Source organism: Sorex araneus, chromosome 1 (assembly GCF_027595985.1).
Source record: "Sorex araneus isolate mSorAra2 chromosome 1, mSorAra2.pri, whole genome shotgun sequence".
Classification (NCBI taxonomy): domain Eukaryota; kingdom Metazoa; phylum Chordata; class Mammalia; order Eulipotyphla; family Soricidae; genus Sorex; species Sorex araneus.
In genome coordinates, this window is record NC_073302.1 from 245992327 (window position 1) to 246123173 (window position 130847).

The following is a 130847-nucleotide window of genomic DNA, read 5'->3' on the forward strand; positions in this document are numbered from 1 at the left end:
TTGGTTTTGTTTCACAGAAGAAAAAACAGAGCCCTAGAGAAGTTACATAACTACCCCCAGTGAATTAAATAGGATAATCAGAATTTGATTCTAGTCGGTCCAGCTTCAGGGCACAAAGGGTTATCCACTAAGCTCTAACTAGTCTTATGCAGGAGGTTGTTCTATAGTTCTATTTGTAGGCAAGAGGTTCCTATTTGTTGATAGAAATAACAAAAAGCTTAAAACGAGACCTCTCTTCCTGGGGGATTAATTTTTCAATCCTCGGTCCTATATTAGGCAAACACATAAAATAAGTTAAGGGAAGCTTAATTTTAATTCAGTTGTTCCCTCATTGTAGTGAATTTACTTATTCACTACAACATGACTTGCAAGCTATAATTAAGGCACAAGAAGATTGTGGCCATATCCCTTGGAGAGTGAACAACATGCACAACTGGAATTCCTACAGATTTGGAGTTTTGTCAAATGGGTATCTAAATAAATTCCTATTCTAGCAAAGAGGACTACATATGCAAAACGTTCCTAAATTCCACTTCATGACCTAATGTAGTAGAAGTATTTAGTCAGGAGTTGGAGGGCTATAAATTCTTCAACTCATTATTGATTCAACATTCAATTCATGGACCCATGTTTCTTGACAGAATATATGGCTACTGGCATCCTATTCGTGCTTAAATGTACTATATACAGTTTAACACAGACTCCACACTTCCTCGGAGTGATCCAGGAGGAAAACCAAACGAGAAAAGGAAGATGATCATTTCCCCCAGGGAAACCAGGAATGTGAATTCAGCATAAATATCTTACAAAGATATGAATGGTCATACTCAAATGGGATGATTCCCCAACATCCCATTTGGGATACCTCCCTCAAGTTTTTCACTGGAAGTATTCTTGTGGCCTCATATACTAGAGACACAATGCTTTCACCTAACACAATTCATTTTTTTAATCCATAGTGACCCATGAATCAAATAATTTCAGATTTATCATGTTACTAAAATTGGCCCACTTTCTCCCCTTCATCATCATTCTGTGCTCTTCCCTGAGCACTAAATATTCAGATGACATTCTTGGAGATATTTTATTCTTTATTTAGAAACATTGAGAAACACATTGCTTAATTTTCAGTTGTCTTTCTGAATGATGACAATTTCAGTTCAATACAGCAAGTTGGGAGAGAAATAGTCACCATAGTTACATTAAAAGGTTCACCCTCCCCCTCCAAAAAAAATAAAGCTATGCCCTCCATAAACTGAGATGATGACTGCATTTAGGGAGGAAAAAGTCATTGTAGATACATTAGGATAGCAAGATGAAATCATCCTGGATGATGGGTTATCATAGATAGATTAGAGGGTGGACCCTAAATCCAATGATAAGCATTTTCATATGAAACACAAGGGAGAGAAAATGATGCAGAGGAAGAGAAGACATAATAAATGGGGTGATGCAGCCATAGCCAAATAATACCTGTCACTCCCCAGAAGCCAGAAGAACCCAGGTACAAGCCCTCCTAGAGCCTGTTAAGTGTGCTTATGCTGTTTAAGGGAGGCTATCTCCAGTATGCAGCCAATATTCTTCAAGGCAGCCTTCCCCCCAAATCCCACATATTTGAAAAAGAGAAGTAAATGCCAACATTCTTGAGACTACAGATTGGACGGTTTATCATAAGAAAAACTCATAAAGTCTTTTTAAAAGCTAAGTCACCAGGATATATTTGAGAGAGAATGTCATGATTCCCTTAAATATTGGAGAGAGATTTAACATAACAAAGAGGAGTGTTGGAATTAAGAATCATGAAATTAAAAGGAGAAAAGAAATACTGAGCGGGATACATGACTGCAAGAACTAAAAATTAGACTGCAAAATGACTTCTATAGGAAGATGATGGAAAATTTGTTACTGCAAGTACTTAAAACCAAGTCAATCTGCAGAAATCACAGGGCTGTGAGCAGCATCGCCTGTACCAATGTTCAAAAAAAAGTAAAATCAGAAAGCAAATGAAAATGACCCTGTTGAAGTAAAACAGTTCTCTCATCTGAAGCATCTGCATTTGATCTTTGTGCAGATCAAATTTACCTGGTGATTGCTATCTCCCTGTGTAAACCCAGCTTCTAAATTTCTTAGTCGAGGTTAGGGAAACAGCTGCTGCAGAAAGACAATCAAATTACCATCATCATTGCAGCTGACTCAAGATGTAACTTCTGGGTACCAAAGGTGTCTCTTTCTTGAGAGTTCTGAGAGGTCAAATGCATGTAGAGACTGCAGGAGTCCCCAGGATTCATGAGTCACCCCATCTTTAGCCTAAGCTTTGCTTCCCTTCACTGCCTGGCCCACACAATGGAGCAGACCATGCTGAGGGCCACGGTATGATTGGAAGGTGCCATCTCTGGAGCCACCCAGCCAACTTCTGAGGCCAAGGGGCAGGTAAAATGCATCCTCCAAAGAACTCAGTCCCAGAGAACCTCCCAAACAAGACATAGCCAGGGAACATGCTTTATCTTCAAGCGTAAATCAGAGTGTACCCGGAATTGCCTAAGTTCCTTTAAGGGGTGAGTGAGTACAGTCAGTAAGTCTCCTTCCACTCTGCCTGTTCAGGTCACGTGGTAAGAGAAATGATGAAAATGAAATGATGTGGGGTCTTTCTACCGTGAATTTTCTCTCCAGTATGTGTTAAAATAATCAGGGGCATGCCATTTAGTCTTGTTTTTTTCCATCTCCAAGATTAAGGAATAGTTTCCTTTAAAGTGTACACCCTCCAGTATTTGGATTAAAGACAAAAATGTACCCCCGCCTTGCCCGTCTCCTGTGAGCCAGCCCCTGCCTCACCATGAACCCGTTCCCTCTCACTTCCTGTCCTGCTACTCAGCCCCTCTGGTCTCCACAACGGGTGGATCCAAAGTCAGGGAATGGGCCCGTCTCCTGCCTAGAAAACTCACTCTCCACTCCTCACACTCAGGGCCTTCGCTTACATCCCCACTCTAAATATCTGTACTGTACCAAGAGTCCTGGGAAAGAATTTGCAGCCTCTTGGATGGTAATTGATCATGTTTCTAAAGAGAGCAGATTCTCCTAATGAGAGAGAAAAGAGAGAGAGAGAGAGAGAGAGAGAGAGAGAGAGAGAGAGAGAGACTGTGTGTTTTCAAGATGTTAGAGTTTTTTTCAAACTTTTCATCTTTACAAATGGCAGCAATATTATTAAACTGACTCTATACCAGTCCCTTCACATATATATCATCTTAGCAATGGCTATTTTCCACCAATCCAGAGTTTGCAAACCTATAAGTTAAAATAACACTAAATTCTCTTGTATGAGGGGCCATGGGGGTGCATCACAGTAACCACTGTTTTCTTGCTAGTACAGCAATTCTCGATTCTCTGACTCCCTGCTTAGGATGGCATGTTTCTTCTCCACTGCTGCTTTGGCAAACAATGAGGATGCTGAGAGTTAGAGAAAGTGATCAGGTATATGTCTTTTGATGATATTAGCTTTAGCTTTCTAATGTCTTTGACTTAACGCCTCCAAATATAATAGTGGTGGACAATTTAAATCAGACCTTATCAGCAAAAGACACAAAAGCATTGTGTTTCCAGTTTAACTGCCAGCAGATGAGTGAGCATTCAAGTTGTCCTCTATATTTTTCCTTGAGTTTCTTATTTACCAAGTGCCAGGCACCAAGCTGAGCAGTAGAAATTTCTAGATGATTAATTTTGTCCTCAAGAAACTCTCAAGCTAAGAGAAGGGATGGCTATAAACAACCTCTTGGTAATGCAGCAAGTGATCTCGTAAAAGAAAACTCATCACATAAAAAGGGGGCCTTTGGCCTAACCCTCAGGGGTAGGAAGGCTTCCTGGAACAGAATATTCCTGAATTAATAATCTGGGAGGATAAAAAAGAATTGCAAGAGGCTAAAGGGGACAAAAAATACATCAGATACAGAAATATTTGCATAAGCAAAGGAGAATGCCAAGAGGGCTGAAGACTGTTCCAAGTTGTTACTACGCATTGCAGAGAGGGACAGAAGCTATGGCTGGTAAAAGGTGAACAGGTGGCATTTGATTCCCTAAGATTTTTAGTACCATGGTATTCAGAGTGCCCAACATCCTACATGAAATATTGGGGACAAATAAAGCTGCTCAGAGTGGGGCACTGTTTGAGTGGAAGTGTCCAGTTCTGCACACATGTATTCTTATCAGGTGGGCTGGTGGACAGTCCACTGTGATGATTAAAGAACCTCAAAGGACCCAAGAAAGGGTTCTGACATAGAGTTGTATTTTAATGTCTTACTCAAATAGGCTACAACATGGGGGGGAGAGAATTTATTTGGGATTTGATCACAGTGGAGTAGGAAAGAGCTGAAGAGAACCTGAACTGGGTCAGTGGTTTTACAGATAAAGAGAAAAGGGGCAGAGAGATAATTCACAGAGCAAGGCATTTGCCTTGAATCCTGCCAAGCCCAGTTAGAATCCTCAGCACTATAGATGGTCTCCAAGCACCATCTGCAGTGACTATAGTCCCTAGGGCACTACCAGGATAACTCCTGAACACAGAAGCACGACTAGCCTTTGAGAACTGCCAGGCATTGTCCAAACCCTTCCCCTATAAACATGGGCAAGGAACCCTGGCCAAACATTGGGGAAGATGAAATTGGACATAACTGGCAATTTATTACAAGTAGGAAATAAATTATTAACAGTAGGATATATCCTGACAGACAGGAGAAGAGTCTCTTACTGTTCTGGTTTCTTGCCTGGGTGTTGGATGAAAGTCTAAGTACATAAATCTATTGTGCACAAAAGATTAAGATCTTTCCCCATTAATCACCCCACATGTACAAAGCTGGAGGCTTTATTGTGGTTTTGTTATTTAAGACTTCCTCCTACAGACAATCAGACTCTGGGACCTTGGGTATCATCTCTTCTTCCTCTAGTCCTATCTGACTACCAGAGCCAACACCCTTAGAGAGAAGCAATTTTTTTTATTTTAATTTTATTTTTTTATAAAGTTGTTCACAGTATTTGATTACTTTTAATATTAGAACAACAATCCTACCACCATTACACCTTCCCACCACCATATTTTGGATGTTTCCATCCCGAACCCCCAACCCCTGCCCCAAAGCAGAACTAAAATAGCTTAATTAGTATTATTTGCTATGAATAAACCACTGAAAATGCTCCAAAAAAGTTTCCTTAGAGGAAAGTGTGTGAAGATTGTTGTATTTCACCAGGAGCCATTTAACCCTTCAATAAGAGATTAGTAACATGTTGCTAAAGGTTGAGCCTTATGTGTTGAGCCTTATATATATATCACTGCCATCTCATTGTTCATCGATTTACTCAAGTGTGTGCCAGTAACATCTCCATTCATCCCAGCACTGAGATTTTACCACCTCTCCTTACTCATCTTTCCCAATGATTGGAGGCTTCTTTCAGGGTCAGGGTAATAAGACCTGTTATTGTTACTATTTTTGGCATATCGAATATGCCACGGAAAGCTTGCCAGACTCTGCCATGCGGGCAGGATATTCTCAGCAGCTTGCTGGGCTCTCCAAGAAGCATATATATTTATTTTCCTCTATGATGATGTGTCACACGGCTGCTAAGCAGCCACACAGTCCAGGAATATGTTCACTCATGCGTGAGGCTCGGCCCAAGCATGTGGAAAGTGGCCTGGAGCATGGCGGCAGTTGGGTAGTGGAGGTCGGTTGCCTGCATAAAATGGGGTCCCCATAACCATGCCACTGGACTCCACACCAGGCTGTTTTCACTTGGGGCGCCCCTGAGGGAGGCGGGTGAGAGTCCTCCCCACCTCAAGGGACCCAGCCCTGGCAGCCAACCTCCACTACCCATATATATACATGGGTTTCCTCTCACTTCCTGTATATGTATATATATATATGGGTAGTGGATTTATATGTCCCCCTAAGATTGGTTGCCTTCTACTTTAAACCCCATCAAATGTGGTGTGCTACTCTTGGACTATGAGTGAGGCTCGGCCCAAGTGTGTGGAGCACAGCCATGAGCATGGCAGAGGTTGAGTTCTAGAGGTTTTCAGCTGCTGGGGCTAGGTCCTGTCAGGTGGGGAATGGCCTCACCCACCAGCCTCCAGGGTGCACCAAATGAAACAGCCTGGTATGGAGTCCAGTGACATGGCTATGGCAGTGTCGTTTTATGCTCTCTTCCAAGAGAGAGAGAGAGAGAGAGACAATGAGTTTTTGGATCGTGGCAGTTGATGAAATTATCTGGCACCAGCCAGAGGTAGCTTGTGGATGTGACTGCCAAGTTGCCTGACATGTCCAAGAGTAGCACACCACATTTGATAGGGGGACATGGGCAGAGGTCAAAATTGTAAAAAGAAAGGGGAAAATCCCCACTTCCTAGTGGAAGCCTGATCTGACACTGTCCTGAGAGGAGGCCGCCTCACCATCAGGTCTGAAGGTGGTCTGGAGAAGGGGCCCTCCTCACCACATGCAGCCCTTCACCCCTTTTATTCCTAGACTGAAGGTTGAAAGATAATGCTGTGGGTGTGAAATCTTTTGAATGACCTTGAGGTTAGTGAAGCCTAGTGTTAGGGTGGTGGACGTCACATCAGAGCCTCCAGGAGCTTCTTTTTGAATAAGTTAGTGTGGCTTTAAACATACCAAATGCTACCATCAACCTTTCCTGGGAGACACAGAAAAGGCTCCAAAATCCCACAGTGCTACTGCTGCATCAGGGGCAGACCATAAGTCACACATCATGGAAGTCCCAAGAATTGCACAATATTCTCATTCTTTAAAAAAATCAAGAAACACAGGAGATAGCAGAGCAGCCAGAGACTGCCCAGCATGTATCTGACCCTGGTTTTGATCCCCACATCCTGTTGGTCCTCCAAGTGTTGTCAGGTGCAGCCCTGGAAACCCCTGAGCAAGGATGGAGTGGTCCAACATCACAGGACCTGAACAACATCACATCCTCAGGTCACATCACAACCGCCAGTCTGGTTGACTGAGAATCACCAGTGGGACACCCAGGCTCCCAGAGCACCACTTGATTGAGAGGGTCCACACAAAGCAACAGATGTAGATCTTGTTTGGATCAGACAGGTTGTGGGAGAACTTGTATTATGGACTGGATAGTATATAATTCAGGAGTTATCATTCATTTGACTAGGTGTGGTACTGTGGTAGCTATATTTTGAAATGAAGGGGAAAGTCTATCAGTGATATATCCTGAAATATTGATATGACTTCTGGGATATGCTTTTAAAAACCTGTATTGCCCCCCACCCCAAACCAAGAAAAAAGAGTTGGGAGAATAAACACTAACCATGGAGTGATCTGGGAAGCTGTGTAATGTAAGTATAAAAGTTTATCATGTTCTCTTTCATTTACACATTTGCAAGAAAATTTCCCCTGTAAAGCTTTATTTTTCTTCTGTCTCAGACACTGACCTCACCTGTTAGATTTGAATTGTCATGTTAGGCTTATCTACATTTGTTTTAACAATGGACTGAGGCTGTGTTAAAAGACAGATTCTTTTCCAAATCATTGCCCCTGTTGCAGTAATAGCTATCATTATTTAGTGTTTATTACAGTCCAGATGCTGAGTTAATCATCTTGCACACATTAATTTATTCAACCTCACCATAAATCTATGTTTAAGAACATCAAGACAAGCTCAAATGCTGGCTTTAGCCAGCTCTTTCAGGGCCACAGAAATCATTATTTTGATAAAACACAATGAAAACCCCAAAAGGTCACTGAAGCTGTTTCTGTAAATTGCCCTGGCTTCTGTCAATATTTTAAAGCACACATTAAAAAACACTAGTGATCATTATGACAAGTGTGACTAACATTTATTGAGTGTTCATAATAGATAAGAGTCTGTTCCAAGCCCTTTCTAGGTACCACCTTAACTGATCTTCACAGAAACCCGAATCAGAGTATGGTAGATTCAGTGCACGGGGCACTCAGAGGGTAAATATGCCACATTCCTGAATCTGGGCTTGCTTTTGCCTCTAGAATGTGCTCACTAGACTTGAGGGTGGATAAGTTCTAAGTCCATTTTTTAAGAGACCTCAACTCTGCTGCTTTCTTTTCCTTGGACCCTTACCTCTACAAAGAGATTAAGATTGGCAAGTCTGGGTAACTGACAGTCAATCAACCACCAGCAATGAGCCATCTAACCACTTGCCAGGTGGCCTTAAACATTTAAGCAACCAAATCCAGCACTAACCATCTGAGTCCAGCCCAATTTCATAGGTGTAGTGAAGTTTTGGAACAGGCACAGGCTAGCTATTCGTGCAACAATGGCATCCAGACATGAGCAGGTGCCACTGTTTTCTCTGGAAGCAGTATCTGGGCATAGTAAGATTAACTGATTTGCCCAAAGTCACACAATTAGTGGTAGGGCTAAAATACAAACCCAGAAAGTTACATAACAACCACCTGCCAGACGTGTGTCCCCCACCATTCTCACTACTTCTAGTATATTCCCCCAGAGCTCTGCCCACCCAACCCAGGAAGAGGTATCTCTCCTCTCCAGACATAATCTACAAGAGACAAGGAAGACATTTGATCACATTATATTGCATTCCAAAGGACCCAGCGGGGACTCTGAGCAGCAGTGATATGATAACTAGATTTGAAGGTCAAAGGATATAAAGTAGCTTCCGCCCTTAAGCCAAAGACCCATAGTAAACATTAATTTTATCCTAAAGGCCATGGAAAATAATGATGATTGAAAATAACATAATATACTTGTAAGGAAGCCACTCTTGTTGTAACTTGGAGAATGAGCTGGAAGTGACCTCAAGGCATGAAGAGCAAGTCAGAGTGGGAGTAGTTGTCTAGAAAATGAAAGAATCCAGACTGGGTGGCACTGTGGGGACTGGGAGTGGAAGTAAAAGGATCCCAAGCCCCCTATTTAGGAAATAGGATCATCAGGACTAGTGGTTGAATGAGTGAAGGAGAGGGGAAAGATGAGGATAATCCCACCTAAGGTCCACAAAAGGTAACTGAAAACAGATCATTTCTCTTCCCTCACACACCATGTTCCTGAGTGACAATTGACCAGCTTCTGGAAAGGTTTGGACTCAGTGCTCTCCCAGCGTGATTCTGATGGGGAGCTCTGAATCCCCTTACCCGCAGAGCATAAAGGGAGGCTCTGCAAGAGAAAAAGGTCACAAATTAAACCACCGTTTGTCTTGGCAATATTAAAAATAATCTTTCACCCGCTCCTAACTGCTTGATTAAAAAAGGCCATTGTTCAAGCTGAAAGTTGGAAGAACTCGCACTAGCGAAGGTGTACTTGGGAATGAGCAAGGGGGCAACTTCCAGCACAAGCATTGTCTGTAAAACCTGTGACACATGAAAAAGTGCAAATCAAAATGACAATCAGGGTAAAAGAGATGAGATAGAGGTGCTTTCTTTGCACTCGATCAATATGGTTTGATCCCCAGCACTACAAATGGTCCCTCAAGTTTAATAATGAGCAACTCCTGAGCACAGACAGTGCCAGGAGTAAGTCCTGAACACCAGTAAGTACAACCACAAAAACAAAATCAAAATATGACAATGAGATATTTAAATTGCTGGAAAAGTATGGAGAGTCAGGTCAGTTTGAATCTCTGCCCCTGGAACAGGTAGCCAATCAGAATGCAGAATGGGATGATTGGGTTGGGGGAGATTTGGCAGCAGATAAACGGATAATGCAGAATGTGACAAAAAGGGAACACTCCTTCACTGTTGGTGGGGCTGTCCTGTTTCATTCTCTATGGAAAACATCTCAAAAAATTGAAGAGAACTACAATATAATCCAAAAATTCCATTCTCTGTTACCTATCAATTCCATAACATAAAAACATAAGGTCAAATATATTCATGCCCACCTATGCCCACCAGGAATTATCCCTGGGTGCAGAGCCAGATGTAAGTGCTGAATACAACCAAGTAAAAATCAAAAATAAAAAGTAAATTTAAAATAAATTTAAAAGGGAATACTCAAAATAGAACCTAAGGGATTCAACACTTTGCAACATTTTCTTCAGAGCTGTTTTGATTCTAGTTTCTCAGGCTGATACTCTGGTACAGAGAGTATGAATGTCTTGTAAGATTTTCCTAATGAAATCCCCTCCCAGAATGAATTGGGAGTGAGGTAGAGCTTTAGTTTCCATCAAGTAGCCAGCTGTTTTAGGTTATCTGTGTTATTCTATGTCATTTAGCCCTCAAGGTATGGGCACCAGATAGGCATATATAAAGAATTCAGTCAATTCAGTGGAAAGGTTAGACTTGAGAGCCATCAGCTAATGCAGGGGCCAAATGGAGAGCTCAGAAAGGCAGACTGCCTCATTCCTGAAAGGGAAGTATAGCCATTCAAAGCACAGACATGCCCTGCAAAGAAAAAACAGCCTTAGTCATTTTATAAGAGGACTTAAGCTGGACTAGATGATGCCAGAACTGAACAAGGAGCCTAGACACATTAAGGAAACTTCCTGAAGACGACATTTCACTCTGTTCTAGAAGAGGCTGGTTCCCAGGGGGATGTGAGCTAATCTATGACAGATCGCACCATACAATGAAACATTGTTTTGAAGTAAATCTCCCTCACTCCATAAAAGTGACATTTTATGGCTTGTCTGGCTAATTTTTCACCCATTTAAATTCTGCCTGACAGAGAAAGTTGACATTGTTAAATAGTATTAAGTCCTCTGAGCTCCCTCAGCTTGCCAGAAAGCCCTCTGACTGCTAGCAAGCAGATTAATCCAAGTTAAATAATGGTAACACAAACATGGAGTAAGTGTGCCTTATGTCTACCAATTGTCTAGCATCACAAAAATCAATGCGGTTCCATCAAAAAGCAAAACAAAAAAATTCCCTCCACCGGGGGGTTATTACATTGACTGAAAAGTGTCAGTTTTGATAATGTCTTGAATGACGCATTTACCAAACTCAGGAGGAAAACATTGCAAAGGGCCAGAGGACCAATCTCTGCCATTCACCAATTTTCAGATTTTGGTCACAACTGGGGAATAAATTATTCAGGTTTCCCATGCACATCAGTCATTTTCCTCTCTGGGGTACAGATCACATGTGTAGTCACCACTGGTGGGAGGAAATGCTCCTATCATTATTCTCCCTCATTTGCAACCTGATGCTTTCAGGGATAAAACTAGGTAAATCTCTAAATTGGGGAGAAAGGCACCAAAACCATTTTTAAGCTAATTTTTTTTGCAAGATTAATTTTTTTTGCAAAATTTTTTTTGCAAGATAGCTCTGCTACCACAAAGTACACCTTGGTCTCCCATTTTGTTTTTTCCTAGCTAGCTAGCCTCAGGCAAATTCATTTGGCATTCCAGTTTCAGTAGCCAAAAGCACTGCAATAATGCCTACCTCACAGGTCCCCAGGCCCAGAAACAGTTACAGCAAGTGAAAAAGTGAAAAATTAGATCTTTGCAAGTCTGAACTACTACCTCTGCCTCACCTTATGGAGCTTGCTGGCTCAGAAATCCAGCCAGAGCAGCAGTGACTGGATTGAGGAAACTCCAGTGTTTGTTCCAATAATCATCATTCACATCAGAAAAACGTTTTTTTTTTCTGATTTTCCCCTCACATATGCCTACACACTTATACTTGTTACTAATGGATGAGCATTATAGAGATTATAGAGATAATCAAGGGACTTAACTCACCCTACCACAGTGAGTCTGGACTTTGCTATAAAGTAGCTTCACCCATAGGTCTTTAAAACATCCCAATATCGTCATACCCAATACCAATCAAATCAGTGTCTGGGGTGGAGACCAGTAGTTTTCAAAGACCCAGCATGATGTCCCAATAGAGTGCAAAGATTAGCTGACCTTCTACAGTCAGCTGAGGTTACCTTTCCAATTTTGTAGTTCTAAAGTTGGTGCAACTTTGAAGTGAGAATCAGACCCCAAGTCTGGAGCCTGCAGCAAGCCTGGTATCCAACTGGGAACCATGGTCCCATGGTCGGAAGAGGAAGGTGGAAGGCTCTGGAGATAAACTTAAGGTCCTAGAAAACAGAGTGCCCCACTTCTCAAAGAGAGTGACCAACATGGCCGAATAACAGATTTCAAGATCAAATAAAATTGGACAATTTGGGGTTCCCCAAAGTCAAACTTCTTTTTTTTTCTTTTTTGGCTTTTTTTTTGTCATACCCAGTGATGCACAGGGGTTATTCCTGGCTTTGCACTCAGGAATTACTCCTGGCGGTGCTCAGGGGACCATATGGGATGCTAGGAACTGAACCCAGGTCGGCCGCATGCAAGGCAAACACCTTACCTGCTATGCTATCACTCCAGCCCCACAGTCAGATTTCTTTACTGGAGGACTTTTGAAACTTTCCAGTTGGGAGTGTGACTATGCATCGAGAAAGGGTAGCATGAATAACCCTCCCTCGGGAAACCTCCACCTTCCCAGAACAGTTCAGAAATCAAAACTTCCAAGAATACTTTAAGAAACCGAGAGTGGGTTTGGAAATGGAGGGCCAGGATACTGTCTGTTATGGGACATTAGCCAATGTCTGGAGATGGTCTTGATCATCAGAGCTGAGAGGTAGGTAGCTATTATTGGCATGTAAAGGGCAAAGGCCTGGGCTGCTGGCAAACATCCTACAGTGCACAGGAGACCCACCCTAGAGAAAGCCAACCTAACCTAAATAAAGTAGCAGCACAGATGGGGCGTCCTGGCCTACACTTTCCTCTTCTATATCAGTCCCTCTGCAGGGCAGAGCCTTGGAAAGCGAGGGCATGAGTCAGGAGAGAGAGAGAGAGAGAGAGAGAGAGAGAGAGAGAGAGAGAGAGAGAGAGAGAGAGAGAGATGGACAGGGAGAGAGCATGCATGCCTAGCACAGTCCGAACCATATGACTCCCACAAGCATTCACAAGGTGTGACCCTAGAGGCCCACCAGTCACGACAAGGGTGGCCTGAGTAATCCCAGGACGTAGCATGGCACCCTTGGACCTCTGCATTGAACCAAAGGCTCAACTGGCTGAGAACGCGTGGTGGAACCACAGGCCTCCAGGCACTGCTTGAGACTCATCCAACCCCCTGCAAAAAAAAAAAAAAAGGAAGAAAAAATGAAAACAAACAATAATAAAGATTGGAGAAAGGAAGACACCAGGAAGAAGAGGGACAGAGGAAAGCAGTTTAGGTTCAGAGTTGCCAGATCTAGGAAGGAGCCAGGATGTCCTTTGTTGGGACATGGGTAAATCTGCACATCCAGACAATGAATTACTTAGTGCTATTTAGCGTAATCCATGAAAAGACGTGGAGGGTACTTCGAGGTCTTTCAAGAGAAAGAAGCCCCCTTACTGTCTGATTCCAACAAGATGCCACTCTGGGAAAAGCAAAACTATGGAGACATTTTCCAAAAAAATTAAACCTCTAATCAATTTTAATTCGAGAATCACATCAAAAGTTGTGATATTTTTCTACATTAAAATACTGTTTTAATCTAAAAAAATTAATGTGATTGCCAGGGCTTGGGGTGGGTAGGATGAAGTGTGATGCACAAAGAATTTCTAGAGCAATAAAAATACTCTGGAGAATACTAATGGTGGATGCATGTCCTGACCCATTTGTCTAAGCCGTGGACTACAGGATGCGCAGCACCAAGAGTGAACCAGAGACTATGAGTGATAATGCTGTATCAACGTAAAGTCCTGAACCGGCAACAAATGTGCAGCTCCTATGGGGAAGGAAGCTGTGAGAAGGGGAGGCAGGAGGTGGAAAGGAACTCTATTCTTTTTGCTCCCTTTTGCTGTGACCCTGAAGTTGCTTAGAAAAAAGAGAAAAGGAAAGCAGGAAGAGAGAAAGAAAGAAAGAAAGAAAGAAAGAAAGAAAGAAAGAAAGAAAGAAAGAAAGAAAGAAAGAAAGAAAGAAAGAAAGGAAGGAAGGAAGGAAGGAAGGAAGGAAGGAAGGAAGGAAGGAAGGAAGAAAGAAAGAAAGAAAGAAAGAAAGAAAGAAAGAAAGAAAGAAAGAAAGAAAGAAAGAAAGAAAGAAAGAAAGAAAGAAAGAAAGAAAGAAAGAGAGAAAGAGAGAAAGAGAGAAAGAAAGAAAGAGAAAGAGAAAGAGAAAGAGAAAGAGAAAGAGAAAGAGAAAGAGAAAGAGAAAGAGAAAGAGTTAAGGCACTTGCCTTGCATGTGGCCTCTCCTGTTAGGTCCCCAGCAAATGCCAGAGGGACCAGGCGTTGGTCCTACCCTCCAGGGGTGGACCCAGAGAACAGAGCCAGAAGCATCTGAACACAGCCAAATGCCACCAGCCTCCCCACCCCACCACCCCGCACCGCACGCCCTGCAAGAAAGCAATCAGAGTAGGCACTGTGCATGGGCCCCCCAGCCTCCTCGTGTCTTTATTACTACTCGAATTTAGGAAGACCAAGAATTCTGCTCTTCTCTGGGCATAAACTGGTGGATGGAGGCGAGGCAGGCCCGAGTTTTTCGGGAGGGGGGCCCCAAGCCTGGCGCTTGGAGGTCTCAGACCCTGCTGGGTTTCTTGGGGTCCTTGTTCTTAGCCGGCATGAACGCATAGAGCTCCTCGATGAGCATCTCCATGCGGGCGGTGACCTCGGTCACCGTGTCGATGACCAGCTTCTGCTGCAGCTTCAGCTTGTTGTTCTCCCACAGCGCCTTGTTCTCCTCCTGGAAGAGCCGGTGCTCCTCGCGCAGCACGTGCAGGGCCCGGTTCTCCTCCTGCAGCAGCCGGTTCTCCTCGCGGAGAATCTGCAGGTTCTGGTTCTCCTCCCGCAGCGCCTGCAGCGCCTGGTTCATCTCTCGGAGCAGCTGCAAGGACTGGCTGCTGTCCTGCGCGCCCTGGCCCTTCTTCCCGTCCTCCTCCACCGCGGACCCCGACAGGTTGTTGACCATCTCCCGCAGGGCATAGAGGGTCTTGGAATCCTCCTGCGGGCTCGAGGGGCCCTTGGGCTCTTCAAACGGGGACGCGTGGCTGGGGCCCTGGTCCGGCAAGCTGGGGCAGCGCGACTCCTCGTGGCCGGAGAAGTCCTTGTGTTCCTCGGCGGGCGCCAGCTTCTCCTCGGTCTGCACCCAGTAGGCCTTCCTCTGCTCCAGCAGCTGCTGCAGCGCGCGGTTCTCCTCCCGGAGCAGCTCCAGCGTGTTGTTGTCCTTGCTGCGGTGCGCCTGCATCACCGCGTTGTCCTTCTTGGCCACCTCCACGGCGGTGCCGTCCTTGTGCAGCCGCGGGGAGGACGCCCTGCTCCCCTCCCGGCTCAGCGTGCTGGCCTTGTGCTCCTCCCAGAAGACCTGCAGGATCTTGTTCTCCTTGCGGAGGGTCTTGTTCTCCTCGCGCAGGGCCTTGTTCTCCTCGCGCAGGGCCTTGTTCTCCTCCTGCAGCATGATCTCCTTGGCCAGCCTCTTGTGGTGCAGCTTGTGGTGGAAGGAGGAGGTCGGAGAGAAGTAAGGGGACTGCAGGCGGCAGCTCTCGTTCACCCAGCGGCCGTCCTGGAAGACGAACATCTCGTCGCTGAGCTGCACCCGGGGAGGGTTGTAATCCAGCTCCAGGTCGGCCTGGGAGGTGGGCCGTTCCATGGGGTCCAAGGGCGCGGAGGAGAAGCGGTTCAGCGGGTAGGAGTGCTGGCTGGCCACCCGGCGGCTCAGCCTGGGCAGGGCAGCCTGCCTGGAGCAGCGTGGGGTGGGGTACAAGTTGTGGAGCCTCAGGAAAGGCTCGGCTGTGCCCCTCTGCGGGAAAGAACGGGAAGCCCAGAGTTAGCGAAGTTGCTAGGACACAGCCAAGACCAGTGCAGTTAAGGGTCCAGGAGTGTCCAGTAAGCCCAGTCTCATCGTCTACCTAGCCACACTTATCTGGACTTGGCCACTTGATGTCCTCACAAGTAGGGTTGATCCTCATTGTTTACTTTAGTACTGTTCTAGAAAGCCCCCGTGAACACTGACTTAGTGAATCCTGAGCCATTGAGCCTAAGAATAAAACAGGGTGAGGTTCCTGCCATCCTCTTGGTCACACTTTCATCAAACCACCCAACTTTGTGTTGTGTGATCTTCTGATGAGAGACACCTTCTTTAACAGGTACTGTTGACCCATTCATATGAAACTTTTGACTGGTGGTACTATAACTATACTTAAACAGAACTTGTTAATCATGTGTTCTCTCTAACACTTTTAACTGCTTTATTGGACTTAATAACACTAGACAGACTTATGTTCTAAGCTTAGGGGGTTAAACATGGAAAACCTTAGAAAATGTGGGAAGCACGACACGTATTAAGCAAATTGTAAAAAGGACTCTATCTTACAGTATGAGAGCTGAAATAAGAAGTCTCCTCCTCTAGAAATATATGACTGCATTGTGCAACTCAAAGTTTTCCTTCAGTAAATCACCACGAAAATGCCACAAGTATTGATTGTAGGTTTACAAATTTTAGTGTGTAAAAAAATTCACAAATAACAGCATCTGCGAATAATGAGAAGTTACTATCTATAAATCATGGAGGTTAAAGAGGCATTGAATTTAGAGTCAACCATTTACTAACAGTCATCAGCTCAGACTATCATCTGGCTGATTATTTGGGAAATCACTAAGAAGGAGAGTTCAATGTTGGTCATGAAAATGGCAGAGTGCTAAAATATTCATAAAGAAGAATTTGTGAAGGTGGCCAGTTGGTCCCCAGGCCAGCACATTAAGCATCGATCCACAGTGCTTAAAACGAATGAGTTGGCAGCTCCCAGACGTTCAAGTGTGTAAAAACAAAAGAATCATCTGAATGAGACTTATATGCACTTTGTTGAGTCATTTTCTCAACAGACATTGAGTCTAGGATATGGACCAGGCATCTGCAATTCTAACCAGTCCCCTCAGTGACCACAGGTCGTTAGGACTGCTCCAAGTCAGGGAGAATGTGTGGTTATCCAGGTAAAGGTTACACTAGGGCTCATGACCACTGGGTCAAAAGATCACAGAAGATTCCAGGAATCATGGGTTCTACTCTCAGTTCTGTCGCTGCTGGTAGGGTGGTAGGATGTGTGTTCGTATGGATGTGTGTGGGGGGGGTGGGGATGAGAGTTAAACTGGGACCTTGCCCACCCTCTATGAGACGCAAATTTTTCAAAATGTCAGAAAGCAAAATCGCAGTCCAAAATTTTGTCAAATGAAGAGAGTCAGGCGACAACACTAAAGGCAGCTCCCAACACTGGAAGTCAAGTGAACCTGCCTAAAAAATGGAAATTCTAAACAGGTACCCTGCTTCTTTCACTGTCCTGTTGTAAAGAGTGAATGAGATAATGATGTTAACAAGAGAAGTGGATCTCTTGAATTCTTCACTAATGAGGGAATTCAGAAATGTGTTCCAAAAGTGGTGAACAGGTGGGAAGGTACCCCAGAGAAGAAGCAACAATTGTAGCAATTAATTCAAATTTTAAAATAAGGTCATAATAACTGCTTCTAAATACTTATCCATCCAAGTATATCACAATACTCTCCAAATAGCAATTAGTTTTATATGTTATTTCACAATTTTACAGCTAGAGAAAATAGAAGATGAGTTAGGTTACCTATATTGCATGTATGTGTATAGAGAGATATATAATTTTCACAGTATATAAAGTTGGTTAGAATTCTTTAACACTCAAAGAGCTAAATAAATAGAAGCACAGTTCTATGCCATTAACTTTGCAATAAGCTCATGTCATTAACTTTGTAAAGATGTGCTTAATCTTCTGGATAGCAAGAGTGTGAGGGCATTCCGTAATCAGAACCTTATTTACTTTTAATAAATCTAGTCTCCATGGTTTTCATATTTCTCAGGTGCTTTGGCTTTTGTGGCTGAATCAGTGATCAGAATGAATGAACTTCATGGATAGGACAGACCATTTCCTTGCAAGATTAAGGTCCCTTGAACCCAGATTTTTGGCATAATTAGTCAAGATCACTAAGGAGAGAAGAATCTTCTTGAGAGGCTCTCTTTAGCTCTGCACTGAATAATTACAGGCCGTCAGCTCATGGCATTTAAAAAATTTTACCCTGTCAAATATTGATCATATTAAGTGCATTTCCCAACCTTGATAAGGGAAGGAATGAGGAGCAAAAGTATTGATCCCTAGTGTTGTTGTGGACCTTGAACATTTTACCCACCAAATTCTTTCATCTTCGAACTAAACACCTTAATAAAGTATTCACATTATTCCCACTTTACAGATGGAAAAACAGAGATGTTAAATAGCCTCTACCAGTTCGCTCACTAAGTAACAAATTCAGAAATAAGGATAAAAATGGGAATCCATAGAAATATGACCCTAAGAAAAGGAATTTTTGGTATGAAAGATCACAGGAGAGGATTTGGAGTGCATAATAGCCTGGATGACCAAGACTCTGCCCAAACAATGACAACTAAATAACCAAGATGACCAGCTACCAGAAGATACTCATCTCAACATCCTACCCTTGTTTTACAAGCCCATTTGCTTTAAACTCAATGAAAAATGCTCACTCCCACCTTTGTCAAAAAAGGTATTAAAAGGAAAAGGTTTCTGCCTTCATCTAGAATCCTTCTTCAGGAGACCCTTCCCATAATCTGGGAGCTTTCCTGCTTCTGTTCCCTTTCTTACCCTTCCCTTAAATAAAACCTTTTCTGAATTCAACCTTTCTATCTCCAGTCCCTTGTTTTCCTTTTATACTTGTTTTGTTTTGTGTTTGGGGGTCATACCCAGCGGTGCTCAGGGTTTACTCCTGTATCTGCCCTTAGGGATCACTACTGGCTATACTGAGGGACCATTACAGTGCTAAGGATCACACCTGGGTCAGCCAGCCACCTGCAAGGCAAGCATCCTATTCACTATACTATCTCACTAGCCTCAGAGGACAAGAACTTGAGTGCCACCATTAAGGCATTCGCTCTTAATGCTTAATCTAATTTTCTCTGGCTCAGTGAATGGATCTGTTATATAAATTACACTACGATGATTAGCAGCCCTCTTTTTTAACCAAACAAGTTGTTATTCTGTCCCCTACCTCAAATGACCAATTCTTTCCAAGCAATCCTGTGCCTTATCTATTCCAGGCCTATAACATCCAACCCAGAAAAGGCTGATAGCCCAGTAGGTCCTCTTTACTTCCTTAATTATAATCCAAATCCTCCTATCATGACCAAGTGTTGCTATCTTGCCTCCTATTCCCAGACAAAAAGGTGGCCAAGGGGCCAGAGCAATAGTACATCTATGAATGCTGCAGACCAACTGGGTTTTCCCCCATACCCACCTCCCTGAAAAAAAAAAAAAAGGTGGCCAAGTCCAGTAATGCCTCATGCTGGTTTCTTCTAAAATTTCAATTTTTTAAAAAATACTAATAGTCATGGGTCAAGAATACAGTTCAATGGGAGAGTGCATGCCTTGCATGTGTGACACCTTGGTTCAATTCCCAGTACCACAAACAAATAGTAATTAATTCTTATCTTGGTGAGTATTATAAAAATCAACATTTAATCAAGCCCAAAATCCAATATATGGGGTAAATGTAAGATTAAATCAAAAAGCAGCAACTTTTGTCTTTTTAGAGGAAGATTTAAGAAAAATTATGATATTCACATGGATTTCAGAAATGTCAAGGGCCATGTTAAGCTTTCAGAAAACATTGAGTCAAAACAAATTATCTTCCATGCTATTTCCCCAATTCCAATCAGAAAAAGTTGAACTTAGTCCTCAATATACAACTCTTTATTTTAATAATATATATATATGCATATGTTTGTTTGATTTGCTTTTTGGGTCACACCCAGAGATGGCCAGGGGTTACTCCTGGCTCTACACTCAGGAATGACTCCTGGAAGTGCTTGGGGGACCATATGGGAAGCAGGGGATTGAATTCAGGGTCAGTTGTGTGCAAGGCAAATGTTTGTTTTATATATACATATATATACATACATATGTATATATATATACACACACATATATTAGAGAGGCATTTATCTTACAAATGGTCAAACAGTTTCAACCACCAGCACCACATATGGTATCCAGTACTGCCCAAAGTGATCCAACTGCACAGAGCCAGGAATAAACCCCAAGCACCTCCAGGTGTGCCCCCCCAACTATATATTTGTATTGATTTGCCATTAGTTTACTATACTATCTTGAAGGGTACAACCTTATACTTCTGTATATGCTTATACACCACACCACTACCAAGTATCATTTTCACTATTTCAGCTGATCCCCCTCTACCAAACCTCCCACCTTCTTTCCCATCCCCTCTGGGATCCACTATATTTTTCACAAGTAAAGCTCTTTCCCAGCTTATGAACACTCCCCCTGATCTAGGCACACCTGAACATTCTTGCATTAGTTCTTCTATCACACACATACATCACTAAATCAACACTGATTTAGCATCTGTCCCAAGACCCTGATCTTAAGGAACTTCCAGTTCACTTGAAAAATCAATGAATACCACCAATTATTTCTTCATAATGGGAGGTCACAGGACAATAGGCATTAAAGCAAGAGGAATAGGACCTGACACTGTAGAGTCTGAGGGCATGGCCTATACAGTGTCTCTTCTTTATATTTTTCTTCTTTTGAAGTCACACCTGGCGATGCTCAGGGGTTACTCCTGGCTCTGTACTCAGGGATTACTCCTGCTGGTGCATGGAGGACCATATGGAAATTGGGGGGGGGGGCAGAGGGGCATCAAACTCAGGTCAGCAACATGCAAGGAAAATGCCATACGACTGTACTATTATTGTTCCAGCCTCATAATGTCCCTTCTTAATTTTTGTACCTCATGTAGAAATGTGGGTGCAAACATGATTCAGGGATAACTTATCCATCCATGGGGGTTGAGTAATGCACTATTCTATAGGGTGTCATTCTCTGTGGTCGCAGTGCACTGTCCTTGTAGACAGACACAAACTAATCAACATCTCTCTATTTATTTCAGAGTCTGTTGTGCTAGAAGGTAGCTCAGCGGTAGAACATTCACCTTGCATTTGTGAGACCCTAGAGTCAATCCCTGTCACCAAGCCTCTCTTTCCTCAGAACACAAAAGCAGGGGCCTTAGAGACAATGTGGCAGGTAGTGCTTTCTTTTATGTGGCAATTATGTGACCTGGGTTTGAGCTTCAGCACGCCATACGATACCCTAAGGCTGCCAAGAGTGATTCCTGAGTGCAGAGCCAGAAGTAAACCCTGAGCACAGCTGTGTGTAGGGGGGGAAAAGGGAAAAAAGGAAAGCAAAAAATAAAAATAAACAGGCTTTGTTGTAGAGATCAAAAATAAAATAATAAATATGTGGGATTTTTGTTTCAGAGAGCTACAAACATGCAATAGTGGTTACTACAGGTTCAAATGAAAAGTCACTTCGCATATCATTAGAGGAAGATTGTATAGAACAAGGAAAAGAAAGCAACACTTCTGAATGACTATAATGTGGTAATACTTTAATTGATTTCTATATATCTTCCCTTAAAAATTATCAAAATGGTTCTATCTATACTCCATAGCTGGCAAGAGGGCATAGAGGTAAGAGGGTTTAAAGCCAGGTCATTTGACTCCAAACTCTAGCACTTTATAATGCTGGATATTTTAGTTTGCTTGTGTTGATATCATTATCTCGTGATAGTTCTCTTACTTCCTATCCTATCTTCTCCTAAAAAATAAATTGCAATTCTCTCAGTACAGTAATCTGTCGCCCCTGTCCACTTTTTTCTTTATTTCCAGGGACTGTAAACAGCATGTTTCATGTAGAGTGGAACACAATTCAATAGAATTCACATTTCACATGCAGACTTAAGTCTCCTTGCCAATGAACTTGTGAACCAAAAAGCACTGAAAAGTGAGAGATACGAGACTAAACTACATAAAACTGCTGATAATAATCTACCACTTGGGATATGCAAAGGTAGTTCTTTTATTTGCCTTACTATTTTGCAATTTATATACTACTTAACTTTTAATATTTAATAAAGCTGTATCCTCATTTCAGTTCAGATTTTAAAACCACACAGAACCATTACTGCATGATATGAAGTCTTTAACATTGGGTGTTCTCCCACATAAATTGCACCAAATTCCAACTCTGGAGCTCTAAGAGGCAGTTGCCTCTGGTACCAAGCATGCTGGTGTTCCTGTCATCACAGTCAATGAAAACACAGTCAGTGGAGGCTGCAAGTTCTCAGTAACTTTGGATTCAAAAGTGCCATCTTTGCATGATTCTTCAGCTTCTCTGAATGTGCCCTGTAAAATCACCTCAACATAATGGCTCTATCTACTTCCTGGGCTTATTATGAAAGTTCAAGAAGGTGATAAACAAGCGGCCATAAAATCCAAACACATGACCAGTTCTGCTCGTAAGGTCTAAATGTCCATGACCTAAAGTCTTAGCAGATGCTGAATATGGTTTTTTCTTTTTACAAAGGGCTTCCCAAAGAGCATCAGAGCTAAACAAGAACTTAAGATACAAATCTTAGGTCTCCTTAGCTTATGTTTGAAGCCAGGTTCTTTTTAGTAGGTTTTTTTGGCCAGCTGCATCACAAAATTGACTTTTTGAACAAAACTCAAATATCTTAAAATTCTTAAGCCCTGATACAAGGTCTGGGCCCTTGAGAAGAGCCATAAACCTGGGCAGTAGAACCTATGCAGTATGAGCCAGTCCCTAGAGCAACCTGAGCCCATGTTTCCCATGAAACAAAGGATTAGCTCTTCATAATCTATGAAGAATGTACTCACAATGGATATAGGTAGGAGGATTAGGAAAAGGCTGGATTCTTTGTGGAATGAAAAATAAGGAAGCATGCACTGGACCATTGAGTACATATCTTCCTATCAGACATTAAAGGCACACAACCAAGAGACCGTGCCCTTAGAATATGCTCACAGTTGTGATCTAAGATGCTAGTGTAAATGTTGGTGCCGGGAGTCCAGGATGAGTCCTGGGAACAGTCTCTCTTAAAGATGCATGAATCCTACCTGTGGATGGAAATTCTTCCATAGCATCAAGTCTCACCCTTTTTTCTGACATCTCATTTTAAAAATTCTCCCGGAAAACAAAAGTTCTGTGCCTTTGTGAGATCACCACTGGCCCTGTGGCAAATATGAAGGAAGAGTGGCCCATGGGAAGAGATGAGGCAAAGGGCAAAGGAAGACTAGAGACTCTTACTGATGCTAGTGGGGGGTTCTCAGGATTGAAGTCTCTGGTCTTAAGGAACAGATTTTCTAGGGTAGGTGCCCCCAGTTTAAAGGGTCTGGGATAGTGGCCAGCTAGATTTAACTGGCATGCACTGAACTCTTCACATATGGGAAATACAGCTACTGCAAACCAGGAGCAATGTTCCAATTGCTCCAGATAAGAGTTCAAACTGGATGGCCAAGTTTTTTTGAATACCAATTTTGCCAAAACTACTTAGGGTTATTATCATATAGTATCTGGCAGAATAAAATATTTTTCAGGTGTATGTAGTGAAACAGAGAACTGGAAAGCAGAACCAGATATGCCACAAGTAGTCAAGGCAAGATTACAAGGATCTCATCATATTTTCAGATTAACTCAGTTCCCCATTATCAGGATAAAATCAATATTTGTTTAATGAATTCTAACAAGTAAGAGAGCAATAGATAGGTCATAGATAGATTTTGATAAACTTATGGTAACAGCTAAGAAGATGAAGTTGCCATCATGTGTGGCAGTTTTAGCTAGTGAGCACAGAATCTTCACAAATCTCTTCTCCTAACATTTATATAAATAAGCATATATACTGTACAGTTGTAAGTTCTGTAGCCTTTAAATAACAAGCTCACACAAACTCAATTACGAAAGGGTAATGGAGAGAAAAAGAAGAGAGGGCACTGGGGGGTGCTTACCAAATTTATTCCGATATTTATCTATCCTTCATTAATGATTTAGCAAGAAACAACACCTTCATGAGATTCTCAGATAACTCACTGGGGAAATGTGAATGCCTATGAGAACCAAATCAGTACGTATGAAAGAGACCAGGAGGCCAGCGAGATTGGGCAGGATACAACATTGATGGTTTGCAAGTCAATGCACTGGAGGGAAATAGATCAGAGAGCACAAATATTTAATGGAGACGAAAAACTGGAAATCAATAAGAACTGAAAAGACCTCAGGGTGATAATAAATAGTGAGTGGACTGGAGACATGTGCCTGTCATTGAGAAGTGCCCAAGCGATATTGGGAGCCAGGAGGCCAAAGGCATTTTCCTGAGACACAGAAATTGCAGTAGCAATTCCTTTTAAGTCAGATGGCCTCTGTCCCAGAATGATGCAGCATGTGGCTGATGCTTGCAGGGAGTTCAGGGTTGATCAGTTAGGATAAGGGAAAAGGAGCAGACCCTAAAAGGAGGAGGTGGAGAAAAGTTGGAGGAAGGGGAGGAAAAGGAGGAGGGGGGAGGAGAGGAGGAAAAGGAAGAGGAGCACTCTGCTAAAAAGCAAAAGAAACAGAGAGCTAAAATCTGCCCTTGGCCCACTAGGTAATGTATCAGCGATGGTCAGCAGTTATCTGTGTACACGCCCGATCTCCAGCTCTGCCATTAGCAGCAGGGTAAGGTTTCTAGGATTCCCTATTCTCAACCCTGTGCCTCTGTCTCCACCTTACATTTGCATGGGCCCAGAGCAATACACAATCAAATCAGGGTTCAGTCATTATTTTTTCCTCCCCTTGTTAATCAAATCAAATGTCCCCCACCAACCATGCACCATTTCATCGGTTGAAATCCAGCAAGCACCGCACCCCTATCCCTTGAGGGGGGCTGGTGGTAGCATGGTTCTGATCGTCCCAAATTAGAGAACTCCAGTCCCTTCTCAAACACCAGCCCAGAGCAACCTGGCGGGATCCTGAAGCTGTGACTTGTGCCGCCACAGCAGGGGCTACCAGGCCACCTCTTCTGCTTATGTGGGCATATTTGCCTAGGGAACAAGTATCCATTCATTCCATTCCCTCGATGTCCTCCAGCACCCCCTGGGAAGTCTTGCAGTGTGATAAATAGATGTCGCAGAGGAAAGCTCAACTTACTAAAAACTCTCCCACGTCTGTTTGATTTCTCTTTCACTTCTTGGAGCTGGGAAGCCATCTCTGTTCCAGGTATACTTGAAGGAGTCTTTATAATCTACCACATGGCCACTGTAACAAATCTTGTTCCCATCTTCACACCCTCCCAGCTAGCACCTTCTGCCTGGCCCTTAGCACTGAGAAAAGTGATTGGTGTGATCTAGGCAGGTACTAGGTGTGACACCTACACTTAGGGGAATACTAGAAGTACAACTCCAAGTACATGTTATGTGGAAAGATTCTGACCCAAAGTAAGGTTCCTACAGCTATGCAAACTCTGTGGGCAAAATCATTCTGATAATTGGGGGCAGGGGTGGCACTAGACTATTTCTTTACAAGCTTCCTGAGTTGAAGCAGAAAAGAAGCTCTTCATTATAATTCTATGGATAACAATTACTCCGTGGCCTTTGGTCCTCTTCATTTCCCTCCTGCTAAACACACTTGCCTAGATTGTGAAAACTAGTCCTCCTATCAAAAGAATGATAATGGTTTTCATTCTAATCTTGCTCTTCTTAATTCTTAAGATTCTTCTTAATTCATGGCCCTCCTCTGATTATATAATATATATATAAATGTTTATTTTTTTCTAGGCTGATCAATACTGACAATCAACCCTATTCCTAGATACCTCTGGAGAGATTTTAGACATAGTTACCTCTGCGATAGATTCCTCCACCCTACATTTCAGCCCCTCTGACTGCATTGCCATGGTCTTCCATCAAGGCCTTAGGTGACTCTGAAGAAGCAAGGCTGCCCCGACCTTTTATGACATAGCAGCAGTAGAAACAATCCAATCAGGAGGACCCCACCAAGGAAACGGCTATGTAATAGGAGAACCAAGAATCTCATGACTGTTAAGACATCATTGGAGGGGAGGAGGTATACTGTGATTCTTGGTGGTGGAATATGTGCACTGGTGAATGGATGGGTGTTTGAGCATTGTATAACTGAGACTTAAACCTGAAAGCTTTGTAACTTTCCACATGGTGATTCTATAAAAGAATAAAAAATTTAAAAAAAAATAAATAAATAATAACAATTTGATATATTAAAAAAAAAAGACATCATTGGAGCTCCAATGTGGCTCAAGTAGTGATGAGTGTGCTTGCATGTGTGAGGCCCTAGGTTGGATTCCTGGCACCATATGGTCCTCCATACATTCAGGTGTGGCACCTAGAACAATTTTTTAACAGCTTTATCTATTCATTGGTCTCCATTCTGAATCCCTTCTGTCTACTCACCCTTATGCTCTATCTTTGGTATATAGATGGACTTCATTTTCTTGTTGCTTCCAAATATGTCCCTGTACTCCTTGATCCTTTAACTTGCTTTTTTTTGATAGGGGGAAACTTGGGCTATACCTGGCTGTTCTCAGGACTTACTTCTGGTGCTGTGCTCAGTGACAACTCCTGGAAGTGCTCAGGAGACTGTATGTGGTGATGGGGATGGAACTAAGTCAGCCTTGTGTAAGAGAATCACCTTACTCTCTGTACTCTCTCCAGCCCTTCACTTGATGTTTTATTCATGGATTCTATTACTGGCATCAGCTTCAGTTCTCTCCCTCCCCACCTCATCCCCCAACCCACTGGTCACAAAACCTAGACTGGTTGCATAACACAAAGAACAAAAATATTTAATTTGGAGAAAACTGGATTACTTTGGAGTATCATCAAGACTTCAAGTGTTAGGGCAGGACATTCATAATCCACCTCTGATTCAGGGACAAGGAGCCCAAAGTGGCTCCATGGCTTCTCCAAAGGTACACAGCTGGCTGACAGCTGACCCTCAATTAGAAACCAAGACCCCATGTTTGAGCTAGAGTTGAAAGTTGGATTGGAGATATTCTGACTAAAATTCATTGTTTTCACTTCTCTATGATTATCCCTACCTGAGGTAGAATCACATTGATTGGAATTTCTAGGTTTTCAGATCTGGTATCTCTCTTGCTTGTAAAATTTGACTTTGTGTACTGTGGAAAAGAGAAAACAAGGTTTCTGCTGCCCAGCTCATTCTCAGAATCTCTTTTGCTCATCCAAAAAACAGAGAACTTTGTACTTAACCCCTCTTGCCAATTATATACATCATAAAAATCTGAGTCTGAAAAATATGCAAATGATATCTGATAAGATGCTTTGTCAGTCTCTGAACAAAAATTAAAATAGGTGTATGATAATTGAAGTAAAAGCTTTCCAAAACAGCTCTGATACCAATGCATCCTTCATTTCATAAAAATGCAATTTTTGTCTCAAATTAAAAAAAAAAAACACATACCAGTGTAAGGTGCCAGGTGTAGGTTCTGTGCTGAGGCTGGTCACCCAAACACTCCGAACATTCCAGAGGTGACATCACAAAACCATACACTAGCTTTTTAGTATCATGGTCTCTCTCTGAGCTTTGCAGTTAAGAGGGTGGCACCCGACTGCCCGATACAGCTCAGCTTGGTGTAGCCTCATGGCAAGTGAGTGAGTATGACACATAATAGCCCAAGCCCTCATTTGGTCATCTCAGCTGCTGTTCACACTCCCACTGGCAGCCTGGACTGAGTCACTGTGTTGCCCTCCAGAGGGGTCAAGAAGGCAGAAGCCCACAATGAACCATTTATAGACCAAGCGGGGAGATGTAGTCTGAGGAGTTTTCTACCTCCAACAGTGTCTTTTCATTCCATTCCACTCCACATAACCTACCTAGAGTTAGTGTCAAGTCCTAGGTTAAAGGCTTCAGTAGCATAAGGTGCCTCACCTCAGACCCAGTCACCCTGGTCTCTGGGACTCTGACCAACCTTCTATCCACTGAGTTCCTGTGCATCCCCTCCTCAGATTTGAGATTTGCCAAAACCACTTACAGATTTCAAGAAGACGCTTGATTTACAATAATAGTTTTATTACAAAAGATGCAACTCAGGCTGACGCTTCTGGCAGGGCCTTGAGGAGGATGGATCTTGCCTGACCTCAGAGGGCGCGATCCCCCTCCTAGCATCACCTCTGTGCTCCACCCTGGAGGCTCTCCAGACTTCTCATTTCAGCATTTTCAGGAAGGTTCCACTAAATAGGATCATGGGGTCAGAGTTGCGGAACTTGCCTTGAATGTTGTTGAATCACCGCCCTCCCCGCCATGTGATCCCCAGCACCCCAAGTGGCCCTGGCCCTCGTAGCACTGTCCGGCTTCACTCTGAGGGTCAGGAATATCATCTCTGGGCACAATGCCTCTGGCCTGACCCCTCCCTCAATACCCATGATTATTAAATTATTGGCCATTGGTGACTAGAGATTTCCAGGCCGCTACTCTCCTGTTCCCAGAAAGGCTGGAAGTGTCACCCTTCTAATCACATGGATGATGCCTTGGGAACCAGGTCCCATCCCAACATTAGCAGGAGCCCCACCCCCCACTCCCTCACACACACACACACACACACACACACATACACACACACACACACACACACACACACACACACACACACACACACCTCCGCACACCTCCCCATTCACTGTCCCAAAGGAGTTTCTAATGAATCACAAAGATGTGCCCATCAGGGCTTCCCAGGCTTTTGGAGTCCTTTTGTACAGGGTGGAAGCAAAGAAGGAAAAAAATACGTGTGTGTATGTGTGTGTGTGTGTGTGTCTGTGTGTGTGTGTGCATGTGTGTTTTAATTACACCATAACTAGAAACCCTCCAGTCAACCATGCTGGCTGGCATCTAGGCTTCTGATAAGGGGCAACTTAGCCTCTAGCCTCAATTCTGTTCTGTCCTTAGCCTCTAGAAGCAGTCGGTGGGAACTCTCTTCCATCTCTTACACCCAATTACCAGAGAGTTTTAATTTCATATTGTTGAGTCATATGTGGGTGCAGGGATCAGAGGTTAGGAGTCCTCCGATCAAGGAAAAGCAAATGTTTTGTTAAGACCCGATGTGACTTGGGCAAGTGACTCCACCTCTCACATCATCCGTCTCTCATCTTCAAAATTCATAAATTCTACTAACTGGAGACAGCATTCTCTTGTAAATGATCACTGTCTTGGGACCCTTGGATGAAACTGTCTTGATCCTTTTGACACACTGGCCCACACAGATGGCTCAAAGGCTGCAGTGCATGCAGGTGCCCTGGGTTCAGTCCCTTGCACCTCCATAACCCACTCCTGAATCTGGAGCTGGGAGTAGCCTCTGTGTACTCTCAGGGTGCAGCCTCACAAAAAGATCAAAGGAAAGGCTTGGTACAGCCACTGATGTGAGGGGTCATCTGCTTGATTGACCTGCTGCTTCTTTGTACAGGGAGGAATGTTTTGAACAGGGCCATCCGGGTATGGGCACCTCAGTTCCCTACAATCTGGGCTGATTACCCCTCTGCGAACGCAGCATCCAGGGCCGCGCCGAGAGGCTGCCTGGAGACAGCACCCAACATGCCTGTGATTACTCAGATTAACACCATCATCAATCATCCACGTTCTGTGAGCACCTGCAATTGGTGGGTGCTGCTACCCAGAACACAGAGGTAGACATGCCTCATGGGTTTCTAATCTAAACAGACAGGTAGAGCCAAGACAAAGGAAAGGGCAAGCAAGCGTCTGAGCCCACCCACCCGGGCTTCCTGGCCTGCAGCTGCCCAGTGATGAATCACAGGGAGAGCTTCAACAAGCAGGAGGTTCCCTGCAGGGCACAGAGGGGCACCTGCCTGCCCTGCCACCCAGACACTACAGCTCTTGGACCAGTAGAGGTGGGCAGGAGGGCTGTGCGCTCACCTTTCTTTCCTTTAATTTGTAGAGACAGGGGTGGGAAGCTGGGTGAGTACAATAAATTACAGAGATGACTGTCCTCTCCCGCTTGTAGCACCTGAGCAGACACGTATTGCCACTTAAGAGTAGAGAGCAGCTCAATTGTGGAACTAGAGAAGCAGACAGGATACACTCCCCCCTCCGCCCACCCAAACACACACACACACACACACACACACACACACACACACACACACACTCTCTCTCTCTCTCTCTCTCTCTCTCTCTCTCGCACGCATACACTCTTGCTGCTGAGGAAGCAGCCAGGATGCGCATGAGGCCAGTTGCTTCTAAGGCCTATTAGGCAACAAATAAAGCTCAGCCGTTGGGAAAGACTGTCAGGGAAGGAAGCCGAAAAATAGAATGGCAGCTACTGAGGGGCACTGATTGCGGTGAATAGCCGTTCCTGATCAAGGAATCACTCACATTTGTGGGACCATTATGGGAACCAAGACAGAATGAGCTGGAAGTGGGGCAGTTGTCTCCCAACTTCCAGAGGCAACTAGGTAGTAAATCATCCTTGATGAAGTTAGACAGACTATAAGCCCTACAACTAACGGTGCCACTCAGGGGCCTGAGAACTCCCTGAGAACTTGGGGTTGTCTTTTCCAATGACAAAAAGCATCCACGAGCCTATAAAAATGTTCTGGATTTTTTTTTCAAATATATAAGTATGTAAGTATATAAGTATGTATATATATACGTATATATATATACATATATATATATATATGGTCTTAGGGTCACACTGGGAAATCCTCAAGGCTTCCTCCTTCCTAGGCCTGTGCTTAGGGATCACTCCTGATGGTGCTCCAGGAACCATATGTGATGCCAGGGGTTGAACCTGGGTCAGCCATGTGCAAGGCCTTAGCTGCTATCTCTCCTTTTTCCTAATTTTAAATTAAACGTTAAATATTAAATGTTGAAAAATGAGGCAGTAAGACATCTCCCAATGGAGAGTACTAATCTCTGAGAAACTCCTTTATTTTGTTTTAGGGCTTTTTTCAGGAGGGGGGTGCTCAGGAAATACTCCTGACTCAGTGCTCAGAGGTCACTGAGTCCCCAGTAATGAGCCCCTGGCAGTGCTCAGGGCACCATGCAGTACTGGGATTGTTCCTGGACCTCCCACATGCCTGCAGACAAAACACACTCAGCCCATTGAGCTCTCACCACCCCCTGAAACACTCACTTTGGAAAAAATCAGGAGAGTGAAGGAAGCAGTGTGGGTTCTCTGAGTTGTGCCAAAGCCATGCCGGAATCCTGATGGAGATGTGGCAGCCTCGGTTCACTCTGGCTGCCACTGGCCGGACAGAAGGCGCGGCTGATTAGCACCACGCTAATTGTGATTTATGCAATTCTGTACATTTCAATTTCAGCAAATTTTTTAAATCATCAAATTATGATGTGTGTGATCCCTTTAATTAAATATACATTAACTTCTCCTTAATGATAATGGAATGCTTAGCAAATGGCATGTGATCTCTGAAAAGTTCCAAATAAATTGATTCAGACAGCGATTTGGGGCCAAGGAGAGACTTCAAAGTGCTGAAACACAAGCTTTGCCCTCAGAGCCCTGGCTTGGGTGCACAGGACTCTACAGTTCCCCTAAGCCTTGCCAGGAATGACCCCTGAGCACTGTTAGGTGTGGTCCCAGAAAACAACAACAAAATAAAACTTGGGTAAACAGATACCAGGGTTGAAAACATTTGGGCACCAACTTCAAGCAGAACACTGAGTGTGAAGATCAGGAAGGCAAAGGAGGAAAAGAAAGGAGAGAAGAAATCACATTTCACCTTGCAACCAGATAACAGCCTAGGGTGGAGAGGTGGTAAGCAGATACGGTGCTTGCCTTGCACTCCGCCAACCTGGGTTTAATCCCCAGCACTCCTCATTGTCCCCCAAGCACCACCAGGAGTGATCCCTCAGAACAGAGTCAGGAGTAAGTCTTTAGCACCGCTGGTTTTGACCCAAATAAATCCCAAAATGCGGGGGAAGAAGATGTAAATCTAATTAGAGAGCAAAATTAGGGACTTGAAGAGATAAGATGACCAACAGCCAATATTGGGTGTGTGCTTCCTATATATTAGAGAGCATCGGGAGCCTGATAAGCATCACCTCATCAATTCTGTTGGATGGGTACTATTACTCTTAGTCCTATTTTACTGATAAGGAAATTTGCCTAACCCCTCATTAAGCTCCGACAGCATGGCATAAGCTCCAGGCCTGTACCACTTATTGCCTGTTGTGTTGGAGGTAGGAAGGCATCCTGTACTTGAAAGTAAATCTTGGGTTTGAATCATCTGCACCCATCTGAGTAGCCCTACAAATATTTCTTCACCTCCCCCAGTCGGAATTCTTTACCTATAAAACAAGTTCACAGCCCTCATCCCATGTTCTGCATCATAAAATAAGGTGAGCATGAATGTCCTCTATCACCCCTGAATGCAGTGCCTGTCTAATACACATTGATGTTCCTGATTCTGCAGTTGGCATTACTGTATGGTGATGTATAGTATATAGTGATGTATAGTGTATAGTGGAACTTATCAGATAAAAACTTGTCACAGAAATAAAACCTGAGCACACACCATGCTCTGGACCAGCTCCTGTTGTTGGCCCCAACTATTCTGAACATTACATCAGGGGATTAAACTGAACATAACGAATCTAGCAACAAATTTATCGTAAATCTCCTGATTTCTTAATGTTTTATTTGGCTTTTTCTACTGCATTGCTATAATATGCAACTTATAAAACATGCCCAAAATTAAATTTTAGAGTTAAATCAAAATGGTAGAGTGATAGTACAGTGGGTAGGGTATTTGCCTTGCATGCGGCCGACCCGGAGGAATGGGTTCGATTCCTCCATCCCTCTCGGAGAACCTGGAAAGCTACCGAGAGTATCCCACCCGCATGACAGAGCCTGGCAAGCTACCCGTGGTGTATTCGATATGCCAAAAACAGTAACAACAAAGTCTCACAATGGAGACTTTGTTACTGGTGCCAGCTCGAGCAAATTGATGAACAACAGGATGACAGTGACAGTGATGCAGTGATATCTAATTCATTAAATCAAAAAGAGTTCTTCCACTATCACCAAAATAACAAATACTAATTTTTTTAGTAAGCACAATGTAATTAAGTGTGGTTCTATCTGAAAATCTTAGTTTAACACAGAGAGCTTAAAGCCATGTTCTAAGCTTGGTTTATTTACATTTTTGTAGCTAATTTTTTTGAGCAATAAACAAAATATTGTTACTGGACAGGGAACCTCACAATAATTTATAAATCTAAATAGAAAACTGCTATTGATATCATTTTTAAATAGTAAATAAAAATAGTAAATTCTCATTATTTAGTCATTTCCCCCGAAGAATGCAGATTTTCACTAAAATTTGCATTCAATTCAAACTTTTTAATTAAATACTGGGGGGTTGTCCACATCCAGGGATGCTCAGGGATCACTCCTGGCAGTGCTAAAGGGACCTTTTGTGGTTAAAGATATTTAAACCAAGTAGACAATATTCAAGGTAAGTGCTTTAATCCTTATACATAACCATCCTTCCAGTCCCAAATTCCTTTAAAAAAAAAAACCCTCTAGATTTCTTTCAGTTATTTTTAAAACACCATCTTTTTTTCACAAAGACAAAGTAAAATTGTGTTTAATTTTCAGTAACAGCTGTCATCCCCGTTGCTCATCAATTTGTTTGAGCGGGCACCAGTAACGTCTCTCATTGAGAGACTTATTGTTACTGTTTTTGGCATATCCAATACGCACAGGTAGCTTGCCAGGCTCTGCCATGTGGGCTCAATAGCTTGAGGGGTTCTCAGTAGCTTGCCGGGCTCTCTGAGAGGGGCGGAGGAATCAAACTCGGGTTGGTCGCATGAAAGGCGAACGCCCAACTGCTGTGCTATCGCTCCAGCCCTCAGTAACAGCTACTAGATAGAAACAGAGAGGTAGTACAGAGGTTAAGCCTAGCACACAGCTCAATTCCAGTTCAATCCCTGGCAATTGATATGGTCTCCTGAGCACTTCCAGAAGTGATCCCTGAGCACAAAGCCTGGAGTAAGCTCTGGGCACAGCCAGGTATGACCCCAACTACCTCCCCCACCACCATCACCAAAATGGCTACTTTAATGGACACTTGTCACCAAAAGCAAAATGTAAGTTTGGGACTCCTGTCTTTTTGTAAAAGGAAACAATGAAACTGTAGAATAACAGATAATCTCAGCCGTAGGTGGCACATAAGACACCAAGCAAACTCATTTTCCATCCTGGGATTTGCCTTCACCTCCAAGATGTGTATAATTTTCTAACACTTTATGTGGAACTCAGCCTTGGCTCCACCCTGACTGGAGAAGCCTATGTGCTTTCTTTATTGAATTGTTAACTCCCACTCACACCCTACCCCCATATTTCTCTAAATAAAATGTTCTACTTAAGAAAGAAAGAAAGAAAGAAAGAAAGAAAGAAAGAAAGAAAGAAAGAAAGAAAGAAAGAAAGAAAGAAAGAAAGAAAGAAAGAAAGAAAGAAAGAAAGAAAGAAAGAAAGAAAGAAAGAAAGAAAGAAAGAAAGAAAGAAAGAAAGAAAGAAAGAAAGAAAGAAAGAAAGAAAGAAAGAAAGAAAGAAAGAAAGAAAGAAAGAAAGAAAGAAAGAAAGAAAGAAAGAAAGAAAGAAAGAAAGAAAGAAAGAAAGAAAGAAAGAAAGAATGCCTGCCACTGAGGCAGGGGGTAGGGAATGGGAGGGAAACTGGGGACACTGGTGATGAGAAATGTACACTGGTGAAGGAAAGGGTGTTAGAACATAATATGACTGAAACTCAATCATAGACAACTTTCTAACTGTGTATCTCATGGTGATTCAATTAAAAAATAAATAAAATTTTAAAAAATAAAATAAATAAAAACTGTCACAATAGAATAATTATGGTCAGTCTCCCTCTTGGCCCAAACTCTTGCAAAGATCCAGGCATTTTACCCAGCCCTCTCCTTTGTTAGCATCAGATTAATAGCATCGGAGATATCCTTCAGCTCACTGTACATCCTGGCTTCCACGCTTCGTGGCAGTAGCTTGGCTGAATTTCTACACGGTGAATAAATTTCATGAGCGATGCTCTCCTTGCAATCTTATCCCAGAATCCTATTTATATTCCAGTCAAAGCAGCCACTCCAGCAAATGTTATTTTAGACAATTGCTCCATAAGAACATTGTTTCTAGTAAAGTTATTTACATTTGAGACCACATCTTTTTCCAGCATGTTCTTCTATAATTGGTTCACAAAAGAATAGTACTTTGTGTGTTTTATTATTGAAGGGGAAGTTCCATCTGTACTTCGCTCAGCTGTAGAGCAAACACTGCTTGATTTGTTTCAGTACTTGTTTCTTCAAAGTTTTCTCTGCATCTATCAGCAGTACTGGTGTGGAGTGAATATTCATTTCATTCAATCATTCCAATGGGATTTATTGAGCACTTGATATGCTCTAGTCACTGTCCTAGGGACTGAGGAAGCAATGAATAAAATTAAGTTCTCATGAAGCTATATTGCTGTGAGGAAAGACAGATGATCAGCAAATAAAAATAAAATAGATGTAAGGAATGGAGCTCTGAGGGAATGTTCAACAAGATCTTGGAATGAAGGTGAAAGGGTAAATCATTTCAGGTAATAAGTAAGATCTCCCTGAGGGGGTAATTTCTGCGCAAAGGCCTAACAAGTGCAAGTATAAGCTGTAGAATATATGGGGTGATCGTGAGGTATGGTGGTGGGGGGGGGGGTGAGAAGCATGGATAAAGGTCCTGAGGCAGGAGTTTGCTAAGTGTGGCTGAACCACTTAGGAGGCCAGAGTGATGGTGGGGTCATGGTGAGGCAAAAGGTTAGTATGTTTCTGCCTTACCCTGATAGAAAATCTGGAAGATTCCCAGAAAGAAGCACAACATGGTGTGACTTAATATAAAATAAATTATTGTGAGCAAGCTTCAGGGACAGGCTTGAAGGGTGGTTGGGAAAATGGAGAAAATGGTAGAGGGAAAGTGACTATGGTGGTGAGATTGGTGTTGGAATAGAGAATACCTGTAACAAATCATCATCAACAACTTTGTAAACCACAGTGTTTAAATAAAGTGGGCGGGGGAGGGTGGTACATGGTCTGACTTAAATCTTAAAAAATTTCTCTGCCACACCATGAAAACAAACCACAATGTACCCATATAGGAATGGGAAGCCAATGCCAACAATCCAAACAAGAGATTGACCAGAATGAGAGTTGAAAGAGAATGACTAATCGAGAAATCATAAAATCCTGGATAGATTTCAATGTAGAGCCAGTCAAATATGCTGATAAATCAGAATATAAGGTTAGAGAGGAGATATTGCTATCATAATTCTAACCTAAGCACTTGGAATAAGTCCATGTATAAGGATGGAAAAACCTGAGAAGCAGATTAGGGGTGGAGATCAAGAATTCATTTTTCACATCAAACAGGAAAAGACTACAGATATCCAAGCAAGATGTCAGGCAACCAGCCGCTTCTAAGAGTCTGCAGTTACAAGAAAGGCATTAGGAATGCAGACATAAATTTGGGGCCTGTCAGTGTAGAAAGGGTATTAAAAGCCTTGTCACCATATTTTTTCCATGTATTATTTTAGCTGTATTTATTGCAGTGGGGGAGGCTAAGTATTCCCCCAATATTGTGCAATTTTCTTACTACTTTGTAAAATGTCTCCAAAAAAAGCTTTTAAGCACTTTCCTCTGCACTCATTAAAAAATTTAAAATATTGCATTGAAGAGTACATTATTTGAAATCAATGAAAAAAGATTATAGGCATCTTTATTGTCCATTTTTCAAAGCATATAGCCACTTTATTGAATACTACATAGTCATACCCTTATTAGATATTTAAAAATATAGCACAGTAGTTAAGTGTCAGCCATCATTGGTAGTAATAAGTATAAATGTGCCTTGTACAACTTTTAGTACCTGCTGAAAAAGAGAAAGTTGAAGCAGTCAGGAAGTCCTTTAGTAGGTGAACAAATAAGTTATGATACTTCCAGACACTGCATACAGTGTTGCATATGCATATTATTTTATATTAACAAATATATGCATTTAATAAATGTCTTATTTTTCAACACTTGTATCACTTGTCTTCCCATTGATCTTCGATTTGCTCAAGCGGGCGCTAGTAATGTCTCCATTTGTCCCTGTCGCATGTGAATGTAGCCCAATGATATCTGCTCACTCCAGAAACTGGAAGAGCCTCAAATCGTTCATTCAGTGTTTTGACGAAGAAGTCTAACCATCTCGTTGGTGAGCGGCCACAAGGTCTTTTGACATTCTGTGGAATCCAGTCAGTAACAGCTCTAGTCCAGCGGTCGTCTCTGAATCACATGTCCAGCCCATCTGATTTTTGATATCTTGGCAAACGAGACAGCATCCCTGGTTCTTCACCATCAATGGAGGTTGGAACTCTGGATTCCTTCTCTTACTTGAGTGAGACATGATACTCCTAGCATAGCTCCTTCGATTCCTCTTTGGGATATCCAAATAGCATTCTCATCCTGTTGCATAGGGCCTTGGTCTCTGAGGTGTACGTTAGTGCAGGAAGAACAGTGGAATCGAAAAGATGTGCCCGGAGCCGGAGGTTCTTTGTCCTCTTAACCACTTCTTTTTTTAAAAAATAAATAAATTTTAATGTAAGTAAAAGAAAATTTAAATGGCGGAAGAACAGATTCTAAATGCAACAAAAAGAACATCAACATAAAAAAAAACACATATAACTGAAAAATTCCTTTAGATGAAGGGTGAAATCTAGAACCTGTTTTCTACAATAGCAGTTAGATGAACATAATATTCTAGTTCTAATACTATGAAAGGAAATAACTTTTTCAAGACTTCCATGTAACATGATTCATTTTTAAGTAATAGGTCTACATTGATTGCCAGGGATAGACTTGAAAATTTGGTTTTCCAAGGATACTACTGCAGTATTTATGCCACATTGATACCGCAGCTAAATATCATAATAGTATATGTAGCAGCCTAATACACATGATCTAGATTATCCAAAAACTAAGTTCAGCCACAATTTTCTTGCAGTATATTAGAGCAAAATAAATGACCAACATCCACAAATTTAACATTTGTCATCAGTTAACTCACATCCAAAAAATTAAAGAAAACATAATTCATCAAAACAGCAGCAAACTTAAAAGGGATTTATTTGTAATTTCCTATGTATATTTAGCTTGTAAATACAAGACTGTAAATGTATTAAGAGACAATTTCTGTTAAAATTTTCATTGTGTTTCACTTCAAGTACTGCACAAGTTAAAATCTGATAAAGGATTTACATTCGGTCATCTGAAACTTCCCATCTCAGACTTGTGTTTAATGTGGTGGGTGACTTCATCATCTCCATAGACACCACCAGCAGGAAAGTCTCTCCTTTATGGCTTCTGGGACTCTCATTAGTTAGTATGCATACAGTTTCCGTTTTCTATGTCATTGTCATTATCATTGCTGTCTTCGTCACTTTCTAACAGGATGCCTGTGGCAGCTGAAGCACCTTTAGTTTCTCCGTCACCTCTTAACCACTTCTTTGACACTCTTGAAGGCGTTCCACACTGCTCTCTTCCTCCTGCGCAGTTCTGGTGCCAAGTCTGTCCTCATGTTGAGTTCTCGACCCAGGTACACATAGCTGCTGCATTCGAAGATGTTCGTTCCATTGAGAGCAAATGGAGCGTCAGGGACTAGTTCGTTTTTTATGAGCATCGTCTTGTTGAGGTTCACACTACACTACCTCCGCTTCGCTGATGACTGATGACATAGTTCTCAACACTAAAAATAAATAAGCTACCTAGCCATGAAAAAATATGGAGGACTCTTAAATATTATTGCCAAGAAGCCAGATTGAAAAGAATACATGATTCCAACCCAAAAATATTTTAGAAAGGAAAATCTGTGAAGACAAGGCCAGGACAGATAGTACAGGAGTTAGGTGCATACCTTGCATGCAGCCAACCCTGGTTCAATCCCTCTCACCCCATAGTCCCCAAGTATTTCCAGGTGCATCCCGGGAGACCCTGACATGGGTCACAGCTTTCATGAATTCCTCCCTGCTCTGTGAATGGAAAAAGCTTGCCTTGGGACTGGAGCAACAGCACAGCAGGTAGGGTGTTTGCCTTGCACATGGCAGACCCAGATTCTAATTCCAGCATCCCATATGATCCCCTGAGCACTGCCAGGAGTAACCCTTGTGCACCGCCGGGTGACCCAAAAAGCAAAAAAAAAAAAAAAAAAAAAAAGCTTGCCTCTAGAGAACTACTCTTTTTAGCAACCGGAAATGCGCTGCTTTTTTCGGCTCTAAGGCGCCTCCTGCAGGCTGAGTCCTGTATTGCGAGTTCTGGTTTCTCTCCTTGAGAAAATTAATTAAACACACGTGGAACCAACGGTTCTGTCATCCCATGTTCCAGAGAGGCTAGTGCCTTCTTTGCAGATTTCCAGGACTCTGCCTGAATTGAGCCCCTGTCACTGCCACAGAAGGTAACAAGTGACACTGTGACTGAGCTAGAGTGAGTCCTGGCCCCTGCTTCTGAGCCTCCTTTATCGTGCAACCCTATAACACCCCACCAAAGATCTCATTGAGTTTCCAAGCTGAAGAAAAGAAACATTTTAAAAAGTTCAAAGTGGTGCTTGTTAAATTTTAAAGTCATGCCTATAAACTATTAAAATATTTAAACGATACTAACTTCCTTGCCCAAAGTAATTGGTTTTAAGTTATTTTCGTTAGCAGGATTTAAAAAAAAAAAGTTTTGCTTTTTCGCATGTCTTCCTGGCCTCATGAGTAAAATAGGCTACTCAGAGAAGATTAAGAACTTCTTTCTTGAGAGAAGATTTACATCTGAGGGGTAGTCAGAAATTAAGTGATTGTAAAGTGACTTCATTAATAATAAATAAACTCTTTTGCATTCTATGGGAAACTAAAAACTCTTGCATTTTACTCAGCAACAAAATTAATTATATTCCCTCAGAGGAAACTAAAAAGTCAATGTAAGATGAAATACCTTGGGGCTGGAGAGGGAGCACAGCTGGTAGGGCATTTGCCTTGCACATAGCTTACCCGGGTTCAATCCCTGGCACCACATATGGTCCCCAGGACCCCACCAGGAGTGAACACTGAACTTAGAGCCAGGAGTCAGACCTAAGCAGCTCCATGTGTGATCCCAAAAGAAAACAAGATAAAACACCTTTACTTCTACAGTGAGACTGAGATTTGGGGGTGCTGTGGGTGAAAATGTGCAGTCTGTCCATTCTTCCAGGTGACTCAGCTGCTCACCAACTCAGGCAGGTTGATCAATTCGGGGTTGGGTTATATTTCCTTGGTCTCCCCTTCTCATCCCCCAAACCCAAACCTAAGAATATGTCCGCCTAGCTAGTGAGCACTCTCTTGCACTGTGGTCGTCAAATGTAGGGTGTGTGTGTGTGTGTGTGTGTGTGTGTGTGTGTGTGTGTGTGTGTGTGTGTGTAGCCTTCTAGAATTGCTTTATCCAGCTCTCAGTAAATTAGTGTAACACACTCATACCTATCTGGGTACTTTCTTCTGGATAGTAGGATTAGAGGATGGTGGGACTTTGAGGGGAAAAAACTGCACAAAGTGGAAACAGTGTTCCCATAAACCATGTCACTAAAACACAAAGGCTGCTTGTGACCACAGCCTCCATGAAACTAGGGTGCAACTAACAAACATCAAACTCAGGGCTCATAGAAATGAAGAAGGTAGGAAGATGAGAAATGATCTGGATTTTTTTTTAATACAGACATCGTCATTTAGATGTCTTCTGGTTTGTAAAGGCACCTCCTTAAACCCTTACACACACACACAAGATGGTGCATAGAGCTATACCTGCCTCTCCCCTCATTGCACCACCTTCCTGCAGGGTTATTACAGTCCATCAAGTACTAGCAAGCATGTGTCTTCGTCTCAGACCTAGAATGTGGGGAGGGCTGGGCTCTCCTCCTTCCCCCTGCCCCCAACAGGGGCTCAGTAAATTAAGTCACAGGCTCCAAATTTGAAAGATGGTAGAGGACCCCTTTCATCTGGTTCAATAACTGACATAGCTGAAGACCTTCAAGGTCTTGAAGGTTTTCAGAAGGAATTAAGTTGGTTGGGGGCGGGGGGTTGTTTTCACGATACCTTTCTCTCCAGCCTTTGGAGCCTGGCCTATGAGTGAACTCCCTTGCCTTCTGGCTTCCAATGGGTTCTGTCAGTGGGGAGAAACCAAGGAGCGAGAGAGAGAAACAGGAGACAAGGATTCTGACAGAGACCCTTGCCTTGGGGCCCAGGGATGGCCCAATTGTAGAGCAGCTGCTTGCAGGCATGAGGTCGTGAGTGCAATCACCAGCTCCACCTCGCATGCTCAGTGTAACGCTTCTGTACAATTTCTAGTGCAGCACAACCGATGCAGATCCCACAGCTAAAGTGTGTGGCCCTGGTGTGCCAAGCCCAAGGATCCTTCCCCAAGTGTGCAACCCCTGCCACTAAGTGCAGAGCACTACGCACAAACGGTGTGATCCCCAGTCTTCACAACAACAAAGTGAAGGGAAAGGGAGGGGAAAGATACCAGGCCGCCTCCGCCGGGCCCTCCTCTTACTCAGGGGCTCACCTCTGGGTCTCTGGGATAGTCTTCAAACATTCTAGCTTTAGCAAGAATCCTACTAAAACAAACTTACAGAAAACTACACACACACACACACACACACACACACACACACACACACACACACACACACACATCAAATCCCTCCTTTCCCCCTCCCCACATCCCGCCTTTGGGAACATCTTGTCACTCCTAACTACCTTCAGGGAAAATCCTGACTATTTTGACCAGAATTTCTCTTCTTGCCTCAGATGCTTTTGCTCTGATTTCCACCTGAGAATCCCCACCCTGCACCTTTGCTATAAACCGCTACATGCAAAGCCGAGTCCAGCTCTCTCCAGCGTTGTTTTCCCCCTCTGAGTGAACTCTGTCTACACTCTAACTGCTGCCTAGTTCTGGGTTTCATGAGCAACATTCATTCCTTGCTTTCTCTCTGTGAGGTCTCCTTGGCCAGCCTCACAAAGAGAACTTGACCTCACCCTAGTAACTACTTGTTTCAAAGAATGACCCCTAGTGGTGCCAGAGATCAAACCGCCTCAGCCACTAGCAAGGGAAGCACATTACCCCTTGTACTATCTCCCCTTCCCCATCCTCAAGCAATTTTGTTGCGACTTTCAGAGTGCTTCCTGTTGGACTGACTCATAAATGCAGAATCTTAAGCAGATGCTTCATAATCGGCAGTCTGAATTCTATTCTGTGCCTTAGAGATTCAACACGGCTTTCAGAGGCTGGCTTAGAAAATCAAGGGTGCTACCCAAGAACAGTAGAAATAAGTACCAGGAGGTTGACTCCATGGCTTGGAAGCTGGCCTCACATTCTGGGGGAAAAGGCAGTTCAGAGAGAGAAGGGAACATAAAGTAAGCTCTGGTTGGAGGACCCGCTCGGGAGGGCAGATGCGTGCTGAAAGTAGACTATAGATTGAACACGATGGCCACTCAATACCCCTATTGCAGACCACAACACCCAAAAGGAGAGAGAGAGAAAACAAAAGAGAATGCCCTGCCACAGGGGGGGGGGAGGAGGGATGGGATTGGGAGGTGGGAGGGATACTGGGTTCACTGGTGGTGGAGAATGGACACTGGTAGAGCAAAAGGTGCTCAAACATTGTATGAGGGAAACACAAAGTATGAAAATGTGTAAATCTGTTACTGTACCCTCATGGTGACTCACTAATTAATAAAAAAAAATAAAAAGAAAAGAAAATCAAGGGTGCTAGAGTATCAGAGAAATAGCTCCTCACATGTCAGGGATATACCAAGTTCAGGGTTCAATCTCCTGTACCACATGGTCCCCAAGCACAGCTGGATGTACCCTGGTGTCCTGAGTACCACCAGGGAAAACCTAGTGACACTTGAACATCCTTGGACCTGAGCAGCACTGCATTGCTGAACCCAGCCCTGAAGCATCAAGGCTCCCACTATCTGACTGAGCATCACCAGGAGAGGCACCAGGATCCTCAAATTCAACCTGGATGGTCCCCATTAAGAACAAACAAAACTAGGTCATGTTTTCTAGTGTCCTTCTACTCTTCAGGATCCCAGGACGGCTAGAGAGATAGTTCAGGAGTTCCAAAATGCACAGATATGGTTGCAGAGTCCCCCGGGATTGATCCCTGAACACAGAGCCAGGAATAAGCCCTGGGCACCACTGGGTGCTTGAATATTTTTATAAAAATAAACTAAAAACTGGGATCCCAGAAGGTAACAAATGGCCACTCAGGCTAAAGGTGGTGGGCAGGTGCAGAGACACTACTGGGAACAGTGTGGCCAGTGCTTCAGCTCAAGGCTCGGAGAGTGAGGAAACGGGAGTAGTTATGGGCACTGGGAGGAAAGTCACAGAGACTGTGCCACCTGGAGCAATGTCCTTTGCACAGGGTCAGAGAAGCAGAGACACCTCTGGGAACAGGAGACAGCATGTATCTCCATGATTCAATCACCTTCCTGCCTCTGCTCCCGTGTCAAGCGTTCCCATGGACCAAATCCAACAGGCCAGAGAGCAGAGCTCCCCTTCCATAGCCAGCATCCAAGAGAAAAGAGAAGCAGAGGCTGGATCTAAGGGCAAGCTGAAGAGAGTATCAAATGTTCACAGGGTTGGTTTGTTGGCTGGTTGCTTATATTGCAGTGCTAGGACTTGCACGCAGAGCTCATACATGCAAAGCCTGTATATATGCTCATACATACAGAGTCTACTGCTGAGCTACATTCCTAGACCACAATTCCACAGTGAAAGGAAATGTTGACTACACACAAATGTACTTGAAGCAAATATAAAATACATAAATAATTTCCCCCAGAATTGCCTATTCCCCCACCCTGCCACAAAATCCAGAGTACATGGAGGAGGAATCCAAGCAACATATATTTTCTTTTTAAAATGACTTGCATAGTTCTAATGTATACCTAAATTGAAAATCCCAGAAGATGCATAGGTGGCTTCAAGATTCATAGGCAGGTCATACTTTCCGTTCTCACCACAAGGCCAGAACCAATAGAACTAAATTTCTTCAAAAGGGTCACCTTTTGTACATTCCAGTTTCCAGTTTGGGTACTACTCTGAGTCCTGGGCATTTTCTATCCTCAAGTAATACTCTTTAGGATAGCTGTGCCTAAGATTGTTTTGTACACTTGAAAATGTTTTGTACACTTGAATATTATTGTTCTTTTATTCCTAGAGTAGAAAACATAGTGATTCCAAAAGAAAGCTCAATTGTTTGAAAATTCTTCTCATGAATCCAAAACTGTCAACTTTATAAAGGGGTTGGGAGAAATAACATGGCCTGCATGGCCACAATTTACCATCACCCACTGACAAAGTATGTCATTGAGAGTTTCACTTAAAGATCATTCTTTCCATCATGATCACGAAAGTGAAGCCAAAAGCAGGGATGGGGGAGTTGACAAGTTGAATTCCAGGAACTTGGCTTCAGAAATGCTTATATTAACTCAATACAATAAAACTTATGCCCCATAATCCTCAGGGTGCTCTTAAAATTGAAATGGATTCTGTAAAACTGCTTTCACCTACTGTCATTAAGGAGAATTCTATTTTAACTCCACTCTTAGTAGAAAGGGCAGAAGAAAGTAGTCTGAGCTGAAATGCAGAATGATACAAATGCCGGGTCTGGAGGAAGCAGGAACGAGCGAGGTGAGCTCCATCCAGCCCTCCCTCGCCTGCTACTGCAGCAGGTTGAGGGTTGGCAACTGCCCATTTCCTTTAAATGGAGGAAATAGCTCATCCTTTCCCATCACATAGCACAGTTCGATGGAAAACTGTTTTCCACAAAAGCAGTTTTATGGTAAATGCACCCAGTATTAAAAGCTTGGGAGGAATGATTGTGGTGATGGGAGCAGGGTAGGGGTCTAGAGAGGGCACAGGGGGAGCAGAAGACATTAATTTTCTTTCTGGGCCAAAATAAGAAAAATATTTCGACTGCAGAAACTGGAACTAGGGAGTATTGCTTTATCTACACAGTTTATCCACGTAGTTCCTGGGTCCTAAGGGTGGGAGTTGGAACAGCCAGATTCCTGCTTCCTGAACCTTCCTGAGTCATGAATTCACCGTGTAACCGAGATCCAAGACTTTTCAATGTCTCCTATCAATTTTCTTCATTTTCCAGGACTAGGGAGATAATTCAATGGACTGAGCACATGCTTTGCATGCAGAAGGACGGGGTTCAATCCCAATCATTGCATAAGACCCCAGAGCACTGAACCAAGAGTGGCCCTGAGCACTGCTGGGTGTGTTCCCTACTCCGTGTTTTCCCAGAAGCATCTTCACTGCAAACTACTATTTCTCCAGCAAACATACATTTTCTCAACATAACCAGCTAGCCAGGGCCAGAACAACAGTACAGCAGGCAGGGCGGTTGCCTTGCAAGCGCCCAATCAGGTTCCATCCCCACTTTTCTATGTGGCCCTCCCAGCTCCGCCAGGAACAATTCCTGAGTGCAGCACTAGCAGTAAGCCATGAGCATTGCCGGGTGAGGCCCAAAAAACAAAAAAGAAAACACAAAATAACTAATTGCCCATAAGGCAATTGTTTTCCTCCTCTACTGGCAAAATAAGAAAGAGAGCTTTTTTACAAACATATGTGCTCTTGGTTGTTTTCTTCTTTTAGCATAGTCGTATGATATCTGGCTTTACACTCTGATTTCACACTTCTAGTAAGTTTGTTCACTAGAAAAGGTATGTTCTGTGAATGACAAGTGGTTGAGTACAATCTGCAAAAGGAGATCAGTTCTTTGAACAGCATTGCCGTGAGCCTGCACACTTTTTTAAAATGTTTCTTTGTTGTGATGATATGGTTTGCAACAGTTTCTGTCTCCTTGTTTTACACTGGCAATGCTACCCCAGTACCCAAAGCTCCACCTGCCACTGTCCCTCCACCCCAGGCCCCTCCTCCTTCTCCCCAACCCCATTGGTATCCTCAGTTCACTGTTTTGTTGGCAGTATCTCAGGCTTTGTTACCAATGAGCCTACAAACATCTTTAAAGTACTTGGGGAGGGCTAGAGTGATCGTACAGCCTGTAGAGTGCTTGCCTTGCACTCAGCCAACAGGGTTCAATCCCCAGCATCCCATATGGTCCGCTGAGCCCCGCCAGGAATGAGCCCCGCCAGGAATGAGCCCTGCCAGGAATGAACACAAAACGAAAGTATTTGAAGAGATGTGAGAGGTGACTCAAAGGACTAGAGCACTTGCTTTGCATCCTGGAGCCTTGGGGTCAGTCCCCCAGCAAACCCCACCACCAGCACCAATCCTGGAGTAACCCTCGAGTACCACCAGGTGTAATATTCAAGCCAAAAATATATATAATAATAATTTGGATATTTTTCATTTTTTCAATATATTATACTAGAGTGTTTTGTATTTTTTCCTTTTTAGTTCCTGTAATTATTTAGATTTTATTTAATCACTGTGAGATAGTTACAAAGCTTCCATGTTTGAGATTCAGCCATAAAATGATCGAACACCTATCCTCCACCAGTGCACATTTTCCACCACCAATGTCCCCAGTATCCCCCCGCCCCCCTCCCCTCCATCCCAGTACTCATCCTACCTGTATGGCAAACAATTTCCCCAATCCTCTCTCTACTTTTTGGGCATTATGTTTTGCCCAAATTTTCCCACCACCATTCAAGCCTGCCCGCCAGGGGCAGACGCTAGACAATTTATTTTCTGTTGTTCATTTTGAATATCATGAGGTTCTGGAATTCTAGGTTGTAAATGGTTGGGTTCCAGAAACATCTCTGTAGGGCATTAATTCATTTGAGATTCAATTGGGAGTCTCTGGAGCAGGGCTATTGGTGCACCAAGATGGTCAGTTCCTATAATTTTGTGTGTTTCATAACGTCCTTTCAAATGTCCCTCTATGACAAAGATCACCTCAGGACTCTATAATTCTCCGGGGAAGCAGCTGGAGGGAAACTCCTTACAGCTGTCCCTCTGTGCCCAGCAGATCTGTCCCCGACAGCAGTTCAGAGCTTGCAGTGAACACTACAAGAAATGATGGCCAGGTGGCATCTTAACTGCTCTCAGAGTGGCCTTTTAAAGCTCTCATTTATGAGCGTGGCTATAAGACAGGACATTCTCTTTTCTTTCTTTCTTTCTTTTTTTTCTTTTTTCTTTTTTTGGGTCACACCTGGCAATGCACAGGGGTTACTCCTGGCTCTTCACTCAGGAATTACTCCTGGTGGTGCTCAGGGGACCATATGGGATGCTGGGAATCGAACCCGGGTTGGCTGCGTGCAAGACAAATGCCCTACCCGCTGTGCTATTGCTCCAGCCCCCCATTCTCTTTTCTTACTGCTCATGAAAATGTGTCTTTAGTAGATTAACCAACAATTTTCCCTTTTGCTTGTAATTCCTGTGATCCCAGGACTTTCTCTGCCAGGACCGTCTTCATTTGTGACTGGTGTGAACAATAACTGGTGAGGAGGGGGTGAAACACCCCTTGGAAGTGACTTTTTTAGCACCAGGTGTTTAGCATCAGGTTGTCCAGCCTCTAAACACAGACAGAACCAGGATTAGCCTCAATCGCCACTGGCTATGACCCTAAAACCAAAACAAATAAAAACCCCAGACAAAAAACATATTAAAATCAGGCCAAATATCCTACATGGCAGGAATCTCTCACTAACAAACACAAAATCTATGGGTGTTCTGACGTTTTACTTTAGGGATTTTTTTTCTTTTTAGGTCACACACAGCAATGCCTCAGAGATTACTTGTGGCTCTGCCCTCAGGAATTATTCCTGCTGTTGCTCAGGGGACCCTATGGGATGCAGGGGGATCTGACTCGGGTCAGCAGGTGCAAGGCAAATGACCTACCTATTGTAATATCACTCTGGCCCTAGTTAAATGTTTTTTAATTCCCTCTCCCCACCCCTTCTCTTCCCATAACTTCACAAACTCATTTATATCACACCCAGTGGTGCCCAGAAACTATTCCTAGATCTGTGCTCAGAGCACCGTATGTATATTTGGTCTGAGTTCAAACCAGGGTCTGCAACCTGCAAGACAAACCCCGTATTTCCTGTACTAGCTCTGATCCTCTGAATCTCATTTTTACAGGGACCAATCCAGCAGGGCTTTGTCCCATTGATACTCAGCATACCCCGTTGGCATAGAGCAGTGGGAATCATGCCATCATGCCATGCCAGGGATCAAACTCAAGGCCTTGCACATTTTAGGTATATGGTCTACCACTTGACGTATTTCCCAGCCTCAAAAAAAAATCTCCTTTTGAAGAGCATAATTATCTCCTTTTAACATAATTGTTTCCATTAAAGGGGAAACTCTAGTTGAAGAAATGCAACTACATGACTCACCCAAGGTCATGCAAACAGGAAGTCAGGATTCTGGGGTTTGACTTGAGGTTTTCAGGTTTTGGATGCATTGACCGGACTGGGTTCTTCTGAGCCTTTCTGGACAGTGACCCTCAAGGCACCTCCCACTCTGGTTCAGCTGTCACCCTAAGATCAGGCAGTGATCTGAGCGTGACTAATTGCAACCCACCTGTCCCTAAGGAACATACTACTTGAGATTCTGAGCAAAAAACAAATTGTTTTCTCCAAATTGATCCATATGAACGCACGGGGCCATCAGGCCTGACCATCTGTCCACCATTATCCTTGTCTGACTGACCACTGCCAGGTGTTATGACAGCCGGCGTGGATTAATGAGTATAAACCAAGTGCAATGTGATTAATCATGCAAACTTGAGCCCTAACATCCAATATTATGAGAAGTGTGTCATAAATGTAAGACACAGTGAAGGATTAATGACCCACACAGACATGGATCAGACCTTGAAAGTACCTCATTCATATTGGAATCAAGTCAGAGACTCGTGTGCCCAGCAGGAGCACCCGGGGCACTGTTGTTATCAATGAAAAATTCATGCAATCTGAGCACCGATGGATTTCTGGTCACGTGACCACTGTAGAAAACCTCAAACGACCCCTCTGTGCTCCCTTCCCTTTGCTAGTTCCAACCAATTAGCCCCATACATCCTGGGCCCACTCATAAGACAGGAGCTGCACTGTGTCCAGGTTACCATGGCAGCCTCCTGTATCCCCCCCTGAGAAGTCCCTCCATTTGCAGACCCTTCCCCTCCATTATGGGACTACAGCACATTTATCACCTTCTCTTCCCACAGGACCTCTAGACGATCTGTGCTATTGATTCTTGCAGCAATTGACTGGGTAGGGAATTCAAGAGACAGTTTCTTATGTGCTTCTTCCTCACTTCTTAAAAGTTTTACTGTGCTGGGCAGGACAGCACAGCAGGTAGCGCTATCATCTTGCATGTGGCAGACCCGTGTTCGCTCCCCGAAGTCACACATGGTTCCCCCAATTATACCAGGAATGATCTTTCAGTACAGAGCCAGGAAAAAGCCATTAGAACCTCAGAGAGTGTCTCTTCTGCTCCTCCACCCCACCCCAAGCCCCCCCACAAAATTCTGCTGCATTAATTAAATTACACACACACACACACACACACACACACACAAGAATCTGGATTGCATGAATGGCCCAATGGCAATTAGAGAATCTGCAGTTTATCTGCAAGATGTAGCAAACCTCATTGACCACTGTTATGTTCCTGACTGATGTTAGATTGCATCGCAGGACCGTGCTCAGCCATGGAAAGGACCAAAAGAGATTAAAGAATCTGATTATGTTACAGGAGGAAGCGGAGGAGAGGGGTAGGGTACTGGGTAATATTATTGGCTTAAATTGCCTCCTAGCACCAGGAGTAATTCCTGAATGCAAAGCCAGGAGTAAATACTGAGCACTGCCGGGTATGGCCCGAAACCAAAAGAGAGGGAAGGAGGCATGGAGGGAGGGATGGAAGAAGGAAGGAAGGAAGGAAGGAAGGAAGGAAGGAAGGAAGGAAGGAAGGAAGGAAGGAAGGAAGGAAGGAAGGAAGGAAGGAAGGAAGGAAGGAAGGGAGGGAGGGAGGGAGGGAGGGAGGGAGGGAGGGAGGGAGGGAGGGAGGGAAAAAGGAATCCTCCCAGGTCTTCCTCCCCTCTTTCTCCTCTCTTCTTTCTCCTCCCTTTTCTTTCTTCAGCCCTTCCTCTCCCCCTACAAGTCTCCTGGTTCTCCTCTCCTCCTTCTCCCTTACCTTTTCTCTTCCCTCCTCTTCCCTCCTTTACCTAATTCTTTTAAAGACATTCTGAATTCTTTTTTTTTTAATTCCTGAGCTAGAACGACTCACTACTCTAACAAATTACCCCCTATCCCCCAAATTTATGGGTGGCAAAGACCTTGGAACCCAATTTATTTCTTCACTTCTTTATACAAAAAGATTAACATTCTGGGGAGTGGCCACAGACTTGAAATTAGTCCAAAGCTCTTGACCCTGTGGAAGTGTTTTCCAGCTTAATTTCATTCTCAGACCCCACACTCAGAAGTCTAACCTACTTCTCCCTAATTGCCCTCACCTAACAGATTTTAAAAGCACAGACACTGCATCTGTTTGAGCCTTGGGAGACTGTAGGGGCTTTACACATAAGCAGGAAGATTTTTTTGGCCTCTCAAGAATAAATTCTGCCTCCTGGGAACATCACCTTCTGCTTTGGGAGGGAAAAAGCAGGTTAAAATTCACATGGTAGGGCTGGAGCAATAGCACAGCAGGTAGGGCATTTGCTTTGCACGCAGCCGACCCAGGTTCAATTCCCAGCATCCCATATGGTCCCTTGAGCACCCACCACCAGGAGTAATTCCTGAGTACAGAGCCAGGAGTAACCCCTGTGCATCGCCAGGTGTGACCCAAAAAGCAAAAAAAAAAAAAAAAAATTCACATCGTAGGTGCAAAGGTTTGTTTGCCAAGGAGGGTGTGTCCTGGAGCATGGACAATTCTGGAAGCTTGATATATGGCAAAGGGAACACATTCAGAAGAAAAGCCCACAGAGGCGGCAGAGGAACCCAAGATCAATTTCCATCCACCATATAATATTGTCACAAGACTTGAAACTAGGACTTACTTGCCCACACCATGTCTGTAGACTTATAAAGTCATAAGTAGCACTGCACTGTAGCACTGCTGTCCCATTCTTCATCGATTTGTTCGAGTGGGCACCAGTAACGTCTCCATTGTGAGACTTATTGTTATTGTTTTTGGCATATCGAATGCGACACAGGTAGATTGCCAGGCTCTGCCATGCAGGCAGGATACTCTCAGTAGCTTGCTGGGCTCTCCAAGAGGAATGAAGGAATAGAATCCGGGTCGGCCGTGTGCATGGCAAACGCCCTACCCGCTGTGCTATCTAAAGCTACCACCATTCTAAAGTACCCACCATTTGATGTGTGTCAGTCCTGATTTTCATTAAGAATGGTGAGAGCAGGCCGGTCATCACTCTCCCAGTTCCAGCTCCACCCTTCGCTGTGGCTCCTGTTTAAGCACCCCCCTCCCAAGCATCCCCACAAGGGCCCCAGCCCCTCTTTGGGTGCTCTGGGCCAGTCAGAGTTTATTACTGGATATTCTGCAATTAGCCAGTAGTGCTTTAGATCCATATTTTTATTCTTCATCTCTGATTGATTTTCTAAATTATGTGTCAGCATGAAGGTGTTAAAAAAAAAAAACACTTAACTCAGCAGCAATTAACTGCAAAGCTTTTAAAGCTTAGTTTTCATTTCATAGGTCTTCAAGAGCCAGAAATAATATCAAGTTGTATTTTGCCCTGGTTAAAAAGCAAGTGCCTTAAGAGGCACTATTGTCAAAAACAACGTTTCTTTACCTTTTCCTTTGCTGTCTGATTTTTAACTGCTGAGCTGAAACAATTCTCTCTCCCTCCCCCTCTCTCCATCCATTCCCATTCCCCTCCCCTCCTCCTCTCTCTCTCTCTCTCTCTCTCTCTCTCTCTCTCTCTCTCTCTCTCTCTCTCTCTCTCTCTCAATATTGTTGGTCAGCATTTCTCTGAAGTAGGCACTGTTCTTAAAGATGATGTTTGAAAGAATGTTCAAGGCCTCTGAACACTGTCAGAATGCCAATGTTTTGTTTGGGGCAACGCTTAAGGTTTCGGACAGTTGGTGACATCCTCATCCATTTTCTTAAACTGAAAAAGCTAAACCTCTAAAAGCAGAACCCTCAAAAGGATTATTCTTTGACAGCTGAGAGTAAACAGCCAAAGCAAGATAGACAGAACTGCTCCGTCTGCCTCTTTTTCAAACACTATTTAAAGAGCCCCCAGTCTGCAGGGAACTTGGAGATCAGATCATTTTGCAGCTGCAAGGGGCTAGGAACCCTTGCTGGAATTTGCTATTCAATTTGGAGATCAGAGCTTGCCCTGGGGGATATGTTAAGATAACTACTCCCTAGGGGCATTCACAATTGAGGATTCCAGATATCCAAACAATGCCGCAGATCAGAGAGAAGGCTGAAACCGCTGATGCCTGAAGAAAATGGTGGCTGATAACTGGCAAACACCCACCCTCTAAGCCTCTTCAGTAGACAGCCACGTGGTCCATTTAACACTTTCAGAAGCTTTCCAGGGTCCCTTTTCAAAGCAGCCCTTGATGCTAATTCTAGCCACATTTCACCTTCAACTTGCAAGCAATGGAATGTGGGGGTCTCTGGGGAGATGTAGGGCATACGCATGCCATGCTTGCGTTGTGTGTACGTGTTATGGGTTTGCAATTGTGGCGTTATTACTGTTGTGGTGGTGTTATTATTTGCAATTTTGCCTTAGGTGCTCCTTCAGAACAGAAGATGCAAAAGTAAACCCCTATTCTGAGCCCATTTTTCTACTTGAGCTTTTATACCTAAGCTGCTCCTGTCTGATAAACTATTTTATTTTTATTAACTAAAGACCTGGGTAGGTCATCAAGTTGTCCTTTTAGCCTTGACTGCCGGGAATGGGAAAGGTAAATGCTGTGCTCAATGCAGTGACTGACTTTAGCCTTTCCCTCCGCACTAACTGTGCCACGCCACCTCCTTCCACGAGTCCATCACTTCATATTGGTTCACATTTGTTCTTTTTTTTCTGGTCTAGATCTAAGTTTACAACAAGTGACCCTAGCACTGTGTGTGTGTGTGTGTGTGTGTGTGTGTGTGTGTGTGTGTGCAATAAAAACAACTATCCATTCATGACTTCTCATGGAGTGGCGGGAAGCTTGGAGAGCCCCAGGTATTACCATTCTCCTTTCAGGATTGTAGTAGGACGATGAGCAGAGCAGAATTAATTCATACAATCGCCATAGCATGGCTGGTGCCCCCCCACACACACACACACATCAGCTCTGAAATGCTAATTGCGATGCTCATTCTGTTCCACTCAGTGATGAGGATCAAGGCCAGCGCATCTGTGAAGTCCTCTGAGCTCCTGGGGACAGGGCTGTGGAACTCGAATCACCTTTATTGACAATAGTGAGGAACCTCCCGGGGATTTTCCAAACACAGTGCCCCAGGGTCGGTCTGTCCTTCCAGGGCGCCCACCTGGAGGGGCTCCACGAACCGACCCGCTCAGTCTGGGTGGCTTTCCTTGTACTGGGACAAGCAGTACCTAGCCCGACCTCCAGTCTCCCATGAAAGAATAGAGTTCCCAACGTGTAGACAGCTCGCAAGAAGTCTGGAACAACACAGTGCCACCAGTTCCACTCAGCCCGGAGCAGAGTCAACAGGAACATCTGTACAGCACTTGGGCCAGACCCATCCCTTCTGACGGCAGATAAACCGCTCTGAGATGAGAACTGCTTCCACAGGGTACCATTCTGCGTGCTGAAAATGTAAATACCTGCCCCCGAGAGTCGTCACATTGTCACGGCTTCTTCTGAGCCTTTTAGGGGGACTCCTACTGGAAGCAAGTACCATCTGTCCCCAGGACACATTTGGTCACCTGCCTTCCCCCACCCCCCAAGTGCTCTTTCTCTTATCTGGCTGCTCCAACCCTGTTGGAATATTTCCCCTTTTCCAGCTGCCTTCTGGAGTTTTGTCACAGAAACCTAGCTGATCTTTGACCTGCAGATCTAAGGTGCTAGCCTAGTCTTTGGGATGTAAATTTCAGGTGCTGTCTAGTTTGTAATTGACATGTAGATTTCTTGCTGCAGCCCAGCCTGGTCTTTGGGATGTAAATCGGAGTGCTTTGAGCCCAAAGAAGGCTTCGGTTTTGGTTTTGTATCTTGTTTCCGAGGGCCAGACCCACGGAGAGAGAGATCGGGAGAGAAGTAGGAGGAGAAGAGGGAGAAGCCAGAAAGAGGCAGCAGTTGAGGAGTAGATCCAGAGAGAGGCTGGAGCTGGGAGTGCGGGAGATGAGAAAGATTGAAGATTGAATAAACGGTAACTAATCAGCAACCAGCTTGGTCCTCGTTCTTCCTTCGCCTGTCCTTGACCACCGGCCTTCCCGATCCAGTCCACACACTGCGGTTCCAGAGCACCGAACGCGGGTGGTGAGACAGAGCCGCCCAGAGAGCCCGCGAGTGCACTCGCCCCTCGGCGAGCTTTAGTTTTTTACACAACCCCACATCATTTTCAGCACAGGCCAATTTTACAAGCCCTGCCTTGCACAGCCTAATTCCTCCCCTACTTTGAAACACTGCCCTTCTGCTATGGATAGAATTTCTAATGTCTTAAAATTAGATCTGATCTCTTCTCACTGGCCCCGTTTCAAAGATCCATATTGGTATATAGACTACACCTGGCAGTGCGAAGGATTTACTCCTCTCTCTGTTCTGAAAGATCAGTTCTGATGGTCTCAGGGGACCATATATGGTGCTGGGGATCAAACCTGGGTGGCTCGTGTGCAAGGAAGATGCCGAGGTAGGCAAGTCAACAGGGAAGGGCTATGACAATGGAATTTCTAAGAGTTAATAAAACCATAGCCTAATGCTGCAAAGAGCCCTCCGTATGAGCTCAGGCCTGATAAGACTTCACCTGGGCCAGCAACACACCCAGAGAAGGCTGGAACCCCCTGCAAAAGAACTTCTAGCAGGAACAAAAGGGCAGGAAAGGAATTTCAAAGAAGTCCATCAGCCACTCCCAACTCAATCCCCTTAGCAAGCACCTCGCTATGGATTCTTACCTAGCTAGAAGCCCCACGTGGGGGCAGGTTGGAGAAACCCAATAAAAGCCACCTTGAGAGACCCTCTGCTCCTAAAGACTATGATCCGAGAGGTCTTCTAACCCATTTTGGCACCCAGAGCGGCTTCTTACAGAAATGCATCTAGACTGTGAACTGAACTAAAATATCAGAAATCCAAAACCGCGCAGCCGCTATTACGGCCGAGCGAGCTCATAGAATCTTCATTCTCAGCAACAAAAAGAAATTATTAAATGATGCCTTTTCAGCAGGCCTGATTGTTGGGGGAAAATTCCAAACAATAATAGTGAGTTCTCTATTGAAATATTGAATGTATTCAAAGTATAGAGAGAATAAAATGAAGATCATTAGCTACTTAGGTGGGGGCTGGGTGGGAGGGGGGTATTAGGGTTCTTGGTGATGAAACATGTGCACTGGTAAAGGGATGGGGGTTCAATCATTATATGACTGAGACTTAAACCTGAAAGCTTTGTATTTTTTTTCTCACGGTGACTCAATATAATAATTTTTTTTTTTTAAAAAAAAGCCACCTTGAACAAAGAAAGTGTGTGTATATGCTGCCTGAGCCCATGTGCTGCTGGCACCCACGTGACTGAGCACATGTGGTGCCCGAGCACATGTGTCATTCTCATCTCCCCTCTTGAGATGTTCACTTCCAAATTTTCATATCTAATGCTGGGTTGTGTTTTGGGCCGTCTCCGCTTTTGGAGAAGTCAGCATTCTTGAGCGTGTTATTTCTCTCACTTTCTCTCTCTCCTTCCCCATCCTAAAAACCTCCAAATAAAATGTTTTTACTTCACTGCTCATCTGCTCCTAAAATTCTTTTCTGTGAGGCAAGACAAGAACCTGGTAATCCTGGGTCCCAAGTGCATCGGGAGAAAGTGACCGTCTCTCTCCTTCCCACCTCATATAAGTCACCTATAGGGGGCCCACCAACTTTAGTGCCATTTCCCCTGTATTATCTTTTTGAGCCTTGAATATTTTCTTTGTCTTTTCAGTCCCTTGGGAATGCCAGGACCAATCCCCAAATCAGACATCATTTACTCTACTCTAAAAAGTATTTTATTCACCTGCTCTTCCTTGGTTTTTGTTTTCTTTGGGGATGACCAGCCCCCCCCCCCCCCCACACACACACACCACCACCACCACCACTGCTGTGCTCAGGGCTTATTCCTGGCTCTGTGCTCACTCTTGGCAGAGCTTGTGAGACCCCAGGTTGGCTGTGTGCAAGGCAAGAGTCTTATCCACTGTGCTTTCTCTTCAGACCTCACTTGTTCTTAAATCTGACTATCATGCATAGTAATGCTAATGCAGTGACAAGGTTAAATAAAGGCTTCAGAAAAAAGCAAGAACTAAATAAAATGAAAGTGTCTGGACTGAGAGTCGATAAAGCTAAAGCAAAAAAAAATAATATTTGAAAGATGCATGTGTGACATGTACTCGAGCATTTCCAAGATTCATTGGCTACCGAAGAAAATTTCCCTGCACTTAGCACCCCGATTCCCATGTAGCATCAATGGATGCCAGGAGATGCCATTTCAGAAGATCTGAAATTCAACTGCAAACTCGCATTAACACTTAGTGCAAAGAGGAGGGGAACTGAAAGTGACAAATTTCCTGGGAGTCTTGCAGCCCCTTTTTTTAGCCAAATTGCTGGTTTGAGACAGCTCATCATGTCTATAAGAACATGAACCGCAGACTTGTCACTTTCTCTGCTCCGTGCTAATATAAACTGAGTGATTATGTGTCTGCCCTCTCCAATCAGCAGCCCAGTTCCTGTTCTCTGCTACACGAGGAGCGCCAAAGATGACACCTCTCCAGGGACTAACGTAGGACTGTCATCAGTGCCATAAAACTGGAGAACAGAGGAATAAATGTTATGGACAAGAGGCACCTCTGCCTCTGCAAGTACACGTCTCACTACCAGAGAAGAGATTTGGCTGCCGCAGGGCTCTCGGGCTCAGCATCAGGCTGATAATTGGATTCTTTTGCCAGACCTCAAGGACTGCCTCTTCCTCTCCCAAATGGTCAGGCTCATTTTGCATCAGCCAGTCACTTCACTTGGGGGACCACACTTCCAGTGAAGTCTGTCTTAGAGACTCCAAGAAAACCAGATAACAGGTTTCTGGATACTTGGTGGTGAAGAATCATCCCTGGTTGATGCTCAGTGCTCAGAAGAAGTTAAGGAATACTTGGGTGAAAGGCAGGGATCCTTTAAATACTTATGTTTATAGGTCTGTAATATTCTACTTCCTCTTTATTTTTTTTTCAAAAAATCATTATTTTTTTTAATTAAATTACAATGAGATGCACAGTTACACTGTTGTTCTTCACTGGATTTAAGTCAATGTCCCAACAACCGTGTCTTGAACAGTGTACATTTCCCACCAACACTGCCACAGTTTTCCGCCCACACCCACACTCAGCGTGCCTCTATAGCAGGTACCGTTGTTCTCTCTATCTCTATCACTCTCTCATTTTGGCATTATGGTTTGCAATACAGGTACTGAAAATTTATCTTGCTTGTTACTTTGCCTACTTTGAGCATGCAGTTCTTATCTTCAGTGATCATTTCCAACTACTATTGTCATAGTGGTCTCTCTTCTATTCTAACTGCCCTCTCCCCCAGCACTTGAGGCAAGCTTCGAATCATGAAACAGTCCTATGGGCCCTTCTTTCTATAGTCCTTCTATAGAAAGGAGAACTATAGTCTTCCTTTCCATAGTCCTTTCTATAGTCCTTCTTTACAAGTCCTTGCTTGTATAGCAAAAATACATATGCTATGAGGGTATTAATCTCATAGCATATGTATTTTTATATCCCAAAAATGAGTCTTGTCCCTCTCTTGACATACTCAGCATGCACGATACCCTCTATATCCATTAATTTCTTTTTTTTAATTTATTTTATTGAATCACCATGTGGAAAGTTGCAAAGTTCTCAGGCTTATATCTCAGTTATACAATGCTCAAACACCCGACCCTTCTACTTCCTTTTTAAAAAAGTTTTATTGATGTAATATTGGACGTTGATTTGGAACCATCTATAGATCTTGTGTGCGCAGCATTCTAAATCAGTATCTCTAATTCTAAACTGCATTATGCTCAACAGCGAAAGTCGAGTTTCTGCAGAGTGCGGCATGAAGTGTGAATGCAACTGTCACAATAATCTACGAGTGTATCACTTTACTCATTTTGACAGATGAAAACACAGAAACGGTAAATGACTTGCCAGGGTCACACAGCAGGAGTCTATCTCTAAAGACCATGCCCTTCCCTTCTGCCTGTGCTGCTTCCCCATGAGAATTTAAAGGTCTCCCCTGCCAGCCCTGCCCCCCCACCCGAAGCCAGGGTGGTCATGGTGGATAGCTACTGTATGGCTTCTTCTCTGAGAGATGAGTGCAGTAAGAAGCTTCCTGGGGTCAAAGAAACATTTCCCCCTTTCTCTGACTCCCCACCTCAAATACTGGCAAAGACAAGTGATGGTCAAAAAACATAGCAGGGATTCTTGTCCCAAATGGGCTTCATCCTTCCTCTCTCCTCAGCACCAGGGCAGCACAGGGGTGCATAGGGGAGTTCCATGAGTGTTTCTCCCAACTTTGGCTGCTATTTTCTTCATTTGCCCTTGCAAAGCATTGAGATGGAGCTCATACCAGGATGTAGGTGGGTCACTGTAGATTCTCAGGTCCCTCCAGGTTATTTCCCAAGCTAAGTGCCTTCTGGCTCAGCTGGGGCATGCACAGCCAGTCTTAGAGCTGAGATGATTTCAGCTGAGAGGCGGTCACAAGGCCCCATGCACAGCAGGCGGGGGAACTTCCTAGGGCTTGGTTGACATCAGGACTCCAAACTCTATTGACCTGGTGTATTTTTAAACCCCAAACCAGAGAGAGAGGGGAAAATGGGACCAGAAGGGACCCCAATGATCATTTATGGTGGGAGAACTTTTACCAAGCCAATTCCTCTGATCTGGTTCTGTTATATTCAAACCTATTTGGTGGGGTGGCTCTTTATTTTTTTCTTTAAAAATAAACACAAAGGAGACTGGAGCGATAGCACAGCGGGTAGGGCGTTTGCCTTGCTTGCGGCCGACCTGGGTTCGATTCCCAGCATCCCATATGGTCCCCTGAGCACCGCCAGGAGTAATTCCTGAGTGCATGAGCTAGGAAAAACCCCTGTGCACCGCCGGGTGTGACCCCAGGTTTTTTATTTATTTATTAAAAACCAAATAAATAAATAAATAAAATAAAATAAACACAAGGGCCGCCATTCCCACTGCAGCATCCACGTTGGTATTTGTAAATTTAGCACCTTGGCTGCACAGCTTTGGTCCCCTCAGTCCCTTCCTATCATGCCCTCTAGGACATCTACAAGAATCAGAAACTGGAGATGACATGCTCTTTATTTATTTATTTATTTTTCATTGAATCACCATACATTACAATGTTACAAAGGTATGTGAGTTTCAGGCATAACATTGTTCCCACACCGATCCCTTTACTAGTGTCTATTACCCTCCACCAATGTTCCCAGCTTCCCATATGCCCCCTGCTCCTGCCTCCTTGGCAGCACATTTTCCCCTCCACAATTGTTATTGTCCCTTTCCTGACTTATCCCTCCCCAGCTCACTAGCGCCCAAGCAGCAATTTCCTGCTAAAGTCTGGTTCTCCTGCTCTACTTCAGAATGATTTGTGGGGCATGGTAGCTAGCTCCAAGGGCTGAGTGCTTGCTTTGCACGCAGGAGTCCTGGTTTCAACCCCCTAAGCTCTGTCAAGAGAGACCCCTTGCACCAAGCCAGGAGCAGCCTTGCCAGGTGTGACCCCCCAAAACAGACCAAATAATTCATTGTGACATCAACAGGGCCTCGTCAATTGATGAAATTGTTTTACCTCCACATATAAATAAGCCAAAACTAAACCAATGTTTGAAGTAATTATCAATCAGCCTATGTGTTGGGGCTGGAGTGATAGTACAGCAGCGAGGGCACTTGCCTTGCACATGGCTTACCTAGGTTCGATCCCCGGCACCCCATATGGTCTCCCTAGTACTGCCAGGAGTGATTCCTGAGTGCAGAGCCAGGAGTAACCCCTGAGCATTGCTGGGTGTGACCCAAAATTTTTAATTAAAAATAAGTCGTCTATGTGTTAATTGAATGAAGCAACAGATACCAAAACTCTAACTAGAGGCAGTATGTTATGACATATGACAGATATACATAAAGCAAACATATATATAAATATTACCCACAGGTCTTCTGTCATTGCCACATGTCCTAGCAAAGCATTAAGAAGGAGAATATATGAGATACAAATGATATATAGTTACAAGAAGTGCTATTACAACTGGCCAAAGAGTTTCTCTTCACTCTTCAACCCCCCAAATCTCCACTCATTTGTATAGGTCTTATTTTTCATGGACATTCAAATTCACAGTCATCCAGGACAAAGATACTTTTCTTTCTTGTGGGCTCTTGTGGCCTCTTTGTGAGGGGAAGCCTGGGGGTGTGCAGCAGGGGATCAGGCAGAACATTCCACTTGGCATCCCCCAACACTCACTTACGGGGTAGGAAATTGCCCACAGATGCTAGTGAGCACTCTTTCATGAATTGCTCTTCTCTTCAGTGATCTTTCTTACAAATGATTTTCTTCTCAGAGGAACTAGCATGATCAATCAATAGAGGTTTTCTGCAGAGAAAAGAAGAAACTTCACATTGCTCTGAGGACAGGGTTTCACAAATACCTATAGCCGAGGTTCCTGCTGCCAGGGAATAATGGTTGCAGGAGCTTGGCAACGCCTTAAAGACAACAGTTGGCTCAGAGCAGAGGCTCAACCCAAAGAGGATTAGTCAGAGGAACCAGGACTGATGATCTCTCTCGATTTTAAGGTTCAGGTCACTAGTCAATGACCATAACTTTCAGACTCTTTTGCCTTTAGAAAATGCAGACCTACCACCGGAAGTCATGCCCTCAACCCGCCCTCGGCGCCATCTTGTCATAACCAGCAGTGAAGAATCAGGGCCGCTCTGGCAGCCCCAGACCGGGCCAGCAACACCGGGGTGCCAGACGGAGAAGGTACAGCCAGCACGCCCTCTCCAGATGGAGCCCTGGTGACACTGAGCTTCTATTAACACGGATCCGTTATGCGGGACTGGGACACCTCCAAACCGACCTTTCCTAATATACAAAAAATATGCTCAGGAATGGCTCTGCCACCCCTGAGCGTCCATTATCCCAGAGGCACAGAAACCAATCTCAGAAATGCAGCGGATGCTGTCAGTTATACTCCTGGACTCCGAACTAGGCTACAGTCCCATGCAGTCCCAGGAGGGGAAGGGTTTCTGTTCTTCAGCCTTTTCCTCCCTGGACAGCATGGCGACCACCACCATTCAGAACCAACTGAACAGAGAGATAGAAGTTTGCAGTGATGGGACGGGATGCATGGGGAATCTTGCGATAGGGGAGGCAGAACCAGCCCTGCGTTCTACCCAAATGAGACCCCGAGCGGTCGCCCATGTACAGCTCCTCCGCTCCTGAACAACCATGATCCCAGCACCACAGAAACCAATGTTCAGCTGCTGGCAGAAATACCTCTGGACTTAATACCAGAATTCCAAATCTAGGCGGCCACTTTCGTGACCGTGCAACATCATATGATCTTTGTTTACCAACAATAGAAAACATACAATCTAATGATGCCATTCCAATAGGTCTGACTGTTTCGGAAAAACTCCAATTAATGATAGTGAGTTTCCTGTCGAAAATTGAACGTAATCAAAGTAAGGAAAGAGTAAAGTGAAAATCATCTGCCACACTGGCAGAGTGGGAGAGGGAGAGGGTATGCTGGGGTTATTGGTGGTGGAACATGTGCGCTGGTAAAGGGATGGGTGTTTGAGCATAATATGACTGAGACTCAATCATAAAAGTTCTGTAACTGTTCTCATGGTGACTCACTTGAAAAATAAAAAAATAAATTAAAAAAATGGAATAAAAAAAGAAAATGCAGACCTATAAGCAGTGATTCAAATAGGAAACTCCAACTCCAACTCCTCCTTCTCCTCCTCCTCCTCCTCCTCCTCCTCCACTACCGCCACCACCACCACCACCACCACCCACATATTCTTCCTACAACCAACAAACGTCTCCTGCCACAGGGTAAACGATGATCCAGAACAGAACTAAACATGCTCTGGATAAGTACCACCAGCTTTTTTGTGCTCCTCAACTAACCAAACAAAAAAATCCAATACATTTAATTGTTTTTATTTTTTTCTTTATTTGTTTCCAGATCTCAGAAGTCATAAGTTCTTTGTAATATGTGAAATAACATAAACCCATATTTTTTTTAAAAAAAGATGTTATTTAGTTCAGCATCTCCCTTCCCCGCTATGCCTGTACCCAAAAATCCACTACTGTTCAGTGAAGCTGGTACGTGTTTTTCAAGAACTTTCTCTGCATTTATGTATGTTTTCATAAGGACGAGTACACAACATGGGAGGTATATGAATTTTTGTTCGCAGTTTTGTCCAAAATAAGGCAGAAAGCATGCTATGCTGTAGACATTTATTCTGCAACTTGATTTTTTTCTGTTGGCAATATCAGAGACATCCCTCGGCATCAGTTCGCTCTTGCTACACAGCTAATTTGCAGTGGGGTTGCCAAATCACAGCCTCTGAACCAGCCACCTGTCATTGTAAATAAACATTGTGTTGGAGCACAGTCACACCCATTCATTTCTGTATCACCCATGGCTGCTTTTAACCCACAATACAAGTGAGAAGTAGTTGTGATAGAGATTGTGCGACTCATACACATAAATATGTACTACCTGGCCTTTTTAAAAAGTCAGCCTAGGGGCTGGAGAAAAGTCTGAGTGCCTTACACATGGTCAACCCAAGTTCAATCCTCAGCATTCCACATGGATCCCTGAGCCTCTCCAGGAGTAATTCCTAAACACAGAGCCAGGAGTAACCCCTGGACATTGCTGTGTGCGGCTCCAAAGAAAACAAACAAAAAGTCATCCAATCCCTGCTTTAAAAGAGCAAGAAATGGATGGATTCCTTGATTCCTACAATCTCCCAACACTGAAGAAAGAAGACCTGGAATACCTGAATAGACTCATCAATGTTAAGGAAATTGAAACGGTAATCAAAAACCTCCCCAAAAACAAAAAGCCCAGGCCCAGATGGTTTCACTGGCGAATTCTTCCAAACATTTAAAGAAGACCTATTGCCTGTTTTCCTCAAACTTTTCCAGGAAATTGAAAAAACAGGAACTCTCCCAAACAGTTTTTATGAAGCACATATCTCCCTAATACCAAAAGCAAACAAAGACACCACCAAGAAAGAAAATTACAGACCAATTTCCCTGATGAACACCGATGCGAAGATCCTCAACAAAATACTAGCAAATAGGATCCAACAACTCATCAAAAAGATCATACATCACGACCAAGTGGGATTCATCCCAGGGATGCAAGGATGGTTTAACATTCGGAAATCAATCAACATAATCCAGCATATCAACAAAAGTAAAGACAAAAACCATATGATCATATCAATAGATGCAGAGAAAGCATTTGACAAGATCCAACATCCTTTCATGATGAAAACCCTCGCCAAAATGGGGTTTGGAGGAACTTTCCTCAAGATAGTCGAAGCCATCTATCACAAGCCTACGGCAAGCATTATCCTCAACGGGGAAAAACTAAGGGCCTTTCCTCTGAGATCGGGCACAAGACAAGGATGCCCACTCTCACCACTCCTCTTCAATATAGTACTGGAAGTACTTGCGATAGCTATTAGACAAGAAAAAGAGATTAAGGGCATCCAGATAGGAAAGGAAGAAATCAAACTCTCACTATTTGCAGACGACATGATACTATATCTAGAGAAGCCTAAAACCTCTACTAAGAAACTCTTAGAAACAATAGACTTATACAGTAAAGTTGCAGGCTACAAAATCAATACCCAAAAATCCATGGCCTTCATATATGCAAACAATGAGGCAGAGGAAAGGGACATGAAAAGAGCAATCCCATTCACAATCGTGCCCCAGAAAATCAAGTACCTCGGAATCAGCTTAACCAAGGAAGTAAAAGACCTTTACAAAGAAAACTACAAAACGCTACTCCATGAAATCAAAGAGGACATGAGGAAATGGAAACATATACCCTGCTCATGGATAGGGAGAATCAATGTTGTCAAAATGGCAATACTCCCTAAAGCATTATACAGAGTCAATGTGATCCCTATAAGTATACCCATGACATTCTTCAAAGAAATGGATCAAGCAATCCTAAAATTCATATGGAATAACAAACGTCCAAGGATAGCTAAAACAATTCTTGGGAAAAAGATGATGGGAGGCATCACCCTCCCCAACCTCAAACTTTACTACAAAGCAGTAACAATTAAAACAGCATGGTACTGGAACAAAGGCAGAGCCGTAGACCAATGGAACAGGGTGGAATATCCCTACACACAACCCCAAATGTATGATCATCTAATCTTCGATAAGGGAGCAAGAGATGTGAAGTGGAGCAAGGAAAGCCTCTTTAACAAATGCTGCTGGCACAACTGGACAACCACATGCAAAAAAATGGGTTTAGACCTTGACCTGACACCATGCACAAAAGTCAGATCAAAATGGATTAAAGACCTCAACATTAGACCACAAACCATAAGGTACATTGAAGACAAGGTCGGCAAAACCCTCCACGATATTGAAGATAAAGGTATCTTCAAAGGTGACACGGAACTAAGCAATCTAGTAAAAACAGAGATCAACAAATGGGACTACATTAAACTAAAAAGCTTCTGCACCGCAAAAGATACAGTGACCAGAATACAAAGACTATCCACAGAATGGGAAAGGATATTTACACAATACCCATCAGATAAGGGGTTGATATCAATGGTATATAAAGCACTGGTTGAACTCTACAAGAAGAAAACATCCAACCCCATCAAAAAATGGGGCGAAGAAATGAACAGAAACTTTACCAAGGAAGAAATACGAATGGCCAAAAGGCACATGAAAAAGTGCTCTACATCACTAATCATCAGAGAGATGCAGATCAAAACAACCACAAGATACCACCTCACACCACAGAGACTAGTACACATCCAAAAGAACAAAAGCAACCGCTGTTGGAGAGGATGTGGGGAGAAAGGGACCCTTCTTCACTGCTGGTGGGAATGCCGACTGGTTCAGCCCTTCTGGAAAACAATTTGGACGATTCTCAAAAAATTAGATATTGAATTCCCATTTGACCCAGCAATACCACTGCTGGGAATATATCCCAGAGAGGCAAAAAAGTACAATCGAAACAACATCTGCACATGTATGTTCATCGCAGCACTGTTTACAATAGCCAGAATCTGGAAAAAACCCGAATGCCCCAGAACGGATGACTGGTTGAGGAAACTTTGGTACATCTATACAATGGAATACTATGCAGCTGTTAGAAAAAAAAGGAGGTCAAGAATTTTGTAGTTAAGTGGATGGGCATGAAAAGTTTCATGCTGAGTGAAATGAGTCAGAAAGAGAGAGACAGACATAGAAAGATTGCACTCATCTATGGTATATAGAATAACAGAGTGGGAGACTAACACCCAAGAACTGTAGAAATAAGTACCAGGAGGTTGACTCCATGGCTTCGAGGCTGGCCTCATGTTCCGGGGAAAGGGCAACTCAGAGAAGCGATCACCAACTACATTGTAGTCGAAGGCCATGTGGGGGAAGGGAGTTGCGGGCTGAATGAGGGCTAGAGACTGAGCACAGTGGCCACTCAACACCTTTATTGCAAACCACAACAGCTAATTAGAGAGAGAGAACAGAAGGGAATGCCCTGCCACAGTGGCAGGGTGGGGTGGGGGGAGATGGGATTGGGGAGGATGGGAGGGAGGCTGGGTTTACTGGTGGTGGAGAATGGGCACTGGTGAAGGCATGGGTTCCCGAACTTTGTATGAGGGAAGTATAAGCACAAAAGTGTATAAATCTGTAACTGTACCCTCACAGTGATTCTCTAATTAAATATAAATAAATTAAAAAAAAAAAGAGCAACCATTTCTTCACTCATGATTCTGTAGTTACCTATTTTGGCAAGGCTCAGCTAAACCCCTGTGCACTGCAGTCTCCTCTCTTGGCTCATCTTCACATTCTCTCTCTCCCTCTCCCTCCCTCCCTCTCTCTTTCTCTGTGTGTCTCTCTCTGTCTCTCTCTGTCTCTATTTCTCTCTATCTCACACACACACACACACATACACACACTCACATATGTGCACATCTGGGGAAAGGTGGATTTAAAGAATCATTTTTACACACATTTCTTACTTTGCATCTTTTCTTAATATGCAAAGTATCTTTCAGAAGGACTTCCAAATCAGCCAGCACTGCACTTATTTTTGCAACAATTCATGTGCTTTCTGTTTTGAATTGATTCATTCAATCTCCATTCTACTCTCTTCTTAGGAAGAGAAATCGAATAACAAAAAGCTATTTTCCAGACTCTCTCAATGCCAGGGTTCTTGATATGAATGGATGCTACCAATTAAACAGCAGCACATAAATTTAGAAAGGTAGAGGTAAAGCTGAGGTGATTTCCTTGAGCCTTTTGTCTGTTGCTGCTGGCAAATGAGTTCAAACAAATCTTAGTGTTCCTTTTGGAGGATATAAACTCCAAACTTCTAGTGTTGAAATCAGCTCTGGAGGCCACCTTATTGATTGTAACTGACTGACCTCTAGCTTTTTGTGTCTAAAATGTCGCAAAGATAACAGAAATAGTGAGATTGTGACTTCAAAGGAGCCTCAGGGACACTGATGGTGAGAAACATGCACTGGTGAAGGGATGGGTGTTAACATTATATAACTGAAACCCAATCACAAAGAACCTTGTAACTGTGTATCTCACTGTGATTCGATAAAAAAAATAATAATAAAAGAGTCTTCGTGAGACCTCCAACACGGCACCTCCCAAATAGGTCAGTTCTGGAATTAACTGATATATACTAAGAGTCACAGACTTTTCAATGTGCAAACCTTTCTTTCCTTATACTAAATCTTTTGTTTTAAGTGGTGAGAGTTGTCTATATTTCTTTCATTAATCCAGTCTGATACACTGAGCCCCTGCAACTATCTTCTATCAGTGGGCACTCCTTTTGTCCCAGAACATTTACACTATAAACAATACAGCAAATGCAGTCAAATACCTTTAACATAAGCCTGTTATTTCCATAGACTACATTCTCACGAGCTAACAATTTGAAGAGGACAGGTTTGAAGGGTGCATGCATTTTTGTTGAATCAGTAGCTTCAGAACATTTACCAAAAAGGCAATAACAATTCATATTTCCAGTAGCAATTCAGATAACTGCATACCTGCCAGCAATCGGTGTTATCATTCTTTTTCATTTTTGTCACTCCAAAGTATTATTACTGTTCAAGAAGGATCTAAAGTAGTTTCTCTTGGGGTAGGAAACGATTCCTCAATTAGTGAATTAGAGCACTTTCCACATGTATTCATGTATTGGTATTTTGTGACTGGTATTTACGTATGTTTTTTGGCCCATATTTCTTCAGAGTTTTTTATCTATTTTGTGCTTTTATCAAATTTTATGAGATTTTATGGGTATATATTTTATTAAACTGTCTATCAAATGTATTTTTAATCAATGTTTCTTCATGTTACATAGTCAAACATCTCTTTTCCTTTATATCTTTTTATTTCTAAATCATTACTAAAGTTCCCCCAAACTCTGGACTGCATTTGTAGTTTCCTTGGTTCCATTTATAACTTTTACTTAACTTTTCTTTCTGATTTAATTTTGTCTAAAAAATTGAATTCATCCAGAATTTTAATCTAACTTAGTGGTTTGAAATCATGTCACACCTGTAGACTGGCAGTTGAAACCACTGATCTAGATTTGTAGTAAACTAGGCAACCAACTTGATTTTCCTCCACTTGGAGAACCTGTTGGTCAACTTTTTGCAATGACTTATAATTGGTTTTGAACATTATAGAACTTCGGGAGTCAGCAGGACACCTGGACATGTCACCATTGCCATCACCAATGCTCCAGTGCCATGGCACCACCAAAATCCTGCTACTCGTTCCACCTCCCCCTCACTCTTCTCCCTCTGGCAGTTACCAGAGTTTCCCCAAAATCTAGGAATTAATTGTTTCTTACCAATTTATTTGCTTTAATAATTCATATTCTACTTACAACTAAAACCACCTCATTATGTATTTCCCAGAGCATAATCACTTCACATGTCACCCATTTTCTCCCAACGGACATAATTTCATCTTTTATTATTTGAACCAAATCTATTCATTGCATTTGGTAAACCCAGTCTAGCTCTTCCCCTCTGGACTCTTTACTCTTCTTTATCATTATATTTTCAATAGCCTGGATTTATCACAGTGATTTTAGAGCATGTTCTGAAATATGCCAAGGAACAGACTCTCACTATTGTTGTTCATATTTTTAGCAACCTCTATACAAGTGCTCTTCCAAATTCCACTTTCCAGGTTTGACTCCCTCTTCTCATTCTCTGCTGCCCTTGGCCCATACCTCTCCGCCAACTTCTGTGAAGTAACAGGTGGAAAATCTATTCCCTTCCTGGGGCTGGAGTGATAGCATAGCGGGTAGGGCGTTTGCCTTGCACGCGGCCAACCCGGGTTCAAATCCCAGCATCCCATATGGTCCCCTGAGCACTGCCAGGAGTAATTCCTGAGTGCAGAGCCAGGAGTAACCCCTGTGCATCACCAGGTGTGACCCAAAAACCAAAAAAAAAAAAAAAAACGAAAATCTATTCCCTTCCTATGATATTTCCACAGCATAGAATTTGAATTTGAATCCATAGTTCCAAATGTTTCTTGTCCATGTAGAAGCACATGAATTCTGCATCTTTGTAAGGTCTCCAATTTCTGAACTTCCTCTTATTCCTTCTCAGCAATCTAGACACGCTGGGCAAGCTTGGAGCAAAGAATTGAAGGCAGCAGAATTTCCATAGCCCAGATATGCACCACTGCACCTACTGCCACTAAGACAGAGCAGTGCCCTCTTCTATCCACTAAGAACAAAATAAACAGACCCGGAGTTGTAGCCCAGTGACACAGAATTCGTCTTGCATGTATGATGCCCTGAGTTCAATTCCCATTACCACAAAAGGAAAAAAAAATCCAAAATGGGAGGAACAATTTCCATTAAATTATAAGTGCTATCCTCACAACGGGTAGGGCGTTTGCCTTGCACGCGGCCGACCCGGGTTCGATCCCCGGCATCCCATATGGTCCCCCAAGCACCGACAGGAGTGATTCCTGAGTGCAAAGCCAGGAGTAACCCCTGAGCATCGCTGGGTGTGACCCAAAAAGCAAAAAAAAAAAAATTATAAGTGCTATCCTAAGATAAAATTTTGTCATGTGCTCTTATGCATCAGTAAAAAGAAAATGTAATAATTTGGGTGGGTACTTCTAAAGTTTCTTCACATACAGGATCCAGATGTCCTAAAACAAACTTTCTTAAATTTTTTTCTACCTGTGATCCCTTTTTGTCTGAGAAATATAGAGTAAGCAAGCACTTCTAGAAGGATTTTGGATTCATTACATGTTTGAATTAGTTTTTGGCCATTGAGGGTACTGGAACCTTTCAACTAAGGCAATATTTTGAGATTCCCCCACATTGGGTTATGTGACCCCAAGTGAGGTCATGATCCACAGAAGGTCCTGGGGCTGGAGTCATAACACAGGGGTAGGGTGTTTGCCTTGCACGCAGCCAACCCAGGTTCGAATCCCAGCATCCCATAAGGTCCCCTGAGCACCACCAGGGGTAATTCCTGAGTGTAGAGCCAGGAGTAGTAACCGCTGTGTATCGCCAGGTGTGACCCAAAAAGGAAAAAAAAAAAAACACAACAAGATCCTAAACTACTTGTGAACTTGGAGTTGTCCAAGTTCTGTTTTCCCACACCTTGTTATTCACCTACATCAAGAAAGTGTGAAATGTCACAATTATATCCAAGATTTCCATAGATGCCGCTAATTCTCATCCTGCAAACTTCAGGCTGGCATTTTCCTGCTCTTTTTTTTAATTGAGAAATTTATTAGTTAAATTAATTCCTCTTTTCATATTTGACCGTATATTTTAGATTCCATTTGTAAGCAAGGGACTATCTCATTTACCATTTTTTTTTCTTTTTGGGTCACACCCGGCCATGCACAGGGGTTACTCCTGGTTCTGCACTCAGGAATTACTCCTGGCAGTGCTCGGGGGGACCATATGGGATGCTGGGAATCGAACCCGGGTTGGCTGCGTGCAAGGCAAACGCCTTACCTACTGTGCTATCGCTCCAGCCCCTTTCCTGCTCTTTTAAGAAGAGGTCAGCTGGTTTCCCACTGCAGTCCCAGGACTCATATTCCTCCCTAATCATTTACTGATTTGCTCTGAGATGTCCTGAGCCCCAACTTATCAGTATATGGTAGCTTTCCAGATTCCAGCTGAGGCCTCACACAGCTAAGGCCCTGCCTCATCAGAAAGAGAAAAAGAGGGGCTGGAGAGATAGGACAGCAGGTAATGTATTTGCCTTCCCTGTTCTACCCTTGGCTCCCCATATGATTCCCTGAGCCCCTCCAGGAGTGGTCCCTGAGCACAGACCCAGGAGGAAATTTGGAGCATTGCTGAGTGTGGCCCAAAGCCTAAACAAAACAAAGAAACAAAGCAAATAAAAATAATACAAGAAGAGCTGGAAGAAAGGTGAAAGGCTGTCCACTCACCACCCTCCTGAATTTTTCTCCTCTCCACTTTTCCATGGAGAGAAAAGAGATTTGGTGGGCATGGGGGGGGGGGGGGAATATAAAGAAATGCTCCCACCACAGAATGAATTTGATCTATTTCCACCACTGGAATGCCTCCTCTGGAGCCGTATCTCACACTCTATGAAGCAGTTCTGTATTTTAACAAGTTTCTGTCTATAAGAATCTACTATGAGCTAGAAATCGATGTGAAAAAGACAGACTATGAGTGAAAGCATAGGGATTATTTTAGTACAAACACACTCCACCTACCTGCAGAAGTAATTCACCCAAGATCACCTAAAAAACAGTCATGTAATGCAAATAAAAAACATTCCCAACTCATAGGAAAATCCATTCATCCAGGGAGGACTGGTCAACCTGCTTGGGTGGTAGCATCAGACCCTTAGTTCAAACAGGGTCACAAGTCAGCTGTGGTATAAGAGAAAGCAGGTCACCCAGGGATGGACAGAGCCAGTTCAAAATAAACTGCTTTCTTTCCTGCCCAACCTCCTACCCAGTAAGTTTGCAAAGCTGTGATGCCAGGGGGTTGGCTCCCAGGCTGCTTGAGCCAATTCACTCTGGTGAATCTGGTAAATGTGTTACCCTTGAAGGCTTCCAAGCTCCCTGTTGGAATACAGAAATAGTGGGTGTGTGCTCATCACATTTTAGTAACAAACCCACTTCAAGTGCTTAGCAAATTCCATACACAAAAGTACCTAGTATGTGTCAAAGAGCTATTATTCTCTTGCTCCCAACACCACTCTCCCATGTTGCTTCATTAAAAAAGGGTAAAGTGCTCCAAAGAGTCTGGAGGCCAACGAGAGAAGAACGGGAACAAGAGAAAAGGCAAAGGGATGAGAGGCTATGAAGAAATGGAAAATCTTCCAAGCAGGGGAGGAAAAATATCCTACAGTATTTCTGCAAAGACAACTTGGGCAACCACATGGATAATTTTGGCTTCAAAGCTTCAGAGGACAGTGAACCTGCAAAGTTGAAGTGTGGGCTCAAAACTCCGAAAATCACAAAAGTCCAGTTGTGTTGCTGGACCACAATACGTTGGTGGATATCAGTCCCCTGACAAAGCCTCACCGGAACAAATGAATTCAACTTTGGGAATCAGCACCCAGAGACCTAGACTCCAAGGTCCTCTAAGATGAGGCAGACCCAGAGCCTCTCAGACCCGGAGCAGGAAACAATGTAGATACTCAGTTTTCTGCAGTGAGTTTTCCCTAGTGGACTGTGCAAAGCCAGCGTCTGAGGCTTCCAAATAAAACCTCACAGTCCCAGGAGACCAGTACTCAAAGTATTTATGCTTAGCATCAAATCCTCATGAAAAAATAACCAGCTGGGCTCCACCACTCTCCTGGGGCCTCCATAATATTTCAGGAAGGCCTCAAGCCAAGGCACGGGGGTCCTTGTGCCAGAATGTGACTTAAGAAATGAAAAGAGGGGCCAGAGCGATAGTACAGAGGGTAGGGCATTTGCCCTGCCTGCAGCTGACCCAAATATCATCCCTGGAATCCCATATGGTCCTCAGAGTTCACCAGTAATGATGACTGACTGCAGAAACAGGAGTAACCCCTGAGTTCACTGGGTATTGCCCATCCTACGCTCTATCCCCACCACACTCCACACACACAAAAAGAAATAACACGAATCTTGAGAACAAAATGTTTAAAAGGTATTTATTTTTCACTTTTTTTATTAGTGAATCACTGTTAGGGTACAGTTACAGATTTACACATTTTCGTGCTTGTGTTTCCATCAATGTTCAGGAACCCATCCCTCCACCAGTGCCCACTCTCCACCACCAATGAACCCAGTATCCCTCCCACCCACCAATCCCATCTCCCCCACCCCACCCTGCCTCTGTGGCAGGGCATTCCCTTTTGTTCTCTCTCTCCATTTGGGTGTTGTGGTTTGCAACAGGGGTATTGAGTGGCCATCGTGTTCGATCTATAGTCTACTTTCAGCACACATCTCCCTTCCCGAGCGTGTTCTCCAACCACATTTTTCTTGGTGTTCCCTTCTCTATCTGAGCTGCCTTTTCCCCCAGCATGTGAGGCCGGCTTCCAAGCCATGGAGCCAACCTCCTGGTACTTATTTCTACTATTCTTGGGTGTTAGTCTCCTATTCTGTTATTTTATATTCAACAGATGAGCACAACCTAAAAGGCATTTAAAAAAAAAAAAAAAGACAGACAGGGGGCTGGAGCCATAGCACAGTGGGTAGGGCATCTGCCTTGCATGCAGCCGACCAGAGTTCTATTCCCAGCATTCCATATGGTCCCCCGAGCATCGCCAGGAGTAATTTCTGAGTCCATGAGCCAGGAGTAACCCCTGTGCAATGCTGGGTATGACCCCCCCCCCCCCAAAAAAAAAGACAGCTAGTACAAGGGATAAGACTCTTGCCTTGCATGCAACCAATCCCAGTTCAAATCCTGGCAACACATATGGTCCCCCAGAAGTCATCTTTGAGCATAGCTAGATAACACCCAGAAACAAAATGACTAAAATAAATAAATACAACAAAACCAGGATGTGAATGATTTCTGGCTGCTCCAGCTTCCAGTTTTTCACAGGATTAGATCCATTCAATAATACACAATTTGTTTCAAGTTCCTTTTCACTTTCTAACAATGCAAAAGCCATTCTCTCCAAAGTATTTACAAAAAAAAAAAATCATCATCCAGAAGTCTCAAAGTTAAATCTTGGTTGGACATAAAATATACTATATAATGTGTTTTAAGAAAAAAGACAGGCCAAGATGTGGTCCCAGGGGCCGCATGTGTGCGGCCTCTCCGCAGCTGCATGAGCATGACTCCAGAGGCCAGCTAAACTACTTTTGGTATGGGCAGCTCCTTGCAGAATGTCTCCAGACTGAGAATAAGCCTCAGCCCCATGCCTGCCCAGGAGGGGAAAGGTATTTATCTCTCTCGCCTTTTTCCTTGCCGGGGGTGAAGGGCGTGGTGACTGCCATATTATGAGGACCACAGATGAGAGTTACAAGCTTGCAATGATCCAACATCCGGAAGAAATTTCCCTGGACTTAGTTGCTAAAATACAGAAATCCAAAACCTCATATCTCTTCACAACAGGTCTGACTCTAGTGGGGAATCTAGTGGGGAACTCCTAACAATAATTGTGAGGTTTTTGTTGAAATATTGAATGTAACCAAAGTAAAGAGAAAGTAAAGCGAAATTCATCAGTTGGGGGGTGGGGGTGGGATAAAAGGTATACTGGGTTTTTGGTTTTCTTTTTTTTTTGGGGGGGGTGGAATATGGGCACTGGTGAAGGGATGGTTGTTTCAGCATTGTATAACTGAGACTAAAACCTGAAAGCATTGTAATTTTCCACATCAAGATTCAATAAAATAAAAAACAAAAATAAATAAAAGATAAACTAGCTTAGGCAGGGGAGTTGGTCCAGCTGTGAGGTTTAATTCCCATTTTGATTCCCAACACATGGTCCCCACCCAGTGCAAGAGTGGCCCAGGTAACCTCGGCACTACATGGCCCAAACATTAACACATTCTTGCACTGAACCCATGACCTATTTATTGGCTGATAATCACCAGTGGGGGATCAGGACCTACTGAGCACCGCATGGGAGACCCCCCAAAAAATTAAATTAAAAATAAACTTCTCAGCTGTAATTTGAACAAGCTTCAGTTTTAAAGGTGCCATTAAAGGGTTTGATGGCGTCCTCAGAGATGCTCTCATAACTCTTCAGAGGACAATGAAGGAAATCTATCATTGAGGTCTGTGGGCAGCAACACAGATTTAGGGGGTCAAAATACCAAGCGTTCCCATTCTTGACCTCACCACATGAACCTTTAATTAATTAAGGGGCGTTCTCATGTGAAAAATACTTTCATAACTGAAGGCTGACCTGCTCCCATTCATAAGCAGCCCACAAATCAGTCACAAGTCTCCAAACGCTGTGAAGGAGCCGCACAGTCTGTATCTGTGCTGAGCTTCAAGCGTTGCATAATTTATATCTAAAATCCACTCTCATACATCTCCTAAAAGACCCGCTCTGACCTTCGCTCCCAATCCCAACTGCATTAAAGGGGACGATAAATCACTAGAACACAAGCCCCCAATCCCAGCCCAGCCCTCTCAAAACCCAGGCAACTTTCTTCCCATGACGAGTTCATCATCCCCACAAACAGGTTATAAAAATTGCTCGCATTCTGAGATAATAATTCAAAGGCTCATTATTTCCCCCTGTGGCTCACCACTCATCCAAGTGAATCAAGTGAGCGTGTAAACAGCCAGTGTGGGCAGGGGCCACAGAGCCCCCGTTCATACCCCACCCCATGGAAACTCCCTCCCATCCGTGCGCACTTCCTTGTGGCACCCTGCCCCTGGACACAGCTCTGCTCCCAGCTCACAGGCCTGTATTCCAAGAGAGAAGTCTGATGCATGCGAGGTGGGCTCAGCCCTGAGGCCTGACCCTTCTTTCTCAGAATCCCCATGTTTCTGAACCAAAGAGCGAATGCATTCTCACAGAAAGTCCACATTGTCATTTCATTACAGCAAAGCTTCGTCTTCCAGTAGGAACTAGTCTCAGTTGCTGAAAGACAACATTTTGGGTGCAGTGACTTTGTGTATACCAGAAGCATAAATGTTAACGCAGTTGAAAACTCAGTTAACTCACAATTTAAAAGACCATCTTTTGTGGGGTCTATTTTTGCCAGGAAAAAAATATCTTTCCAAATCTCTCTCAATCCCCAGATGCAGTTAAATCAGTTGTGCTGATACTGCACAGGATGTGAAGCCCACGCCTGCCCCAACTGACTATACAGGCCGAGAGACGCAGGAGCCCTCCAGCAAACAGGTGCAACACAAAAGAGGCTTCCTCCAGCTGTTTCCAGGGAGAACTCTCCAAAGAGGTTCAGAGAGAACAGTGAGGAAGGCTTGCTAGCCGTTGCCAGCCACGTGTGAGGTAGCTCAAGAGCACTCTGGGCAACCTCAGTGTCACCAGTGATGACCTGTAAGATCTTCATCTTCCGAGGGGGCAGCAGAGGCATAGAAGGTGAAACAAAGGCCAGACTCGCTTCAGACCAGGAATTCCGTGAGTCTGTCCACAGGGAAGTGGTAGTCTTGGAGCTGACCTTTGTCTGTCCAGCTCAAGGTACATCCTCTGTTTGACCAGCACAGTAGATTTAAGGGACTCCAAACCTATGACCACTACAGGGCAGTCCTGGCCCTCAATCTACACTTGGCAAGGAACACGAGCTTTGTGCAAAGAAGCACACAGTACTCAAGTGTCCTAAATAAAAGCTGATCACCTCCTGAAAATAAGGTGAAGGCGCTTGGAACCTGCTCTTTTTCTTCTAGTTTAGTAGGAGGGTTGATGTTTCCAAGGCAGGACAAAAAACAAGAATAATCTTTCAAGAGGGCCATCATAGATGGCACAGTTAGACCTGCTACTCTCCCCCATATGAGCCCAGTGAGAAACCCCATCTTACACAGGATTTCTTTCCCTTTTTTTCATTTTTCAGCAATTACTTTGTTCTTGTGACGTCCTCAAAAGTGATTAAGGGCCCTGTACAATAGAGCTGTTTGCAATGTGCCAATTTGTTAGTTCTACCTATATACCTGACCCTGGAGATCTTTTCCTTGCTTCTATTTTCCTGAGGTACAATTCCCTATAGCTGGAATGAATAAGAAAATGCATAGAGAGCTATGCAATTAGAAGATGTTCTTCCATTGTCCTTTTTGTTTGTTCTGTTTTGTTTTTGGCTTGGGACCACACCTGGTTGTACTCAGGGCTTACTTCTGGCTCTGTGCTCAAAGATCACTCCTGGTGGAGCTCAGGAGACCATATAGGATGCCAAGGATCAAGCCCAGGACAGCCACATAAAGACAAATGCCTTACCAGCTCACACCCCCTGTTTTTTCAATGTCTAGTTGGAGAAGTAACAGGGGAACAATCACATGGGAAGATTGACTGAGTACCAGGAAATGAGGAAAAAAACTTATAAAATGTTATTTACCTCTGACATCCTTTCAGGGAAAAAAAATTAGTTCTGCGTTTTAATTATCGGAGACAGAAACCCTTGATTGAAAAGGCAGAAATTCTAATGAGGGGGGAAAAAATGAGAATGTTTGTTAGGGAAATTGGAGAGCAACGTGAAAAAAATAAAATAAACTGTGTATCTGTGTCTCATACCATACACAAAAGTGGATTAAAGGTCTCACAATCATGCCAGAAACCATAAAATTCATAGATGAAAACATAGGCAGAATCCCTCCAAGAGTCCCCCTTAGATATCTAAGTTAGTCTTGAAAGATTTTATTCCACTGGCAAAGAAAGCAAAAATTAAGCAAATGGGATTAAATGAAACTAAAAGAGGTTTTCACATGTAAAAGAAACTTGATCTTGAGCTCAATAGTATAAAGAGGAGGACACGTGTCTTGCACGTGGCCAACCAGGGTTTGACCCCCCACCTCCGCCCACCCTACATCCTATGTGGTCCCCCAGGATTAATTCCTGAGTACAGAGTCAGGAGTAATCCCTGAGTACAGCCAGGTGTGGCCCAAAAACAAGAAACAAAAAATTAAACAAAAAATTCTAAAAAAGAAACAACCTAAAATTAAAAGGCATAGTACTGAATAGGTGAAAATGTTTGCATATCATACATCAGATAAAGGGCTAACATCCGGTTTATAAAGTACTCACAAATATCTTATTTGTTTAATTTTATTTATGGTATGATACAGATCCACAGTTGGAAGTTTGTTTGTTTGTTTTTTCATGTTGCTTTTCAATCTCCCAAACAATCGATCTCAATTTTTTGTTCTCATTTGAATTTCTGTCTTTTCAATCAAGGGTATCTTTCTCTGATAATTAAAACTCAGAACTTTTTTTTTTTCCTGAAAGGGTAAAGGGGTAAACAGCTGCTTCTTCCTTGCAAGATTTTAAAACTGTTCTCCCAATCTTAATGTTTAGAGGAAAAGAAATGACGAGAATCACTTTGCCAACGTTTCTCTTTATTGGCCTGGAAGACTATGTCTTCATTTGCTACTGGTGGCACCTCCAGTGGCTCCTATTGGTTCTGGCGAAGGAATCAGTTTCTCTTGGATTTACTTTTCTGGACTTGAACCTGAATTTGTATTCACTGTCTATGATGATTTGAATTTGCCAAGACAGTCCCGTGAGTGCCTGTAACCACACAGCAGAATGCCTCTCCCCACCCACCAACATGAGCTCCCTGTGGATGACAAATTACCCATGTGAACCTCACACAGTGTTGCTTGCCCACAGCCTCTCCTCACCTAAGAAGCAGAAGTTTTTCTCCTGCCAGTATATTACTGCATACCAAAGATTTCTAATAATTTATTATTCATATCCCACTTACTTCCAAAAGAGGATTAAAATGGTAGATGATGCAAGCACTTGTCAAATATTTATGAGAAACCTAAAAGCTCTATGAACACTACCTGGGGATACATATGTGTGCAAAGTTGTTCAAATAAAGGGTTTTGGGGTGTTTTCTGTAAATGAAGATAAAGAAACCCCATACAGAGAAGAAACTGGAGGAGTTAAAGACTGTGAGACAGCAATTGTAATGCCTATTGACTTTGAACTCCCTCATGCTAAAAGCAAAGAGCAAATTTCAGTGAATATCATTAATCATATTGCCTACAAAATACAATTTTGACATAGAAGATACTTTTCTATATTTATACAAGTTCTCATAGATTGATTAAAATAATTCATTTTTTATTTGGGGGTCACACCCCATGATGCTCAGTGGTCACTCCTGGCTCTGCACTCAGGAAATAGTCCTGGCAGTGCTCAAGAGAACCATATGTGATACCGGGATTAAACCTGGGTCAGTCCCATGCCAGGCAATCGCCCTCCTCTCTGCCCCTGTACTGTCACTCTGGTCCCATAATTAAAATCACTCTTTCAATACATATTTGTTGAACACCTACCATGTCCCAGATACTGTTCCACTTTGTGGGAGACAGTACGATAGGCAGACAAAAGTCCTATCCTGAGGGACCTGACATTCTAAGAAAATAAGAGGTTCTGTAAAGAGAGAAAGAATCGTATAGAGTATCTCATAGAGCGATAGGCAGAAATGAAACTGGAACAGAGAATAGAGCCAGCCCAGAGGAGGGCTGCAGAGTTCGCCGAGTGTAGAAGCCCCTCTGTAAACAGGTGATAGTGGAGAAGCAGCGTAAAGAGGATGCAATCACTGAGTTGCCCGGGGAAAGTCTTCTAGATTCAAGTGGACATGGAGACCCAAGAAACTTCCACAAGGGGAATGAGGAGCAGATTACAAAGACACAGAGTCGCAAACAGCAGAGGAGGAATCAGAACAGATCCAAGCTTCATGTCATGGATGGTTAGAGTGGAGAAGTGTCATGATCTGGCAATTTTTATATTTTTGGAGTTCGGGTCCCACCTGGACATGCTCAGGGGTTATTCCTGGCTGTGCTCAGGAGTGAGTCCTGGGTGGTTTGGGGGAGCCATAGGTGGTGCCGGGGGTCAAACCAGGGCAAGCATCGTGCCGGACAAGCGCCTTACCTCCTGTCCCATTTCTCCAGGCCAAACTGAGTTGTATTTTAGAGCATTCTAGATTGTCTTTTCAAGTATGGCTGTAGTGGGAATAAAGCACAGAAATTAGAGAACCCAGTTAAGAGGCTTGTGAAATTTCCCCAACTGGAGAATGTGGCGAGAAATGTTCCTATCCCATATGTGTTTTAAGGGTGAAAGCAATGAGGGAAACACAAACACCAAAATGTGTAAATCTGTAACTGTACTCTCACAGTGATTCACTAATTAAAAAATTAATTAATTAATTAATTAATTAATTAATTAGGAAAAAAACCAACACCATATCTAGGGAATACTGACTGGTTGTGGTATGGATTTTTACACTCAATCTCTTATTAACACACTACAACTGGAATGAAGCTAAAATGTGTAGTTGTTTGGATTTATCTATCTTAACCAATAACCATAAACATAAGAATAAAGAAATATATTTCAAACAAAAGAAAAAGGTGAAAGCAACAAGATTTGATGAGAGTTTATAAGAAAGGTAACAGAGGAAGAAGAACGACAAAGAAGGTTCTGAGATGCTTAGCCTGGGCAGTCGGGGTGCCGGTGAGATGACCAGGATGAAGGAGGAATCAAGGTATAAGGCACAGAAAGCATCTGGTTTCATCTTGTTAAATGGGTGATGTCTGTTAGACCTCCATGGGTAGAAGTGTGGAGACAGGCAGACTGAGTCTGGCATTCTTTGAATCCCTTTCACAGAGGGAATGGCGTGGTAAAGCGAACAAGGTCTTTAACAGTTATTTTTGCCCAAAGTACAGAAACATTTGTTTTACGACCATTTTTATATCAGTTTGCAATAAAAACCGAAGACATTCTCTTCCATCATAGCTAAGTGAAGGCGTTTCCAGAAGCAGCCAAGTGAGTGTGGTAAATGTCCTTAAGACGATGCCTTTGGGAATCTGACTCGGACGAGCATGGATCTGACGGAAGCCAGCGGCCAGGACAGTTCACATGCTCCACTGCCCGAGCCTCTGAACTGTGATTTCAGATTAGCCTTCGACAGACTGCGCGCTCTCATTGTTCTCTGACCTACTCTCAAGAGTAAGATCGGGTGGCACAGCTGACATTTGACTGTGAAACTCGAGAGACTGAGAAGTTCTCCTCCAGGTCAGGGCCCCTCTCACCTTTACTGGGATGTAGTTATCTAAGCCACCTATCAGAAAGTTCCTTAAAGTGGGTTTTAGGGCCTGGGAGTAATACAGGAGCCAGGGCATGCACTGGACCCAGTTCAATCCCCAGCACTAACTGACCTCCTAAGCATCACCAGGAGAAGCTTGCGTGGCCTCAAGTATCACTGGGGTAGTCCAGAGAAGCCCAAGCACCATGTCCTTGAGCACTATCTCTGAGCTAATGACCTTTTTAGCCAGTATCCCGGGAGTGATCCCTGCACCCCTTAAGCATCACCTGGGCGGCCCCTCCACAAAAAGGAAGGTGTGTAGGGTAGAATCATAGCATAGCTGCTAGGGTGCTTGCCTTGCATGCAACTGACCCGGCTCTGACCTCTAAAACTGCACATGGTCCCCTGATTGCAGTGTCCAGAGTACAGCCCGAGTACAGTCAGAGTGACCCCAAGACTAAAACAAAATCGGAAAATAAAAGGTGTTGCATGACTCAGCTATAGAGCACTTGCCTTGGATCCCCAGTAAGACACACACACACACACCTGTAAATCTACTCAAAAGAGCAGATGAATCCCCACATGAGATGTTGGAATCATAGGCTGGTGCTTAACAAGAATTTGAAATTATCCAAGTTCAGATGCAGTATTTTCCTAGCAAAAGGATTGATCTCAAACAGGTCTTAGACACACGGATATAAATTAATCCTTGCCTCAGCCAAACAAAATTCTTCTAGAAGCCCCAGGAGGAGTAAGGGAGGGGGAGCGTGCAACTAAAATGTAACAGAACTATCCCCAGTACATGTAATAGCCACAGAAATGGGGAGACCATGAGGCCGTTTTGCTCCGAAAGTGTAAAAGTCACAGAATCTTAGAATCCCTCTTAGAGAGAAAGAGAGAGAGAGGGAGACAAAAAGTACCTGCTATAAGAGGCAGGCTGGGTGGCTGTGGGAGGGTGGTCAGAGGGAAACTGGGGACGCTGGTGCTGGCAAACACGTACACTGGTGGAGGGATGGTGTTGGAACACTGTATGACTGAAATTTAATCACGAACAGCTTTGTAAGGGTCTATCTCACAGTGATTCAATTTTTAAAAATCTTTTAAAAATAAAATAAAATCCCTCTTAGCCAGAAACTAAATTTTGCTCAGTCTCTATCCCCACCACCTCTCGAAACAACACTAACATATAGTAGGCATTCAATAAAATTCTGACAAAGAAATGAATCAAACTGTAAAAGATAAAACTCATGAGCGCCATCTTGTGGAATATGGCCACCAGGCTTCTAGTCAACGGGCTGGGACGAGGCTCCTGAAATGCTGGAGTACTGGAGCCTGAGAAACCCGGCCCTACTGGAAAGCTGAAAACTCTATTTGAATCTACATTGACAAGCCAAGTGTGATATTTCTTTAGAATTAGGTGCGGCTGATGAAGAGGGAGCTACATAAGTTCCCCTGGCCTGCCCTCGGCAGGTCCTTGAGTGTGACTCAGTTCTGCGGATCTGAAAAGACTTGGCCCTCTCCCTCCAACCCCCAGAAAAAGAAAAAAAAATTGAAATAGCTTGACTTCAAGTTGTGTGAATTCCTGAGAAGCAAAAATCTAAAGGTGCATGGAGTCTTCAGGATCCCTCGGGATTGGTATGGAAATCTTGTTAGCCCTTTACATTTAGATGAACCCTCTTGGAGAAAAAGACTGTCAAAACTCTGGAGCATGAAGCAAATGTTTACTTAGAAAGGGACCAGAAATAACAGCCAAGATCCAGGTCCTTCTCTTCTGAGTTCTGACAACAGACCAGAACCGCTGACTCAAGATGAAAGATGGACTCCTCAAAGGACACCCCACCCCATCAGATCACAGGACTCTCTCCAGCTCTCTCAAATTACAGGACACTCCCAACTCCCATCACATCACAGGATACCCCCTACTCCCATCAAATCATTCAGAGTGACCAAGGAACATGAACTTCAGTGGTTTCCTCCAATCCTTAAGCCCCAGATCAAGCAGGTGTCCTGGTTTCAGTCCTCTTGGGACAGTCCTGGACGCGCAAACCCACTAAAGGGTGAGACCACAAAGGACCCTGCAGGTTGCCGCTGAGTCTTTGTCCTGGGACCACTCCCTGTTTCTCTACTTCGGGTGCCCCCAGTAGCAGCCCCCCTCCCCACTTGCAACCACAGACTCCTCTCCAGCCAGCCAGCAAGCCCGGTGAAGGCGGTACCTGAAGGCAATACCGCAGGATTCAGGAGACACCGCAGGAAGATGCCAGGACACAGCCGCAGAAATGACTTATTAATCACAAAACACAGTAAAACGCCACCGATTCATGCCCCGTGTGGACAGGCACTAAGGGCAAGGGCGTGTGTGGGGGGCGGGGGGGGATGGGGCCACACTCCTGCTCCTGTGGCTGCTGCCCTGTCCCTAGTAGGGGGAACACAGGTGGCTTCCACACCAATAATGAAAACTTCCAGGCCAGCCACGACGCTTGGGGGCAACAAATCCCACCCCCCGCCCCCGCCCACTCCCCAACTCTTCCCTCCCCATGAGGAGAGACGCTGGGGCTGTCCAGGGCAGAAGCGAGGCTCGAAACTCAGCGCCTCCACACTCAGCGCCTCCACCTCCATCCCGCGCCCCCCCCCCCCCCGGGGTGACAGGACGCTGTTCCCATGGCAACCGGAGCTGAAACAAACGCGCGCGGGTGGCGCTCCGGGTCCAGGTTGGGGTAAGGGCTGCGCCAGCTCCGCGCTCCAGCCGCCGGCCCTCCCCGGGAGGAGCAGGTGGGGAGCTGCGGCGACGGTTTAGGGAACAAAGAAGCAGCGCGGGGCCTCTTTGCTTCTCCCTCCCCGCCCCTTCCCTGCACTGGCCTCTCTGTCCGCCCCCCACCCTCCGCCCCACTGGGGCTGCCTCACACACCTCTCGCTCTGCTAAGCGCGCTGTGTTGGCAGTGTCCCTCTGCGCTGGGTCAGAACTGGGTCCGTCCACCCCAGAGAGCCCCTGGATCTGAGTTTAGGAAAACACCCTGGGGGCGGGGTGGTATGACCGGGTTGGGGGGAGGAGGAGAAGGAAGGGGAGTGGGGCGCCCCTCCCAACGGTGCTCAGAGCTTCCGCCTGGCTGTCCGTTCAGGGGTCACTCCTGGAGGTGCCCAGGGGGAACCATATGCTTGCATGGACTGGGACCCGGGTCAGCCAAGTGCAAGGCAAGCGCATAAGCACCTGTCCTGTCTCTCCGTCGCCATGAGTCGTGTTTTTCCTCCTACACAGAGCAGCCCCCAGATCCAGTATTCCTGCCTTGCCCACAAGCCACCTCCGGGTCTGCTAAGCAGAGCGTTGCCTTTGCCCAGATCCCCGCAGGGAGCTGTACTGCTAAGAACACTGGTGTAGAGTGGCTCATGGGCAGTTTCGGTTATAGACCCCAATCAGCCCCACGGCCCCATGGAACTGCCAAAGGACACAGTGGCCAGGAGGGGACGGGAACCCGTCTACTAACAGCCGTGGGCAGCTGGGGCAGCGAGGGGCCTTGGCTCTGCAGAGCTAGTCAGCGACTTCTCACCAGGGGGTAGCTGTGAGCTCACCCCAGCTCTTTCCAAAGAAAGCTGCCCCTCTCCTGTCTGAGTCCCACCCCGCCCAGGTCATCTCTCGTCTGTCCCTTGAAGGGCAAGTTTTGAGGGCCTGAAACGGCCAAATGGGAAACATGATTTGCAGGTCTCTGCCTGCTGAGTCTCTACTCTGTCCACTGGCCTTGTCCAAACCCTGTGGCGTGGGGCAGACACGCCCCCAACTAAGACAGGATGGAATGACCACCGCATGCAAGAAGTTGGAAATGGAGTAGGAGGTACCTTTCAGAAGCACCTCAAGTCTTCCCTACCGAGTGACTTGGAACAAGGTTTTAAGAATGGCCTATTGGAGGGGCTGGGGAGGGGGCCGCCAGATGCTTAAGATGGTTGACTTGCACGTGACTTACCTGGGTTTGAATTTCTGGTACCACACATGATGCCTCCAACACCACTAGGGGTGATCCTTGAACACCGAGCCGTGATGAAGCCCTGGCCACTGCTAGGAATGCCCTCCTCATCCTCACAAAAAGGAATAGTCTACTTTTGAAAGAGACCAAGACCCCCCAAAAGTAATCATGCCCTGGAAGAGGAGGCCTGCCTGTGTTCCATTCTCCGGAAAATTAAGCCAGACTATATAGATGTTTCAGGGGGAAAGCAGGCGGAGAGAGCCAGGTGAGTTTCAGGGACACCGGGCACTGGCCAGGAGTGCTCAGGATAACCACCCCCCGCACCCCCCCCCCGCCTCAAGTTCCCCTTTTTGAACAAGGATATGAGTCAATATGGGAGGCTGTAAGCCAAGGTGACCTCTTGTTTGTGCTACAAAATTCCTAGTAACTAGAAAGCTCTGGCCCAGGAGCCATCCTGGACTCAGCTACGGGGCCATTGAAGGATCCCATGCATCTCAGGGCGTCTCGAGATGACGTGGCTACTGTGACTGGCAAAATACCACCCATGGGCCCAACTTAAGTTGCTTTGCTCCTGGCCTTCCTGGGGACTTAGACTCCCAGATCACAGAGGACCTGCTTTCTCTCTCCTCCTCATCTTTGTGCTCTCACTGAAATCTGGAATGTTCTCTCCTTCTCCATTCCACTCTGTGAAAACTGAGATCCCCACAGAACTTGACTCTTTGGGAAGGCCTGCAGGGGAAGGATGGAGGATGGGGAGGGAAGGCAGGACTGTCACTGGGCAACAAGCATCTCCATCCTTTCATCAATTAGGCACCCTTGGGCATCCTCCAGCTGACTTTTAATTAAGCAGGGACTGCCCACTTACCCCACGGGGACCCAGAAACCAGAGGGGTACTGGCATTCTCTCTGTTGTCCATTTCTTCCCCTTGCACTTCATGGCTCTTCCAATTCACAGTCACTCTCCTCTCCTTTCTCATTTGTAACAAAATCAGTCAACTCGATCTCCATTTGCTTCTCCCTCCCTGCTGGAGACTCTGTGGGTCTCTAGCTGTGCCCTCTGCAACCTGGCAAGTGTCTGGCACACAGGAAGTCTTCAAGGACCATGGCAGGTGGAGAGAGGAAAACAAGCAAGGAAGAGGAGGTAGGCAGGAGACCGGGCAGCTTACCATTCTCAGCAGCATATTTTGAAGGTCTGGCTAAAGCACTGAATGATAGACTAAGATTCACAAATATTTGAGCAGCCTGGAAGGATGAGGGAGATCTAACAAGATGAAATTTAATATTGATCCATGTAAATACCTGTGTGGGGTTCAAAAAATAAATGGAAGTTTAGTGCACGCACACACACACACACACGCACACACACACACACACACACACACACACACACACACACACACCATCAAAGCTCCTTTGTCAGGGCAGCTGCTATCTGTACAAGTAGGTGGTTGTGAGGTTCCAGAGAGCAGACCCGGGAAGGCTGGAGGAAGGTTCAGTGACAGCTGTCTGTGTTATTCTCCCATGGTCAATGCAGTGCCCTGCACTCAGCAATAGTGGCTTCGAGATTTCTGTTCAGGGCGAATACCAGCAGCCGTGACACTGCTTCTTACAGAAGCTGCCCAGCCGTCTGCTTTGGGCAGCTCTGAGCTCCCCTTCCTGAAAACCCAGGACAGCACCAGGTACTCCCTAGGGCATCTGTCTGCCAGATTCCTAATCCCTTCTCCACAGTCCTGACTCCCCCAAAACAGTGCTCTGTCTGTCCTGAGCAGTAAGCCAGGCACAATTCCTTTGTGAGCAAACTGCCTCTTTCCATCAAGAAGCTTTTGAACTCCTCGTATTTGTTGCAGTGTGACTCCTCCACAGCATCTCTTTGATGTTGAAAAATAAAAGTGCTTTGTGTAGAAGCCGCTTTAATCTTCTATAGAAACAAATGCCTTGTATCTTGGCGAATGTGCCAAACTGCTCTTAGAATTAATCTTATTAAAAGCAAGCTCTGTTCAGTCCCCATAGCGGTTTTCAGGAAATGCTAAATCCATAACTCTTTCTATGCTGCTTTACTGTACAGTCCACCTGGATTTTCTGCTGCCCAGAAAAACAGGAAGATGAGAACCAGAGAGTAGAGGTTGGAGCTAAAGAGATAGTATGGGGATAAGGCACTTGCCTGGAACATAGCTGACCCCATTTTATCCCCAGCCCCACAGATGGTTCTCTGAGCACTGCCAGAGTGATCCCTGAGAACAGAGCCAAGAATAATCCCTGAGCGCTGCCAGATGTGGTGGTGGTGGTGGTGGTGGTGGTGAGAGTGGTGGTGGACAAGGAGGAAGAAAAGGAGAAGAAGGGGGGGAGGAGGAAGAGGATGAGGAGGAAGAAGAAAAGGAGGAGGAAGAGGAGGAGGAGGAGGAGAAGGAGAAGGAGAAGAAGAAGAAGAAGAAGAAGAAGAAGAAGAAGAAGAAGAAGAAGAAGAAGAAGAAGAAGAAGAAGAAGAAGAAGAAGAAGAAGAAAAGAAGGAAAGAAAGAAGGAAAGAGAAAGAAAAAGAAAGAAGAAAGAAAAAAGAAAGAAAGAAAGAAAGAAAGAAAGAAAGAAAGAAAGAAAGAAAGAAAGAAAGAAAGAAAGAAAGAAAGAAAGAAAGAAAGAAAGAAAGAAAGAAAGAAAGAGAGAGAAAGAGAGAGAGAGAAAGAGAGAAAGAGAAAGAAGGAAGAAGAGAAAGAATCTTGTTTTATCTCTTAAAGTGCTTCGTTGACTTACCAAGGGCATGGGTGCCACACACTTTCCAGTGGAAGGTGTACAGTTTCCCTAATCTTGGATCAGATTGCGTTCAGCTACCCTCATTCCCTGCACCATATTAATACTGGAAAGGGTTTCGTCACAACAATCGCCCCAAACCAAGTTTTGCAATGTATGTCATGGTCAGGAGGTTAATTCTGTTTTGCATTGGCATAAGACATAAAATCCATCAGCCCAGATTCTTAAGAAATTATTTTTCTAGGGGCCGGAGCGATAGCACAGCGGGTAGGGCGTTTGCCTTGCACGCGGCCGACCCGGGTTCGATCCCCGGCATCCCATATGGTCCCCCAAGCACTGCCAGGAGTAATTCCTGAGTGCAGAACCAGGAGTAACCCCTGAGCATCGCTGGGTGTGACCCAAAAAGCAAAAAAAAAAAAAAAAAGAAATTATTTTTCTAGGCAACTAAGAACTAATGAAAACATTTTTCTTTCAGCTGTTATTATTGAAAAATCTCTTGGACTCTGTTTACTCCCTGACATTGTAAGTACTAGACCACGACCATGTAACTATGGCCACTTAGTTTGGGTCTAGAAGGTGATCTAGTCAGGAGAGTGACTAATCCTTGCTGTCCTCCCTGTTACCACATGGCGACCCCCAAAGATTCATTTTCAGCAGAGTGAAAAGGAACTCTATCAGCTGGATTTTGTTTTCCTAAAGAAATAGCATTTCCACTCAAGAACCCAACATTAGGTAAAACTTAGATGCTACAGTTCATATGTCAGGCATCACGAAGTGGGGGCAGTGAGGCAGTCAAACAAACAAATGCATGATTAGAATTCCTGAACCACAAATTCTGTCTTCCAAATAGTTCTGAAAACAAAACCGTTTTGAAAATTTTGTGACAGAGTCATGGGGGCTCTATCCTGACCTCATGGAGGTCAGCTAAGAAGCAAAATCTAACCTGAACTGATATGGGGCTATTCAAAGTTTCCCTTTACACCACTGACTGGGCAAATGTGTCAGTTTTGCTCTGGAAGGTTTTAACAAGATATACTACAGGTCCAGGCTGCAGTGGCTACTTTATGTGTGATTCAGCAGCCTCAGGCTACTAAGTCAGGAAAAAAAATTGATATTTGAATTCCACAACACAAGTGGTCCTCGGGGTTTTGAGTGAGTCATGTCTTTGGAAACACAATACAGGAAGCCGCCTATAGAGCTCCTCTAGGTCCTTCATTAACATTAGAAATGAAAAAAGTGGAGAGCCTTGTGTGGGAAGAATAAGGAGTGTGTTAAAAAAAAATTTCAGACTCAATTTGGAGTCCTGCCAAGACAATTCCCCCTGCAATCTTCTCCTGCCACCTGCAGCCCCTGAGCCAGACTCGGCTGTGTGCTGGTACTTGTCAAGAACACAGGGGCCTCCCCACCACCTCTGTACACAGGGCCCACCCCCAAGTCACATGTCTAGTGAAATTCTAAATGGAGAGAGATGAAAAGGAACATGCTCTCTGTAATGACAGTTGCCAGTTATCTCAGATTTTCGATAACCTGGAAGATTTGAGAGGGCAGTTCAAAACCCAGATCGGCGCTTCCCTACCTTCTTCCTTCTGACTTCCTTCCTGCACTCCTCCCCATCTCGATCCCAGCCTGTTCACCCCATAGTCTCATGCCAGGGTCTCCCTGTTTATTCTGTTTTCTCCTGCGGCCTTCTTGGAATTATCTTGGGGTCCTCCTCACCACTCAAGCTCTCTAAAATATGTGGTTCTTCCAATAGTTAGAAACTTAAATGGCAACAAAAGGAACAAAGAAATATCATCCTACTTGCTGAAAGGAAATTCAGTGACTTCACAAGACCAGCTCAGTCAAAGTTTATTCGACACAAGTGTGGTCTAGACCAGTGTTCTCAACCCAGAGCCTTCTGTAGAACCTTATGCTTCCAGGGGCTGATGGGGCGCAGACTTAATAGGGAGGGGCCTGGGGAGTGGAGGGGTGGGGCCTTGAGAGATGCGGGAGGGGTCCAGGAGCTGAGAAGTAACCTCAAAGGCTTCCAAATCGAATATTCCAGAGAAAGTGCTGAATTCTTCAAGATCCTCTCAATTTTCCTCCCCACTCTCCACCCCCAATGTAGAAGATCCTCTTCCTGTACAGCTTGGTGCATTTTCATCTTTGGCGAGGCGGGGTAGGGCAGGGTGGAGTGCTGGTGGGGAAGGAGGAGAGAACCTAAGTTCTCAGCACTTATTCCTGACTCTGTATTCAGGGACCACACCTGGAGGTGTCAGGGATCCGAATGCAGGGCTGAGATGGATCAGGACTCAGCTACATACAAGGCAAGTGACTCTATCCCCTGTACTAGCTATCTGGGAAGCCGTCATCTCTCCTTGTCAGGAAGGAGCCAGACAGAGCTTCCGGTCTCTGGGAAATGTAGATAGAGGAGGCCATGACAAAGTATTGACCTTGGTGCAGGGAGGTGGGGCATCCAGTGAGGTTCCTGGGCTGCTTCCCAGGAGAGACACTAGATCTGAAGGTCCAGAGGACAGAGCAGAGCCTGGATGGGAAGAAGCCTGGGGGGAGGAAAGCTGTGCCTGCCAGGCCAGCAAACCAAGTATCTCTGTCCTCTCTCTGCCCATACCTCCACACCACCTCAGCCACATGTGTGGTCCCAAGCAAAACTTCTTGTCCTATGGAGCATCTTCTCCTGTCCCCAAGTGCCTCTGTCTGTCTTATAGTAGGTCCCTTTACAAGCATTTGACTTTAAAGCAAGTCAAGAGGGTGGTGGCCCCAGTGAGGGCCACCAAGAACCCGTAGGAACAGGAGCTGGAGATTGGAGGCCTGGAAATCCTTTTACCTGAAAAGGGACAAACTAGAGTGGGAGAAATAGATAACTTGCAGCAGACCCGGATTTTGACCCCAGCACCACCAGGAGTGATCCCCGAACAGTGAACCAAGAGTAAGGCCTGAGCACCACTGGATGTGTCCCCCAAGCACCCCACCAAAAAAAATGATTCCTACTTTTAACTCCTTATGTATTCGTTGTCCTCCTGAAGTCTGGCAATCTATACTATAATGTTTACTCTCCTAAACCTTATGCCCCCAGAGTCCTCTCTCTCTAATGCTTCCTCATGAGGATGTTTGCTTTTTATAAATCTTACTATGCCCTTACTTACTTACTTTTATCGAGCTCATAAAATATTTGGGGCTCTCTCCTAAGACACTTGGATATTTGTAATTCCTGCTTCAACATTACTGCACAATGTTATGCTGAAACAAGAGTTCCATGACCAACAGATCTATGAGATTGTGGGAGTGTGGTATAATAAGTTCGCCCTTTTCACTAAATAGATGCATGCACGGAATTGGGAAACATACTTGGCAAAGCACATGGCTTGTTCTTAAAGTTTCCCTGGACTCTGCTTATTCATCATGTCTGAGTGCTTGTCAGGGGTCAGCCCCATACAAGACTGTGGTGAACTCTGGTCCTTCTGCCACCAAACCACCACCAGCAAATGCACAGCCCCCTCCACCCACAGGATCCAAACAGAGAACCAAGGCACAGCAAGTTAAATGTGAGAAAGAGCAGACTGCCACCGCCTCTCATATGCCCACTTTTTTTTTCTTTTTGGGCCACACCCAGCGATGCTCAGAGGTTAGTCCTGGCTCATGCACTTAGGAATTACTCCTGGCAGTGCTCAGGGGACAATATGGGATGCTGGGAATTGAACCCGGGTTGGCCGCATGCAAGGCAAATACCCTACCCACTGTGCTATTACTCCAGTCCCTCACCTGCCCACTGTTGATAGATATGCTCTCTCCCTTTTTGTGTAGAGTTAGAGAACACTGGCTCTACTATGAGAAAAACCGGACACATTTGGGCATAAGCCTGCCTGAGGAGTGAACTGGTTTTACAGGTACGGGGCAGCATATGGGGGTGGGGACTGGGCAGACATGGAAAGTGGTGACCCCATTCTTCAGCCTCTCATCACTGCCTCCAGCTCAATGCTCTTACTTCCCAGAGAAGCCAGAACCTACCTTTCTTTCTGTTTTGTTTGGGGTGTGTGTGTGTATGTGTTATACCAATTCCAACTTTTATCAAAATAAAACCAAACCAAAAAAAAAAAATCATTTGAACGGTATACAATGCCAGCCAACTGGCTTTGATGGAGACCGCTATTTGTGATGATGGTTTGCAGAAGACTGAGCCATTATCAGCTTCTGGGTATTGGTTATGATGAAGTGGCCAGTTCCTGATGGGACCACAGACCTGCCAGGAAATCGGGCCACAGAGAATCATGCTCCGGATTCAAGGCACAACCAGGAGGTGACCTCACACTCTGGAGGGTCAGGTAGAAGTTGCTATGGATTTTTGCCTGGCCACTTCCCTTATAAATTCACAGGAGAATGAAAGGAAGGTGTCAGAACACTTCCTTTCTTTGCCGATTTTTAAAACCAGATGGTTCCTCCAGGCCTGATGAGGAATGGAAAGAAAAGTTTTCAGCCTGGGATGCTAGCGGGCTGCTGGCTGTCTGGGAACCTCTGACTTGGATCTCCTTTTTGTAGCTACTAAGAGCTGTGGCCAGCAGGGATCTTAGCAAACCTTTTTCAAGGGGTGGTGTGGCCTTGATGCCCAGCAGAGGGATGGACATGTGCTTCTCCCAGGCTCTCATCACCCAGCCACTTCCTTCTTCCCTGGATGACTTCATGCTTGAGGGTATTAGACCCAACAGCTCAGGGAGATGGTGTGTTTAAGACATCTAGAAGGGTTCCCTTTAAATGCACAAGAGATTCCTGGGCCCCAAAGCTTGCCTGGGGCTCACCCATCCCCCACAAAGCAGTCCTCCACCCTAATTTTCTGGATCTAACTACACCTTGTACAACTTGCCTCTTCTGCCAGCCTGTGTCTACCACAGAACTGACCAAGAAGTGACAGATAAAAACCAATGCAGGGATTTCCTAGCCTCTGGTATTTTCTGTCCAGTGACTTGTCACAATCATGTCATTTTCTCAGGCACCACCTAACAAAGACACTTAGTACTGCACTATAGCACTGTCGTCACGTTGTTCATTGATTTGCTCGAGCGGGCACCAGTAACGTCTCCATTGTGAGACTTGTTTTTGGCATATCAAATATGCCATGGGTAGCTTTCCAGGCTCTGCTGTGCAGGTGGGATACTCTCCATAGCTTGCCGGGCTCTCCGAGGGGGACAGAGGACTCTAACTCAGGTCAGCAGCGTGCAAGGCAAATGCCCTACCTTCTGTGCTGTTGTTCCAGCCCAACAAAGACACTTAAGGGTTTGAATTTTTACCAAAGGTTTTACCATCCTGGGAAAAGCACAGGAACAAGTGAATGGAAAACAGGGAATTTCTTGGCAATTAAAATATCTCACTTGGGAAGGAAGCCCACCAGCTTGGGTGGGGAAACAACTTCAAAGAGAGGGGGGAGAAAAGTCTGGCTTTATGCCCAGCAGAGACAGAGTAATATCATAGCTTATGCATATTCGAGGAGCTTTTCAGGAACCATACATGGTGTGGGAGGACAGAAGCATTTGCAACCCAGGAACACATCATGAACATGGGCCCTATATGTACAGAAAATGGTGAAAACAGGACTGGAGTAATAGTCCAACAGGTAAGGTGTTTGCCTTGCACATGGCTTACCTGGGTTTGATCCCCGGCATCCATATGGTCCCCCCAAGCCAGCCAGGAGTGATCCCTGAATACAGATCTAGGAGTAAACCTTGTGCAAAGCCTGGTGCAGTCCAAAATTTTTAAAAGGAAAAAAGAAGAAAATGAAAGTATGTATTTTAGTGTGGTAATAAAGAGCAAGGAGGATAAAGGTCGGTACTATTCTTGCCTAGTGTAAGAATAGTACACTAAGTCAGAAGCCTGGAGTCCTTAACCCTGCAAAAGTTCTCAAAGGTCCTCCTTGCCCAAGTAGAGTCAACAGAACACAGTGGGGAAGCTTCTCCCAGGTAGAGGTTGTCACACCCTCCAAAGAGAGATAGTACAGTGAGTAGGTGCTTGCTTGCACAAATCAGATCCAGATTTGACCCATGGTACCCCATATGGTCCCCCTAGTACCACCAGGAGTGATATCTGAGCAGATATCTAGGAGCAAGCCCTGAGTATCACCAGGTGTGACCCTAAAACAAAAAGAGAAAGAAAACCGTGGGTGAGTGGATCACTGAATTAAGGGGGGTTGTTGCTTCTAGCAGAGATGCAGCATATATGGTAGCCAAGAGGATGCGACCTCAACTCCAGGTCCCTTCCCTGACCCATCACACAAGTCCATGGGGCCTACCTGGTCCTCCTCCTTCATTCTTGTCACTCTGCATATGAAACTCTGTGGACATGACTGATATTCTCCCCTGATTTTAAGATCCTAGAAGCAGTCTATAATCGCTTGGATTTTTTTATGGCAATAAATATTTCCACCTAAGTATTCAAGAGAGTCTTTTGCCCACACGCCTGGCTGTCTTCCCCGGGGCCCCTCAGAGGTGATGGGCTCCAGCTTCCCTCCCCGCCCCAAGCAGAGCTCCCAGTGGTCGAAGACCACCAGAACCTAGCCACAGCCATGCTCAAAGCCCCTCTCCACACGTTCGGACAGGCCTCACACATGAAGGTACCAGCAGAGGAACCCAGGTGTGTATAATCCCATCACCGGCCAACATCCAGAGACTTAAAAGCAAGCTCCCAGAAGATATCTTATAACCTACTTTTCCCTCTGGGAGAAACTTGCAAGCTACTAAGAGCTTCCTGCCTACAGGGGACAACCTCACAAGCTTCCCATGGTGTATTTATATGCCAAAGCCAGTAACCAGCTGAATCTCATTCCCCTGACCCTGAAGCCTTTAGCAGCTTCTAAAATCTCAGGGATAGGACGAATGTAGAGGTTACTGAGACTGCTCAAGCCACTGACGATCAACAGGATTTCGTGATCGTGATCGTAAAGTATTCACAAAATCTATAAGCATGGCCCCTCTAAAACACCAGTTATGTCCTCCTCAGGTTAGGTCAGTATTTGCCTCCAGAGAGGCCCTGAAATGGAAGGCCTGAGTCCCCCCTTTTATGTGCCTTTTCAAGGATCCTCAAGTGCTTATCTGCACCCCAAAGACACTAAACAAAAGGAGTGAACCAAGTAGAGTGAGAGTGCTACATCATGGGCAATGACTGGCTCACAGGACTTGATTACTTTCTTGGTTACCAGGATGATGGAGTGACTTTGCCGGCAACGTGAGGGTGTGTCTGCTTGATTCTTCCCCAGCATGTCGGATGTTTATGAGGAGTATGATCCTTCCTCTCTCAGCAATGAACAAATGCCCACACAGCACTCAACATCCAAGGAACAAGGACCTAAGGAAAAGCTCGAAAATAAGAAGTCAGCAGAACAGCCAGCTTTCAAAAAGACCATTTCCCCAAAGGACTCTGAGTCCAATACATATGAGTATGTCCAGCAATATTTGCCTCTGGAGGAGACTAACTATCTCTTAGAAAAGACGTATGCATATGATGAAGTGAATGTTCGAGAAAGAACATCCTCGTGGAAGGACAGGAACCAGGAAGTGGAAGAGGATTATGGGTATGAAAACATCTATGAGGACACGGGTGAGTACTGGCTGCTGACCACGTGCTCTGCTGGATCATATTGTGGTGCCATTCTAGGTATGGAGATAGATAGAAATGTTGCTGTTAGAAAGAATGACTTTACTCCTATCTTGGCAGACTGCAAAATATTTCTTCCATTTTCATTTTCACCAGTCTTTCAGGTATAAAATGGGTAGAAAATTTCTCCTTTCCATTCACAGCAAAACTTGGGACAAAAGTCCAAACCTGAGATAGAGCCAAAGCTTTACAAAAAAAAAAGGGGGGGGGGGGGGGAGCTGCTGTCCATGGTGCTGACAGGCAGCAGGCCTGAGGCCTGAGCAGTAAGCAAGTTCCACTGACATGTTCCAGTCCCAGGGGACATAAAGCACCTGTCTGTCGGCGCTGTCATCCCGTTGTTCATCGATTTCCTCAAGCAGGCACCAGTAACGTCCTCGTTGTGAGACTTGTTGTTACTGTTTTGGCATATCGAATTTGCCACGGGTAGTTTGCCAGGCTCTGCCATGCGGGTGGGATACTCTAGGTAGCTTGCTGGGCTCTCTGAGACGAACAGAGGAATTGAACCTGGGTCGGCTGTGTGCAAGGCAAACGCCCTACCCGCTGTGCTATCGCTCCAGCAGAGCACCTGTCTATTAAAAAGAAACCCCTAAAACAGTGAACAGAAAGACCCCCTGTTCTGTACACTTTTGGGTTTTATTTGAAGGCCACACCTGGCAATGCTCAGAGCTTCTCTCTGCTCTGATCTCAGGATCTCTGAGGATCAAACCCAAGGATCAAATCCAGACTTCCCACATACAAACCCTGTGCTCAGGCTTTTGGGCTTCTCTCCAGTGCACATTAATATCTTTTCTTTTCCTTGTTTCACATGCATGACATGTTTATTGTGGATGTTTGAGAAACTATAAGAAAAAGAAGAGAAAAATTTATTACCATCCAGAGATGATAACCATTTTTGCACTTTGATTATAACCTCTGTTGACTTACATAAAAATCTTTATATATAGTCTTTATTAGAGATACAAACACAGACATGGGTGCACCCTTTATAAAAAAATCACCCTTTACTTTTTTTCCACCCTTTTTCAGGCACCTTTATTTATATGTTGTAGTTACATATAAATACTATGTACCTATGTGAACTATCATTCCATATTCTTACATTTTCCACTAATCATTTTAATTGTGGTCTTGTATTATATTTACAGAGTATCATATTTTTGGTCAGTTCCTTATTAGTTATAGTTTCTGATTTTGTTGCTATTTGGTTTGAGACCACACCTGATTATGGTCAGGGCTTACTCCCGACAGTGCTCAGAAAGCCAAAAACAGGACTGGAGTGCAGTTCAGCAGCATGCAGGGAAGCACCATCTCTTTGGCCACTGGCTTCTGATTTTATTATTATTAGGGGGCACACCTGGTGGTGTTTAGAGAGCCATGGAGAGCCATGCAGTCCCAAGAGCTGAACTCAAAGTTTCACATTTGTTCAGTGCTTGAATTTCCTACTGCTTGAATCACATACCCACCTCAGCTGCTGATTTTTTGGTCATTGTTGCAATAGTTAACTTAGTTAATAGTTAATTTTTAAATTTGCAATTTGATCGACATCTTTTTAATCATATTTGAGCAACAACCTATTAATTATTTCCTAGACTACATCCCCACAGCCTATTGCTATTTTTACAGGCACTACTGTGCTTCTCTAGGTGCACTCTTGGCCCCTGGGAAACATCCTCTTAGCCCACTAGTGAATCTATGACTAGGAGTGACTTCCTTCATCCCAGGATGGCAAGTTTTCATTGCCTTTTCTGTAGGTGAGAACTTTTCTCTAAGTTGGTTTTCTTGTCCCTGGCCTCCTCATGCTATGGCTAAAAGTGACTAATGTGCATTTACATACAGACCCACCTGGTATCTTCCTGTGATGTCTGCATGGACACAGTCAACTCAGTACAGAAAATTACAAATCCATTACATCTGCATCATTTTGATGTTGATCTAGAAGCAAAATAAGACTATTTCCCTCACTCCAATTCTGTTACTGACTACAAGCATCTAAGGCAGCTGGAATGTGGAAATCAGTCTTATTTTTTAACACCCTAAAAGCTGGGAGGGTATACGCAGGAGTTTTCCCCTTTGGTCCATCACCATCAAATTAAATGATTTCCCTCATTCCTATTACCCTCTAGAAGTTCAGTTGGTACATAGGCAAAGTAATTCCTCAATCGCTGTGAAACTCTATGTGCTTCCATCATTAAACTCCCTTTCAGATGCCTAATATCCCTGCTGTTCAAGTACCAAGTGTAATTCTAATGCTGAAAAATAGCATTCAGGCCCTTTCTCTTACACAGTATGAATCAAGCATTCTTAACATGTCCCCCTATGTATGAGACCTTTGTAAATATATTATCCACTAGAGTAGGACAAATACAATGCTGTCAAGTGAATAAAACTGTATAAAGCAAGAGCTTTGAAAATAAAATCCCTGCTAGCAAAAATTGGAGAGGTACTGAAAAAACTGTAAAAAAAAAAATGCTAAAATGCCTAGGCTGGAACAATAGTACAGTGGGTAAAAAACTTGTCTCACATTGGCAGACCCGGGTTCAATTCCTAGCACCCGAAACAGTACCCCAAGTCCTGCCAGGAGTGATTCTCTGGGCCCTTAGGCAGGAGTAAGCCCTGAGAACTGCCAGTGTGGCGCCAAAACAAAAACAAACAAACAAAAAGCTTAAATGCCTTTAGAAGTAATGGAGGGGGCTGGAGCAGTAGGACAGCGGTAAGGCACTTGCCTTGCATGCAGATGACCCAGGTTCTATCCCCAGCATCCCATATGGTCCCCCAAGCACCGCCAGGAATAATTCCTGATTGCAGAGCCAGGAGTAACCCCTGTGCATCGCTGGGTGTAACCCAAAAAAGCCAAAAAAAACCCACATGGAATTATATGTCTTGGTCTGTGGAAACCCAAAGCATCAGGCATATAATACAAAAAAGACATGAAGAAAGTTAAGAACAGGTTGCAAGAAAATTCTAAAGACTCAAGATTTATTTGTGCATAGAAAGAAAAGCTATATATGGATCAGAGAGATAGTACAGCAGGTAGGTCACTTGCTTTGCGTGTGGCCCACCTGGGTTCAATCCCAGGCATCCCATATGGTCCCCCAAACCCATCAGGAGTAATCCCTAAGTGCAAAACCAGGAGTTAATTCTTAGCACCACTGGATGTGGCCCAAAAAGAAAAATAAAACTATATATGTATAGGGGCTTAAGCAATAGCACAGCGGGTAGGGCATTTCCCTTGCATGTGACAGACCCAGGTTCGATTCTCAGAATCCCATATGGTCCCCCAAGCACCTCGAGGAGTAATACCTGAGTTCAGGGCAAGGAGTAATCCCTGTGCATAGCCGGGTGTGAGCAAAAAAGAAAAAAAAAACCTATATGTATATATCTTCAAAATAAAACTCCGTTGATCCCTTCTTTTAAACCTTAGTGCCTAAGTAGAGGGTCCTCTTAACCCATGATAGAGCAGAGACTCAGTAAATCAAATTTGTTTCATAAGTCCATATGTTTGGATATTTACATGTATATGAGCAATATATACATACAATATATACACACTGCCATACACATACCTGTATTTATTTTAAGTGGTTTTATGAGTTAATTGTCACCTAGAAAGAGAGCTCTATAAATAACATATAGGCTTCCAGCTCTCCTGTTGAGGGTGTGATTGATAGAGCTTTGTGGCAGAGCACGCTAATGAGAAGGATCTGAGCTCCCTCAAAGCTCAGCAGGAGCGAATGCCATGGCCAAGTAGGGGTGCTTCAGAGGGCAGGCCCAGGCATGATGGAGTGGCCTGAGAAGCCCTGTGTCTGCATGTGGCAGATGTGACTCTCTCCTATATGAATTCCCCACCCCAACCCCAACGCTGCCTGCTGAGGTTTGAATGCCAGCTCTCTCACACTTACTAGTTGTACAAGCTTGGGCAGGTCACCTAACTTCTCTGGGTCTTGGTTTTGTTAAGTGTAAATTAGTAGTGACAATAGTCCTACCTTAGAGATAGACAGGAGGACTTTCAGGATTAAAGGTATTGTGTAAAGTGTTATGAGCTATGCCAGGCATGTAGCATTTTAAGCCTGTTAGCCAGAGCATACCTTATCGTGTCACACATATCATATATTAGGTTTCATTGCATTATTCCCCTTCTTGCCTTGTGATGAGTAGTTTACACTCCCCTGACAACATTTTCCCTGCTTTAGAAATGGACATAACAAAAGGACAAGATGCAATGAACCAGGGTGTAAGAGGAATCTGTGCCCATTCTCCCATTGAACACACACACACACACACACACACACACACACACACACACACACACACACACTATTCTGCATGCAAGTCAATTTCAGAGACTCCTATTGCCCTGAACAAAACAGGAGCTTGTACGAACAACTCTCAGCACCTCACTTCTATAAAAGGATGGTTTCCCCCAAGGCCTATGGAGAAATACAAAGGGCGACAGCCCTCTGGTCACCCAAAATAACAAACTACAATTTCCAAACTCTTGGTTTCCAAAAGTTCTTTTTTGAGGTCTCTCTTGATTTTACAGAAATTTCAATCTCACAATTTCTAAGGGAGGCCATTTAAGAGAGACAACACCAGATCAAAGTAAGATGGGAGAAGTCCACTAATTAGGCCCCTCAGTCCCCACCCTCACACTGTCAACATATTTTCCATGAGGAAAATATTGTTGTCTTCTGTTTCTTCTCTCCTATAGATCTTGACACTCATTCATCGGACTTACTGCCTCAGTTTGGCCTAAGGTAAGGCTTTCTTCTGGGCTTTATGAGGCAGATATTCTTGATGCTGCTGCTTCAGGAGCCTTTGCCGTCCCAAAATTGGGGGTTGGGGGGCAAGGGTAGGAAGGGGTGAGAGGAGTCAGGCTCGGGAGGTGTGTGCGTGCGTGTGTGTTGTGGTTGGTCTCCTGGAAGATACATACACAAAGTGCCTCCCAAGACAGATCCCTGTGCCACTCAGTCACTCACAACAGAAAGCGCGGGTGCCAGGATTAGGGCTCCAAGTGCCCTGAATCCAGAACTCAAGGGCCCAGGGAGAGCTGATGCTGACGTCTGAGCTGTCAAGCCCTCAGCACAGGGTGAGCTCGTGGACCCCCTCACTTATTCCCTGCATGGTTGTGCTTGGAAGCCCCTGCAGGGAAACCTCAGCACGCCAGAAACTAGAATATCAGTTCCTGTATGAGCATTATCCCAAATCCAAGCATCTGATCCCTCCTTCACTCAGAGTTCAGTGGAGGGGGTTCCTATTCCTAGGGTGCTGGGGTGAGCAGTGGGCATCCAGGAGGCCCTGGGCTTCCCTGGCTGCCTGTCCACATGCTCTGGGCTTGGTGTTTGGGCATCCATGTCTGGGCCTCCGGGACTCAGAGGCCCTGCACCACCCCGCTCAAGCCCCTTTAGGCAAGAAGTGTTAACATTCATGTTTGTGTGGGAACAGGGAGTGCCAGTTGCCCCTCAAGACCAGGGCAGCTCCTGCACTTCCACACAATGAACCTAAAGGCCCCTCCAGACACAGCCAGAACCATCCGCACCCCTGGGATCTGGCCCATAGCTCATCTTCGGGCCCTAGGCCTTGGGTTCAGAGAGGCCAGGAGCTAGGGTTTGACCAGGGGGTGCTACATCCCAGTCCTTCCTCTGGAACTGGGCCCACATGACGGGCATGGCAGGGAAGGTCCTGGGCATATGTCGGAGATGATGAAAACAACCGGAGTGTCCCACCACTTCCTGCCATGTCCCACCACTTCCTGCCATATTCCACCATTTCCTGCCATGTCCCCCCACTTCCTGCTGTGTCCTCCCCCCATGTTGGTCTGGCAGTTTTGACTCATCACAGCCCTAGTAGGTAGTGGAGTGAGAAGGTTACTCCTGGAGACTGAGAACTGGCCAAGAGTGGTCACTGGGGCCAGAGAGATAGTGCAGTGGGGAAGGTGCTTGTTTTGCACATGGCCAAGCTGAGCCTGGTTCCATCCCTGCTGGTATATAGTCACCAGAACACTACCGGTGTCTGTTCTGGGCACAGACTAAGAAGTAAACCCTGAACATTATCAGGTATGACCCCAAAACATGGGGAGTAGGGTCAGCAGGAGGGCACAGAGACTTTGAACGCATTCGGCTTTCAACACAGGTTCCATCTACAGCACCAATATGTTCCAATTGGTGTATTTCCATCCAGTACACCAATATGTACACCAATGAGTACAGAGCCAGGAGTAAGCCCTGAACAGTGTCAGGTGAGGGGGAACAAAATAAAACCCACCCTCCAGAAAGAACAATCTGGTGCGGGAGATGGACGTCAGTCATGGGCCCTCACTTTCCACAGGCCACAGTGCTACACCCCAGTCTGGTCCTTGTTTGAAAACTGACCAGGCATTCCAACAGGACCCCACCTATTGAAACCTTTGGTGACTCCCTTCTTTGCCCCTTCTTTCAGAAATACATCTCTCAGGGAGTCTTTGCTCAATGCCGTGAAGGAGCCTTCATCCTCCCTGAAGTCAAAAGACGGTCTCTACTCGAAAGAAGAGGGCACACAGACGGAATGGGTGGATGAGAGCAGTAAGTTAGGTGAGGGAATCTCCATCCTGCAGACCATCTCCAAGGGCTCTCTGGCTTGGGAGCAGGTATGGGGCAGGTTGGGGGAGGGAGGGAGGAGTATCTTACAGCCTCTAAGTATGGGAAGAACCCAGGATGGTGCATTGAGCTAATTAGAGGAACAACTTCCTGGGTCATGGGAACTGCTTTTTGGGGTAAAGAAGTAAAACTCATCCAGCCCTGTTGCTCCTGCTTTCTCCGTTCCAACCTCCCCTCCCTCACCCCAAGGAGTCAGCTAGATAGTGAGTAAGGCACTTCTCATGCACGCGATTCGATCCCTGGCATCCCATATTGTCCCCTGAACCCCGCCAGGAGTGATTCCTGAGCAAGGAGTAATCCCTGTACACTACTGGGCATGTCCCAAAACAAAAACAACAAACCAAACCAAACACCTATCTGAGTGACAGTGGGTAAGGTGCTTGCCTTGCATCTTACCCTACTGGGATACCTGACACTGGATATGGTCCCCCAGTGTTGCCAAGAGTGATCCTTGAGCAGAGAGTCCTGAGTACTGTTAGGGTCCAGTGTCTGAAAGACCACACAGAGCAATGAGCTCTGCAGTGTAAGATTTTATTTGGCACAAGTCACACAAGTATGGGGTTCAGAAAGCTGACCGGTCAGGGCTGTCCCCTCTAGTAGAAGAGCAACCCGTCTTCTTGTTTCCAGGATCCTTTTGTATTTTAAAAACACAAAGGACTTCCCTGACCATCTTGTGCCACTTCCAGGTGACTTTCTCCTTGATTGGTTCTTCTCAGTTTCCCTTTTTGTACCCTCTTTCCTCAATGCGTCTTTCCAGATCTCTCCTCCATAAACATGGGCCCTTTTTCCCTCAAGGACACAGACACTTACTTCTGAGATTATAGACTGGTGTCCAGGCCAGATTGAGATCATCCCCAGAGAAAAGCAAAGGGGACCTAACTTAGTGTCTGCATGCAGAGAGGCTGGCCCAGAACCAACCTGAACCTTCCAGTTGTTGGCGTGAACTTCTGTATGACCAGGAGATGGATACACAAAAGAGAATTAGTCACGAGTACACTGAGGATCTTAATCCTCCACCCAGTTAAGCTCCCACGATCCTCACCAGGGGCTCTGAGAGAGACAACCCTGAGCAGTGGGCCCACAAATATTAATCATTTAAACCCAACCTGAGTGAAACTGATCCAGGATAGATCCCAAGATTCACTTCACATCTGTAGTCATGGCAACAGTAAATGAGATTTCCCAGCATCCCACCTTCCTGCCCCCAGCAAAGCCTGAAGAAGTCGGTAGCTCAGATGTGGTTCAAGGGCACATTATGGAGTGTGGGACACGCCATGAGGGAGAATGGAGTGACCATGGGTAGGTCCACACCAGCCTGTCATTCAGGGACCAGGCAGCACGAGTGTTCCCCTGCTTTAAGCACCTCATGGGACACTTGTCAGCACATAGGCTCCAAGGAGTGTCAAGAACCAGAATATTTCTAATCAGTCCACCTGGGGGAAACCTGGGCCCTCGTTTAAATATTCAGGGGAAGGATTCTGAGAGCCCATGACCTGAGATTATTTGTAAAGTAGCAAAGTGGAAGCATGGAAGGGGGGTAGAAGAAAGAAAAGAGTCAGGAGAAGGCGGGTATGAGGAGGGGGCGCCAGAGCCTGTTCATTCACTCCTTTGTGTACACTGCGAATCATCGTGTTTTTATTTGCTTCATGATCCTCTGGCCTTTAAGCTTACTTGGCAGAATTAGTCACGTCAGTCTGACTTCAGTTCTAAGTGCCCAGCTTATGTCTATCAAGTGAGAGTTTGCCACTAAGTGTCTTTACAGAACTGAATAGGTGCCTGAAAAACAATCCATATCTCATGTCTAGTACAGGGGTGAAGGCGCTCACTCTGGGCTTGTCCTGCCCTGGTTCGATCCCCAAGCACCACACATGCTTCCCTGAACCCCTCCGGGACTGATCCTCAGCACAGAGTCAGGAGTAGGACCTGAGGACTGCTGGATATGACCCTACACCCTCTAAAACACAAAGAAATCAAATCATTAATAGCTACCATTTTTCTTTTTCCTTTTTTTTCTACTTTTTTCTTTTTTTTTGCCTTTTAACAGAAATAAAACCAGTAAAATGGTCTTCAAGTTACAAAGTACTTCTAAGTGTCATAAAGTCTTCCTCTAAAGGTATGGTTATTTTGTTTGTTTTGTGTGTTTGTTTGGGGTCATACCTGACAGTGCTCAGGGTTTACTTCTGGCTCTATGTCATGGATCACTCCTGGAAGGGCTCGGGAGAACATACAGGGTGCTAAGGTGTGAGTCCAAGTTGTGTGCAAAACAAGCACCCTACTTACTATATTACCTCTCTGGCCCTAAAGATATGGGTTTTCATTTTAGAATTTTATGACAACTCACAGTGACATGTGCTACAGAATTAGCATACCCTTGGCCAAAGAAAGCATCCTTTAGACCACTACAGATTAGGATGTACTGCTTCTAGGCTTGGTGTGAAGCCCAAAGATCAAGTGCTTCTAATGTTGAAATAAAATTACATTTTGAAAAAGGAAATAGTATTTACAACTGGACTTAGGAAGAGAATGGATGACCCATACTCAGTTCATCCCATGGTGTTTACTGTTTACTGCCGCATTTATTGTGCATGAGACTATATTCTGGGCAGGACGTAAAAACAGTCACAATCTACTATAAATCTAGACATGACCAGACCAGAGAGATAGTATAGGGGTTAAGCCACTTGTCTTGCACGTGGCCCTCCTCATTTTGATCCCCAGGCACTGCACATGGTCCTTCAAGCTCTGCCAGGAGTGAGCAGGTGTGATCCAAACCGCCCCCTCCAAAAAAGAGATAGACATATCCTCTCAGGACTTAAAGTTTAGGGGCTAAATTAAATAGGATCCAAGTGGTGGGGGCCGGGGGTAGACTCCTTACTTGTTGAGCATAAACTTCTGGCTTCAAACTGCCCAAAAGCACAGAAATCTCTTATCCCAAACACGTGATCTCCCCCCACGATGCCCCAGTTACACAGAAGGTGATTTATACATGGACTTGAGATGTTCAGAGCAGTTCACCCTACTACCTGCTATTGTTAATCTCTCCCACTGTCTTTCAGAGGATATTGCCACTGATTTGTCAGGAGAGACCCAAGAGAAACAAGGTGAGTCAGACACCCTCAACGCCAACGTCCCTAACCCCTACAGAGGGTCCAAGGCTGGAAGGGTGCCTGGGTGGGCAGATCCAGATAAGTTGGTCCAGTTAAGACTATAAAAGGACTTACAAGCACTCCTGGGCACACACCCTTCCCCCACCTGTTTCTGTCTGAGTTCTCTCCTGAACCAGGGGGCTAGCCTGAGAAACAGAGTTCCAGAGGTTTCAGGCCCTGCGTCTTTAACAGGCAGCTGTGGCCAGTGATCCGGGGACTCACTGAGTTCACAGGAGCTGATGGCCTCACACCCAGAGCAGTTGTTGTGTTACCTGCTGTGGCAGATAACAGGAAATGCACAATGTCAGGGTCCAAGTCTCCTCTGAGCATTGGTTTATCAGCGGGAATAAACTGCTCGGGTATTGAAACTGGGTCCTGGCTGGCCGCTTGATTTTTCTCTTCCTTGCTTTTCTCTGGTTGCTCTTCTGACCCAAACTCAGGAGGAAAAAAATAAAACTAAACACTTGAGGGGCTAGGGCTGGGCCTGGAGAGGAAGGGAAAGAATTCAGATACTTTTACCAAATTGGGAGGCAGTGGGGGGAGGCGGGGGGACACACAGTGCTTCAGGGAACCCTCAATTAGGCATCACTCCGACAGCACTGCTCCTTGACCCCAGAGCCCCCTGAAGGGCCCTCGAGAGTAGAGAGGCTGGGGGACATGCAGGGACTATGGGGACGGGCGCAGGCTCCAGGGGAGGGGCCAACACTCCAGCTGGGCTGCTGAACCCCCGCTTCCACCCCAATCTTCCCACAGACAGAGAGACTTGGGAAGATGAAGATGGAAATCTCACTAGAATGAAGGGGGAGGCTGCCAGACACCCCCTGGGCAAGGTTAATTAGGAATCACGCTTTCCTTTCTCATCCAGTCCCAATTAGGATGCTGTGGCTGCATATTTTTGTGCTTGCCTTAACTCCTCACAGACAATGTCATTGATGCTAATAAGGTTAATTTACTTCCCTGAATTGGATACTTCTGAGAGCTGCTGTTGAGTCTCTGGGTGCCAAGTCACCTTCTCTCCTTGATAAACATTGATTCTCCCCCCTCCCCCGCACCCCCACTTACGAATTACTAGATACTGGGGACAATGGTGGTGGGAAATGTACACTGGTGAAGGGACGAGTGTTGGAACAATTTATGACTGAAACCCACCCATGAACAATATTGTAGCTGTGTATCTCACTGTGATTCGATTAAAAAAAATTAGGTTACTAGATATGGCTAAAGCGATAGCGCAGCGGGTAGAGCACATGGCCAACCCAGGTTCGATTCCTCCACCCCTTTCGGAGAGCCTGGCAAGCTATTGAGAGTATCTTGCCCCCACGGAAGAGCCTGGTAAGCTCCCCATGGCGTATTTGATTTGCCAAAAACAGTAACAACAAGTCTCACAATGGAGACGTTACTGGTGCCCGCTCGAGCAAATCGATGAACAACAGGATGACAGTGACAGTGACAGTGAAGTGACTAGATATGGGCTAAATAGATAGTCCAGGAGTTAAGGCACTTGCCTTACATGCTGCTGACCATGCTTCAATCCCCGGCACCACCTATGATCTACCGAGCTCCACCAGGAATGAATGCTGAGCATAGCCAGGTGTGATCCAAATCTCCACCTCCCCACCAATTTTCACTAGCGATTATTCAATAGAGCCACTCGAGATGCGGGTGTGGAAGTGGCGACACTCGCTGTCTGGAGCCAGACTTTGCTCTCCAGTCAGGGCAGTCCTGTGTCCAATTCACAACACCAGCCTCGAGGGGCTGTGTTCCTCGTGTCTGCCTCCTCCCGCCCCTGTTCTTCCAGGGCCTTTGCGCCCCCTCCCCAGGCTGCCCATGCTCCCCTGAATCCCTGCAGGTTCCGACCAGTTTACCTGACTGGTTTCCAAAGCTGCTCTTGGGGGTTTCCAGAGCAGACAATTTGGCAGTTTTGGGGATCTGGCTGACAAGGTCTCTTGCCTCGGGCAGGTATGAGCAGGCCTGGGAGGAGGCTTCTTAGAACACAGAGTCCCACTTAGCACCCTAAGATGTGAGGGTGCTCTCTGGGGCCTGCTGCTAATACTCCAGTCTTCTGTCCTAAGGAACAAAGGACCTTAAGTCTTTTTCCTAAATCCAAACATTGGGAATAAGTGGGGGAAATGTGGCAATCAGCACATTCTCCATCTGACGAGCCACCTACAGCTCGCTTGGGAAGTTTTCTCTAGACTGACTCTCCTCTGGAGAAGCCACGTTCCCGCCTGAACTTGTATATCTCTTCCACCCCCCAAATTTCTCAAAATAAAGCTACTTCACGAAAAAGTACACAAACCAAAAAACATGTGGAATTAACAAAGCACCTTCCTCCTTCACCCACAAAGGCATGGTGGCACTGTAGCACTGTCGTCCCGTTGTTCATCGATTTGTTTGAACGGGCACAAGTAACGTCTCCATTGTGAGACTTGTTGTGACTGTTTTTGGCATATCGAATATGCCACGGGTAGCTTGCCAGGCTCTGCCGTGTGGGCGGAATACTCTCGGTAGCTTGACGGGCTCTCTAAGAGGGACAGAGGAATCAAACCTGTGTTGGCCACATGCAAGGCAAATGCCCTACCCGCTGTGCAATCGCTCCAACCCAAAGGCATGGTAGGGAAGGGAAATGAGCTGCATTCTGGCAGTCCTGAGACAACAGTGTGTGTTTAGTTTATCTTCAAACCTGCAGGGGGTGCTATCCTGGGGTGGGGAGGGGCAACAGCGGCCCCTGCCATTTCCCCAGGCCATGCCCGTTATTACATGTGAACCCTCACCTGAGATTTGCACCTTTCCCAGGAGCTGAGGCCCAATGAGTAATCATAATTCCTCCACTCAGACTGCGTCCCAGCAGCCCTAAAGGCTACCAAACTCCTCTCCTGGCCGGAGACTCAGAGGCTGTGACTGACCTTACAAAAAGCTCTCACTGAAGCAAAGAGGCTTCTTATGAACCTTTCATGGTGTATGTGTGTGTGTGTGTGTGTGTGTGTGTGTGTGTATGGTGGGGGTAGTTAATTTATACACACACACACACACACACACAGAGTGATGCTCAGGGTTTACTCCTGACCCAGCACTCAGAAGTCCCTCTTAGTGGCTCTCGGGATCAGATGCAGTGGCAAGGATTAACCCTGGGACATTTAGACCAAACATGAAAGCCACTCAATGCCTCTATTGCAAACCACAACACCCAGAAGTAGAGAGAGCAAAAGGGAATGCCCTGACACAGAGGCGGGGTGGGGGGGATAGGGTAGGGGTGGTGGGAGGGATACGGGATCATCGGTGGTGGAAAATGGGCACTGGTGGAGGGATGGGTACTCAATCATTATATGACAGAAATATAAACACGAAAGTTTGTAAGTCTGTAACTGCACCTCATGGTGATTCAATTAAAAAAAAAAAAAAACTGATGCAGCCAGAGCAGAGCCTTACCCACTGTACTAACTCTCTAGCCCCTGGAGGCTTTTCACTGCTGCCTGGACTGAGGATTCCTCTCCGAAGCTTTCATTAGCAATGCTGAGCCACAGGCCTTTCTGAGCACGGGCATGTTTTTGACAAAAGTAGTGGAAGACAAGAATACGTCTCAGGATTTCCAAAGGAAATGAGGCTTAGAATAAATCTATGTGGGGCCAGAGCAATGATAGAGCAAGTAGGGCATTTGCCTTCCATGAAGCTGACCTGGGTTCGATCCTTGACATCCCATATGGCCTCAATCTACTTGGTTTTTGTAAATATCTCTGTTTGTGTTTTGTTCTGTTTCCTTTCCCAAACATCCTTCATTTTTCTGTGCTTTCCAGAAATAAAAGAGAAGGAAGATGTTACAGAGACAGTTGAGGATCACAAAGAGGAGCCCAAAGAGTCTCCGGAAAATGAGAACACCGAGGACTATAACATTGATGATGATGTGAGTTGAATAAGAACCTTAGGACTGGGGCTGGAGCAATAGCACAGCGGGTAGGGCGTTTGCCTTGCACACAGCCGACCCGGGTTTGATTCCCAGCATCCCATATGGTCCTCTGAGCACCGCCAGGAGTAATTCCTGAGTGCAGAGCGAGGAGTAACCCCTTAGCATCGCCAGGTGTGACCCAAAATGTGAAAAAAAAAGAAAAAACTTTAGGACTGGGGGCCCTGGGAGTGCCCCTCATCCAAAAGAGAAAGAAGTTGGGGCTAGAGAGATGGTACAGCAGGTAGAGTGTTTGCCTCGCCTTTAATCTCCAGCACCCCATCAAACCCCACAAGGAGTGATCCCTGAGCACAGATCCAGGAATGTCTCAAAACCAAAACTAAACAAACAAAAATCACTTGAGACCACATGGCTCTTAGTGTGGAACAAGGAAACCCCCAGGGCAAAGAAAATATCTTGATACCAACCTGGTCTCAGAAGTGTCACTCTATTGTCACCCCAGCCCTGGGGGGAGGGGAGGCTTTTCTTAAAACAGAGGCAGGTTTCAATGATTCACTTTAAATTAAAAAAGGGTCAGGAAAAAGACAAATTCAGCCATTTGCTGGGGGGAGAAGCTAATGAAGCAGAACCCTAAGAGTATGTACAGACAGCAGAGCAAGCAAACCAATGCAGCCCTCATGTAGATGTGAAGGTAAGTTATTTGTGGGAGAAACTGTGTAAAAATAAACTTGTCTTCTGAAAAAAATGGAACAGACATACTCTCTGTTGTGCTGGCACGCACCGTGAATGAACAGAGAGAGACAGCTCAGGTGAGGATTATGAGTTTATTAGAAACACAGCGCTGAGGGGCTGGAGCGATAGCACAGTGGGTAGGGCGTTTGCCTTGCACTCGGCCGGTCCTGGTTTGATTCCCAGCATCCCATAGGATGCTCAGCATCCCTGAGCACTGCCAGGAGTAATTCCTGAGTGCATGAGCCAGGAGTAACCCTTGAGCATTGCTGGATGTGGCACCCCCACCAAAAAAAAGAAATAAACTCACCACTGAGGATCCCAAGTCAGAAGAAAAAGAGACTTGGAGCCCCATTTGCTGTGAGGACCTCTCTTTTATCCTCTAAAGGTGGGCTACAATCTACATACATCCTTATCAGTGAAATAGGGGATACAGAGGTAAGAAGTAAAAGAAAAACGATCAATGCATCATTCCCACATAGTACGGCTTTCAGGTGCTCAAAAGTAAAACAGTCAGCAACAGTATATCTTGCCCGTTTTTGGTGCAGCTTTCAAGTACCATCTCCAGTACACTCCCATCAATCTGCCGGGCCCAGTGTGCTCCCATAAATCTGGTGGGCTGGTGGGCCCTTAACTCGGTCGATTGGGGTCATAAAAGGAATGCTTTTTTCTTCCTCCCTTCTCTGGTTTAACTTAGGGGGTCAGTTTCAGTTTCCCAGTATCCATTACACTTTCTTAATTTCCATTACAGTTTCATAATTCTCATTCTGCACAGCTTCTTATTTGTCATTACGCTCTCCTCACTAGGAACAATTGGCATGATATATTAAACAAACACAAGAAGTCTCTGGGGCCAGGGAGGTGTCTCAGAGGGACGGATAGGAGGCGTGGCATGTGGTAGCCTTGAGTTTGAGCTCCCCAAATACCACCCAGAATAACCTCCAAGCACTGGAGAGTGGAGTCTGCCCCTGCCAAAATAGAAGTTTCTGGAAGCTGGAGAGGGGAAGCAGAGTAGCCGGAACCCTGGGAGCCAAGGAATAGCAAGGTTAGGCAGTGCCTGGACTTTTATCCTTCACATCACCTTGACCAGAAATTACTAGAGAGTCGACGAATTCTCTGGAAACCAGGACAAGGCAAGGAAGAAAACTTGAGACCACAGTCTGTGCAGTGCAGGAAAATTCCACCCTGCCAAGCTGTGGAGCATGGACCTGAATCTGTAGGCCTGTGACAACCTTCAGAGCCTTCAAGCCTCCGAAGGGACCCAGAACCGGATAATCAACATGCCCTTCCTTCTTTTTTTTTTTAATTTATTTTATTGAATCACCACGTGGAAAGTTACAAAGTTCTCAGGCTTATGTCTCAGTTATACAATGCTCAAACACCCGTCCCTTCACCAGTGCCCATATTCCACCACCAAAAAAAAAAAAACCAGTACACCTCCCACTCCCCCACCCCCCACCCCCACCTGCATAACTGATAAAATTCACTTCATTTTTTTTTAACCTTGATTACATTCCATATTTCAACCCAAAACTCACTATTGTTGTTTGAGTTTCAACACAGAACTCACTATTCTTCTTGGAGTTTATCCCCCCAAAATACGGCCCTAAGAGGTATAAGGTCATGCAGCCGCAGTAGCAGCCCCGCAGTTTAGGATTTCTGTGTTTTAGTAATTAAGTACATGGAGATTTAAGTGGGAAATTTCATCATTTTCCTTCCTGGGGCAGCATAAAGCAAAAGCTTAGTTCACATTCTGGGGACATGGCTGCGAGCACTTGCAGGGTTCAGAAGTACTCTAGCTGGCTCTGGATCTTGGTCGTTCGGCAGCAAAGCGGCCGTGCAAACACGCATGGCCACCGGGTTCGAATCTCGGCGGAGTGCGAGCCGGAGCCGGTACCAGCCCCAGCCTGAGACTGCCCAAGCGTCCTGCTGTTTCAAGTTCAAAACACTTTTTTTTTCCCTGCGCCACCAAGTTCATACCTGTTTAAATGTCCATAAGATGGCGTACACCATGCCGCTTCCCCCCAGAGAGAAGAAAAACCAAGGAGGAAGGATATTTCCCCCCTTAGCCGACGTGGGGCAAAAGCTTAGTTCACAGTCTGGGGACATGGCTGCGATATGCCCTTCCTTCTGCGGGACCCAGAAGGACAAGATGAGAGAGATGAAGATCCAGAATCTTCCAGAATCTTCTGAATAAGTGTTTCATGGACAGTCTGGCTCAGTTTTTTTGCTTTCTGTTTTTTGGTGTTTTTTTGGTTTTTTGTTTTTGGTTTTGGTTTTTGGTTTTTTGGGGGCTTTTTTTTTGTTTTGTTTTGTTTTTTGCTTTTGGGTCATACCCAGCAATGCACAGGGATGACTCCTGGCTCTGCACTCAGGAATGACCCCTGGTGGTTCTCGGGACTATATGGTATGCTAGGAATCGAACCTGGGTCGGCTGCATACAAGGCAAATGCCCTACCCACTGTGCTATTGCTCCAGCCCCTGGCTCAGTTTTTTTTTAATGAAATGTTTATTATGGCTTTATGTACTTTATATATGCGCTGCATGAATATTTTTGTTTTACTTTTTTCTCTGTGTTTGGGGGTCATATCTGGCAGTCAGTACTATCTTCCTGGCCCCTGTATGAGTTTTGTTTGCTGGTTTGTTTGTTTGCCTAATAAGGCCTGCTGCCTCTCATTTCCTATATGAGCTTGTCTCAGATTTACAACACCCATTGATTTGGGTGGAAACATTCGGAGGCATTCTCTTCCCCACAGCGCAGAAACTCTCTCAGGATTATAGGTATTAACTACAGTCCAAGTGTGCATGCAATCTTATATCCCTGGAACTCACAACGGAGCAGGCAGTGTCTGCTGAACTTACAGAGGAAAAGAGAAATGAAAGGAAATCTAGGTATTTGGGAGGTTGTGGGGATTTTTTGATTTTGTTTTCTTTGGTTTGAAGACCAGACCTGACTTGGGGTTGGCTCTCCACTCGTGGGGGCTCAGCCCCGGTGGTGCTGGAGAGGCAGATGGTGTTGAGTCCAACCCAGGCCTCCAGCATGCAATGCACGCACTCAGCCCTTTCCAGCATCTCCTCAGCCCTGTTTTGTTCTTGTGTTCATAAGCTTGGAAGCTTCTTGCTTTTCATAGTGTGTTATGTTGCTTCTCAAATATTGAGATATCCCATCAAAGGCAGAAAAAAGTTATTTGAAATTAGACTTACTGTACTAAATATCCTAAGACAGGAAAGAAAATACGGGTATTTTAGAGAGATGTTTCAGTTGAAATCTAAAGGCATTTGCCTTACATGCAGCTCACCCAGGTTTGATTCCCAGTACCCCATATGGTTCCCCACGCTCGCCAGGAGTTATCCCTGAGCACAGTGGGGTGTGGCCCAAAATCCAAAATAACTACACAAAAAAAAAAACAAAAGAAGAAAAGTAGTTTATTAGGTATTAAAACATAGCAGTAATTTTATATTCTATTTGGGAAAACAAGGTAATAAAATTTCTTGGGGCTGGAGTGATAGCATCGTGGGTAGGGCGTTTGCCTTGCATGCGGCCAACCTTGGTTTGATTCCCAGCATCCCATATGGTCTCCTGAGCTCCGCCAGGAGCAATTCCTGAGTGCAGAGCCAGGAGTAACCCCTGAGCATCGCCAAGTGTGACCCAAAAAGAAAAAAAATTCTTGGTAGGAGCTGGAGCGATAATACAGTGAAAAGTGGGTTTGCTTTGCATGCAGCTGACCCTGGTTGAATCTGATCCCCAAAATCAATCCCATATGGTCCCCTGAGCACCACCAGGAGTAATTCCTAAGTGCAGAACCAGGAGTAACCCCTGAGCATTGCCAGATGTGACCCAAAAACTCAAAAAAAAATTTTTTTTAATTTCTTAGTGTGCTACTGCTAAAATAAATAAAACTAACCACCCACCTTGGGGAAACTGGGAAATGAGTGGCTAATGCTGATAGAACTGTTCTTAAGAACAAATCTGTCAGCCACACTACTCTTTCCTGTATGCATTTTTTGTTGCTGTTGTTGTTGTTGTTGTTGTTGTTGTTGTTGTTGTTGTTGTTGTTGTTGTTGTTGTTTTAATAACCTGTTGGATAACTCCCCTGGAATCATTGGGAGTCGAAAGAGTAGCTGTCAAAGACTTCTCATTTTCTGGAGCTGTTTCATCCTGTGGTCCTTTGCAGCTTTGGAAGGACTACCATTCCGAACTGGCGGACATTATCTACGAGATGAAGGAGCACAAGGAGCTGGACGGGAACGTCGACATCTCCATGATTGATAATCTGGAACCCCAAGTCCGAAAGAAACTGGGTTTTCTGTAAGTGACTCCAGGAAGGACTGGCCCAAGGGCAGGGGGTTGCGGGGAACGAGTGGCTGCAGAGGGGTAACGTAGATGACTGAGCCAGCAGAGAGCCTTGTGAGGCCGGGGGGCAGGCAGGCCCGAGTCAAAAAAGTAGTAGTGGATGGGGGTGCAGAGGGCCCCTGTTAGTCTGGCTGCCAACACCCAGAACAAGGAAACCAACCAGCCCAGGCAGGGGCCGGTTCCCCCGTGGTCAGTGAGAGAGGGAAAGTGTTGGGGAATAAGACTCTGAACAAGGGCCTATGAAATCTAGTGGAGGAGGAGGGAGAAGAAACAGATGAAGAGCCGCAGTGCACAGGGGTCAAGGGGCCTTGGGTACATTGGGTAATGCAGAACAGTCGTAGAGCCAAAGATCCAAACCACAAGAGGCCCAAGCTTCAGCAACCAAATTTACAAAAATGCCTGTCAAGGTGGCAGGTGGAATCGGGGACAAAGGGGATCTGGGGACAGTGGTGGAGGGAAGTTGACATTGGTGGTGAGGTCAGTGTTGGACCATGGCATGCCTAAAATTCAACTATGAATAATTTTGTAAGTCAAAGTAATTTAATAAAATAAGAAATTTTAATGGGAAAAAATCAAAAACAGCCCTGGGGCCTTTGAAGAGAGGAGATGCTGTGGGAAGACAGGATCGTGTGCATCTGCCCAAGAAACTTCCCGGCTTCACCCAGGTTGCCAACCCTTTCCTGAGCTCCCTGAAGGGAAAGACACCCAATGTAAGGGTTCCTGACCTGTAAGCACAGCTGACCCAGACTGGGGCAGGCTGGGGAGGAGCTGCTTTGCAGACCCATTCTTGGCACCACATTTTCTGGTTGGCCACAAGCCAGCCCGAGCCCTGTGAGGGATGTGGGCCCTGGGCCACAGAGCCCAGAGCATTGGCGTTCCCTGTTTTCATAAAACAAGCCAGGGCCATGGCCTGCCCCCCTCCCCAAGGCAGCTGAGGACACAGTGCCCTGCACAGGCTCCTTGGGAAGCCAAAGTTGTCTCAGAATTCAGGCTCCAAGATGGACAGCAGAGCCTCTGTTTTGGGTCCAGGCAGTCTCGGGCCTCCTCTAGGAAGGGAAAAGACTGAAAACACAGAGTGGAGATTCAGAGAGAAATCAAAATGCTGGCTTGGCATTGCAGGAGGCCAGGATTTGATCTCCAGCAACACGTGGTCCCCTGAGTACCTCCAGGAGGACTCCATCCTGCCCCCAGCATGGAGCCAGGAGTAACCCGAGTACCTCCAGGTGTGCCCTCAAAACCCAAACCAAACACATAAGGTCTAACCCAAAGAGCACCCAAGCTTTCAGATCCTCAGCAGCAAAAACATCTGCCTGTCGCTGGGTATGTTAGCCCAATCCAGGGCCTCCTGTCCCCTTCCATCAGAAGTTAAACCTGTCCACCCCTGACTGTGCTCCCCAGAGACCCTCTGAGCACCCACTGCTGTCGCTTCAGGGGTCCAGGACTTTGGGACTCAGAGTCTGCCACTGAGGTGCCAGAGAGTTACAACTCCACCAAAAGAGGGAAGGACCTTCCCAAAAGGCCTTTGGGGCCAAAGCGGGTTGCCCTCACACACCTCTGCACACCTCTGCCTGTCCACCCTCAGACAACTGGACAGGCCTCAGCCTGGCCACTCCTGCTCTAGCACGAGGCATGGGAGCTCAGGCAACAGTTTCCAGGCCATTCAGCGCTCACACATAAAATGAAGGGGCCGAGAAGAGCCAGGTCTGAGCTGCACGGTGGCCACTGAGAACAAACAGAAAACCTCTGCTGCCGAGGAGGGATAAAGGCTGATGCTCTCGGCAAAGAATCCGGACCAAGAATTGAGAAGTTAGTCATGTCATGGAGTCAGAGAGATAGTACAGGGGTTAAGGATCTTGCCTAGCATGCAGCCACGCTTGTTTCAGATCCCTACCGGTCCCCTCTGCACCATCACAGGACACTCACGGCACAGAGCCAGCAATAACCCCCATGCAATAACCACCATCACCATCACATCACAGCACAGAGCCAGCAATAACCCCCATGCACTGCCAGCTACAGTCCTCAACACCCCTCCCCCAAAATAAATAACATGAATAAATGATAAGAACCAGTGATGGGCTGGAAGATAGTACAGTGGGTAGGACACTTGCCTTATAGCCGGCTGTCCAGGGCTCCCAGCATCCCATATGGTCCCCCAACTTGAACAGGATTGGTTCCGAGCGTAGAGCAGAACCCAGCCCTGAACACTGCCAGATGTGGTCCAAAGTGTTGAAAGAAGGTAAAGGGATATCCATGATAACCGTTCAGCTTCTGTATCACAAACCATAATGCCTAAAGTGAGAGGGAGAGACAGAGACAGAGACAGAGACAGAGAGAGAGAGAGAGAGAGAGAGAGAGAATCGAGGTGCCTGACGTGGAGGCATGCTGGAATGGGGGATGACCTGAAGGGGTGGGAGGGAAACTGGGGAGACTGGTACTGGAAAATTACACTGGTGAAGGGGTGGGTGTTGGAACATTGTATGACTGAAAGGTAATCATGAACATTGTGTAATGCTCTATCTCATGGTGATTCAATTAAAAAAAAAAAACTCAGTAGACCTCAGCACATCTGACACTGTCTAGCATGGTGGGGAACATGAGTGAGTCTCGGATTTTAAAGAGAATTCGCTTTCTTTTTAGGTTAACAAAAAGTTATGAAAGCAACAAGGAAAGCATCAAAGGGGTTATTCAGAAGCATAAAGGTGAGACCCCCCTCTTGCTTTTCCACCGAGTCTGACTCCACTTTTGCATCTCATCATTGACTGATGGAAGTAGGCAAAAGGCTCGTTCTCCAACTTGTGCCTGCCAGGACAGTGGGGGTTCTAGCTTGTCTTCCTGATTTAATACTTAGCCTGATGGATGCAGAGTGCAGTCTCAAGAAGGCTTGTGCTTTGGATATGATGGGCAGGATGAGGTGGGGTGGCGAGGAAGGACAAGGAAGCAGGGAATTCACGACAGACTGAGCAAGAGATGTAGTGGGGAGGGCAGCCATGGAAACCACACAGAAAAACCTCTAGGTTTATTAGCATCCAAGAAGTAAATATTAATGCAATACTTGGGGCAAATTATCTCTTGATCAGACGCTGAAGACATTTGAGGTTGAGCTGTCAAGATTTGTCCATCAAAAATGTTGCCAGTTTTTTTCTAGCGGGGAGAAGAGAGCTTGAACCAAGAGCCCAAGCCATCAGGAAATTCAATTTAAGATGTCAAATCTACCATACGGAATAGCTTTCAGGTTGCAGTAATGGGTCTGGAGTGAAAGCACAGTGGGTAGGACATTTGACTTGCATGCAGCAGACCCAGATTCAATTCCTCCACCCCACTCAGAGAGCCCGACAAGCTACCGAGAGTATCTCACCCGCACAGCAGAGCCTGGCAAGCTACCCATGATGTATTCAATATGCCAAAAACAGTAACAACAAGTCTCATAATGGAGGCTTACTGGTGCCTGCTTTAGCAAATCAATGAGCAATGGGATGACAGTGACAGTGACAGTGATCCTTATCCATGGTTTTAGTTCCCCTGGGTTACCCCCAGTATAAAAATTTGCATAAAACAAGTTACTTTGAGAGAGATCACCTTCATAGAATTTCTATTATTTTATCGCTTTAGCTCTATTATTTTACTAATGGACTGGAGTGATAGCACAGCGGGTAGTTTGCCTTGCTCGTAGCCAACCCGGGTTCGGGTTCTATTCTTCTATCCCTCTCTGAGAGCCCGGCAAACTACCGAAAGTATCTCACCCACACAGCAGGCCTAGCAAGCTCCCCATGGTGTATCCAATATGCCAAAAACAGTAACAACAAGTCTCACAATGGAGACGTTACTGGTGCCTGCTTGAGCAAATCGATGAACAATGGGATGACAGTTATACAGTGCTATAGTAATTTTACTAGTAGTAACTGTTGTTACTCTCAACATGCTTAATCTATAAATTTTAGCATATGTGTGTAGGAAAAGAAAATATATAGACTGTTCAGTGCTGTATATTTTTAGGCACCCTAAGAATAGGGGGTATTATAATCCATGGATAATTGAGGATTACTGTATAGGATCCAACTGCCACAGAAACCATAATGGAGGTAGAAGAGATAGTGAGAGGGTAGAGGCCTTGTCAGCATGCAGCCAACCTGGATTCAACCCCAAGTACTGCATATGGTTCTCTAAAAACCATCAGGAATGATCCCTGAGCACAGAAGCCAGGAGTATGCCCTTCTGGGTGTGGCCCAAAACACAAACTAACAAATACAACAAAACCCCCAAATCATAATAATCCCTATGGCAGACATCTGTGATACTTTTTTTCTCACTGAGCCAGGACACAACCTTCTTCTAATCCCCAATACCAACGTTTGCCCTTGAACTGATTCTTAGTGTAATTGCTTTAGGAGGGCTAGTTACTTTTACGCATATCACCTGTCTCACAATGCTTCATAACCATGTGAAGAAACAAAAGAAATTAAAGCATGGAGAAGCCAAGTGACTTGCCATGTCCATTGTATGAATGCTGCCATACCCACCCCAAGACTTGAGAGTCCAAACCCAGGATAACGTGTGTTGGCATGTTCAATGGATAACTAAAGCAAGCGTGTCTGGGAAGAATTAGGGACCTGCTAAGATTGGATCACTTGTCTTCATTGATGCTAGGAGGTAGGGAGAGAGAAGGACTCACCCTCTACCTTCAGTGTCTGCAGTAGGAGAGCCCTGTCTCTCACCAACACTCACACTGCAGGGCACCCCCAACTCTGAGAGGGCACAGATGTTCAGGTGCTCAAGACACAACTCTTACACCTAGGATGCTATGTTTGTCTTCTGTGTCTGCTCCCTCTGGAATGTAGATGCCTCACTAAGTTACGTTCCCTGATATCTTAGCAAGGACACTATAGTTATCACTGAGTCTCCAAGGGAGTTTGTCATACATAATAGTTTGTCCCTAATAATTTTTAATTAGAAAATTAAGGCCCTTCAAGACATTCTACTGATATATATATATATATATATATATATATACACACCCCATGTAAGAGTTCTAGTTGAAGGACGAAATTTGGTATCAGACAAATGATCAATTCTCAGGCCAGAGTGATAGTACAGTGGGTAGGGTGTTTGCCTTGCATGGGGCCAACACAAAGTTGATCTCCAGTATCACATAGGGTTCCCCAAGTCCCACCTAGTGATCCCTGAGCACAGAGCCAGGAGTAAGCTCTGAGCGCCACTGGTATGGCCCCAAAAGTAAAACACCAAGTGACCAATTCTTCATAGTCCCCCACCCCCCACCCCTGTCCACTGTGCTTCTCCAGCAATTTCAAGCCTAGACAGACTGAGCTTTCTGTGCATCAAAGTACCATTTCTAACAGATAAGTGGCATCCATCCCTTCGTGTTCAGTTTGTAGCCATCGCCAAGGAATCTCCCAGACTACTTCAGGGTGTGAACTCATTTACTTCCAGCACCCTGCCCATCATTTGACACTCCACGCACAGAGCCCTGAGTCTTAACTCTCGGTCTCAAAGCCAGGCTTGTCTTCACATGCTTCACACAGTGTCAACATCAGTAAGTCTCCATTTGGTTTAATGTCCCATGATCATTTGAAAGTTCCCCTCCATCTTCATTTTGTGTCAACTTTCCCACTAAGAAACACCTAGTGTAGTGAAACCAGAAGCAGGAGAACCTTGCCCAGCTTGAATTGTGAGTCACTGAAGTTCAGAGCTCCTTGTGAAAAAGCCCCAGCCATGCTAACCTTATACCAAAGCAGGCTGTCCAAGCATCACTCTACCAAAATGCCACAGGTCCCGTGGGTAGCATTATGGCACTAAGGAAATGGAGGAGGAAGTGGAGAGATATTACAGTGAGTAAAGTACAGCCTTGGACATGGCTGACCTGGGTTTGATCCTAGCATATTGGCCCTGAACCCTACCAGGAGGGATCCTTGAGCACAGAGCCAAGACTAAGTCCTGAGCACTCCACATGTGGCCGAAAAACAACAACAACAACAACAACAAAAAAGGAAACAGAGGCTCAGAAAGGTGATCTGAAATCTTTCTTAAAGAGCCCAGAGCAATAGTACACCAGGTAGGGTGCTTACCTTGCATACGGTTGACCCAGGTTCCATCCCTGGCATCCCATATGGTCCTCTGAGCACCGCCAAAAGTAATTCACGAGTGCAGAATCAGAAGTAACCCCTGAGCATCTTGGGAGGTGACCCCAAAACAAAATAGATATAAGATTTTTTTTAAAAATTTTAATAAAAATAAATAAAATCTCTCCTAAGGGCCAAAGATATTTAACACAAATTGGAATTTCTATGATTTCAGAATTTAGACAGGGAAAAAATGAGCCCCAGATTCCCCCCGTGGCTCATTATCGTTTCTGAAATTCTATTAACTTCTAAGAGATTTTCAGTGATCCCTGATCCTCTGGGCTCCCTTTAGCTTTCTTCTCTGACAAAGTGTACCATCCCGCCAGGAAGCCCTGAGGAGCACTCTCCTCAGAGAACACACAGCTGTGCCTTGGGCTCCCACCTGCCTCTCCCACCTACCAGTGGGGAAATGCTGCCAGCCGCCTCCTCAGCACCTCAGCTGTCAAGGCTCTTGCTTCTCCTTTCCCTCCCTGGGACCCCTCTTACTTACCGTTCTCACCCACACCACACCACCACAGAAAACACCTTCCTCCCCCACCCAGGAGATACCCGCCCCATTTCCCTGACTCCCCACATCTCATCTCTTTGCTTTCTAATTGTTCCTAGTTGTTAAAAGATGCTTTTTTTAAACTCTCCATTGGACCCATGTTGCCTTCCAGAAAGGGCCTATATTCACATGGGGCAAGAAGGCTTTGTTTTCCTCTCCAGACACCCCACTTGTATTTATCCTACAAGGAAGAATGAGACCTCACCTCTTGCCTTTGTACTGTTTCTCAGCTGGGGACTCTGGCCCCAATATCCCTGTGACTCAGTCCTTCAGGTCTTTGTTTAAACGTCTCCAGCCAAAGAAACTGTCTCCTTAGGTACCCTTTAGCAGCCAGTGTCAGGGGTGGAGCGACAGTACAGCGCATAGTTCATTTGCCTTGCACACAGTCTACCCGGGTTCAATCCCCAGCATTCCATATTGTCCCCCAAGCACCGCCAGGAGTAGTTCCTGAGTGCAGATCCAACTGTGACCCAAAAAGCAAAATAAGAAAAAGAAGAAATCAATGTGTCTATACTCTCACATCATGCCCATCCTTATGCCCTTTTCATGGACACATTATAGTTTTTAATCAAAGTATCATGACAAATAATATTAGCATCTATGCTTTAGGTGCGCAATGTAACTGCTCCCACCAGCATGCCAATATCTCTCCACCATGGTCTCTGGGTCCCTTCTTATCTACACACACACACACACACACACACACACACACACACACATACACATACAACTTGGCAGGTTCCATTCTCTAGGCAGACTTTTGGGGCTTTGCGCTTGACTTGCCAGTGCCTATTTTCTGGCTTTGTTTCTTTATACCCCACGTGTGAGTGAGACCAGCAGGTATTTGTCTTCCTCTGATTCACTTCATCTAACTCGACATCCTGCATTTCCGGTCAAGTTACAGGAAACTGCAGGATTTCATCTGTCCTCAGAGCTAAATAAGTCCATGTTGTGTGCATGCCAGTGTCCTTATCCACTCACCTGTGATGGACACTGGGTTCTTTCCTCGTCTTGGCTATAGTAAACAGAGCCACAGTGTCCATAGGCATGCGTGAATTTTCATAGTGAAGAGAATTAGCAGCTATACTTTTCCCAATTTTAAAAAGCATTTGATGGACTGGAGCGATAGCACAGCGGGTAGGGCATTTGCCTTGCATGCGGCTGACCCAGGTTTGATTCCCAGCATCCCATATGATTCCCTGAGCACTGCCAGGAGTAATTCCTGAGTACAGAGCCAGGAGTGACCCCTGTGCATTGCTGAGTGTGACCCCCCCCAAAAAAAAGCACTTGACTGAGCTTCACCTGCCACTTCCCACTGGTGGATTTCACCACGTGGCTGGCATTCTGCACTGGGCTGGTACTATCTGGACCTCGGTTTCGTACCAGTATCTCCCCATTACTGAAGATACATACCAATCAGGAGAAGCTACCTTTCTGAGTACTCCCAAGCATCTTACATGTCTACAGTCCTTAAGAAAAAAAATACATTTTTTGCATAAAACATTAAAATGGTTTTTTTAGGGGCTGGAGCGATAGCACAGCGGGTAGGGCGTTTGCCTTGCACGCGGCCGACCCTGGTTCGAATCCCAGCATCCCATATGGTCCCCTGAGCACCGCCAGGAGTAATTCCTGAGTGTAGAACCAGGAGTAACCCCTGTGCATCGCCGGGTGTGACCCAAAAAGCAAAAAAAAAAAAAAAATGGTTTTTTTAAAAAGTGATAACTGTATGATAAATGAATATGTGATTCACAAATGATTGTTTAATGAATTGGAAATGTAACCCTAATGTCTCTTCAAAACCTTCTCTTTGGAGACCAGAGAAACAGTACAACAGATAAGGAACCTTGCACGTAGCCAAACAGGATACTATGCCTGGCACCCCTTATGGTTTCCCAAGCACCTCGAGAAGTAACTCCTGAGTGCAGTCAGGAGGAGCCCCTGAGAATCACCGGGTGTGGCCCAAAAAACCAAATGAGCAAACAAAAACAAAAACCTGCTCTTTTTATCTGTTTTTGAGAAATTATAATTTACACTAGTACTAAGATTTTTTTTAATTTTAGGCACCATGGTTTGCAATACTGTTAATGATAAGGTCTCATGCCTAATAGTTCATTACCACTCTCCCCCGACCCCGAGAATGTCCATTTCCTTCCACTGTTGTCCCAGTGTCCCCCCTCATGCTAATCCTCCTCCCCTTGGTAAGCTTCCTACAGAAGACCAGTTGTCAATTTCTGTTGCCTTTGGGCATTTATTATATCCTGCTATATTTCTTTATATCACACATACGTGAAAGATGATTCTGTGTTGGTCCCTCTCCCTAACTTCTCTCTACTCAATACCCTCCAGATAAGATCATTATTTTATAGCTACAGTGTATTACACCAATCTTTAGAGTCCCTGGGGGAATAGAATTGCAATCCCAAACCTCAAACTCTGCTTTGGTGCCTTGACACAGAGAGAGATAAGTGTTCTTTCTTCTTTCCTACCAAAGATACAATCAGAGTTTCAAGGAGTGTTTTCGAATTTCGCTTAAGCCTTACACAATCACAAATGACTCAGACTGTTGACCTTGAGAAGAAAGTAGAAGAAGAATGGATACAGGAGACCAAAGTGAGTGTGGGAGTGCGGTGGTGGTCTCACACACTAGAGGGGGTTGGGGTGCAGATGAGATGCATACTTCCATGCCACCAGGTGCTGTTAAGACCCATAGACAGCAAAACACAACCCAGGCAGTGTGTCCCATCTAGAGACACACACACACACACCTGTGCCTGGGGATCATCAGCAGATTGGCTACATTTTTCATTAGTGTTATTTAAGACGTTATCCCTACAGGGTCTGTATTAAGCAATTGGATGGAGTTGGGAGTGCATTAAAGGAAATATATACTATACTAAAGAGGTCCTTTCCCTTATAGCTTTAAAATCTATATCAAAAATCAATCTCATGTAACAGTTCTCACAAAGTTTCTTTTACTGAACTATTTTTCAACAACTCAATTTGCCATTTTGTCATAACAAGAAATATAATATAAATCATTTTGTGCCTGCCATGGGGCAGACTTGGGGGTGAGTGGGAAACTGGGAACAAAGGTGGAGGGACTATCACACTGGAGGTAGGATTAGTGTTAGAACATGGAATGCCTGGAATAAATGGATTATGAACAACTTTGTAAACCACTGTGTAAGATAAAGTTTTTTTAAAAAGAAAATCAATCTCATGGGAGATGGATTCACAAATGGTGCTATGCCAAAACAATGAAATAGTTTTCAATACCAAAATGAAATCAGCTTTCAGGTCACTGAAAACAAAAACAAAATGTGGAAGAGGAGGATCTGGGGAGATTGTTCAAAGGACTATACAGCTCATGTCTTGTATGCAGGAGGCCAGGTTTGTTTGCTGGCACCACATCGTTCCTTGAGCACCTCTAAGAAGGGACCCCTAAGTATCCAGCCAGAAATAGCCCCAGAACACCACCTGGTATGGCCCAAACAGCTACAATAAAGAAAGACATGGGGGCTGAAGTGATAGCACAGCAGGTAGAATGTTTGCCTTGCACACGGTTGACCCGGGTTCAATTCCCAGCATACCATATGGTTCTCTAAGCACCACCAGGAGTAATTCCTGAGTGCAGAGCCAGGAGTAACCCCTGTGCATCACCAGGTGACCCAAAAAGGAAAAAAAAAGATAGGGAAAAAACTTAAGTGTATGTTACCAAGTCAAGGAAGACAATGTGAAAAGGATATATGTATACACTCTGATTCCAATCACATGATGATCTGGGAAGGACACACTTAGAGACAGTATTAAAATCAGGAGCTGGAGAGACTGTACCCCTTGTGACACTGGAGCAGACCTAGCACATGTGTCAATTGTAGTCCCCTAGTCATGAAAGCAGTGGGCTAGAGAGACAGCACAGCGGGTAGGGCGCTGATCTGAGCATTGAGACAGGAGTAAACCCCTGGCACCACTGGGTGTGACCTCCCCCGAACCCCACCAAACAAAACAAAATTCAACACCAACTATTGGGCTGGAGAGATAGTACTGCCTTGCATACAGCCAACTCAGATTTGGTCCAAGCACCACATATGGTGCCCAAGGCTGGCCAGGAGTGATCTCTGAGTGCAGAGCCAGGAGTAAATGCTGAGCACAGCTGGGTGTGGTCCCAAAACTTAAAAAATAATCAACTATCACTGAGGGTTGGGGGACAACATTGAGTAGGTGAGGTATAGAGGATTTTTATAGTGATAAAAACATTCTCTATGATTGGAGAGCAGGAGGAAAATGGGGATCACTGGTGGTAGGAAAAGTATGCTTGTGAAGGGTTGGGTGTTGGAACATTATATCCATGACTGGATATAATCCATGGATATATATCCACTGGATATATATCCATGAAAATGACTGAAATCCAGTCATGAACAGCTCTGTGAATGGGTTTATCACTGTGATTCAATTAAAAACTGTAAATACTCTATGATACTATAGTGCTTGATGCACATTATTACACATTTGTCTAAACCAGTTGAATATCAACAACAGGAGTCCATCCCATTCCATTCCACTCCTAATGTATACTATGGACTTTGGGTTCATAGGTTCATCAAATATGTTAAATGTAGTGGGGTTTGAATAGTGAGGGAGGTATTACAAGGGAATAGACAGTATTAAAGAACAATAAACCGGGGCTGGAGTGATAGGAGAGCGGGTAGGGCGTTTGCCTTGCACGCGGCCGACCCAGCTTTGAATCCCAGCATCCCATATGGTCCCCTGAGCACCGCCAGGGGTGATTCCTGAGTGTATGAGCCAGGAGTGATCCCTGTGCACGCCAGCTGTGACCCAAAAAGCAAAATAATAATAATAATAATAAAATAAGGAACAACAAACCTTGGGGCCGGAGTGATAGCACAGCGGGTAGGACATTTGCCTTGCACGCGGCCGACCTGGGTTCAATCCCCAAAATAAAGATGGACACAATACATTCAAAAGTGAGGGTGTAACCCCTGAGTATTGCTGGGTATAACCCAAGAAGCCAAAATAAATAAATAAATAAATAAATAAAAATAAATTCAAAAGTGAAAACTAAGGACCAAGGATATGTCTCAGCAATAAAGTATTTGCTGCACATGTGCAGGCTTAGGGGGTTCTGCAATCTCTCTCTCTCTCTCACTCACACACACACACACACACATACACACACACACACACAAAGAGTGAGTCCCATTAAAAACCTTAATTTATAGACACATGAACCCAGAGACATTTCCTGTCCAGATTCCCCTGAAAGTTGGTGGTTAAGGTGGGCAGGTGATGAAGATGTGAAATGGCGGGTGGGGATGAGTGGGGCTTATGATGGTGGGGGCGGGATAGGAGGATGGGGGTAGGGATGAATGAGATGGTGTGGCATGGGGTAGGACTAGATAGGGGTCATGATGGGGGCCGGGGGTGACGGTGAGCAGGGAGAAAGGAGCCAGGCTCCAAGCACATCGTGACGAGAGCATCCTTGAGCGCGATGGGCAATGTTCAAGTCCTTTCACAAGCTTCTTTGTCTTCCCAGGTACCACACGGTGTTTGGAAAATCACTCTCTACCCTGGTGATAAGAGCATCTTCCAGATTCTTTTTCCTGACGGATCAGGCCAGATCTAGTATCCTAATGTCTTCACGTGCCTGGGCCCTGGACGGGGGGTGGGATGTCACAGTTCCTTCTGGGGCATGTGTTATCACCAAGGCCTGAGTCCTCTGCCTGCCTGAGTCCTTCGCCTTTTCCAGAGAGCCTCAAAGAAAAGCCCCAAAAGCAGCTTTTGCCTTAACCATTGCCAGTTATCCGTCGGGAAACCCAGCAATGCTCATGGTGGGTTTACATAAGAAAAAGATGCTGTACATCATTCTGGAAGACAATGAAGAGAGCACCATACGCGGCCTCGTCAACAACACTGGCCACGCCACTTTCTATGATGATGAGGAAAATATCTGGTGAGCGTGAGTCGAGGTCCCCAGTCCTGTGTGGCCTCACTGCCCCGCGGGGGAGTCTGACACTCAGTCCTGGGAGTTTGTTCATGTGACGTGCACTCTCTGCTGTGAGAGCTGGCCGCCAGGATGAGCCCGTAGACCGTGATTCCTGGGCTCCGGGAAGGCTCACTGCCCTTCCCCTATCATTGCCTTCAAGTTTGTGTGTGTGTGTGTGTGTGTGTGTGTGTGTGTGTGTGTGTGTGTGTGTGTGTGTGTGCCAGGGCGGAGGCGGGGGGCTAGATGAGCACAAACTCACAGGGGCCACTACATCTGGCTCCATCTCAACACCCTTTTTGTTCATTTGTTTTTGGTCCACACCTGGTGATGCTCAGGGTTTACTCCTGGCTCTGCACTCAGGTGCTCAGGGGACCTTATGGGGTGCTGAGGACCAAACCCAGGCAAGCTGTGTGCAAGGCAAGCGCTCTACACGTTATGATATTACTCCAGGGTGTGGCGGTGCTTTGGAGACAGGCAGATTATCCTGCCAACTGCAACTTCCAGGGGCCAGAGAGATAGTACAGGGAGTTAAGAGATAGTAAGGAGTTGCTTGCATGCAACCAACCCTGATTTGAGTGTCTGGCACTACACCTGGTCCCCCAAACACCACCAGGGGCCAGTCTTGAGCACAGAGCCAGGAGCAAAGCCTGAGCACTGCTGAGTGTGGTCCCAATGAAAAAAATAAATAAAATAAAACAAAACGCAAGGTCCAAATACTCTAAATACTAAATTTCTATTTCCCATTCTCCACCTTAGCCTAGAACCCAGTAGACCCAGACCAGGGCAGACCTGCAGACCCCTAACCAGAGGTAGGGAGGGCTGGAGACCAGGTAAAGGATTAGGAGCTGGAGGCTGAGGTGGAGGCAATCTGCTCCCAACTGGAGTGGAAGGAGATTGCTCTCTGTTGTCTTCCTCAGTGCTAATCAGGAAGCCCTGGAGCTGTCAGGGACAGGCCCTGAATCCTTACAGCAGTCATAGGGGTCAAGTACTATCTGCATTTTATAGTTAAAACTGAGGCGCAGAGAGGCAATGTAACTTGCTCAATGTCACACAGCTGGCTCCAGAGACCAGGTTTTGATGTCTTCACTGCCCACGCAGCCTCTTGTCTGTGTACAGAGCCATGAGGGTGGACATCCGGGGCCCAGTGGTGAAGGGGCAGAGGAGCAGGTGCTTTGCTCTGTGGGCCATGGAGCACGCGGAGTAATCTAGGCCTGGGTGAAGGACTGTCCTCCACTGCCCGGCACCTGCCCAACCCCCAGCTGACAGCAGCGCGCAGGGGCCGCCAGCACCACACGCTGCACTGACAGCCCAGTGAGGGTGGGCAGCAAGCAAAGGCCCACAGGGGCCCACAATAAGGATGTCGAGTCAGTGAGGGACCACACGGACAGAGCCCCCCGCAGCTAGGTGGGCCATGCCATCCAGGGGTGTGTGAGCACGCCATGCCCTCTCTCAGGGATCCCGGGGCCAGTGACCCCTTCCTCCGAGCATGGCCTTTCATCCAGTGATGCGTGGCCATGGATGGGGGACCCTCTTTCCTGGCAACAGCCTGCAAGGTCATGGCAAACCAGGCCTACGAGTCCTGAATCTATTGCTCTAGGGGAAGAGAGAGGGAGGGAGACAGTGTTTGTGAGTGTGTGTGTGCATATGAGTGTGTGTGCATATGTGTGTGCACTTGAGTGTATATATGTATGTGCATGTGTGTATGTGTGTACATGTGGGTGTATGTGTGTATGTATGTGCATATGAGTGTGCATGTATGTGTGCAAGTGTGTGTGGGTGTGACTATGTGTGTATATATGTTTAAGAGTGTGCCTGTGTGACTATGTGCATGTATGTGTGCATGGCTGTATGTGTATATATGTGTGCATATGTGTGTAAACAAGTGTGTATGCTTCTGCACGTGCATGTGTGTAGAGGGTGTCACAGACATGCACAGCAGTAAAATATTTGATTCTTCTGAAGCCTATGTTCCCAGCTGTGCCCCCCAACCCCGCCTTAGTCTCAGCTCCCACGGAAGCACATAGGCCATGGAGAACACTGCAGGGACTGGAGTGCTAGACACACATTGTCTGTATATGCTAACTCTGCCACCTGCTAGGGGGAAGGCCTCTATCAAGTCACTTTACAATCGGTACCGTTTTCTGCCTGCTAGACCAAGGAGCCAAGACTCCAACAGATTAGGCTGTTTCTGGATCCAGATTCCCTCTATGCGCAATGCAGAACTCACATACACACACACACACACACACACACACACACACAAACACACACTCATATTTGTAAACACAACACACAGCCTTGCACACTGGCACACACTTTGACTCATGCTCTCTCTGTCTCTGTCTCTCTGTCTTTCTGTCTGTCTGTCTCTCTCTCTCTCACACACACACACCCTTATACACTCTCAGACACACACGATCTTAAACTCAGTATTTATACACATAAGACTCACACAGTCTTGTACATTCCAGGACACACTTTGACTCACACACACACACACACACACACACACACACACACAGACGCATTTCCCCTGGGAGCAGAGATCCCAGTGCTTGAGAGCCAGTGTTTGAGGCACCTTCATAGCCCATCAGCACCTTGAGAAGCTACAGATGAAACAGCTGGAGGCGGGCACCAGGGAAGGGGCCCTGCTGGGAGCCCGGGGCTGTCAGGACACAGCCTGTCTGAGGGGCACAGACTAAAGAGGGTGAGGGTGAGAGCAAGAAGGCCAAGGGAGGGGAGAGACCAGTTGGAGAGGAGGAGTGGGAGGATGAGGAAGAGAGAGCGGTAGGAAGGACTCAGATGAGGGCGCCCCAACCAGTGCTCTGTCTCCCCCAGGACCTCCTCTGGCCTGGGCCTCTCCCCGTGAGCCTCCCCGGTGAAAAAGGAAGGGAAGGAATAGAAAGGGAAGAAGGCGGAGAAGAGACAGGGGAGGAGGAGGAGGAGAGGAAGGCAGGAGGAGGAGAGAGAGAAGAGGAGAGGAAGGGGAGGAGGGGGCGGGGAGGGGCAGGAGGAGCAGATGCATCGGTGGTCCCCAGAGTGGGCTGGGCAGGTGCCAACTGCCTGCCGCTCTCCCGATCTAGGGTGAACCTGAGCCCCCGCCTGGGCTTCTACTTCCCCAAAGACAAGCCTGCCAAGGCCTGGAACTGGTGGGACCTGAGCGTCCACGTGCACGCGCCCCCCGTGCAGTCCATCTCCCTGCGAGTCAACAGCCACATCAAGGTGCGCATCAAGAGCCAGGGACACATTAGCTTCTGCTTCACCCATCAAAAGCAGCGCGTGTGCTTGAACCTGGGCACCAAGTACAAGGTAAGGCCTGCACACCCTCACCCGGCCTCGGGGCCACCTCCAGCCGCCCGCCCCAAGCCTGCAGACCAGGCGCCCCTCTGCCTGAGGTCTGCCTCTGAGGAAGCTCAGAAGCCACCCCCCGAACTGGACAAAACCCAGCCTGGCAGCAGGCGTGTCCACTCTTGACCTCTCTGCTCCCCTCCAAGTGCAGGAATATATGAGTGTGTGTGTGTGTGTGTGTGTGTGTGTGTGTGTGTGTGTGTGGTGGTGGTGGTGGTGTGGGAGGAATCTGTGTCCCCATCCTTGGGTGTGTGTGTGTGGGGGGGCGATTCCTAAGCAGCACCAGGGGCAATCCCGAGCCCAACAGAAGCACAAAGGTTAGTTGTGAGGGCAGAGAACTCTTAACTTCAGCAGCTCAGCACAGTCCCCACCCTCAGAGGAGCAGGGCTGACAGGTGTCCTTCCTGCTGCCCCGTTCCCGGCAGCCTTTCCTTGGCCCTCTGTGGACCACTCAAGTGGGGGGGCTTGGCCTCCCCCCTGCAACCCAGACACACTCCAGGATCCCAGGGGGAGGGGAAGTGGGACTCCTGGGTGGGGGTGGGGTCTCCCTCTCTTCCTGGGTGGCTGTTCCAGGAGGACAGGCTGGCTGTTCCCAGGAGCCATGGCCATCTGGTCTGGGGTGAGGTCCGGGTGCAGCCCCCGGCCCAGTGACTGGGTCTGGAAGCAGCAAAAGGAGAGGAGGCCAGAGACAGCCCCTGTGAAGAGACACTGGCAGGCCAGATCTGGTCCTGGGTGCAGGGTGGCCTCAGCTGGGCTCCCATGGCCCCCCGCAGCCCCTGGCCCCGGAGGTGCTGAGCAAGCTGAAGGGGAAGCCCGTGCTGGAGGTGGAGGCAAGCCCGCTGGCGCAGAAGATCCAGATCCTCCTGGGGAAGATCAGCAAGATCCTGAGCCTCACGAGCGCGGCCCACCTGTGGGCCTTCGTGAGCGCCCACCAGGAGCTGTACGTGGGCCACAAGTGGGTGTCCATGCCCTCGGTGCTCTCGCTGCTGTCTGACACCCAGGAGACAGAGCAGAGCGGGGGACAGCCTTAGGAGTGCCCACACCCTCACAGCCTTTGAAGGCTGCTTTGCGATGTGGAGACCCCCTCGGCAACATGGTTAACAGAGCAAAAGCACTTCCAGGGGACAGGAGAGAGCGGAATCAGTCTCCCTAGAATCCCCGGATTCTGGAATTCTGTACACTGTAGCTGAGACATGACACTCTAGAATCCCAGATTCTGGAACTCTATGCTCTA

The 130847-nt window shown here is 45.3% G+C and overlaps 1 protein-coding gene across 3 annotated transcripts; it reads right to left on the reverse strand.

Moving 5' to 3' along the window:
* Window positions 1-14485: 14485 nt before the first annotated feature.
* CBY2 (chibby family member 2) lies at window positions 14486-119718 on the reverse strand. Of its 3 annotated transcripts, XM_004604578.2 has the most exons (3): window positions 27309-27383; window positions 26926-27006; window positions 14486-15703 (listed from the first exon to the last, which is right to left on the reverse strand). In XM_004604578.2, the coding sequence occupies exons 1-3, from the start codon at window positions 27381-27383 to the stop codon at window positions 14486-14488; spliced, it is 1374 nt and encodes a 457-aa protein (XP_004604635.2). The 3 variants fall into 3 exon arrangements, with proteins under 3 accessions (XP_004604635.2, XP_054977295.1, XP_012787300.2); XM_055121320.1 differs by lacking the exons at window positions 26926-27006; window positions 27309-27383 and adding an exon at window positions 119659-119718; XM_012931846.2 differs by lacking the exon at window positions 26926-27006.
* Between the last annotated feature and the right edge of the window lie 11129 nt (window positions 119719-130847).

Coding starts and splice junctions, on each gene's coding strand:
- CBY2 (XM_004604578.2), bottom strand. CDS start 27,383: ATGTCACCTCTGGAATGTTCGGAGTGTTTGGGTGACCAGCCTCAGCAC. Junction 27,007..27,308: donor ACACCTGGCACCTTACACTG/GTATGTGTTTTT, acceptor TCTTTTCCACAG/TACACAAAGTCAAATTTTAC. Junction 15,704..26,925: donor TCAATGTGATTCTACCTCAG/GTAGGGATAATC, acceptor TCTTTCCCGCAG/AGGGGCACAGCCGAGCCTTT.